The sequence below is a fragment of the Macaca nemestrina genome, chromosome 6 (genome assembly GCF_043159975.1).
Source record: "Macaca nemestrina isolate mMacNem1 chromosome 6, mMacNem.hap1, whole genome shotgun sequence".
Classification (NCBI taxonomy): Eukaryota; Metazoa; Chordata; class Mammalia; order Primates; family Cercopithecidae; genus Macaca; species Macaca nemestrina.
Window position 1 is genome coordinate 60708588 of NC_092130.1, and position 139687 is coordinate 60848274.

The 139687-nt window shown below is 37.4% G+C and overlaps 2 protein-coding genes and 1 non-coding gene across 3 annotated transcripts; 2 read left to right on the forward strand and 1 right to left on the reverse strand.

Annotated features, from left to right (window-relative positions):
• The first annotated feature begins 14748 nt into the window (after positions 1-14748).
• Positions 14749-15231, forward strand: LOC139363788 (large ribosomal subunit protein eL21-like). Its single transcript, XM_071098560.1, has one exon. It carries the CDS (start codon positions 14749-14751, stop codon positions 15229-15231), a length of 483 nt encoding a protein of 160 aa, XP_070954661.1.
• Positions 15232-19980: 4749 nt separating this feature from the next.
• Positions 19981-108936, reverse strand: LOC105500031 (hydroxysteroid 17-beta dehydrogenase 4). The gene is made up of 24 exons (XM_011772932.2): positions 108783-108936; positions 105074-105127; positions 84813-84920; positions 84339-84398; positions 83082-83103; positions 82941-82987; positions 81321-81405; positions 79742-79929; positions 70590-70681; positions 67920-67944; positions 66189-66317; positions 63488-63588; positions 60589-60825; positions 57883-57934; positions 53124-53195; positions 51113-51216; positions 45391-45456; positions 36912-36981; positions 36183-36289; positions 35023-35109; positions 32241-32327; positions 30851-30989; positions 25757-25884; positions 19981-20410 (listed from the first exon to the last, which is right to left on the reverse strand). The coding sequence occupies exons 1-24, from the start codon at positions 108838-108840 to the stop codon at positions 20321-20323; spliced, it is 2208 nt and encodes a 735-aa protein (XP_011771234.2). The 5' UTR covers positions 108841-108936; the 3' UTR covers positions 19981-20320.
• LOC112423388 (small nucleolar RNA U13) lies at positions 89831-89932 on the forward strand. The gene has a single exon (XR_003013860.2). It is a non-coding gene; the product is annotated as a small nucleolar RNA U13 (small nucleolar RNA).
• Positions 108937-139687: the final 30751 nt, after the last annotated feature.

Here is a 139687-nt window from a genome sequence, read left to right on the forward strand (position 1 = left end):
TATTTGTCATTGCAATAAAAGTGCCCAGTTAATTCAGATCAGGATGGACATCTGTAAATTATAGCATCAAAATATGTGGGTCAACATGCCCCTGTGGTACTCTTAACCTAGGCTATTTACTTTTCTTTTTATGATTCTTTTTTGTTGTTGTTAACCTAGACTGTTTATATATAGATACAGTGGTGGTCCTTTCGATGAATTTTAACTACAGGCTGGTAGAAATGCAGTGCAAGCTGACACCAAGCAGAAACCCTTCTCTGTGACTAGGACAGGGAGAAGGAGGAGGTGATGTGGCCTAAATTGCCTGCACAGAGGGCAATCAGACAGTTGAAGACAGAGTTCTCAAACCTTAATCAGCATTGGAATCCCCTGAAGGGCTTGTTAAAATACAGACTTCTGGACTCTATCCTCAGAGTTTCTGATTCAGTAGATCTGGACTTGGGCCCCAAAACTTGCCTTTCTAACAAGTTCCCAGGGGATGATGATACTACTGATTCAGGGACTATATATTTTGAGGACCAGTGGTCTGAGACATAGAATCTCAGAAGTTTAAAAACCGGAAGCATTGTTTAGAAAATGGTTTGGTATTAGGTGAATCCCATCCAAAAGCAGAACATAGTATTAAGAAAACTAAGCCACCAATGGCAGGAGGTAGGCAGATGTTGGTTGAGTCTCCGAAAGCTGCTCTATAGGTCAGGCCCTTCACCCTCCTGTGGGGATTAAAGTCTCACTGCGGAAAAGGTGGACAAAACCAGGCAGAGTCCTATAGTCACAATCCACCTGCTGGAATCAGATCAGGACAACAACGCTTAAGGGAATCAGGCTAAGGACAGAGAGCCTCGCCTGGGAGCATCACCCACGAGAAGGACTGACCCATCTGCAGGTAGATTGGAGCATGTGTTCCCTCTTCTGGTGTCAGACCTTTGACAACCGGAACCCACCCTCATCCCCACACAGACAAACCTATGCCCACAATGTCCATGTCTTGACAATTCTTGTGTAATTAAAATTTCTGAATTACTGAACTCTAGACTTATCTGCTTACATTTAGAGCATTGTCTGCACTAATTTTATACACCATAAAGAACAGCTATCAGCTGCTGTTACTAAGACACTTTCATATTTATTCTCACTTGACTCAAAGCAACCCCATGAGATGGGCAAAGAGAACAGCCAAGAGAACAGATCCTCAGGTATCGTACAACTGGCCCTGAGACCCAAGTCTAACATCATTTCTATTTGACCACATTCCCTCCCTTTTGAAAAGGATTTAGGAACCAGGTACGGTGTCTCAGCCTGTAATCCCAGCAACTCAGGAGGCTGAGGCAGAAGGATCACTTGGGCCCAGGAGTTAAAGACTGCAGTGAGCTGTGATTGTGTCACTGCACTCCAGCCTGGACAACAGAGCAAGACCACATTTCAAAAAAAGAAGGATTTAAACCAACACTACAGTGCGGGATAAATTTATTCTCCCCTGTTTCATTAAGCAAAATCCAAAATCAACAGAATATATCAGGAAACACATTTGACCACTGCACTGAATTTTCTAATACTCACGACAGCCTACTTTCCTAAGACAAAACAGAGTTCTCCGTCCACAGAGGGGACCAAGCAGAGGCTGCACACACACATGCCAGGTACTTCAAAACAAGGGACTCAAGCATTCACTGGGATGGCCCCGATGCATTTGAGTCTATTGGTTCTAAATTCTTTTCGTTTCTCTGGTGGGCTACTCTTTAAGAACAGACTCAAATTACCTGTCACCCTTTTCTGTAATTTTTATGTGTAAAATGTTTCTGTGCGCATTCTAATTTCAAAAGACAGTAAAAACTCTGTATTTTAGTTGCAACATTTAAAATGACAACAATGTATGTTTTCATACTTGCCAGTTAATTTTCATCAAGTTAAAGCACACAGTAACATGTTTCCTACCAGAATCCATGGGTTTAAAATCCTGAAATTAGAATACTAGTACCTCACAATCCCAACCATTTGTATTTCTTGCCCAGTTGTATCTTAACTATCTAAAGGTGTTTTCTTTCATCTTCTTCGAAGCATTCCTTCTCCTTTTCTTTCTATTGTTTACACTGTAAACTTAATGTTCTTAAGCATCAAATCTGTGACATTAATTATAAAACCTTGCAAAATTTTTAATAAAATTATTATAAATTCTGCTTGTTAAACTCAAGTAAAAGTATAGGTACATTAATATTTTCAGTGGAAAGCCTATCATGCCACATAGACTTTGGAGCTGAGTGAGCTGGGTTTGACTCCTGGTGCCATTACATCCTAACTTTGTGTGTGACTTTGGAAAAAATTTCCTTTTCAGAAAAAAATGATGAATATTGCACATAGCTTACAGGAATAAAATGCAATAATGCATGTGCCACGCTGGCATAATAGACAAAGCAGCATTTTACAGTGATTAAGCAAAAAGATTGCCTATATTCAGATCTTAGGTCTGCCCCTTAATAGCAATATGATCTTGAGCAAGTTAACCTCTCCAAACCTGTGTCCTCATCTTTATAATGAGGGACAATTACATAACCTACTTCATAGGTAGATTATATTATTGAGATGGTTGATTGGGATAATATTTGTAAAACCCTCAACACAGGATGCTGCCAGTGGTGGGCAACTCAAGGACAATATTTCCCTTTCTTGGCCTCCTTCTTTCCAAGCCACCTCCATGTCTCCTGCTCACTCTTTCCTACCTTGCCCTCCCACTTTGCTTATAAGGAAAAAAACCATGTAACCAAGAGAGGCAGAATTCCTCATATGGAAACATCTTTGTTTAGTTACCTACATGTTAACACCATCATCAGCTGTGAAAAGAAACACTCTGATGGCCCGATTGAGAAACAGAGCTAAACAGTTATGTACAATAAAGTGAGAGACGCTGGGAGCTTCTGGAGGTATGGGAGATGAGGAGGGCAGATGTGAGAGGGGTCTCTGGTTTGTGACTTTTCAGTAGTGGGATTGGCCAAGCACTTCCAAAGAATTAAAGTGCAAGCAGCCTGCTAAGCTTAGCTGTATGTTGAGCCCAACACTTCAGTAATGGTCTAGTACATATAATTACCTTACATTTGTGGTTTGGTGGAAAATATCAATGAAAAAGAATGCTATTCCACATTTGGATTCAATGCAATGATGAAAGAAGGGAATAGCTGAATGAGGTGAGATGAGAGACTAATAACTCAATGAAATCAGAAGTAAGGGCTTTAATTTCTCATGTAAGCAGAATAAGGACTCAAGCAAGTTCTTTTGATTTAAATATTAAATTAGAGGTGACCAGGAGGGCTAGAAAACCTGGGTTTCCACCACCTTTGCCCCACCAATACTGTTAACATGTTAATCATACCATTTTCTTCTTTTCATCGCTTGCTTTTCAATAGGTATACATATACAGTGTAATTCTTACTTGATAAAGCAAAATACTTTATTTCAAAGCAAGGCTGAAACTCTAATGCTTATGGACTCCTGAAATCTTGAAACCAGAAGACATTCTAGCCATGGCTTAGTCCAAGCTCTTAAATTAACAGCTAGGAAGCAAGCCTGGAGAGTGACTTTCCCAGTTCTCATGGCAAGTTGCCAGCAGCAAATGGACTTCAGCTTTCAGCAAATAGACTTCTTATCCTTTCAAGCGAGAAAGGGAATATATATAAGCCTGAGCAGGTAAGGTGGCTCACAAAACTAGAGAGCTATTCCTAGCTGTCTGCATGTGTTCTTGAGTTGAGACATTCATTAGTCCATTTTAGCAATGGACAATCTCTTTATATTAACTCTACCAATTAATTATGTCAATACATTATTATATCAGATACCTTTATAATGAGAAATTAATGCTCTCCTTGGAGTGAAATATCATGATGAAACCCATTCTTTGACATATAAAAGTGAAATTAAGCATGAAAACAGGCCTCACTGATCATCAGAACTTTTCATGTCTTCATTTGCTTTCCTGCATTTTGAGCTGATTTTCTGTTGAGTTGAGTTGAAGTGAACTTAGAAAATTTATGCCTTTACAAAGAATATGAAACTCTGAATAATTCATTTCTGTTGTAGTTTAATTGTTGAATAAGTTATTAGACTAATTATCATTGAATTTATAAAATGAAAAGCAACTGAACATTTTAATTTAATTTGGAGATTTGAAAACTGATTTTTTTTAAATGGCTGAATGATAAAGTCATATTCTACAGCAATTCAGTGCGTTTATAGTGGTAATTATTTCACTTTTAAGATCCACAAAGAAAATATAGATAATCTATTGTATAGAAATCAGAGTAAATAGCCCATGTCTCAGACCTGTAACTATTATTCTTTAAAATAGTTATAAACTTAATTTAATTCAAGAGACAATTTATCTTTGCCAACTGTGATGGTTAATATTGACTGTCAACTTGATTGGATTGAAGGATGCAAAGTATTGTTCCTGGGTGTGTCTGTGAGGGTGTTGCCAAAGGAGAATAACATTCGAGTCAGTGACTGGGAGAGGCAGAACCACCCTCAGTTTGGGTGGGCACCATCTAATCAGATGCCAGCTCTGCTAGGATAAAAGCAGGCAGAAGAATGTGGAAGGACTTGACTTGCTGAGTCTTCTGGCCTTCATCTTTCTCCCGTGTTGGATGCTTCCTGCCCTTGAACATCAGAGTCCAAGTTCTTCAGTTTTTGGACTCTGGGATTTACACCAAAGATTTGCCAGGGGCTCTCAGGCCTTTGACCACAGACTGAAGGCTGCACTGTGGGCTTCCCTACTTAAGAGGTTTCAGGACTTAGACTGGCTTCCTTGGTCCTCAGCTGAGAGACAGCCTATTGTGGGACTTGACCTTGTGATTGTGTAAATCAAATACTCCTTAATAATACCCCTTTATATATACATCTCTCCTGTTAGTTCTGTCCCTCTAGAGAACCCTGACAAATACACCAACTACAAGATTTTATCAGTAAAAATACAAAGTATATTGGTTTGCATATGGAGTGTAAAGGGGGGGGGTCTTTTACATCTCTTCTAGGTCTAGAAGAGATGAGTCCCTGAGGTGTTGTAAAAAGACACTTAAGGAATGGAACCTTAATACATAAAGAAAGGAGCTAACAAAGTATAAGCTAGGGGCACATTTTCAATTCTGCGAGGAAAGTCAAAAGTTTAAAATGTCAAAGATAAAGGGACTTCTTTGGTCCAAGAATACCACAAATACCAAGAAATACAATACCTAGCCCTCTCCTATTTCACCTTCAGTTAGATAATGTTCTGTAATTCCAAAACTATGGAGTGAAAGTACAGCTAGCTTTTAGAGACAGCACTCTTCACAGCACATTCACCTTAAGAAGAGATTTTAAGATAAAGCATATTATCCTTTAAAATGAGGCTGAAAAGATACGTTTAGAAGTATCGCTTAGAATGCTTAGCAGAATCAACACAAACTAGGAGGCAGGTGACCTTGTTTCTTGGTCTAACTCTGATACTCTAACTCTGATACTCCCACTGTGACCTGGAAAAGCTCATTTAACTTCTCAGAGTTTCACTGCCATTTGCCAGATGGGAATTTTTAAAATTACCAACAGTAAGAATAGAAACTGATAATTCACATGTGGAGAAATGCATATTTCTTAAACAACTCTTGGAAAAGAATTTATTCTCTAAACAATTTAAAAATTCAACTTAAACCCGAGAAACCACCAAATGTCTGCTAATTAGTAAAAATATCTTTAAATGATCATAATCTTTAAGATACAACAAATACAGTTGAATTCACTCATTCAATGTAATCAGCTGCTTAAAAGCAGATATTCTCTCTTCCTTATTTATATCTAAATCGCCAGGGCCTGTACACCTTAGTTCAGTAAATACTCATTCAATCAGTACTAGCCATTGGTGGTGTTGAAAACTGCTATTTGAGAATCAGTATAGCCACATGGAGCACATATTTCTGGTATAGCCAACTAATTAAGCTTCAAGGTAAAGCATGAGAGAAAATGGTTTGTTTCAGTCTGTCCTGGCCTGCCCCCATATGCCAGTCAAACTGTGTATTCTTAACCAGTCATAGGGAAAAGAAGAGAAGACTATTTTATAGTGTGCAGTGGGCCAGAAAGTAGCAGTACCAATCACCTCTACTATGCCAATCTGGGCTCCAAGGTGAAATACTCTCACTGTTCTGGTGTCCTCCCTTGGGACATGAGGGTGACTTGCTTTGGGCTGAGGTTTGGTTGTCAGTAAGCCCCAACTTCAGTTGATTGTTCAAAAGGGCCAAAGATTCAAGTCATTTTAACACAGAGAACTACCCATCTCCTTATAATATATTCTGTGAGCAGGACAGAATATTCTGATAGTGTCCATTCCCAATCAGAAGCCGGAGTCTCCTCCTCCTCATCCATCATCTGCACACAGAATTAATGTGCTTACTTTTTGTCTCAGTTACTCCCACAGCCACCTCATTTGAATCAGAGGTCTAAGTCTTACTGCCTTTTCCTACTTGGACACAACATTTAATAAACCTGGGAAAGAAAGAATGCCTGATCAATAGGCTTTGATTTGTATAGGGTGTTACTTTTATTTTATGACAGAACTCACCATTCATAAACATAAAAACATTTGGTCTCCAACAATTCTATTCCTAAATGTTTTAATCTAAGAAAACAATTCCGAAGTGAAATGTCTACGGCAGTATTTGCTATAATAGAATGTAGTGGTTCATAAATGTTGATCGGGATGAAAAGGGAAGATCCAAGATGATATCTGAGCCACCAGTTGGAAAACCGAGTAGATGCTGGGGCTGGGGCCACTCACTGATCTAGGGAATGCATAAGGGTGGGCAGGTAGGAGCAGGGCCACGTCAGGTGCTGTGCCATTTTAACTGCACGACTGTGGGAGTGGGATAACCTTTTATAATTTTCACAAGGCCCTATTTCAGGGGGAGCATGTATTTGTAACACAAAAGAGTACCCTGTGGCCTACAGGCAGCTCTGGGTGAGAGGGAAAAGGTGTGCTTTCAGTTGTGGATGTGTTCTAGTTTTGAAACACCTGAGGTATCTAGGGGAATTGCAGGGTAGGGAATAGTGATCAGGACCGAGGTTACCTGGAGTTATATAAACATGGAGCCATCAGTATGCAGGAGAAGCAGTAACTACCCCATTGTACAGGGCTATCTTCTATCATGGCTCATTGCACCTAAGAATCATTAATTGTAAGATACAAACTAATTTCAGAGATGTTAGAATGTGAAAAAATGAGCATCTTAGAATTTATATATATGATTACAGGCAAGAACTGCTATTGTCCCTGGATGCTTTATGGTTTTTTCAAGAGTGCCAAAATTAAAATGAAAGCAGAGACAAATCTCTAAATTTAATATTTTATTTGGGAATCACAGAATTGCAATTCAGGGTATACACAGGCCAGGCAGTCTTCGGAATGTCCAAAGAACAAGAGAAGATTGGGAGTTTTATTAGAAAGATCAATGTTATGTACTGCTTTGAAAGAAATCTCATCAGCACTGGAGAAGCTTTTGAAAGCTGGCAAGCTCTGACTGGTGAGTGACGATGTAGGTACAACTAGTCTTAGAGTCACACCCAGTCATTTCAGCAGCTACAAGGTAAAACTGGTCTTTGGGTTACAGCAAACTGTTTCAGCAGCTGGGCTTGTGAAAAATTCAGTTCCTGGAGCAGGTGCTCTGTGCCTCAAGTGCTTTTCCCACCTGCCCTCCTGACTCATATTTAGTTGGCTATGACAAGAATGACACAATTCATATTATCAACTTTCACAAGAGCCAAATAGAAAAGATACGGAAGATACTATTTGGAGGAATAGATGAATAGCTGGAACAGAAAGGAAGAAGAAGCCTTCAACTGTCCTTGGAGTATGTAGCTTCTTCCTAATTCAACCCACCTTTTCTGTGTTCTCCCTGCTGGCCATTTCTTTTTTTTTATTAATTGTTATTTTTATTTCAATAGTTTTTGGAATATAGGTGGTTTTTGGTTACATGGATAACCAGGTAACCCTATGGGTGAGTCTTTTATCCCTCACCCACCACTCAATCTTCCCCTCCAAGTCTCCAAAGTCCATTATATCATTCTTATGCCTTTGCATCCTCATAGTTTAGCTCCCACTTATAAGTGAGAACATATGATATTTGATTTTCTATTCCTGAGTTACTTCACTGGGAATAATGGCCTCCAGCTCCACCCAAGTTGCTGCAAAAGACATTATTTCATTCCCTTTTATGACTGAATAGTATTCAACCATGTATATACACTATATTTTCTTTATCTACCCATTGTTTGTTGAGGACTTAGGTTGGTTCCATATGTTTGCAATTGCAAATTGTGCTGCTATAAACATGCATGTGCATGTCTCTTTTTAATATAACGACTTCTTTTCCTCTGAGTAGATATTCACTGGTGGGATTGCTGGATCAAATGGTATTTCTACTTTTTGTCCTTCAAGGACTCTCCATACTGTTTTCCATAGTGGTTGTACTAATATACATTCCCCCCAGCAGAGTAAAAGTGTTCCCTTTTCACCACATCCACACCAACATTTATTGTTTTTAGACTTTTTAATTACGGCCATTCTTGCAGAAGTAAGGTGGTATCTCATTGTGGTTTTAATTTGCATTTCTCTAATAATTTGTGCTGTTGAGAATTTTTTTCATGTTTGTTGTCCATGTGTATATCTGATTTTAAGAATTCTCTATTCATGTCTTTAGCCCACTTTTTGATGGGATGATTTTTTTTTTCTTGCTGATTAGTTTGAGTTCCATGTAGATTCTGGATATTAGTCCACTGTTGGATGCATAGTTTGTGAAGATTTGTTCCCACTCTATGGGTTGTCTGTTAACTCTGCTAATTATTTCTTTTACTGTGCAGAAGCTTTTTAGTTTAATTATGTCCCATTTATTTATTTTTATTTTTGTTACATTTGCTTTTGGGGTCTTAGTTGTGAATTAATTGCCTAAGCCAATAACTGCAAGAGTTTTCCCAATGTTATCTTATAGAATTTTTATGGTTTCAGGTCTTGGATCTTATAGAATTTTTATGGTTTCAGGTCTTGGATTAAGTCTTTGATCCATCTTGAGTTGATTTTTGTAAAAGGTGAGAGATGAGGATCCAGTTTCATTATTCTACATGTGGCTTGCCAGTTTTCCCAGCACCATTTATTGAATAGGGTGTCCTTTCCCTAACTTACATTTTTGTATACTTTGTCAAAGATCAGTTGGCTGTAAGTATTTGGCTTTATTTCTGTGTTCTCTATTCTGTTCCATTGGTGTATGTGCCTATTTTTATACCAGTATCATGCTGTTTTGGTAACTATAGCCTTGTAGTATAATTTGAAGTCAGGTAATGTGATGCCTCCAGATTTGTTCTTTTTGCTTAGTATTGTTTTGGCTATGTGGGCTCTTTTTTGGTTCCATATGAATTTTAGGATTGTTTTTTCTAGTTCTGTAAAGAATGATGATGGTATTTTGATGGGGATTGCATTGAATCTGTAGATTTCTTTGGGCAATATGGTCATTTTCACAGTATTGATTCTTCCCATTCATGAGCATAGAGTGTGTTTCTATTTGTTTTTGTCATGTATGATTTCTTTCAGCAGTGTTTTGTCATTTTCCTTGTAGAGATCTTTCACCTCCTTGGTTAAGTGTATTCCTAAGTTTTTTTTTTTTTTTTTTTTGGTAGCTGTTGTAAAAGAGATTGAGTTCTTGATTTGATTCTCAGCTTTGTCATTGTTGATGTATAGCAGTGCTACTGATTTGTTTACATTGATTTTGTATCCTGAGACTTTATTGATTCATTTATCAGATCTAGGAGCTTTTCAGATGAGTCTTTAAGGGTTTCTAGGTATATGATCATATCATCAGCAAACAGTAACAATTTGACTTCCTCTTTTCCAATTTGGATGCCCTTTATTTCTTTCTCTTGTCTGATTGCTCAGGCCAGGACTTCCAGTACCATGTTGAATAGAAGTGGTGAGAGTGGGCATCCTTGTCTTGTTCCTGTTCTCAGGGATAATGCTTTCAACTTTTCCCCATTCAGTATGATGTTGGCTATCAGTTTGTCATAGATGGTTTTTATCACTTTGAGGTAAGTCCCTTCCATGCCTATTTCGTTGAGGGTTTTTATCATAAAGGGATGCTGGATTTTATCTAATGCTTTTTCCACATCTACTGAGATGATCATATTTTTTTTGGTTTTAGTTCTGTTTATGTGATGTATCATATTTATTGACTTGCCTATGTTAAACCATCCCTGTATCCCTGGTATGAAACCCACTTCATCATGATATATTATATTTTTGATATGCAGTTTAATTTGGTTAGCTAGTATTTTGTTGAGAATTTTTGCATCTATGTTCATTGGGGATATGGGTCTGTAGTTTTCTTTCTTTGTTATGTCTTCCTGGTTTTGATATTAGTGTGATATTGGCTTCATAGAATGATTTAGGGAGGATTCTCTAATTCTCATCTTTTGAAATAGTTTCAGTAGGATAGGTACCAATTCTTCTTTAAATGTTTGATAGAATTCAGCTGTCAATCCATCTGGTCCTGGAATTTTTTTGTTGGCAATTTTTAAAATTACTGTTTCAATTTCACTACTTGTTATTGGTCTGTTTAGAGTTTCTATTTCTTCCTGGTTTAGTCTAGGAGGGTTGTATATTTCCAGAAGTTTATCCATCTCCTCTAGGTTTTCTAGTTTGTGCACATAAAGGTGTTCACAATACCCTTGAATGATCTTTTGTATTTCTGTGGTATTGGTTGTAGTATCCCAAGTTTCATTCTAATTGAGCTTATTTGGATCTTCTCTCATTTTTTTCTTAGTTAATCTTGCTAATGGTACATCAGTTTTGTTTATCTTTTCAAAGAACCAGTTTATTGTTTCATTTGTCTTCTGCATTTTGTTTGTTTCAATTTCATTTAGTTCTGCTCTGATCTTTGTTGTTTCTTTTCTTCTGCTGGGTTTTGGGTTTAGTTAGTTCTTGATTCTCCAGTTTCTTGGGGTGTGACATTATGTTGTCAATTTGTGTTCTTTCATAGTTTTTGATGTAGGAATTTAATGCTATGAACTTTCCTCTTGGCATTGCTTCTGCTATGTCCCAGAGGACATAAGTTGATAAGTTGTGTCACTATTACAATTGATTTCAAAGAATTTTTAAATTTCCATCTTGATTTCATTTTAACCCAAAAATCAATCAAGAGCAGACTATTTAATTTCCATTTATTTGTACAGTTTTGAGGGTTCTTTTTGGAGTTGATTTCCAGTTTTATTCCACGGTGGTCTGAGAGGGTGCTTGGTATAATTTCAATTTTCTTAAATTCATTGAGACTTTTGTGGCCTGCCTTATAGTCTCTCTTGCAGAATGTTCCATGTGATGATGAGAAGAATGTATATTCTGCAGTTGTTGGGTAGAATGTTCTGTAGATATCTGTTAAGTCCACTTGTTCTAGGGTATAGTTTAAGTCCACTGTTTCCTTGTTGACTTTCTGTCTTGATGATCTGTCTAGTGCTGTCAGTGGAATATTGGTCCCCACTCTTATTGTCTTGCTTTCCATCTCATTTCTTAGGTCTAGTAGTAATTGTTTTATAAATCTGGGAGCTCTTGTGTTAGGATATAAATTTAGGATTGTAATATCTTCCTGTTGGACTAATCCTTTTATCATTATATAATATTTTTCTTTGTCTTTTTTTACTGTTATTGCTTTAAAGTCTGTTTTGTCTGATATAACAATAGCTACTCCTGCTCACTTTTGGTTTTCGTTTGCATGAGATAGCTTTTTCCACCCATTTACCTTATGTTTATGTGAGTTCTTATGTGTTAGATGAGTCTCTTAGAGACAGCAGATATTTGGTTCTTGATTTTTTATCCATTCTGCCATTTTGTATCTTTTAAGTGGAGGATTTAGGCCATTTACATTCAATGTTAATATTGAGATGTGAGGTGCTAGTCTATTCATCCTGTTACTTATTACCTAAATACTTTGTTTTTTTAATTGTGTTATTGTTTTACAGGCCCTATAACATTTATGCTTTCAGGAGGTTCTATTTTGGTGTATCTCAAGCTTTTGTTTCAAGATTTAGAACTTCTTTCAGCATTTCTTGTAATGCAGGTTTGATAGTGGCAAATTCTCTCATCATTTGTCTGAAAAAGACTTTACCTCTGTTCATTTATGAAGCTTAGTTTTGCTGGATACAAAATTCTTGGCAAAAATTATTTTGTTTAATGAGGCTAAAGATAAGACCCCAATCCCTTCTGGCTTATAAGGTTTCTGCTGAGAAATCTGTTGTCATTCTGACAGGTTTTCCAGTATAGGTTATCTGACGCTTTTGTCTCACAATTGTTAAAATTCTTTGTCTTAACTTTCGATAACCTGATGACTATGTACTTTGGTGATGATTTTTTTCCAGTTAATTTCCCAGGTGTTCTTTGAGCTTTTTGTATTTGCATAACTAGATCTCCAGCAAGGCCAAGTATGTTTTCCTTAATTATTCCCTCAAATTAGTTTTCCAAACTTTTAGACTTCTCTTCTCCCTCAGAAATACCAATATTTTCTTAGGTTTGGCCATTTTACATAATCCCATATTTCTTGGAGACTTTGTTCATATTTTAAAATTCTTTTTTCTTTGTGTGATTGGGTTAATTCAAAAGCCTTGTCTTCAAGCTCTGACGTTCCTTCTTCTACTTGTTCTAGTCTATTTTTGAAACTTTCTACTGCATTTTGTATATTCCTAAGAGTGTCTTTCATTTCCAGAAGTTCTGATTGTTTTTCTTTATGGTATCTAGTTCTCTGGAAACTTTTTCATTCATATCCTGGATTTTTTTTTTTATTTCTTTATGCTTGTTTTCAACTTTTTCTGGTACCTCCTTGAGTAGCTTAATAATCAACCTTCCGAATTCTTTATCTGGCATTTCAGAGATTTGTTCTTGATTTGGATCCATTGCTGGGGAGCTAGTGTGATATTTTGGGGGGTGTTATAGAACCCTGTTTTGTTTTGTCATATTACCAGATTTACTTTTCTGGTTCCTTCTCATTTGGGTAGACTATTTCTTCAAATTGTTCTTGAATTTATTTTTGACTGGACTGTGTTTTTTTAAGCATATGACTTTAATGCTTATAGTTTATTTTAGCCTAATTTGATTCTTTGTGCTTTTAAGAGTGAACACTCTGTATGAATTCCTTAGTTACAGAGAGTCTTGTGCACTGGCTTTCCCAGACACTAGTTGTAGCAGTTATATACTTAGTGCATGGGCAAGTTCACTGTCTCCTATAGGGTTGGAATGGCAGAGATCTCTTGAAGCTTATCTCATTATCTCAAAGTATACAGTTTATTTATTTATTTACTTTTTCCCCAGTATTTTATTTTCGGAATTGATGATTCAGGCTTTAGGCCAATTAGGGGAGGTGTCCTTGGGTAGGCACTGGTAGTAATAACTAAGGCAGGTGTGTAGATGTAATACCCAATGGTTGGCAAAGGTCCCAGGCTTGATGAAAGTGGCTGGGGGAGCTCTCAGTTAGATGTGCTGAGGTTTTATCAGGGTGAAGGGTGGGAGTTACCTCAGCTCCCCTGCCAGGCCCCTGTTGACCATTATTAAAGTGATAGATAATGAAGTAAAAATAATCAAATTATTATGATACAGAGGGTTTCTGTCTATATGATACAGAGGAACAAAGATTCCAAATGAAACAGGAATAAAGGAAATGTAAGAAATAAAATCAAAGCAAAGAACAATTAACGAATATGGTTTAGATGAAGAAAATGAAACCTTACAGATACACTGAAATCATCTTTGATAACTTCTACAAGCTCATTCACCAGAAGCAACTACTCTCATGAAGTAGGTGTGGATCCTCTCCAGTCCATGCTTTATCCCTTTACTGCAGGTAAACATAGCCATAGAAAGTATAATGTTTTTAAAATTCTACATGAATTGCATCATGCTACACATTTCTGGAGTGATTTTTTTTAAATTTTGGCCAACAACTGTGTTTTAGTTGGTTATATATTTGGGATCACAAACATGTCTACTAAGAAACTGAAATATTTGCCTCCTAATTAAACAAGAAATAACTATATAATAACTATCAGGATCAGAGTGTCCACACAGAACAGCAGCAGATGCAGGTGACTGCTGGACCTCTTCCCAGCCTCTAGCTCCCTAAGGCAGGCACCATATCCAGGGACAGAGTCCACACAGGAAAGATCCTGAAGCATCTGAGAACACAGCCACATTCTTGTCATGCCTTTGCCCTTTTATTCTTTCCTTATAACATCATGTAAGAGGGCACAGCATGTTTCCCATGCTGGACCCTGCTCTGCTCACTCCACACACCTTCCAACACCCACCATGGACACTGTTCAGCAGCTGGAAGAAAGATGGCACCTGATGGACAGCAAAGGTTTTGATGAATAATAAATACATGAAGGAACTAGGAGTGGGACTAGCCCTCTGTGAAAAAAGCCCTATGGCCAAAAAAGATTGTATTATCTTTTTTGATGGCAAAAACCTCACAAGAAAGATAAGAAAAGGGAAATCATGTAATAGAGTGTTAGAATATTAATAAATACATGAGTTAGAACACAACCTCATGTGTCAGTATGCTAGGGTCCCTGAACACCATCCCTGACTCAGGCTTTCCAGCATGCTTGTATCACTCAGTACAGTCCCTGACTCTGATTTTAGTACGTGTCTATTTATATATCTTTTTCCTGACAGTTCTTTCAGCCGGAACCACCATCTTCCAGTAATTCACCAAAATGATGGACACAAAGGCAAAGAGGAGAGGCACCCGATATATGTTCTCTAGGCCTTTTAGAAAACAGAGAGTTTTTCCTTTGGCCACGTATATGCAAATCGGTAAGAAAGGTGACATTGTAGACATCAAGGGAATGGGTACTGTTCAAAACGGAATGCCCCACAAGTGTTATCATGGCAAAACTGGAAGAGTCTACAGTATTACCTGGCATGCTGTTGGCCTTATTGTAAACAATCAACTTAAGGGCAAGATTCTTGCCAAGAGAATTAATATGCGTATTGAACACATTAAGCACTCTAAGAGCCAAGATAGCTTCCTGAAACGCATGAAAGAAAATAATCAGAAAAAGAAAGAAGCCAAAGAGAAAGGTACCTGGGTTCAACTGAAGCGCCAGTCTGCTCCAATCAGCGAAGCACACTGTGTGAGAACCGATGGGAAGGAGCCTGAGTTGCTGGAACCTATTCCCTATGAATTCATGGCATAGTAGGTGTTAAAAAAATAAAAGACCTCTGGACTGTAAAAATGTTTCTATTCATTGAGTAGAAGTGTGGTGTCTTCTCCCCAAAAGAAATATTTAAAGAAAATTTTAATTGTGTCCTTATCCATTATGTAATGTCTTTACTATTTAAATTTAATGTATTTCTTGCTGAAAGATGTGAGGTGGCTTATTGTGGAACAAATTACTCAACTGGTGAGAAAATGGCCAGATATTATTTATGAAATATTTGTACTGGTTTGAAGATAGTCCCTCTAAATCATCATGGAATAAAATAATTTACAAAAATTAAAAAACTAATAATTTTTTTTAAAAAATCAAGATGACAGCTGAAAATTTTGTTTTCTAAGCCAGTGGCTCTCAGCACCCATATCCAGGTCCCACCCTGCAGAACAAATCCAGTTTCTAGCCTGTTTTTTGTCCAGCTAGCAAACTGTACAAAAAAAAAAAAAAACTGAAAAATGACTTTTTCAATTTTAGGGTTTTTTTTTTAAGAACTATGCTAGAGACCAAATGTGGCCCATAAAGCCTAAAATCTTTACTGTGTGGCCCTTTACAGAAAATATATGCTGACCCCTGATTTAACCCATCATTGTTCTTTACTGGCACTCCTATAACTTCAAGAGATTAAGGTGTATAGAGCTGTTCAACCTCACTTCAAATGATACTTCTTAGTCTGGTTTCTGGGTTAATTTTATGACTTCTTCCACGCTTCCTACAAAAACTCCCCCCAGCCAGTGCTCCCTGCAACAACACATGGTTCTTTCTACTTGACTATTTTTCCATTCTTGTGAGCTGTGGGCTTAAAAGTTATATAACCAAGCTTCTTAAAAGATGGATTTGAATGAAGCTACAAACACATCTTATATGGTTAAATTTTGAATTTTAGTGCCTCAATACTCGGCAATCTCAGGTATCTTTTTTTTTTTTAAGCTATGTTAACCCTGATGTCTAGAAATCACTTAATTGGGCAACTTCAGCTAATATACTATGTATACATGTAATATAAATCTAGACTCATTTTTAGCTAAGGCTTGCAATTTCTGTATTTTGCCTATTTATGCATTGTAAAAATAGGTTATTTTCTCTCCTCTCCCCTCATAAAAATAGCTTAGTCCACATTGACCTAAAATGTTCTTCTCTTCAGAAAATCACTTTCCATAACTGTCAGCTTTTGAAGTTTCTGAACTTCAGAATTTCTCAGTGGAACTGGATTATCATAGTTTTTCTGCTTTATTTGTTGACCTATCAGGCAAAGTTAAAATGCTGGGGTAATACTATTCAAATCTATTTATTCCCAATGGAAAAAAAAAATCAACTTTCTTATTGTTTGCTTTAAAATATATGCAAAGTTCTGTGAGAAGTCAGAGATTATTCTACTAGGATCGACTGAGCTCAGTCTCACACAGGTGACACTTGGAAGGCTTAGGGATATATAGTTTACCTGATGTTAAGGTAAAGAAGCAAATTAAGAGAGCTAAAGAACCTGTGGGGTGGATATTTGGGATTTGGCTTTCCAGACCTCCAAGTTTCCTGCTATCACACCCGATTTGCTCTTAGGCCATGTGGCTTGGTTGGGGCTGATCCTATCAGTGTAGAAAAAGAGCTAACAAAGCAGACCTTGAGCCTGCTGCCCTTAGAAAGATATGCTTCTGAGGTTGACCCCTGGCTGGTATCTGGGAACTTAAATTTTGGGAAGCTTCCCACCATTCCGTCACTGAGTGGCTCTCTGTGCCATGTTTGTACAAACAATGTGGTTTATGCTAAACACCTGCTTTCCTCCTGAGTCTGGAATTTGGGGATGTACTCAGGGAGGGGAGCCCATGTGAATAAGATCCCAGTAAAAACCGGGGGAACTGCCTCTCAAAATGAACTTCACTGGTAGTCAAAGGAAATCACAAAAGAGACAAGTAGAAGTCAGATTAGCAGGTTCATTAAGAAGTTAATATATTTCTCACTGAAAGGTAAGAAGAATTAAGGAGGATGGGGCATTTGACAATATTAAGTATTACAGAAGGGTTAAAGAGCATGACTAATAAGTTGCCAAATCTGGATATGAGTAGTTCTCTGACCATTAATATTGACAGAGATCTGTAAGAAAATTAAAACATAACTTCCTTAAGTTTTAGGTATCTAGGGTATATAATCAACACTTTCATTAATATACAGTGGCATTAATTTTAATATGTTGTTTCTATTGGACACTAAAGCTTTCCCAAGCTCAACAGAAACAACTATTTAGTATGATAGACCAACATTAAAAATACTGCCATTGTTCTTTTTAATTCAATTGGCATAACAACAGATCACTCTGAATTAAATTTAAAAATACTATACAGTTCATGAGACAAAGGCGTAAGTGCGAAAAATATAATTTCTTTCTATGCCTTCCACTTATCCTGTTCACTCATTAAAATCAGCAACAGTCTTCTACTGTTCCATCACTGTTCTAAGTATCGCAATTCGAAATTTCTGAAACCTCCCCGATCCCTGAATTTACATTCTTGTTTCCTCAAATAAAGTGTGCTGAGTTCTACAAAGCCCCGTTCAGGATTGAAAGATATATTCCTCAGCATGATGCTGGTACAAAACAGACATACCGAGCAATGTAACTAAATACAGAACTCAGAAATAAGACTGCACACCTACAACCATCTGATCTTTATCAAACTTGACAGAAACAAGCAATGGAAAAAAGATTCTCTAATAGGCTTAATAAATGATGCTGCAAGTGCTGGTTAGCCACATGCAGAAAACTGAAACTGGACCCCTTTCTTACAACTTACACAAAAACTAACTCAAGATGGATTGAAGACTTAAATGTAAAAACCCGAAACTATAAACCCTAGAAGAAAATCTAGGCAATACCATTCAGGGCATAGGCATGGGCAAAGATTTCTTGACAAAAACGCCAAAAGCAATTGCAACAAAAGCAAAAATTGGCAAATGGGATCTAATTAAACTAAAGAGCATCTGCACAGCAAAAGAATCATCAGAGTGAACAGACAACCTACAGAATGGGAGAAAATTTTTGCAATCTATCCATCTGACAAAGGTCTAACATCCAGAGTCTACAAGGAACCTAAACAAATGTACAGGAAAAAAACAATGCATTAAAAAGTGGGCAAAGGGCATGAACAGACACTTCTCAAAAGAAGACATACATGTGGCCAAGAAACATGAAAAAAAGTTCATCACTGATCATTAGAGAAATGCAAATCAAAACCACAATGAGATACCATCTCATGCCAGTCAGAATAGCAATTACTAAAAAGTCAAGAAACAATAGATGCTGGCAAGGCTGTGAATAAATAAGAACACTTTTACACCGTTGGGGGGACTGTAAATTAATTCAACCATAGTGGAAGACAGTGTGCCAATTCCTTAAAGACTTAGAGGCAGAAATACCATTTGACTCAGCAATCCCATTACTGGGTATTTACCCAAAGGAACATAAATCATTCTATTATGAAGGTCCATGCACACAAATGTTCACTGCAGCACTATTCACAATAACAAAGACATGGAATCAACCCAAATGCCCGTCAATGATAGACTGGATAAAGAAAACGTGGTAGCTATATACAATGGAATACTTTGCAGCCTTAAAAAAGAATGAGATCATATCCTTTGCAGGGACATGGATGGAGCTGGAGGTCATCATCCTTAGCAAACTAATGCAGGAACAGAAAACCAAACACTGCATGTTTTCACTTATAAGAGGGAGCTGAATGATGAGAACACATGGACACATGGCGGGGAACAACTCACACTGGGGCCTGTTGTGGGGGTGAAGGTGGAAGGAGGGAGCACATCAGGAAGAACAGCTAATGGATGCTGGGCTTAATATGTAGGTGATGGTATGAGCTGTGCAGCAAACCACCATGTCACATGTTTACCTGTGTAACAAACCAGCACATCCTGCACATGTACCCCTGAACTTAAAAGTTTTAAGGAAAAAAAAAACAAAAAAAAGACATATTCCCCCAACTGCTGGGCAAGCCAACTCCAGGAGTTGCTCTGCCACTTTGATCAAGGTCATGGCCCCACTGCAGGGCAGGTCATAAGCAATGACTAGCTGCCTCAGGACAATTCTGAACGGCCATCCCAGCTTCAGAGCTACCCAAAAGATCAGCCCAGGCCTTATGGTAACTGTAACCACAGCCTAATGTCTCCGTCCGCCCAGCTCTGCTTCCTTTGCTTCTCCTGGCAGGTACGGCTCCTAAAAGCATCTCCCAAATCAACTTCCTGCACATGAATCTCCATCTCAAAGTCGGCTTCCTGGGAAACTCAGCCCGTACTAGCCACCCACACATATTCTCCTCAGCTGTGTTACATGATTGAAATTTATTCCATCCCTGACCTTAGCATCCCACTTGCTGCTGGTCACCTCTGCAGCCAACTTATCCAAAGAGCATCTCCCAGCACACTTCATCAGAGCTAAATGCTGAGGAAAACAGTGACGTGGCAGTACTTGCTAGTGACCATCTTTTTGATTTGAGACTGCTGATTATTCAAGAAAGCTGTACTTCGTAGATTTATAAACATTATATGTAGTAAAGAATTTCCAGCAAAGGGGAGGGGAGAAGAAAGAAAACTATTTGGGAGCACAAAGACTTTTCTCTTGCTTTAAAACAGAATACTATCAGAACAAAGTATGAAAAATGAGTGCATATATGGAAATTCACATAAAAACTGGGGTATCAATAAATAAAAAAATAGAAAATCACAAAAAAACAAAGGTATCAAAGGCTTTTATTGATTTAATTTTCCTTTCAACTTATCAATGCTATCGCAAATTCTAAGGAAATTGGACTTAGGTGAAATTTTTTTATTGTGAAGATACAGATCTAAGAACAGGAGGATAATTATGTGCTAGCTTATATATAGTTCCTTGTAAAAATAATGATACATGAAAAATTAGTAGAAAATGAAAATCTGCAGTTATCTGATATCTGAAAATGTTAAGCAATTTCCCCTGCATCTTAGCTCTAATCACTTTTGCAGAACAATCAAGCATATTTGCGTGAAGAGAGTATTTAATTATCCCATTTTTATTAATAGTGTAGTGTGCCCTTCAGAGCTTGGCATAGTCTTTAAGAATCATCTGAAGTTTCTGGCTCAGCATGATGTTCCCTCTGGCCTTCAGTCTGCCACTAAAGAATGCCTGCAAGGAGAGGAGGGAAAAAGAGTGCCAACTGTTACCATGTTATAGTTTATTTCTTTTTTTTTTTAAGATCATTATTCAGGCCAAATACAATTGAGTTAATAATTCTGGACAACAAAGGCAACTTTTATTTAGCAATGACAATTTAATAACTATAGATAGCACATACTCTTTAGATATCTAAAAAAGAAAAAATGACTCCTGTGTATTTTAGAAAACTATACAATAATTTATGTGAACTCACGGATCTGGGAGTTCTGTTTCAACCTACGTTTCTGGCTTTACTTTAGGTTCTTACATGTGAATTTGAGACCATATTAATAAAAGGCTACACTGTATTTCTAATAAAAATATTCAATTCAGAACTTTTAAAAGGAGATTTAAAATATTTACTACAGTTTCATGAACTAGAAAGCCACGAAATGACAAATTAGAGAATATAACACAATGGTAACAGATCACGGCTGTAGCATCAGAATGCCTGAGTTAAATTCCAGGCTCTGCCCCTTAATAGCAAGGTGAACTTGAGAAAATGCTTAGATATGTGGCCTCTCTGAGCATCAATCTCCTCATCCATAAAACGCATAACAACAGTACGTAAATAACACAACTCTATTGTGTGCGTTAAATAAAATAATGTGTACAGTGCGTAGTTTAGTTTGACGTAATAAGAGAGTATTAATTCATGATTATTACCAAGCAAAAGCTTGTGTGTTAAAAAACGAAGGGTTCCTGTAGCAGTTCTGTATCTAAACTGATAGAGAAACTGGTGCAAGTTCCTTAAGTTCTCCTTCAGTGCAAATTCCCTATCAGTAAAATAAAAATAATCAATCATAGTTTTTATAGCTTACATAAAATATGAAGTGAAAAAGCCTCTAGATTTCCAGCTAAATGGAAAAAATAGAGTGATACCTATACACACTTAGCATTACAAAGCAACTCCACAAATATAATCTCACTTAGGAATCACAGCTGTCAACTTGAAGTGGGCACATCAGCAGTTCTTACCCCGGTTGACAGATGAGAAACTGAATTTCAGAGAGCTTATTAAATAACCTGCTCAAGTCTACAGAGCCAGCAAGAAGTAGAGCCAGGGCTTAAACTCAGGTGTTCTTTGCTCAGCAATGCTTGTTAACAACACTTGTTAACTAGCACCACTCAGTCTCAGAGGCAAACCCTCGTGAACTGGAGAAAAGGCAACAACTTTTTATTCCAGAAATAGTGAGAGAGAGCTCATTCAGTCAAAATGAAATGCATTCAAACAGGAGACCAGAATTTCAAAACTACGATTTCTTTCACTATGCAGTTACAAAAAACAAACAAACAAAACCATGGTCTGCAACTCGTGCAGGGAAGGAGTCAGTACTTAGGCCTGCCTGCTACGTACTAAACTCTGAAAGAGATTTACAAACCTAAAACAAGAATACCTAATTACTTGAAGTAAAAATATCAATTTTGAACATTTTTGAGCAGAAGAATTTTGTACATAAATCTTTCCTCCTATCTATTTTCTTATTTCTTAAAGCTCTTAATGATACGTCCATATTGCCAGTTTCCAAACTCTGCACTGCCATGCACCGGACATCACAGCAAACTCTCTCAGGGGCACTTTGGAATACTGTTAATTTGGAAGGAAAATACAGTCATACTGGTTGAACACAAAAAACTAATTGTTTTGAACTACTTCATAAATGAAACTGTCAGGTATATGGTTTGGCCTAGGAGTGCAATGCAAAAAGTAGTAGACTATAAACTGCCATCAAGGAAGAAGGTCTGGAAGCACTGTGCTTTCCAGAAAGGCTATACCAACTATTGATTAATTGATTTAGACAGGGTCTTGCTCTGTCACCCAGGCTACAGCTGAATGATCATGCTCACTGCAGCCTAAACCTCCTGGGCTCAAGTGATCCTTCCACCTCAGACTCTCAAGTAGCTGGGACCACAGGTGTGTGCCACCACACCAGGCTAATTTTTTTTTTTTTTTTTTTTGTAGAGACAAGATCTCACTGTGTTGCCCAGGTTCAAACTCCTGGACTCAAGCAATCCTCCTGCCTTGGCCTCCCAAAGTGCTGGAACTACAGACACCAGACATTGTGCCTGGACTATACCAATTTTATATTCCTTCCAGCTGCATGTAAATTATCTTATCCTAACCTTAAAAATACTATTTTCTTACACTTTGAAAACATGAGGCAAAAATAACATGCTTTAATTTGTATTTTTGGATACTGGCAAAAATTTTTTTTCTTTTGTAAATCATTTCTATTTATTTCATTAATTACTGTTCCATACCTTTTGTCCACTTTTTCTTTTTATTATTATTATACTTTAAGTTCTATGGTATGTGTGCACAATATGCAGGTTTGTTACATATGTATACATGTGCCATGTTGGTGTGCTGCACCCATTAACTCGTCATTTACATTAGGTATATCTCCTAATGCTGTCCCTCCCCCCTCCCTATACCCCAAGACAGGCCCTGGTGTGTGATGTTCCCTTTCCTGTGTCCAAGTGTTCTCATTGTTCAATTCCCACCTATGAATGAGAACATGCAGTGTTTGGTTTTCTGTCCTTGAATAGTTTGCTCAGAATGATGGTTTCTAGCTGCATCCATGTCCCTACAAAGGACATAAACTCATCCTTTTTATGGCTGCATAGTATTCCGTGGTGTATATGTGCCACATTTTCTTAATCCAGTCTATCATTGAGGGACTTTTGTCCACTTTTTCTATTGAGATTGTAGTGCTTTCCAGAATTTTTGGAATTATACTATGTATCATCATTTTATTTTTTTCCCTCGATTTATGGAAATATACTATAGAGTTTGACATGCAGAAGTTTCTAATTTCTATATAGCCTAAACTACTGATATTGAGCTTTCATTCCTTACTTCTATATTTTCTTTAATCTACCTGAGTATTAACTGAATGTCTACAGTATACTAGGCAATATTTTAGGCTAGGCTGAATATCTGTCCCTGTTCTCACAGAGCTAACATTAAACTAGGGGAGTCAAAAAGTAAAATGTAAACAAATAATTAAAGCCTATTATAAATGCAGTAAAGGAGAAAACAGGTTGTTACCAGAATGTAACAGGAAGAAACTACTTTGGATGAAATGAAGCCAGCCATGCAAACAGCTAGGGGGAGAAATTTCAGAAAGGGAAATGCATAGACATTGAAGGAGTAAAAGCTGATGGGAAGGAAATGAGGAAGGACAAAGTAACAACAAAATAACTAGAATTAGCATTATAGGTGATGAGGCAAGTGGCAAGGGATGAAGCCGGAAAAAGGAGCAAGGGAAAGAAACATCATATATGACACGGTAACAGCTAGTTTGGATTTTATACACATGCAAAAGGGAATCTTGGAGATTTTTATCAAGTGGGATGATAAATATGAACCAGTAATTAATGAAAGTAGTAGAAATGACTAACATAAATAATCTAATCTGATTTACATTTTTAAAGGATTACTCTGGCTCCTGGGTGGAGAACAACAAACTGAATGAGAGAGACAAGACTGGAGGAAGTAAGACAGGTGAGAGATGACAGAGGCTGGTATCACGGTGATATCTCTAGAGAGGAAAAGATGAATTCAAGATACATTTTCGAGAAAGATCAGACAGAACTAAGGATGAAAAGGATACAGAAGGGCAGAAGGAATCTAAGATAATTTTTACATTTCTGGCTTATTAATTTGGGTAAATAGATGATGGTGCCACTGATGAAGAAGGAAGAGACTGGGGGAGAAAAATAAATCACAAGTTCTATTTTGGTCACGGAAAGTTTGACATGCCAGTAAGTTTCCCATCTGAGTGGTCAAGTAGAGGGGTGGTTCTATCACTATGGAGCTCAGAGAAGACCAAGTGGAGCCAAGTTCCTCGCCTGCAGGCCTTTGTACTAGTTGTTTCCTTAGCCTGATGACTCATTCTGATACTCTGTTCAAGTCTCTATCAGGCATTTCAGGTACCTTAGAAAACTCCCAGAAGGTATTTTAAACAATCCAATTTAAAATAGTTCCCCTGTCCTGTCACAGTCCAACTCAAGGGTTGGCAAACAACAGCTGGAGAACCAGATCTAGTCGGCTGTGTGTTTCTGTAAAGTTTTATTGTAACACAGTCACACTCCATTGTTTACATATTCTGCATGGCTACTTGAAGGCTACAATGGCAAAGCTGAAGAGCTGCAACAGAGACCATCTTGCCCACAAAGCCTGAAATATTTACTACGTAACCCTTTATAGAAAAAGTTTGCCAGTCATTGCTTTAACACTGTACTCAGCCTTATTTTTCCCTAACTTGAAATTTTATTTCTTTTGCATTAGTACACTAAAAGGAAGCTCCATACAGTAGGGTTTTGTCTTAATTCAGCCGATACCTAGAACCTGAATCAGAGTAGGTACTAAATAAATTCCTGGAAAGAAATTAACAGAGGGTTCACTGCATTGCAAAGCACTATACTAAGCTCTTCATACATATTATTGGGTTTAGTTCTTATAACAAGCCTTTGTAAACATTGTAATTATTAAACTCATTTTACAAATAAGAAAATTAAGGCTCTGGATGTCAGAACCAAGATTCAAATTTAGATTTTATCTGATGCCAAAGACTACTTTTTACCTACTATACTACTTTATAATTCCTTTTAGTCTTTCTATACAGGAAAGTCGTATTTTTCCTCATTTATTCCAATTACTCCTATGTGAAAGCTATTCTTAAATAACTGCACTCAGCCATTTGTTTGAACTGCTTCATTCTAATAATCAATAAGTTAGTTCCCTTGGGATTTCTAGCTACATAATCACAAATGAAAAATAACAAATTTTTCTCCTCCATTCTAATTGCCACATCAATTACTTTAATTTTGTATATTTGTGGATTGGCCAAAAGTTTCAGAATAATATTAACTAAATAATGGTCACAGAAGGCACTCTTGATTTAATTATGATTTTCCACTGAAATGCCTGTAAGATTAACCCTAAGTAAGACATTGGCTATTATGTTAAAATACCATTCTAGTTCCAATATTCAATGATTTCTTAATCTTATATATTGGGAATGTATAATTTTATGTAATATCTACTAATATATGGTTTTTCACCTTTGAACACATAACAGAACATATTAAAAAATATAGATGTGGATTCAGTCTTAAAAAGTGTCAGCTGAAACTCCATTAAAAAAGAAATATATGACCTGTCAACCAGAATATCAGTAGCAACTATGTCATCTTCAGAGTTGTAAGAAACCTGGCTTATTAATCAGAATTTGGGAGTCAGCTTAAAAACTGCAATTGTCAAAGAGGAAACAATAAAACAATGAATAATTGAACATTTGAGAACATTACCTTCTGAGGGTCAAGCTTGCCTAGGACCACCTCCATGAAATCTTCATCTGAAAGTATGATTGTTGTATCAGCAGCACCTTTTGCAGGGCCTTGGTACACTTTTCCAGAACCACTCTTCAGGTCAATAGCTGGGGAAAATAGGAAGAAACCAATGTGTATCTTTTTCTCTCCACAAAATGAGGGTAAAATAAACCAAGTAAAATGCAGACATTTCTGTAGTTTCCACATTAATGTGGCACTTATTCTACACTTATTCTCTTGATTATACATTATCTGTCATTTAGAAAAAAGCAAAATATAGAAATACAAGAATACAGAAATTCGAGGTAAAGAAGTGGAACTTCCAGTTCTGTAGTGGCTCAAGTCATGGTCTGCAACCACCACTATCACCTTGGGTTTATAGACACTTATAAGATCACAGCTAAACTTATTGCAGAAGTGAAGAAATAGACTGTATTCATTTTCTCTTAGTGGCAGAATTCATTATAGGCAACTTATTGTTGATTTTTTAGCTCTGTATTTATGTAATAACTAAGCTTCTGAAAGCGTCCATAACAATTTCAGTCACACTTTACAGCATTCAGGGAGGGAGGGGTGAGGTAACAGATGAGAATATGGCATCTGAAAACTCGGAGACCCCTGAGGATCCTGTTAGGATGTATACTTTACAAATCACAAAGGGCTACTACAAGAGAAAGAAGGAAGTGTTTTTGTTTATGCCACCTTCCCTTAATATTAGAAGGTCTTTGCTGGCATAAACATTGTTTTGTCTTTGTATCCCCTATACTTCCTTGAAGAGAAAATACTTAGGAGTTATTTGTTAAATGGAAAAGCACATGAAAGAAGGATGTGTAACCCCCCGCAAAAATATATATATAATATATATTAATAGTAACAAACACAAAGAAAAAAAACTCAGGTTAAAAATTAAGATTTTTTAAAAATCACACCAAGAGCATACTAGTTTTGTGTTATTTCTGCCAAAAGTTCATAAACTAAAACTAATCATGAAAAAAGCATCAACTAAAAACAAACCAAGAAGCATGCTATAAAGTAATTGGTCTCCAGTCTTCAAATATCTCAAAATCAGGAAAAGCAAAGACTGAGGAACTCATCCAGATTAAAGCAGGCTAGAGACCTAAGAACCAAATGTAATGTATAATCTCAGATTGGACCCTGATCAATTCTTTTTCTTTCTTCATTTTAATAATGAATAATAATTATTATTGTTTTGCAATAAAGGACATTATTGGGACAACCGTTGAAATATTAACCAGATCTGTAGATTAGCTAATATACTGCATCAATGTTAATCTCCTGATATTGATCTTTGTTGTGTGAATAGATGAGAGAATGTCTTTGTTCTTAAAAAATGCCAGTAGAATAGTCTCTTAGGCATAAAAGCACATCATGTCTGCAAGTTACTCTTAAATGCTTCAGAAGAAAAAAACACATATGACAGAATAAAATAGTAAAGAAGATGGGATACAAATTTTAACAATTTGAGGAAACTGGATGAAAGACAAAAGTTCTCTACTATTTTTGCAACTTTTCTATAATTCTGAAATTGTTTCAAACAAAAAAATTACAAAATGATGTTATTAAGAAGAATAACACATAGAAGATGGAAAGTCAAAATTGTTTTAAATGATTTTTTGCATTTGTGTGTACTTTTGAAGATAAATGTACATGAGCATGCAGTCAGGAGCTGCTGTTGGTAAGAGAAGCAGCAGCCACTGTTGCTTTGGGAATAGTGACCCCTGAGGCAGATATGCCTCCAACAGGCCCCCATTCCTAACTGGAAAGCATATTTCTTTTCAATGAAAATCTTTCAAGACTTTTCTATAAATGCATGAGACATTCATTTCAATCCAAATCCAATGTTTGGAACCAACACCCTTGAGATTTATTTCATATCCAAGTTGAGAATCCTAAGCGGCAATCTGGTTTGACTGCTAGAAGATGAGCACCAACCCAGGAGCTCAGAGGTTTTCATGATCACATGATATCCTCAAGAATTAATTATTCTGGTATCGAAAGAATGCCCATTCCCAAACCTCTGTAAATTCTTACATATCGTGGCAAATGTCTAAGATTCAAAATAGATAACCTCTAAGAGTCAAAGAACATCCTCATCCAGTCACATCGTCATACAGTACACATACAGTACATAATGGAGGCTTGGATTTTGTCTAGATATGCAGACTTTACACAATTAATTATAGTACATATCTTTTAAAACTCGGCTCATTTTATTATTTAACAAATAATATTCAAACAAAAATCCATAGTATTTGTACCATCTTGCTATCTAAATGTACATTCCTCTTATGTTCCTATAATGGAAATGATTACAAACATGTGAAAGGAAACCAAATTTAAATTCAGGAGGAAAACCACCAAACTGCTCAAAGCCAACCAGCTTAAATGTATCATCCTAAAGAAAACAAAACAGATTTTGCTCAGCAACATTGTATTCAGCACATGGAAATAAATCTTTGTAAAAAGTTTCAGTAATATTATTTTACAGGTATTGGATACATTCAAACAATAGATTTCTACTTGAAAGTATAGGATTGTCTGTGCCTAGAATACCAATAAATTGCATATTTAAAACCTGTGGGCCAAATTCTAGGACATTCATTTTGTTTACAGACAAATGGAGATTTTAGAACCATTATTCCATAAAATGAACAGGAACAGCAGGACCAACAAACATTTTCCTTCCATTTTCTTCCCACGTCATGAAGCAAGGTGGTGCATGAAGTTAACGTTCTTCGTTCCAACTACTAATTCCTCAAATATGCTTTCCAACTCTCTGCCTCCAGCTATGAAGTTACTCCTAAATTCCAGACCCACAGTCTGTACAATCTAGTCCAGGTACAGTGTGGGTACCACAATTTATCTTCTTCTCTCCCAAACCTTCCTCCTCTACCTGTTTCATACTTCTAGTAATGCAGCCAATATCCTCAAGCACACAGGCTCAAAACCACAGCATTAGTTTTGACTCTTTCTCATTTCTCTTGTTTTTTAGACATAATCAGTAGCTAAGTTAGCCAATTCAATCTTAGCAATAGTTCTATATAGGCCCTCTCCTCTTCATTATTACCATTTCCTTAATTGAGGTCTTCCTTCCTTTCACTCTGCAGTGCAACAACCTTTGTTTCCTCAACTCCAGTATTTCAGCTTTCCTGACACACTGCCTCTAAATAATTATTCCTATGGATTTAAAAAAAACAAAAGGCATCCTGTCTATTCATATTTGTGGTCTCCACCTAGCAGAGAACTTGGCATATAAATACTCAAATGTTCGTTGAATGAACCAATCCTCCCATTCTCTGAAAGCAGAGACCACCCTTTTCCATGTCTCTCAACACTTGTGTTCTACAAGAATTATTTATACACATGTACAGGTCCACAATTCCTTATCTGAATGAACTGCTTCAGGCTGATGTGTTTTGGAATTTGGAATCAGATTTTAGGAAGGAAATATAATAGCTAAAACATGTATTCCATATTACAAATGGCCCCCAACAGTGCAACAATCTATAAACAAGTATATTACTTCTATACTTGTCTAACTCACACTAGGTGAGTTAAAGACAATCAATAGCATCATGTAAGTTCAAGTCAGGCTTCACCACCAGTGAATCATGAGAAAAAAATTGTTCATTTTTAGAGCTTTCTGGTTTCTGGAGTTTCAGATAAGAGTACCTATGTTTTAATTTTCAGGAGCAGACTATTCTGTAGGCCACATAAATCCTCTGATTCTTTATCTTCCTTATGCCTTTATGTCATCTTTCATTTTCTCTGAATTTTTACTCTTGCTTAGAACAATAAAATAGGATTCAAAGGGTTTACTACAACAACTCCTGGCTGGGTTTAGAAATTAATAGCAATAAATACTATAAAATACGTTAGTTACTTATGAAATATCTCACTGGAATCATATTATACTTACATATTTCACTCATACTATATAAAAAATAAACATCACTATCCATACAATAAATGCATTATTTTAATAAAAGGTAAAGCATCAGTTTCAGAACCTTTTTTTAAAAGGCAGCCATACTATTTTCTAAAACTATGCTTTCTACATGGCTTTTAACACTCATTCAACAAATACAGAGTCAGGCTAGTTATTATGTGTTATTGACCATACTAGAAGCTAGACATAAACAAACTGCAGCCATTTCTCAGGGTTAAGTCCAAAGTCAAATGAGAGAAAACATACAATTATAAATGACCATAATACAGTAAGATAACTGTGACAAGCAACAGACTCTGTTGAAAGGGAATTTAGGAACTTAGTCTTCTACCTCCTATCCTTTTTCATCTTTTCAACCTAATTGAAGAATCTCTAGAAAAATAAAGGTGAGGTCAGAATATTCTATAAATAAAAGTTTGTGCCATGATTAAGGATGTGAGTTACATGGCAGATGCAAAAGATCTGATAGAATATTTTTTCTTTATTCTTTTTATCCTCTAATTTCTCTTTCTTCACAAAATGGTACCAGGGTCCCCTTGGACCTCCACAACAGTGAAAAGAAATATGATTGCTTTCTCTCTGCAGCAAGATGTTTTATATTGGGTGCATGGCACTCTAATAGATAATTTCCCTAGACTAGATAAACAAACACCTTTGACTACAATCTGTATATATCTAGAAAATAGCGATTTTATATTGATAATTAAGATAATCCAAATTATTGTTTTGGTATGAAGAAAATAACTTTATAACTGTCAAACATCATGACTTAAAAATACTTCATTTTGACCTGATGAATTTGATAAAGATGCATATAGCCAAGATGACTGTTTAAACTACTTTCAAGGGTTATAATGAAATCTTAAAACAGATATTTTCATTTCAATTGATTCTCTACATCTCTCACACACACACACACACACACACACACACACACACACACACACCCCTTTGGACATTCCCAAACCTATTCATTCCCACGGGAAAAGAAAAAAAACTTACCTAAAAAGGTAAGATTTACCTACCTTCAAAGGTCTTTGTTAAAAAGATACTTTTTATTTACTAAGAATTAAGAATATTATAAAATCAGGGCTATAACTTACTCCACTTAGCCCCAATATTTCCGCCTTTGGTTATATGCCACTCAAATACAGCATTTACTTTCTTCACCACCTCAGGCCCAACATCCTTTAGGCGGCGTCCTATTTCCTCAAATACGAGCGTACTCTGAAGCTTCCCACCCTAACAACAACAACAAAAAAATTAACTTTAAAAGTTCTGTAAAAATAACTCAAGGAGAAAAGTGATTATAAAATATATGTGCAAAAAAAATGACTTTTTAAAACTCTGTACACAAGTCAGTTTTCTTCATACAATGTCTTTCATACTTTATATTGGATTTTACTTTCATTAGAATTCAGAAATAATATTTTAAAAGAAAAATAGGAACTGGACAACCTATGTTTAGCTAACTTCAGAAAGATCCTGATCAAATTAATCAACTTCTGTGGTCTCATTTTTTTATTTATAAAATGGGACTAAATTACATGAAGTCTGAATTTCTTTACGGCTCTAAACTTCTTAGGTTTTGGGGGGTTTTTTAGTTTGTTTTCTTTTTTTTTTTTTTTTTGGGGACAGACTCATTGCCCAGGCTAGAGTGCAGTAGCGTAATCTCAGCTCACTGCAACCTCTACCTCCAAAGTTCAAGTGATTCTCCTGCCTTAGCTTCTTGAGTAACTGGAATTACAGGAGCCAGCCACCAAGCCTGGCTAATTTTTGTATTTTCAGTAGAGACAGAGTTTCACCATGTTGGCCAGGCTGGTCTTTAACTCCTGACCGCAGGTGATCTAACCACTTCAGCCTCCCAAAGGGCTGGGATTACAGACATGAGGCACTGAGCCCAGTCTAAATTTTTTTTGTTTTTCTTAGCCTATTCTTAAGGAATTTTAATTTTCAGTCAGTTATGTGGTTTATAACAGACAATTAAAGATCATGGGGATCAAAACCTCAACATTACGAAGCTAATATTTCAGAAATAAGCATTTTTATCAAAAGTCTCAGCATGCTAATAAAGAATACAATGTTTTAATAAATTACACACACTATTGGTTTATATATTTGCATACAAAGCTTTATATAAATCTTTAAATCAAGAAAAAGGTACAGGATATTCAACTTTTTAATCTATTTTTCTCCAAAATGGTGTTTGCTTAAGATTCTGATTAAACAACTGATTTATTTACTCTAAAACTAGAAAATTACATTCTCTTGAAAGATATCCCAGTATTCTGCAAAACAAGTTTTTTAAAGTTTATAAATTGCCAGAGTACTCCTTCTATTCCAAGTGGTTTTGAAATTAATGTCTTTCACTTCAAGAATTAAGAATAATTTCATGGTTGTTAATTTTCTAAAGTAGCCTAACCATTCTTAAAGTCACCTTAACTGAAATTCCTAAATGAGGAAGTGGCTTGGATACTAATCTTTATAACCTACCTCAGAGGGTGTCTTAGCTGAAGTATCAGATGTTGGTGCAAGGTCCACATATGCATTTGAAATGACAATGTCTCCAGTTTCTTGGACCTCAGGAGGAGAAGAAAAAAAAAAAGATTTATTCTGATTATAATGGAAGTGTAATTTCACTGTGAAACAGTACAAATTCTAAAATTTATATTTTTTCCTCATATGAAAAAGAATATAATAATCCAGATAAAATAAAAGGCTGATAAAGTAAATGTCAAGATGAATAAACACAAAGGCTTTCTGATTTCATACAACTGTTACTAACCCTGGCTTTATAATCAACTGGAGCCCTTAGAAAAAAAAACCTTGTGAGGTCCCATCCCCCAAAATTCCAATGTAAATACACTGACAGAGACTGGGCCTTGGTATTTCGGGCATTTTTTTAGGGGGAAGTGGGGATCAGGGGATGAACTCTTATAAATAGAATTCAGTCCATGCTGAATCCTTATAAATAGTAAAAGGCATAGCACAATAGTCACATGAGGCAGTGGTACTCAGAGTACATTTGTTCTGCTAATATAGAATAAAATTGGCTAGGAATAAACCATAATAGTGTTTTTTAAGTAGTAATTCCAGGTCTTATTTCAAGAGGAAGTGTACACAGCATAAGTTAAATGCCTAAATAGGCTTTTATCAAAATGGTCATTAAAGGAATTCAAATTCTGATTCCTAGTCCCTCATTTCAAATTATTCCAATGGCTATTCTTTCATAAAAATTGTGGTATTGCTACAAATGTATAGGATAAGTTTCTAAAGTTTAAGGTAGCATTTATTAAAACTTTGATTTTTAACAATCAAGAAGATCATTCTCTTGACTACATCTCATCATATTTTGGAGGAAAAAAGATCTTTCAAGTAATTTGTTCTCTTTACTTCAAATTACATACATTGAAAAGCATGGAAAGAGATAATTAATTCACAAAATGCACTTTAGTAAATTACTTTATTGTTAACAAGTCAAACAAATCATTTTAAAACACTGTTTCTTATATCTTAAGAATAGAAAGGAAAGGAGGAATGGAAGAAGGGAGGGAGAAAGTGAGAAAAGGAGGAAGGGAGAGAAGGAGTCCTAAAACTAATAGAAAAAGAATATCTATAATCACTGAAGAAAAATATAGCAAATATGCTGAAAAGATAAAACAGCATGCTTAGGATTTAACAAAATGGCAAGAATACTTTATATTTAGACATTTAATAATTTCTCAGCCCTTCAAGTTTGTATCCATAAAATTATTTACATACTATTCATCACCAGAATTGCAGGAAAATAAAATCTGTAATATAGGCATGGTCCTTAACACTTTTAGAGTTCATAATCTCAATCAAAAAGCAAAACTTACTCATACAAAACAAATTAGAAAATGTGAGGGCTCCAAAATATGTGGCACAGATATTAGCTGCAAAGGCTTACAGAGAACACTAATTTGAGTGTATGTATGGGTAGGAAAGTGGGGAATAGTAAGAGACTGTCTCTAAGAGCAAAGTGGAGCTTGAACTTAAGCCTAAAGGACAGGAAGAATTTGAAAAGTAAAATAAACAATATGTACAGATTAAGCAGGAAAATGATACTGCAACCAACAGAAAGGAATTAGGAGTAAGGCAACCATGTAAGAAGAATTTTGCAGAGTTATCTATTTGTGAAAGAAAACATGATACAAAAAAGACATTTGGGGCCTGGAATCAAAACTTTGAAGCCATGCTGATCTGGTTTCTATCCCAGCTCAACCACTTGCTGTGTGACCATGAGCAAGTTATTTAGGACACCGAGATTAGATTTTCTTAGGAACCTAGATTTTCTTATGTTTACATGCAGATTTATTATGCATATTAAAGAAAATACTATTGCCAGTTTATAGGTTCTCAATAAATGAAAGCTAATACCATTATCATTGGAGTTGTTTAATATGCTCTATATAGCATGAAATGATCAAGACAAAAAGTATTACCCTGGTCAACTGTGTTAACAAAAACTGTCTTTCAATAACTTGCAAATAAAACAATGATTGCATGTCCTTTTAGTATTTTACTGGAGCATTGCTAACAGCCTCACCCCAAAATAACCTCACTCTATAGGGAGGTACACCTTTATTTGGCCTGTCATTTACTATTTGCTAGGCCCAGACTCTGTGATGTACTTGTTAATTTGTGGATTTTTGTGTAATCAAGATGCATACGATTTCTGTCCACAGAAAAATCATAAAGGGTAAGATTTTATTGTTCTGCAGGATATTAACTAATTTTGTCTCTAACTCTGCAAAATTATTTTAGAATGACTTTCCTATTGGACCATATAAACATGTTGTTCTAACTGTCTTTTGAACATATTTTATCATATTGCAAGATCCTTCATTAATGAGTCAAAGATTTCTGTCGTGTTTTCACTGTCTATCTGTCTGAGTCATGCCTTTAAATTTTTTAAGATGATATTTTGACAATGACTTGATTGACTAGTTGAGCCAAAAAGACATGGTTGGTTGGGTTTTCAGAATATCTGGGCCACTGCTACACAGATAGGTACCAATTTAGTTGAAAATAAAAGAAAATAAAACACAAGGTGCAAAACACTTCTTTTTTCTTTTTTAAAAAAGTGTTGCTTGATAAAAACTTTGAAAATCCCAGACAAGATGTATCTTATTTTTAATTAAAAGTTACAAAAAGAAATTTTCTATCCATAGTACTAACCAAAAAAAAAAAAATGATAAGATGGAACACAAAGACAAAGCATGTGAGAAGGGTGGCAAAGCAAAATTCATACCTTGGTTTGAAAATGAATTCTGTTTCCTTCCTTCCACATCTCAGTTTGTAGAGTTTGTCCTGGATATACTGGTTTTGCAAAACGAGCCTTTAAAAAAGAGTTGTGGGGTTAAAAATGTTTTAAAAGGAAACTCTTTTACTTGTAGGAGAAAAAAATTGGAAAGCAAATTAGCACAAAAGAAAAAACAACTCGAGGTTTAAAGATATTTAAATTCATAAAAGACCTAAATATAATATGAAAAAAATAGTAAAATAAAGATGTAACTAGCATAAGTAAGCCGATTCTTTATCTTTCAAAGTATGGAATCAAAAAATAGTGTTTTTTATCTTGACAAATCAAGAAATAAAACCATAATCATATTAGGTAAAGTTATATAGGTACCTCAGAACAGCTGAAATAGTTAAAAGTGGTACAAATTAAGTCTGAGGAACGAGGCCTGGGGTGAGTATATAGGGCAAAATAATTCCACTTTTTATTTCATAATTGTATTATTTTCTCTGTGTATATATTACTGGATAATAAAAAATAGTTGTAATAAAACGAAAAGCATGAGAGTAATCAGTGCTAACAAAGGCAATGCACTGCTGCATGGAGAATAAATTAAAAGCTTTCAGAGCTATTTGACAATGCCTTAAACTTTTTTAAGTATACATCTTTTGGCTTAAACTTACACAAAAATAATGTGGGCATGGATATTTTGTTACTTATAATGGATAAAAATTTGAAATCAACTAAAAAGTACAGAGTTAAAACAACAAACAGTCATTATATTGCTGTAGATGTATGTTTATTGGACTTAATCAGCCACTTAACATTTTTAATTAAATTAAGGAAAATGATAAAACAGTTTAAAAAAAAAGCAAACCTTGAGTTTTCAAGGCATATGTACTGATACATATATATATATATGCACCTAATTAATTTATAAAGCAACCCAGTTGATGTTAAAATTGCAACTGTGCATCCTTCCTGGTGCATGTGCAACAGAGCTATTTACAGCTACAAAAAGAAAGTGTGCTGATTGCCAGGTCAATGAAATAATAAAAATGTACATTGCCGTAGTACAGTATCTATTTTAAGTTAAATCAGTAAAACCCCTTTTCTTCTCTAAAGATAGAAAAAGGAAGTAATATTCAAATTATATAATAATATACATTTACCTTAATTGCCTTGAATCTTGACACATCATTATCTGCAAACTGCTGTAAAATACGCCTGGCAGAAAATCCAAATGTACATAATCCATGTAATATGGGCTTGTCAAAACCTAGGAAAGAGAGAACACTGAGTTAGATATACGTTCCTTTAAAGTTTAAAAATCAAGTATAGTTAATTCAGGACTTTAAAAATATCTTTAGACTGCAGTAGCATGAATTATACCATCTATTTTAAGAAACACAGTAGATATTTTTAAAAGAGTATTTCCTGGGAGGAAATTATAAAATAAAGAAAGAAAAAACAAAAACAAAAACAAAAACAAAAAAACAGGAAAAGAATGTGAGAGATCTGCAAACACAATTGTTTTGTTTAGTTTTAGTTGTAACCATGAAATCATCCAGGGTACTCTCAATATCCACATAGGTAGATGATCCTTCCCTACCTTTCAGTTCTTTGCTTTCTCTCCAACGACTTCATGACACCCACCCTCATGGTCCTATCCTAGACCTCGCACTAGCAGGAACTTCCATCCACCATAATCTGACTTTCAAGTGCACTATTTTCTGAACACATTTCCTACCTTTCCATATCCTTTGCATAAATGTAATAAATAACATTTTTAAAATGTTACTCAAACTACCAGTCATAAGTAGTAGTGTCTTTACATTATTTAGTTAATTAAATATCGAATAGCTAATATTTTTCATTGATACATATTATCAGCAGCTCACCTGCTAGACTGGCAAAGTTAGGATCAATGTGTAAGGGATTCCAGTCTCCACTGAGGCGGTACAAAGCAGCCTGTGGAGAAAGCATAAACATAACTAGAACTCAGTGTTTTGTTAAAATATATTAGATGAAAATAGGAAACATGGCTGGTTATTGGTATAAACACTGTATCATAATGTACCTGAGGCTCTGATTTTAAAAATAATTATTTGTAACAATAAAGATTACATATAATGAAATGTTTTTGTAACACTTGCCACTAAAATCAGTGCGAGGGAAAAAAATGTAGAAAGGGAAGCCAAGAATTATATATGGGTAAAACACTGTTACTACTGCCTAAGGAGACATTCACAAAAAGAAGTCAATCAGTCTACTCCCATTTATACACAGATAAGGTAAATGTTTATAGTCTGTTCTAAGCAAGCAAAATTTATGCCAACTTTCTTACTAGGGTGTTTTAAATTGAAGCTTCTAAGACCACATCAGATATAGAAACATCAAAGACTTCTCACTAACTTTCATGCTGCTGGTACACTAAATCCTGAACATTAGCTCACCCTGCAAGAAAACTGACTGAACTGATAGCTTGCTATTATGATAAAAGTTCTGCTCAGTCCGGATATCCACATCACTGGTTTACTTAGATAAGGTAGGATTAGCAGTGTGGCCTGGATAACAATAGGGAAAAAGTCACCATACTTCCTGGCATTTAAATGGTACATTCTTCCCAAGTTATAAAGCACTTACCAGCACTGAAAGGAAGAAATTCACCAAACAGCTAATAGTAAGTGTATTTAATGTATCTGTAAACTTGACCCTTCTAGGTCAGCCTCAAGACTTCTTCCCTTTCTCATTAATTGCTGTGTTGTTTTCCAAAGACTACTGAAATGCTGTGTAAAGACTAGCCATATATTTTTTAAATTACTGATCTTTTATTACTTTTAAATTATTATTTTTAACAAGTTTTATTTATAGAAAATACTCTGTAATTCATAAGAAAACATGATTTTCTTTTTAATGCTTTGCATAAATCCAATAAGCTCTTTTCCTTCCCCATCACTCCATATAATGGTTCTATAGATTATTCACTTTCTCAATGACTCAATATTCCTTCTTTTACAAGTCATCTTAATATAATGAAATAAAATAAGCCATTATTGAATACTGGTGACTTGCAAGATCCTATAAGAGATGCTAAGGAAGTAAACAATAATTTTTAAAAAGCACTTTATATAATAAAATGTTAGCAAATATATATCATGATGTTGTATAGAAATGAAAGAAAGACACATTTCAGGGCCTGAAATTGTGACAGGAAATTGTCAAACACATGCTAGATGATGGGATTTGGTACCAGGCAGATCTTGATTCAAAGCCAGCTCTACCATTAATGGGCAAGTTTCTTCACCACTCTAAGCCTTAATTTCTCATTCAGAAACATTTAGAGGCTAACAGAACTTACTCTCACAGAGTAGTTGGAAAAAGGTGGGATAAAGCTTACAAGGTACTATATTTGATACATAATACCTCAATAAATGTTAGTTATTTTTTAAAGATTATAGCAACAATATAAACAACAAAGTTTCTAAGATTAGTACTAGTATTTTTATCCCACATATATCATTCCTATAAATGAAAACAATGTTCTAAAGAAATCATATTAATATGAAATATCTCACATTATTTCAATGATGGCATTGCTTTCTATAGATAACAGAGTTAGTTAAACAAAGACAAAAAAGGCTCATTATGAGAAACGACAAAAGCCAACTGACTGGATGTTTGACCCATTCAATCATAGCACAAAATAAGCACCGTTCAATTAATAACAACCACTGCCAAAGCTTATCTTCTACATATTTTGAAGAAAAGGCATATTTCAGAAGGCTAAAAGTTTCTTGTTTGTTTCATTTCTGCCTAGAAATGTCATTGTAAATAACAACCACCAAAAGGTAAGAAAAAGACAAATAGCTATATATTATATTGCATATTAAAAGTAGGTAGGAGGATAATCTGTATACAAGTAAACTATTTCTTAATTTGATTTTTTTAAAATTGTACCATTAAGTTAAACTAAATGCTAAATAAATAGGCTCAGGAAACTAGTGCTTTCTTTTTTTTTTTTTTTTTTTTTTTTTTTTTTTTTTTTTTTTTTTTTGAGACGGAGTCTAGCTCTGTTGCCCAAGCTGGAGTGCAGTGGCCGGATCTCAGCTCACTGCAAGCCCCGCCTCCCGGGTTCACGCCATTCTCCTGCCTCAGCCTCCCGAGTAGCTGGGAGTACAGGCGCCCGCCACCTCGCCCGGCTAATTTTTTTTGTATTTTAGTAGAGACGGGGTTTCACCGTGTTAGCCAGGATGGTCTCGATCTCCTGAACTCATGATCCGCCCGTCTCGGCCTCCCAAAGTGCTGGGATTACAGGCTGAAACTAGTGCTTTCTAAGTCCTCATATCCTCCAAAAAAATATACAAATAACGAGAACAAATAAAACTACACAAATCTCAAGCCTACAGTGTAACTATAAGACAGAGAACACTGCAAACTTCAAATTCCAGTGAGTCTTAATATAAACACCACTTTTCTATCACTGCTAACTTGTGAGCACCCTCTGAAAGCTACTGCAAAGTGGCAGGGCTGGCGGGGGGTGCAAAAGCAGTGCATGGAAGAGGGAAAAGGAAAATCACTCCCAGATAAATCCATCTTAAGAGCAAAAATACTGAAATGAATCCTGGAAGATTAGAGCACTGACTACAGTGAAAAGAATTAATAGTACACCAGCCTTCCAGTGGCAGTCCCAGAAAGGTATCACTTTCTGGGAGAAGAATATAAAACCAAGATATCCCCTTTGGAAACTGGATGGTGAAGAAAAAAAGAAGCAAGAGAGGAAATTAATGATCCTGCAAGATAATGTATTTTTATTTTTTTAAATAAAACACCTCCCCACAGTGCCCCTTCTTTAAAGCCACCCACTAAAGAAATTGCATTTTGCTACACAGAGAGAAAGGGCAATTTTGAACTAAGAATCTTGGAAATCATCCCAAACCACAAAATGCACAGAGGTAAATATTCTTCATCTATACAATGCTACCATAAAACTAAAACTGAAAATGCAAAACAAAACCTTTTAGCAAATGAATTCCACCATCCCCCCCCCGAAATAAACAAACTACCAAACAGAAGAAAACTATAACATAACACTCACGCATTTGGGGACGTGAAACAAACACTCCGAATCCAAAATCCAAAACCTAAGAAAATAAATAGATGACATACATGAAGAAGTAAATAAGTAATGATTACATTCAAGAAAGAAATTGAAAGAAAAAATCAAAATCATATAAGAAATGAAGACTAAATTATAAGGTACCCAAAGGAGAACACATTCAAATAAAAATCAAATAAGGGGATGGCAGAAAGGGCGGAAATGAACCATGAGAATGAAAATGAGATCAAGAAGGAACTAAAAAAGAACAGAAGAAAAGTAGTTGAAAGACATAAAAAGATCCAATGTACATATAAATGGAGTATCCAAAGAAAGAAAAACAAAATAATGGAAGAGAACTAATATTTAAAATTTTAATACTATAAAACTAAAAGACCTGAATATACATATTAAAAAGGCCCATCAGTATATACAGAAGGCTGACCTGCAACATGCAAGACTGAGACATATCCCAGCAAAACCATTAGACTTAAAAGACAAAAATAATCTTGAGGGCCTCAGGGTAAAGATCAAGTAACTTACAGGGGAAGATAATTAGATTGGCATCTGACTTTTCAAAGGCAACACACAAAGTAAGACAACAATGCTGCACCATTTTTAAGAAATAAGATTTTATATCCAACAAAGCTGTCCCTTCAAGTATCTAGGGTAAATAGTTTTAAATAAACAGAAACCAAGGCAACACTATACACGAGCCCTTCTTGGGGTACCTTCCACAGAAGGAGCTTCATCCAACTAAGAGCTGACTAAGAAGCTTTGGCAAAAGGGTTGACATATTCAATTGCCAACATAAAACTGAAAGATGCAGAAAAGTGGAAATAATATATAAATGTTAAATGCTCTAAACAATAAAAACAATGCATCCCCCAAAATGGGAACAATAAGAGGGGAAAAAGGAAGTAAAATAAGCTCTTTTGACTGTTATACAAGAAACAAATGAAGCCAAGGGACAGCAATAAAAACTAAAAAACTAGACAGTCATGGATTAAATGGGAAAATGAGACACTAAGGGCTTTAAAAAAGGCATATACGACTTTTGCTTCTGGCCATAATATAGGACCTGGAATGGACTTATTCTTCCACCATAAACAACTAGAAAAATTATAAAGAAAAAGGTGGGGGTTACCACTGTTCCTAGAAATTGGAAAGCAGGCAATGCAGGACTACAATTCTTTACAGAAAAGAAACAAACAAGATGAGCTCTGCAACTGTACCGCTTCCTTCTGACAGCAGTTCCCAGAATGCAATTCAGAAATCTCGAACATAGCAAAGTGGTCTCATTGAGTTACAAATATAGATTAGAATTCTGAAAGGATGATGCAGCTGAATTTGTGTGTACTGAAGAGGACTAAGTTACACAGAAAAATAACTCCAGAAATCTAAATGGGGGTCTCACTGGGGCCATAAAAAAAGGTCCTGGAAGATGATACACCACATGAAGAAAGAGGCCATGTGGGGAGGATTCGAATCACCCCACCCAATAGCTAGCACTAAACCCCCGGATATGCAAAAGAAGCCATCTTGGAACCTTCCAGCCCTGCCCAGCTGCCATCTAAAAGCAGATACACCATTTGCAGCAGAAGCCCTGCCCAGCTGCCATCTAAAAGCAGCTACAACATTTGTAGCAGAAAGATCACCCAGTCAGCCCAGAGTCTTAGAAAATAATATATCATTGTCAAAAAAAAAAAAAAAAAAAAAAACCGGTAGTAGTTATAAATGTATGGTAATTTTTTTGGTTTCTCAATGATTTGTTTTTGATTCCCAATGATTTATCTCAAACTTTCACCCACAAACAATCAGTGAAGTGAAGGTGACACATACTGGAAACTAAAGACGATGGGTACTGTGGCAGCCTAGACAAAAAGTTCAAAGGAGTCTTCTGGAGCCGCGAGTGGGACCTAGAACATGGCTGTCAGCAATAGCTCTCTCAGATTCTGAGACCAGAGGATGTCCAAGAAGTTTTTTCTTTTAAAAGTTGACAATTGGTGTATCATACTGTGATCGTTTAGTAGAAGCAGAATTATAAAAAATTATGATAATATTCTAGTTAAACTAAATTAAATGCTGGGACTCTTCTAGATGAGATGAATGCTTATGTTGCTTTGATTCTTAATGACTTTACATGAGTTCTTTATGGTCCTAAAGGTCCAAATAAAAATAAGAGAGAAAGAACACTCTAGGAGATATGACTTGGTATTTGCAGCATCTGGAATGCAATCAGTCTCTGCATCTAAAATACAGAGTTGATCAGCAGTTCACTTTAGATGATCCCATCAAATAGTAAGTACTTTCTGGCAGTTATGTGCAAGTGACTCGGATGGTCCAACCAGCATCCATGATCTTTCTAACAGCTTTGTGGCCCAAAAAGGGGTGTTCTAAATCTGCAAAGATCTCCCACTGGAAGACCTGTTTTTGAGCCTAGGTCTGTTTTCAGTTCAAGATAACAGTAATTGTAATAAAGAATTATATTTTACTGGACACTAGCACTAATATGCCAAATATTAACTTTACTTAATAGGATATGTTTAGTGTAAGATATGTATCTGGGGAAACTATGGATATTTGTTCTCATTTTCCTCAAATACAAAGCCTGACATCTGATATTTACTTATTGTTTGGTCTTTCTAGATTATTGCAGTGGAACTGTCTATTAATAATTATGAAAAACTACAAAGTACACTTGTATTGTCATACTCATTTGTTTTGTTATGTTTTGTTTTGAGACAGGGTCTTGCTCTGTTACACAGGCTGGAGTGCAATGGTGCAATCATAACTCACTGCAGCCTCGATTTTCCAGGCTCAAGTGATCCTCCACCTCAGCCTCCTGAGTAGCTGGGACAATAGGCGTACGCCACCATGCTCGGCTAATTTTTTATTATTATTACTTTTAGTGGAGACAAGGTTTTGCTGTGTTACCCAGGCTGGTCTCAAACTCCTGAGCCCAAGCAATTCTCCCACATCAGCCTCCCGAAGTGCTGGGATTTAAGGTGTGAGCCACTGTGTAGGCCTGCCATACTAGTTTGAAGATGAAGAAACTCTCCTGAAGACATTATAAACAGACATTCCAGAAGTGATACTGGTAGAATTAAAAATATATAGTTGCCAGTTTTCTTAATGATTGAAAAGTTACTAAGTTAATATAAATACCTAACATAAAGTTTATGTATAATGGCATAATTTTTCCTCATTTCCATTTCTCTTAAAGATCTGCCCATGCACAATCATCCTACACTAGTCTCCAATGTGAATGCTCTAATTCTTACCCTTATACACACGTCATGCTCTTCTCCTCTCTTACACTCCATCATTACTTCTCAACACACTGCAAGCCCTACATATCCGGAGAGAGAACAACCCATATACCATCTCAGCGAAGTCCCATTTTTACTATTGAACCCTTCTATATGTCATTCCCTAATGAGTATCCCTTCTCTGAATGTCTGTTACACTTATACTACAAATCAAAGCCTTGTATTTAAACATTCATTGCTTGGAATAGGTACCCTAGTTATTTCAGACATCTACATCTTGAGTATCCAAGTGTTCCTTCCATTCCTTGACAATAGATGACATTTCTTCTAAGTGACTTGTATTTCTTATAGCATGGATCCAATTTCAGATGTCCCACAAATTTCCCTGAAATTTACAACAAAGTTTTATGCAAAATGTTTTTTAGGGAACTAGTATATAGCTTTCATCGTATTTTCTAATTATCATTCAATACAAAATGGCCAAGAACTTCTGCCAAATGATGACTGCCCATTATTCACACAAAAAATATTGTTGATTTAAAAACTGTATTTTGTCATGCAGCAAAATATTAAAACCTACCTTAAAACTAACAAAAAGTTTTAGTCATCTGAAAAAAAAAAAGAAATAAAACCCCTCTACTTACTGTGTGTAGAAATTCAAACCTTGGAAACTATTCAGCTTTTATTTACAGCAGATACATTTTTTACTTCAGTATAATAAAGAGGTATTTCTTGGGTTTTCTAAACCATAAAACCATGAGCCTTTTCTGTTTTTTAGTACTCTAACAGAATTAGTTTCTTAATTAAGCCTTATGTAAACATAAATATGAGTGCATTCTTAAGAAATTGATAAGAAAGCATAATGGATGGAAAAAATATTTAAAGGCAAGAATAAAGCAATGTTCCCTCCATCACCTGATTATATGATACAGAAAAAAATTACATATGCACCAACTTTAATTCTCTCTGGCTCATGAGATTACATTTCTATTTGCTAGGAAACATAAGTCCTGCGAAGTTTTCATAGCAAACATACCAAAAATATTTTTTTAACTTTCAAGTTCAGGAGTACATGTGCAGGATTCTTACACAGGTAACTGTGTGTCATGGGGGTTTGTTGTGCATATTATTTAATTACCCAGGTATTAAACCTACTACCCATTAGTTATGTTTCCTGATCCTCTCCCTCCTCCTATCCTCTACCCTCCGGTAGGCCCCACTGTGTGTTGTTCTCCTCTAAAATACAACCGAAAAAAATTTTAAGTGAACTTTATGAACAATTTGTTGTTATTACATGCTCACACACTGCATCACTCCAGAGGTTTAAGGATTTTATGCTATATCTGCATGGTTACTCTGCTGGCCATCTTAGAGAAGAATCTTGAAGTCTCTCAAAAATAAACTTACTTTTCTCATTTTTATGGTTGCTTTTTGCTTCTTAAACAAATTTTTCTATGCTCACAGAATTTGTGAACTGACAGGGTATTTTATCTCCTTCACCAGAAAACAAATTTTTTATGTCAAACGAAAAAGATTAAATCACCTACTGCTTCTAAGATGCTTTACTTGCCTGTCCTTTAAACTTGGTATAAAATAATCTGTTTCCAAGCAGTGTGGCATTGCTTTCTTTCCCAAAGAGGAAAGGATGACTAATACTTGCCTTTTAACTATTTTTTATCCTGCACTTACTCTGAGGCTTTCATGAAATTCTTCACTCTTAAAGTGGGCAGCCTCTCCAAAGAAAGCACTCCATTACCAACAACATGCAATGCTTTTTAAATGGACTAATAAAAAACCATTTTATATTTTATTTTGGTATCTAGTGGGAAAACATTAATAACTAAAAATTTACAAAAAAATAACTTGCAATCACAGGAAACATGTCTTTATGTTTATTATGTTGAACAGGCCCTACTTTTTAGATGCATAATGTTATACAGTATCAGAGTTACAAATTAACAAGTGTCATCAACCAGATGGATTTATCATTTTTCAAAAATACAATCTTACCTGATTAAGAGAAGTGGTATCTGTAAGTACAGCATCAGGAGGTCTATTAGGTATGGCTACAGCTACCTAAAATTAAGACATTACATGTTAAATCTTAAATGCAAATTATCATTATTCTCTTTAACCAAACTAACATTTGATACACAACCATGTTTCAATACAATAAATTCTGCAAATTGGATAAAAGGACTTTACAAAAAAATTCATGTTCAGGAAATAATGATATTTAAAATTTCATAACTCCTAGCTTCATCTACACTATGATTTGCCTGAAATGACCTTTTTAAATGTAAAGAATTATGTAATCAGATTCGTCCTCCAGGCCACAATGGAGAAAAAGTTAAGGACAGTTTTTCCTTATGTAAAAGAAAAAATACAAGAATTAGACATACAATTCACATCTAAATTGATTCAGTCTTTAAAACTGGTCTTTTAAATCCTTGCATATTTTAATTTGCCATCTTAACAACAGTTACCAAAAATATTTGAATTATTATGATCCCTTAATGCCAACACTTAAAACTCCTTTTTGATGAAAAGTTTGCAACATCTACAACGTAAGTATCTGAGTGCCAGTTTATGGTTGATTTAAACCAAAGTAAACATAAAAAATTCAAGTAGCTAATATCTACTTTTCAATAATTTATAACAGAGGCAAAATTTTGTTATTCATTTATTCTCAATTAGGTAAATTTTCCACAATAAAGTTTTTGTCCTTTTAAAGAGTTAAGAAATTAGTGATTTTTCATTACTAAAATGCCACGCTTAGATATATTCCCAAACTTATCCTCACAAACCCCCTACACCCAAAACATAAAAAAAGATCATGGGGGAAGTTGCTGCTTCTAAAAACAAACAAAAGGCAGCCTGCTGTTTTTCAAAAATCCTTGCATGAATTACACTCCTTTGCTTCAGTTGTATCCAGTGTATTTCGCAGGTTTTATCTACATATTTATTTTCAATGCATTCTACTAGGTTTTGGAGGACCTGACTTCAATCTATAGGTTCTGAGCAGTCTTTTAAAATTTCTGAGTACCAAGAGTTCTCTGAACCTGTCTTGATTCTGAGGGCTGCCTGATTAAAAATAAATAAATGAAAATTAAAAATTAAAAAATGTTGAGTACCTTTTATTCCACAAAATCCATTGTATGCCATGTATACAAAGGGCATTGAAGATGGACAGTGCTGCCATGGTAGTTTTACTGTTAACAGACTAGAAACTCGTTTATGGCACAGGGCTTCACCATGACTTGACATCATCTCTGATTTTTTTCTCAAAGCAACAAGTGATACTTGTGAAAAGTGCTCAGAGAATGGTATCTAGTTTAGATTATTTTCTGGTCTACAATAATTCATTATTGCCCAATATTAAAAAGAACATAGAGGGAGCCCAAGGTGGATAGGACACCTGAGGTGAGGAGTTCGAGACCAGCCTGGCCAACATGGTGAAACCCCATCTCTACTAAAAACACAAAAATTAGCCAGGTATGGTGGTGGGTGCCTGTAATCCCAGCTACTTGGGAGACTGAGGCAGGAGGATCACTTGAGCCCGGGAGGCAGAGGTTGCAGTGAGCTGAGATTGCACCACTACACTCCAGGCTGGGCGATACAGTGAGACTCCATCTCAAAAAAAAAAAAAAAAACAAAAACAAGAACATATAGTTAAAAAGGAAAAACAAATAGCATGTTATATTTACTTCATCTAATACAGCCTCAGACTTGTATTATTTTACCCTTTCTAAAATAACATCTTCACTAAAAGCTTACAAGTTTTAGGAGTGAATATAACATTTCCAAGCTTTTCATTCAGACAATGCCACTGCATATGTTTGTGCAGTGCATAACTTGCCTTAGGGTTCTTAACAACTCATAATTTGCTACCGGTGAAAAGATACAACCTCACATAAATAATACTCAGTTAATACCTGTCCAGGTAATTTTTTCACATCCAAGCAATAAGAGAGTACAATTTTTTTTTTTTAATGTGGGCCCAGGACATTGTTTTCATATAGTATTGATCAATATTAATTTTTCAAACAGCTTTACTGACTCAATACACATATAATTTGCCCATTTAAAATGTAAAATCCAGTGATTTTTAGTATATTCGCAGAGCTGTCCAACCATCACCAGAATCAACTTAGGCACATTCTCATGTCCCCAAAAGAAAACCTATACCCATCAGCAGTCACTCTCCATTGTCTCCTTTCTCCTCCAGCCCCTGGCAACCTCTAATCTACTTTGTGACTCTACAGATTTGCCTATCCTGGGTATTTCATATAAATATAGTATGTGGTCACTTGCTATCAATCTGAAGAACTTTCTTTAGTATTTCTTGTAAGGCAAGACTGCTAACAACAAATCATCTCAGTTTTTGTTGTCCAGAAATGTCTTTATTTTGCATTCATTTTAGAAAGATCATTTTGCTGCTTATAAAATTATTGGTTTTTTTTTTCCTTTCAGCACTCTGAATACATTAGCCCACTATCTTTTGACTTCCATTGTTTCTGATGAGAAGTCAGAGGTCAGCTCTTAATCTTATTGGGGTTCCTTTGTAAGTAATGAGTCATTTTTTCTCTCATTATTTTCAACATTTTCTTTTTGTTTCTGGCTTTCAACACTTTTACTACAATGAAGAGAATATGGATCTCTTTAGATATATAATCTATTTGGAGTTGACTGAGCTTCTTGGATGTATAATGTTTTTCATAAAAAGCCATCATTTCCTCAAAATTTTTTTCTGTTCCTTTCTCTCTATCTGATACACCCATTATATGAATGTTAGTGTGCTTAATGATACTCCGCCTTTCTCTAAGGCTCTTCATTCTTCTTCCTTCTTTTCACTGTGGTTCTCTCTGTTCTTTAGTTTGTATAATCACTATCAATCTTTAAGCTTTTTTGATTCTTTCTTCTGTCAGCTCAAATCTACATTTGGCCCTTCAACAGTAAATTTGTCATTTCAGTTATTATACTTTCAGCTCCAAAACTTCTATTTGGGTCTTTGTAATAATTTATATATATTTAGTAACATGTAAGCATGGTTTCCTTTAATTCTTTGAACATAATTATAGCAGATGGTTTGAAGTCTCTCTACTAAGTCCTCTCAAAGGCAGTTTCTGTTGCCTGTTTGTTTTTTCCGTCTATGCATCACACTCTCCTGTTTCTTCCATGTCTAATAATTTTTTGTTGCTAACTGGGAATTTCAGATAATAGATTATAACAACTCTAGACACTAATCCCCCACCTGTTCCAGGGCTTGTTGCTATTGTTTATTTATTTAGTAACTTAGCTAGACTCTTATATGTGAGTCTATTCTCCCAACAATGTACAGCCTCTGATATTGCTCCTCAGAGGGTGCGCCTTGAGTCTGTGCAGTCACCCTAGGATGACACTGGTTTTAGCAGGACTCTCTTTGACTGTCTCTCCTTGGTCTCTCTGTTAAACTGTCTGCCTCTTTTGGTATCATACCCAGTTGTTAGGTTCCATTAATTGCCAGATGACTGTTCTATTTTTTTCAACAGGGTCCTGGGGTATAAATTGTTCAACAATCTGATCCAATTAAATTCAAGCCTCTTTGCAAGGATAGTCGTTGAGGCCAGTCTTTGAGGTTTGTTACAATCCCAGGAGGGCTTTTCTTAGCTATCTCTTTCCCTGGTTCTTTCTAGTAAATGTCTAGCTAGGCTACACTTTAGCTTCTGCTGTTATGGAACTACCAGCCTTCTCTTAATTGCTTATCACTACAGTCACACCTTGTTTTTGAGGGCATCCTTGAGCTTGAAATTCCAAATACTCAGTTACAAAAAGAGTCTGTTTCCTTGAGAAGAGGGTCAGAGCTTTGTGTTACTACAGGCTTCCTCTCCCTCTAGGCAGAACTTCTGCAGGAATGCTGACATACTTCTCTCCAAGTGATACACTTGCTTTACAAGAATGAAGCAGGGCAGGTGTAGTAGCTTCTGTTCTTCTCAGCCGGCTCTCCAACCATGGAGCCTCCATGCTACGGGAAAGCTAGGGGCAAGTGCAATCAGGGCCCCAGTATTCTTAGCCTGCCACAGGTAGGGTAAAGTTTCCACTCTGTAGGTAGTGGCTGGATGGAGAAATAGAGTCTCACAAGTCAGTCACTTTTACCTGGAATAGAGCATCTGCAATTCAGAGCTAGTGAGAAGGATAAGAAAAGTTAATAGCCTGCCCCTCCTGGGAAGAGAGCACGGCAGAGGGCTCCTACATTCTTGGCTGCAAACGCCTGGGGTACAGTTTCTGTCATGCTCAGCCAGGAGAGGAAGAACAAAGGGAGGGGTTGTGGCTCAAATGCCACACAGTCTCACTGTTCTTACCAAAATATAATATATTTTCTTGAATAAATGTTTCTTTGCTTGCTCTATACCCTTAGGACAATTTCCAGAGACATTAAATAGCTGTGTTTTAAAATAATTTTTTACAAGTCATGGTTGTTTCACTGACAAGAAAGTTCAAGGAGCTTCTTATGCCACCATTCCAGAAGTCTTTTCCCAATACTGCTTTCAATAATACTTTATTTACTACAGAAGAATATTCACTACAGTATAATCTTATTGCCACAAATAATTTAAAGGTAAAGCCAGATTAATGTGAAATCCAAATTATTAAATATTGTTAGGAAAAAAGTTTTTAGAATCTGAGAACAAAAGAATAACCAGAATTATCTTGCATAAGAGAAATACTTAGGTCCGTTAATAAATGAAGGTTTTGATCCATATAAGGATCACTTGTGTTCAATTTTTCTAAAAACTTTTGGGATCTGCAAAGATTGTACAAGAAAATAACAAATATTCCCACAATTATTTCAGATACATTATACTTAACTCAGCAAGGCTTTTCTACGTATAAAATATGTTGTATATAGAATACATAAACACGAACAGCACTTCGAATTCAAGGAATGCACTCTAATTCAAAGTACGGATTACCAAGTCTCTACACTGTAAGATTACATATATGGTAATATAAGATCAATATACAGTTGACCCTTAAACAATGTAGGGCTTGGGAGCACTGACTATGCAGTCAAAAATTCACATATAACTTTTGACTCCAACAACACAAACCATCAATTGACATATATTTTGTGTTATATTATTATATTCTGTATTATTACAATAAAATAAGCTAGGAAAATGGCTGCTGCCTCATCTGAAATCAGCACATCCATGGAGGAAGGAGTCCTGCTTTGCTGCATCATCTATCCCAGGGTTTAATGTTGGTAAATGAGTAACTCTAGCATTTGTACAAGGCTCCCTAGGACTCCTGCAGCCGTCGACCAAGCCCAGGGACATAATTGAATCTGGAGTTTCCTGGGGCCTTGTTTTGAAAAAGACTTGACATACACATAGAAAGAAAGGCATAGAAATAAATGTTCACTTGTCTCTGCGAAAAAAAATAACAACAATAAGCTAGGAAAAAGAAAATGTCATGAAAATCATAAAAAAATGAAAGAATATTTACTATTCAGTAAGTGGAAGCAGATCATCATAAAGGTCTTCATCCTCATCATCTTCGCATTGGGTAGGCTGAGGAGGAGGAGGAGGAAGAAGAGGGGTTGGTCTTGCTGTGCCAGGGGTGGCAGATGTATAAGAAAATTTGCCTATAAGGGGGCTCATGCAGTTCAAACTCATGCTGTTGAAGTCTCAATTGTATAGATAAGAATCCTTAACTACACATATATTTTGCTTCTAAAGCCATAGCTTACCTTGACTTTGTCTGATGTCCGTTTTCCACCAAAGCCTCCAGAGCCAACAAGAAAGAGAGAAAACTGATTGTGGCATATAAGTTCCTTCTCAGAATAAGAATAGACTGAAAAGTAAATAAAAGAAAAAATAAAAGAAGTTACTACCAAAAGACATAACTAGTTAACCAAGATAGGTTCAACAATTCCTGTCAAGGTTTCAAAAACAAAATCCAATTACTGAAAGAGTTCTAACATGTACAGGTGTCCAAGTTTGGATTACAAAGCATTCATTTTAATCCATTCATACCAGACTCTGAAAGGCAGAGAGAAGAGGAGCTTCAAAAATCCTTTCTTAACTATGAAATAGCAGTTCTTTCACTTTTCTTAAGGCTCTCCAACTGCTATTCAGATTCCAGTTATTTCCACCTTAAACATTTCAAATAATCCCACTACCTGTACTTAACCACACTCGAACTTACAAACATTCTGCCAAAGCAGTCAAGAAGAGCATGGAGAGGAAATAAGTGGGAATGAAGGTATAAGCCACATGAGGGCAGGATCATGGCTGTTCTGCTCACTCTTTATTTTCCCATCAACTACAATAGTTCCTGTGCAGAAAAAAGGTCACCTAATAAGTGTTTATTAATTAATAAATCAGTGAATAAATGATATGAGTGAGCAAGTGAGCAAGTAATGAATAAGACAGCTGTCCCTCTATTTACTAACTTACTAGGGACAGATTATTATCTGTTTCATATCTAGCTCAGCAAACGTAGAAATATGATTTTAAATTGCATACTAAAGAAAAATCTAATTATAACCAAAAATAAGGAAAGGCATGTCAATGTATTTCAAATAAGATTTTTATTTTTATCACACAGGCAATTGAATAACTAATTTCACCTATACTTTGTCTACAAATTCCAATATACTAAGGACCATTACCAAGTTGTATTTCAATAAATGGAACAGATCAAGAGAGAACAGTAAAAATTAAAGCAAGGTTTCTGCAGGACTTTTTTTTTTTTTTTTTTTGGTATATTACATTTGGTACAATGGTGAGAAGACTAAAAGAGAACTGGGAGTATAGTAGCCAAGTGTTGGCCAACGTCTGGAATGACAAGTATGAAAACCTAAAAAGAGAAGAGAAAGGAAGAGAAAAAGGAGGAGAAAAAAGATAAAAAACATACATAATATTTAAGAGCATCAAAAATGTTCTCAATTGATTATTAAGCAAAAATAAAGTAAGTTCCAAAACAGCATATACAGTATAACCTCCTACGTATTTACAACAAAAATGATAAACTTATATTCCAAATATTAAATAATGTCAAACTTTATACTGTTCTTAGTTGCCAAAATTACTGACAACAAATATCTACTTTTTTGTTCTTAAACTTTAAAACTTGTAAATTTTAAATTTATAAATCTAAATTTAATTTTTAAAATTTACAAATTTTAAGCATCGTATCTTTACCTTATGTTTAATTACTAGTATTTCAACATTTATTAAACTACTATAATCTTTTTTCCCCACTGCAAATAAAATGTGGCTGTGGTGTTTAAACCACATCATAAGTTCAAGTCTAGAAACTTATAAAAGCGTAAGTCTAGGAGCCTAACTACCATTTATAAGAATAATTCAGTGGTCAAATATGTTCCAAGGTCCAAATAACTAACACATTAAAGAATACCTAAAATACAGCCTAACTGTCAAGTGAGGACTACCTAATATTCCTTCCTGCCAAAAACATACTCCAGCAAGCTTAACTCTCCTCTACATTATCAACACAAGCCACATTTCTCACCCTTGTGCTTTGGTTATGTTGTTTTAAATCCAATGAAATGCCTCACCCTTCCCAGAAATTCCCCTCCTTCTTCATTTTTCTTAAAGAGTTTAAAAATGCTTATCTTGTTTTCTTACAAATTGGAAAACAAATACTAACTTATTAATCAACTTCTATGGTGAAGTATTATGTCATACACAAAGCCTATCAATCTAATAATATTATAAGAATTGTAAATAAATTACCATCCATAATAATCACTACACCGGATCCTTTATCTAGGACATCAGCAACAACTGCTTCACATTTTAATTTTCCTAGAAAGAAAAGTAAAAGAAATACAGTGTCTTAAAAAACAAAGATTACTATAATAAGCTGTGAAAGAATTTAATAGCATTTCCACTGTAAGCTCAGCAAAACTAAAAAACTATGGTTTGAAATAATGTTCCTGAACAACAGATGCTGGAGAGGATGTAGAGAAATAGGAACACTTTTACACTGTTGGTAGGAGTGTAAATTAGTTCAGCCACTGTGGAAGACAGTGTGGCGATTCCTCAAGGATCTAGAACTAGAAATACCATTTGACCCAGCAAACCCATTACTGGGTATATACCCAAAGGATTATAAATCATGCTGCTATAAAGACATTTGCACATGTATATTTATTGCAGCACTATTCACAATAGCAAAGACTTGGAATCAATCCAAATGTCCATCAATAATAGACTGGATAAAGAAAATGTGGCACATATACACCATGGAATACTATGCAGCCATAAAAAAGAATGAGTTCATGTCCTTTGCAGGGACATGGATGAAGCTGGAAACCATCATTCTCAGCTAACTATCACAAGATCAGAAAACCAAACACCACATGTTCTCACTCGTAAGTGGGAGTTGAACAATGAGATCACATGACACAGGGAGGGGAGCATCACACACTGGGGTCTGTCAAGGGGTGGGAGGAAAGGGAGGGATAACATTAGGAGAAATACCTAATACAGGTGACGCGTTGATGGGTGCAGCAAACCCCACCATGGCACGTGTATACCTGGTTAACAAAACTGCACGTTGCGCACATGCACCCCAGAACTTAAAGTATAATAAAAATAATAATAATGTTCCTGAACTCACTAGAAAAAATAATTCAACATTAAAAGCAGTCAGAATACCTGAATCACTAAATTTCAAACATCAATATTTCATACATTAGATTTTTTTAAATAACCATTGGCAATGTCAAGGATCCCTCTTGGTCTCTTTTGACCCTGTTATTCAACAAACATTTGTTAAGCATACAACCAATACCATTTACCCCATTTCTTCTTAAATTTCTATTCAACACAGTACTGTAAGTCCTACCCAGAGCAATGAGGCAAGAAAAAAAATTTTTTTTAAGACATCCAAATAGGAAAAGAAGTCAAATTATCTCTCTTCACCAATGATATGATTCTATACCTAGAAAACACTAAAGACTCCATCTACCAAAAGGCTCCTAGAACTCATAATGAGTCAAGTAAAAGTTTCAGGATACAAAATCAATGAACAAAAAAAAGAGTAGCATGTCCATACACCAATAATATTCAAGCTGAGAGCCAAATCAAGAATGCAATCTCATTTACAATAGCCACAAAAAAAAAAAAAAATATCTAGGAATACATCTAACCAAGGCGGTGAAAGATCTCTATAGGAGAACTATATAAAACACTGCTGAAAGAAATCACAGATAACACAAACAAATGGAAAAACATTCCATACTCATGGGTTGGAAGAATCAATATTGTTAAAATGGTGGTACTATTCAAAGCAATCTGCGGATTCGATGCTGTTCCTATGAAACTACCAATGTCATTTTTTACAGAATTAGAAAATATTATTCTAAAATTCATATGGTACCAGAAAGAGCTAGAATAGTCAAAGCAATCCTAAGTAAAAAAAACAAAGCTGGAGGTATCACATTACCTGACTTGAAACTATACTATAAAACTACAGTAAACCAAAACAGCATGGCACTGGTACAAGAAAAGTCCAGTGGAAAAGAACAGAGAACCCAGAAGTAAATACACACACCTACAACCATCTGATCTTTACAAAGTTGACAAATACAGGGAATGGGGAAAGGACTCCCTATTCAATAAACGGTGCTGGGATAACTGGCTAGCCATATGCAGAAAAATGAAATTAGACTCCCACCTTTCATCATATACAAATATTAACTCAAGATGGATTAAATATTTAGATGTAAGACCTCAAAGTATTAAAATTCTAGAATAAAACCTAGGAAATACCATTCTGGACATCAGCCTTAGGAAATAATTTATGGCTAAGTCCTCAAAAGCGATTACAACCAAAACAAACATTAACAAGTAGGACCTAATTAAACCATGAACAGAGTAAACAGACAACCTAAAGAATGAGAGAAAATATTCTCAAACTATGTATCCAACAGAGGTCTAATATCTAGAATCTATGAGGAACGTAGTTCAACAAGCAAAAAACAAATAATCTCATTAAGAAATGGGCAAAGGACATGAACAGACACTTCTCAAAAGAAGACACACAAGTGGTCAACAAACAAAAAAAAATGCTTCACAACACTAATCATCAGAGAAATGCAAATCAAAACCACAATGAGACACCATCTCACATCAGTCAGAATGGCTATTACTAAAAAGTCAAAAAAATAACAGATGCTGGTGAGGCTGCAGATAAAAGAGAACATTTACACACTGTTGGAGAGAATGTAAATTAGTTCAGCTACCACGAAAAGCAGTCTGGAGATTTCTCAAAGAACTTAAAACAGAACTATCATTTGACCCAGCAATCTCATTACTAGCTATACACCCAAAGGAAAAGAAATCATTCCACCAAAAAGACACATGCACTCATATGCTCACTGCAGCACTATTCACAATAGCAAAGACAGGGAATCAATCCAGGTGCCCATCAATGGTGAAATGGATAAAGAAAATGTGGTACATAGATACCATGGAATACTACACAGCCATGAAAAAGAACAAAATCATGTGCTCTGCAGCAACATGGATGCAGCCGGACATCATTATCCTAAGCGAATTAATGCAGGAACAAAAAACCAAATACCACATGTTTTCACTTACAAATGGGAGCTGAACTCTGGGTACACGTGGACATAAAGATAGGAACAACAGACAATGGGGACTACTAGAATAGGGAAAGCAAGACCTGAAAAACTACCTGTTAGGTACTATGCTCACTACTTGAGTGATGGGATCTTTCATATCCCAAACCTCAGCATCACACAATACACCCATGTAACAAATCTGCACAGGTACCTCTTAAATCTAAAATAAAACTTAAAATTATTTTTAAAATAATAAAGTTTTATAAAACCAAAAAAAAAAAAAAAAAAAACCAGACAGAAAAGAAAGTACTGCTGTGAGGTTTCCTTCACTCCTTCTAGTGGTTATTTTTAACATGATGAGGGTAAGTCAGCCTATGACACTACCACTATAGCCAACAAATGAGCCATTAAGAGATGTTGCTATCAGTCTCCTGATGCTTGACACTCTATGCCTCATCAATTTGTGTGTTTTGTAAATAGTAGTAGATTATAAACAGTAGTCGTGACCTTGGTTTTCTGCAGTTTAAAAGGTTCCAAACCACAAGCATATCATATTTTAAACATTCACATTTACTAGTAAATTTTAAAACTACTTAAAGAAAATGCACAGGCTCTACTGAGAAAAAATAATTCATGAGAAATATAACTTGAGGCTAAGGAGGTAAAAAAATTAAAAAGTTATTCTCTACACCTTCCTATTCACATCACTGTTCAGTTATAAACACTCTGGAGTACACATCTAATTTCTCTTTTCGTATTTTAAAATCCCTAATAGCAGAAACCTATCTTACACATTTCTACTTCCCTTATAACAATGGTTTCCAAGTGGATCCATAGGGCTGGTTACATATGAAACCCTAGTCACTGTCACCAACACCACCACCCCACCACATACATACATGCACACATACACACACACACACACACACACACACACACAAATTCCAAGGTTGGGATTGAGAATCTACATTTTAAATTAACAGGTAATATAATGTAATAACTCAGGTGATTTTTATATGCTGCCAGGTTAGAAAATTACCTACTACCTAATACTGTGCCTTGCAAATACTGGATATCCAGCAGATACTTGATCAATGCACAATCACCACAAAGTGTACTGTTTCACATAAAAAGAGCTGTTTTGAAAACTTACACTATAATGCTTACACTGAAATAAAGCTATGCAGCTTCAAGCAATAAAAAATCTCATAATTTTTTTAGAAAAATAAAAAGGTTTAAGAAAAATATTCAAGTAGGATTCTAGCTACTTGCTGACTTCTACATTGTATAATGTGAAATGACAAATATTAACAAAACATTCCTTTTTGTATTCTACCACCTTATATGACCAGAATATAATTAGACAACATTCAAACATCAAAATAGAGAAATAAATATATCAAATTTATAAAGAGATTTACTAAACAAGTAAGATATTATTGAGAAAAGTAAAAATGATTATTAAAGACTTGTTTTTATTTTCTCCAAAATAGAAAAAAAATGAATTACAAGAAATTCTGTATCTTTTAACATTGTTTGCTTTATGAAAATCAGTATAAATACCTGAGAAAAGAACAATAATCCTAAGAACCATAACAGATTATACACAATCACTAAGTTTAGAGCACACACACGAATGTTCCTTTCAGTTGTTAATAACATATACATCAACAGAGATAAATTATGAAATAAATTTTTAAGACTATTAAAGGACAAAGCTTAAGGTGACACAAAACAGGTACTAGTTAACATCAATCTACTCTAATGGCTCACATGAGCATAATAATTTGTGATATGTTTTATTAGGTCACTCTATACCAGTTTAACACACTGATGTTATTTAGAAGGTTAATCAGGAAATAAAAGTATGGTATTATGGAATTGGTATATCAATAACTCACCTGCTCTGGGAAGTGGTTTATATAACTCTAAGTATTGCTCTCCATGAAGAACCTAAGTTAGGGTAAACAAAATTTCATTAGCAAACTTTCTTGCTCCACAGGTTCTGCCTGTGGATACTGCTACTCGCCAGTGACACTTTACTGTCCACAGGTTCACATTTCTTCCCAAGTTATCTATCTCCGTTTGTCTTCTTCTTCTTAATCATGTGATTCAAAAATAATCAATCCCCCAATCTCAAGACAGTCAGCTCTTCTGGAGCAGAGAAGATATATTTGTGTTCTTTCTTGGCATTCATAAAGTCTTGCTGACTGTTAATTACATATTATTTGCCAAGAGACAATAAACTAGGCTGTATTCCCAGAACTTATAACAGTGCCTGGAACACAGCGGCCATCCAATAAATATTCATTGAATAAGAATGAACAAATGGGCCAGTGCTAGTAATTTCAGGTCACATATACCAAATACAAATGACACAACTAAACACAAAGAAAAACCTTACAACCATGTTCAAAATGAAAGCACTGTCAATGTGAATATCCCTTTCTTGTAATACTTTGTAAATTATCTACAAAGAGTAGATACTAAGGATACTGTGTAACTTAATAGCCACTTAACCTCAATGTATCAAACAAAGAATGCACCAAGGTATGTAGGAAAACAACAGGACAGGAAAACCAAAACCTGAAGCATACACTCAAATGACCCCACTTTCACTGCAGAGGGCCAGTTTTCCAGTCTTCCTCAGAATGAAGAAGAAGAAGAAAGAAGAAGAAAGAAGAAGGAGGAGGAGGAGGAGGAAGAGGAGGAAGGGGAGGGGAGGGGAGGGGGAGGGGGAGGAGGAAGGAGAGAACAAAGAAGAAGAAGAAAGAAGAAGAAAGAGGAAGAAGGAAGAAGGAAGAAGAAGGAAGAAGGAAGAAGGAAGAAGAAGAAGAAGAAGAAGAAGAGGAGGAGGAGGAGGAGGACGACGACGACGACGACGAAGAAGAAGAAGTGGTTGATGAGAAGACAAATGAAGGTCGGCCTTACTGTGTCACACACCCTGAAAAACTCAAGGTAAGAAGACTAGGATTCAACTTCCAAGATGTATGAATACCATTTACAATTTCCAATTGTTAGGGGGAATTTTGAAACATTTGTTTTAACTTTTTGCATTTACACTGTTCAAAGTATACAGCAACTAACCATGGGAGTGTGAATGAAACAGCAAACTGCCCAGCACATATTTCTTGTCTTCCTCCCAACTTCATGAAACACTCTAATAAAATAAGTGGCCATCAACTTAGAGCAGCAATGAACTAACTGATCCACCAGTAAATAGGTTCTCCAATCAGTCAAAGTTACAGATACCAGCTCACAGCCCCATGATTCAAACATTATTACCAGGCTCATGACCTGAATCTTACTCCAAGAAATAAAATATCCCCTATCTCAAAGAACTTCTCACCATTGTTCACTCCTCTTTCTTGACACACTTTATTCATTTGGCTTCTCAAATACCCCATTCTCCTGATACTCCCCACACCTCATCAACCATTCCTGTTCAGTCTCTTTTTGCTAGTTCCTCTGCATCTCTTCACCCTCTCAACATTGCAGGGCCTCTAAACTCAGGCCTTTTCTCCACTTACTCTCACACATTAGGTGACTTCATCTAATCTCCAGTCTTTAAACATCACCTAAATGCTAAGGACCCAGTTAGACCCCTCCCTGAACTCTAGACTCATATATATTCAACTGTCCATTCTTACATTTCTACTTAAATGTGTAACAGGCACCTCAAACATATTTAAAACCAACTCCTGATCAACTCCACCTTAAAATAAATGTGTATGTATAAATTACACATAATGCCATATGTAACTACTATACATATTAAATACACTGTACATAATTATACATTACATACAGATATGTGTAATGTATAATTATATACAAGGTATATATATGCACCCATATATGTGTGTGTATATATATATCATTCCAGTTATCCAGAACAAACATCTTCATCCCTGACTCCTCTTTTCTAACCCTCATATGCAGCACTTTTACTTGGATTACTATAATAGACTCTTAAGTGGTTTCTCTGCTTTCATGCTTGGCTCCCCTATAACCTATTCTCCAACAATAGCAAGCTTGAGGCAGTGTGTGAACATACCCAGATCATGTCACTACTCAGCTCAGACTGACAAATGGTTTCCCATGTTCATCAAAGTATATGCTGAAATCTTTACAATTACTCCATGGCCTTCTCCTACCATTGGCCCCTTGCTCACTCTATAGCTATGCTGGCCCTATTACTGTTCCAAAAACAAACCAAGTGTGTGCTATTTGCCTTACATACTCCTCCCTGGCTTGCTTCTTCACCAATGTCATGAGGTGAGAACTATCATATCCATTTTATAGATAAGGAAACTGAAGCCTAGAGATGTTATTTGTCAAGTAAATGGCAGAGAGAGGATAAATAATATTATGCCAGGGTTATAGGACTACACGTACTTACTATTTTCTTCTTTTTGCTGGCATTTTAAACAAACTCTCCCCTTTTTCTTAAAAAGAAAAATCAAAAGATATGCTAAACTAACCACTATAAATAATTATATAAATATATATATGCACACTACACACATATACATATAAGGTATGACATTTATGAATAATATTTACAGAAATAGAAAAGCAAAATAAAGGTTTCTTATTAGGCATACCTTTGCAAAGTTGATTGAAAGCCCAGGAATTTCTGCTAATCCTCCACCCATTAGAGACTTCTGACCTATGATAACTCCGAAGGTGGGCAAACAGGAGAAATCAGAACTTCCTTCATAAACAAATTTCAAATCTTTTGGATCCTTGATTGATGCTCCCACTCCAAGGGCATACATAATAGCTTCTAGTTCCGTATAAGCATAAGAAAACGGAGGGAGTTTCTGGCCAATAGCTCCAGCCTACAGGACAGTTTTAAAAAGTAATTTATTTCATTGATAACTTTTCAAAACTATTAACTTCTTACATACCTAGTTTTGTTTTTGAATAGATGCGAATACAATGTCAGTGAATTTGATGGAGCATAATTATTGCAATTATATTTGATTTTTTTAATAGAAACTAATTAGGTAATCTGTAGAAAAGGACTTCTTTACAATTAAGAACTTTTTTATTGCTTGCTTCTTGCTAACAGATAGTATGCCTCATACTCAACTTTCCTGGCTCTTATTCAGCAATTATTAGCTACCGAAAAAACTAAAAAAAAATGAATTTTTAGCTCATAAGATCTAATGTATAAAATTCGCTGTAAACAGATGAGTAAAACGCTGCTTAATGAATGTAAATTTGATTGCCTCATAATGGTTTTGGTTTGTTTGTCTGTTTTGAGACAGAGTCTCGCTCTGTCACCCAGGCTGGAGTGCAGTGGCGAGATCCTGGCTCACTGCAACCTCTGCCTCTCGGGTTCAAGCGAGTATCCTGCCTCAGCCTCCCAAGTAGCTGGGACTACAGGCCCATGCCACCACATCCGGTTAAATTTTTTTTATATTTTTAGTTGAGACGGGGTTTCACCATGTTGGCCAGGCTGGTCTGGAACTCCTGACCTCTTGATCCACCCGCCTTGGCCTCCCAAAGTACTGGGATTACAGACGTGAGCCACTGCGCCCGGCCCCTCATGATGTTTTAAAGTAAAATAAAATTTAACTTGAATTTCCTTCCCAGGAATATCCTTTGTCTAACTGGATATTGTCTTTTTCTACTTAGTGATAATACACGTAGCTAATAAGTGAAGTACATATTGGGGTTATAAAAGAATAATGTCCAATTTTTCAATCATTTTTATTCAAAAGTAAAAGTCAGCAAACAAGCACCAGGAGCTAAAATGGTTTATATAGGTTGACTAAAAATAAGAAAAACAGAAAGAATATGTAATAGAACACAAGCACTGTGCAGCCCACAAAGCCTAAAATATTTACTATATGGCCCTTCATCAAAAAGGTCTGCCAACCCTTATTTTAAGGAAAAATCACATTTATATACTGACTATATTCTCAGGCTTAAAATTAGAATTTTAATTTTCTTTATCACAATGCCTACTATAGGTTACAAAACACCAGAATCTAATATGGCAAACGACTTACTTCCTCCTATTTATCCAGTACAGTTTTTTTTTAAGAAAGGATACAAACAGGAACAGTAAATAGGCAAATTTCACATGAGCTATAATCACAATCGTTCTCGAATTTCTGACACAATGGGAAGCATTTTACTTGCAGCCATGTTGAAATAGTTCTAAAATACTATATTGATGCTTCCCTTAAAAGAAATGGACCCAAAAGAGCACTAAACTAGATAGATATCCTTTTCTAAAGAGTTAGAAAATGTTACTAAAGTAGGATTATTGATGGTCAAGAAAAAATAATACTTGTCATACAGTTAGATACAGAAATCTAATTGTACTGAAAAAGTAAAAGTTTAATATTTGAGCTTATGTTCAAATTCTATCAATATTTAGTACATATTTTATATACAGTTTTATCATCACTCATTTAGCAATAAATAGCTTAGAAAATAATTTTTGTATGTGAAAAAAGTTGCAAAATTATTTACATTTCAAAAAAAATGTTGCTGATTATAGGCACTTCACTTTCAACATAGAGGTTTAAAGCCTTGTGTGCGTTAGGCAAAGGGGTAAAAAACACAACAAAGAACCTGGGAGCATAAAACCTCCAGGAGTCATGGTGTCATAGTCTCCCCTCCCAAATACAAATTCCCATACAACTCAAATCTACCTAAAGCCAATTTAAAGTTATCCTTAAAGAGATAAAGAGCTATGAATGGGTAGAATGAGAAATGTATATGGAAGACAGTCCAGGCAGGCATAGATATCAGGACTAGATATCAGTTTAGCCACCAGTCATTTTATCGACAGTTGAGATAATCCCTTTTTTTCTCTTCTATCCAGTACCTCCCTGAGTCAATTTCCAAACAGCATTGCAGAGGGTGAAAATGAGGTTGGCTAATGCACCACTCAGGCAGCTAACTTGATTCGTTACACCCCCTGATGGAGCCTACCAAAAATTATATGTAACTAAGGAGTATCCCTCTGAAAAGTTCATGATAAGCTTTCAGCAGCTGTTTCTAACCAGGAGAAGCTGAGTGGGTTACCTCCATTCTCCAAGCCCCACTCAGCTACTAGGTAAAACCTTGGAGACTGATACCCAATCGCTCTGATCTCCTTTCCCACTAGGGAAAAGAAATGTATGGTATACAGTCCAGAGAAATCCAAGAGAGGGAAAAGGAGAAATTAAAAAGACGAATAAAGTACTCCGGACAGCGTTAGAATTCATCCTGAGCCACCTCTTCATGTGGCTCAATCGTCCTGAATTCTCTGTATGTTGAAATCAGGCTGTATGCTATAAAGTCAATCATAAATGATTTCTGAATAAATCCTCTATTTTAAATTATCTGTGCCACTGCTTCTCTCCATTATTAGTGACTGAAAGAAAGTAACTGCGTCCAAAAGAAAAAAGAAAGAAATGGGAGAGGAAGAAAGCAGGGAGGGAGGAAGGGAGGGGAAAGTCTCCAGATAAGGCAAAGGCTTTAGGCTTTTTTCCCACTTACAAATCCTGATGTTGCTGTAGACGTTGCATGACTAGTATGATTTGCTGAAACTCCTTCTGAATCTATTTTACTTAGAACTTCAATTATACTGCCAGTTGATTCTAAAATTAAAAATGAAAAACAAAAAAAATAAAGCTTTGTTAAAGATGTGACTAAGAAAAGCTACAATATGCTACATAATTATTCCTATAACATTCAGCAAACCTGCTACAGAGCCTCCATTGCCACTCATGAACTGAATGTATTATGATAGACTATTGAAGGAAAAAAACTGCGAAAGATTGAAATTGACCAAACATAAATGGACATCTTCAATGAAATACAAGGCATTGTCTAGCATATCCTTCCCTGGTTATCTGATTCTAAGGGGGCTCTAGGGCTTTCCAAAGTCTTTAAGCTATTTTACAACCTTTAAAGAGAAATACTTGTCTATAGACATGCAATTTGTCTGGAGAGATCACTGATTCCTCTTCTCAACTGATTTCCATTCTTTCCAAGATGAAAGAATACTGAGATTACCTCTTCACCCCCACTCCCAGTTCTCTGTACAAGTAATAGCTCTGAAGATAGTACCAAAAATTCTTTCAGAGAAAATCATCATCAAAACCAATGACTCCAGACAGGGATCAAAAGCGGCTGTTCTGTGGGTCTAAAAGGTTAACAAAGGAGGCTCATGGGGCATCCACATACCATAAGATATTCTGAAGGCCCTGGGACCTTTCTAACAAACCTAAGCGACATGGGCTTCCTTCTGAACTCAGACAAAACCATAACCAAGGCCGGGCGCAGTGGCTCACCCCTGTAATCTCAGGACTTTGAGAGGCCAAGGCTGGCAGATCACTTGAGGTCAGGAGTTCAAGACCAGCCTGGCCAACATGGTGAAATTTTACAAAAATTAGCCAGGCATGGTGGCACACGCCTATAATCCCAGCTACTTGAGAGGCTGAGGTGGGAGAATCGCTTGAACCCGAGAGGCAGAGGTTGTAGTGAGCCGAGATCACACCACTGCTCTCCAGCCTGGGAGACAGAATGAGACTCCATCCTAAAAAAAATAAATAACCAAACTACAGAGTCTGAGAAGACCAGAGATATCTGCCATTCCTGATGACAGCAGTAGAGCAGTTTCTTGCCTATTAATCTTCCCCCTACCATTCCATTCATATTGCTACCTAGAGGGAAGGCTATTTATTTGAAAGGCGCCTCCTTTCAGAAATAGACAACTTGAATTACTTCTTGGCTCAAACAGTGGCTAGTTTAGTTTTTCTGGGATTTAATTCCATCATTTGTAAAATAAAAATACAAGAAGAGATGCTCTGGAACTTCAATTCTTATCAAAAAGATCATTTTTTTAAGTTGTGCTTCAGATAGAGGTATCTTTTTACTTATAATTAGTTATAATAATTCAATTAGTTGGCTTTTTAATAAGTTTAACACTTTTGAGGCAGAAATACTTTTTGAGATAGATATCAGAGGAAAGCTTTTACTATACTTTTCTTTCATTTGTTTTCATGGATAAGTGACTGTTATTCACAGAATAAATTTCTCAAATGTCTAAATATAAAATACAAAAATGTTACCATTTATGACATAACAATCATGTTATCATCTGATTGAGAATAAATATAATGAAAATTTCAATAAGTATTCCAGTAGGTAGGAAGGTATCAATAAGGAGAAAAAAAAACAGAGTAGTCATTTTTCAAATATATTCTTCTATCAAACTTTAAATATTACATCACTATGAGAAAAAAAGGTTTTTTTAATAAAATGACCCTGACTCATGATCTTTTCAGAAAAATATTTCAAATTTCATATATTACATGCATATGTGAGTTACACTAGAAAAAAATAATCTGACTTTTATTTGGTTATCTATTTCTGTGGCATATTATAGGAGATTAAATAATTCAAGTTAATAAGCAATTATTAAGTCCCTTCTATGAGTTCAGCACTATGCTAACACCAAATATATACAAGAAGTACATACAAGATACAGTCTCTGCCTCAAAGGAACTTACCAGGCAATTAAGAAACCATACATGCATGAAACAAAAGAAGTGGAGAACAGTTATAGTTAGATGCTCAAGTGCTAAGAGTTCAGCTAACAGAAAGATTAATATACCCTAGACTAACTGGGCAGGTTTTGTTGAACATCTGGGGCTTGAGTTTTTCTAAAGAAGCATTAAGATTAGCAGAGGAGATAAAAGGTAGAAGTAGTATGTTAGAAAAGCAGAGAAACAGTAGCAAAGACAAAGCACTGAAACAAAGCCACATTTATGCCCCAAACAGAAAAGAGCTGAGTCTAAAAAATAAAAAGGCTTAATCTTTTTGAGAAAGAAAGAAAGAAAAATATGGTAAGATTGGGAGCATATGGGTAGATAATGGAAGACTCTGAAACCAACCACCAGCGCGGATGTCAGTGCATTCAGTACAAATGAGTAAACATTTTATGCCATCCATCCCCCAATCACACATAAACCCAGAAAACAGGATAATAATAAAGCTGAAAAATTGACAGTGAGAAATAACATAAATATCTTAAATGTGAAGAGCTCTAATACCTACTAGAGCAGAAAATATGCTATAGATGATTCAAGTGTCTTAGCACTACAGTTAACATAGAAGACAATTCCATAAGAGAGGAAAATGCTTGCTGCCCCTGATTCGCCAACCAGAGCTAACTGATGGGGACGCTCTTTACCTTGGATACTCTGAGGCTTGCTGGCATTCTCAAAGTCACAGATCTTCTTCCAGTTAGCCTTCACTGCCTCAGGAGTCATTGGGTGATTCTTTTGTCTTACAATAGCTCCAAGAGTCCTCTCCCAGCGTACTGGTTATAGAAACAAAACTAACATACTGAGCACGTAGTTGAGACACAGAAAGTAAGATGCATAAGAACCCTTTCATTTTTTAAGAGAACGGAAATTCAGAAAAAAAGGGATTCTAACTCCTAAAGAGTTTGACTATAACCCTTAAAATGAAATTTTCCTAACAAACGCATTAGGATAATTTCAAGATAAATTTGAAGCCGAAGGGAAAAATTTCTCCTCTAACTATGCTAGACAGTACTAAAGGTAAAATGTTATGCTGTATGTGAAAAGGTTTAATTATATAATAATCACATCAAAAGACTGACTTTACGACCACAGATCTCCCAAGTAATATACTTCATTCTTCTTGTTTACAAAATGAAGATAACTGAATAGAGCTTTGCTGAGTTAGCAAACTGAAGACTAATAGTAAATAATAGGTCAAAGACTTCAGTTAACAAAAAATTAGTGTAACAGGTGGCCCCAAATAATTCTCCCTTACCTTCTCTTTGCTCTACCTCTATTTCCACAAGAAGTCAGTTAGAATGCACAGATTCATAAAAACCATTACTGCTGCATAAGGAGAATTTTTAACATTGTTTGCTTTTTAAAAACCAGAGAAAGAAATAACTAATAACCTTATTTAAACATAATAGTCAGACATTGATGATTGTTAAACTGAAGATTTGTCTTTGGGAATGACAGAAATGCCTGTGTCTAGAGCTTTCCTATTGATAAAGTGCCAGATATAGCTTTTACTGTAAAGCCTTATGTTCCTTTTTTAAATGAATGTAATAAGACACTCAAAAATGCTTCAAGAATATAAGCCACTTTAACAGAGAAAATGATCATTAATTCTAAAAATATTATACTACTACAGCAATGCCCTCCAGAGATGGCAACTTTTTAAATGATTCAGTTAATTGGATTAATTTTGATACCCATAGCCAACTAAATATAAGTTGAGACACAGACATTTTCACAATTTTTTTAATGCCATAAAGCAGTTCTCAAATTTGGAGTTCACAAGGTTTGAGAGATGGGGTAGGAGAGGGTTGAAGCCAAGTAAATTTACTATTGGGCTAAAGCGGAATAATTCCCATACATCAGCTGCAATTTCTGTCCCAGAAAGTTGTCCAATGTGATTCCTCACTCCCCTTGACATCTCCTACTTCATGGAAGAAAATAATTACATGGGAAAATTGGAGAACTTGCCTGCTGCTCTAGAATAGGCTCAACCCATCTTTTTCCAAAACAGCTTTCCCTCCCACTCATTTCTCTGCTGAAACAGCAAGAACAAGCATGTGGGAAGTCAAAGACATGGGAGGATGATTATCAATATATGCTGTCTGAAGGAATAGCCAGTTCTGAATAAGACAGGACAAGTCCTGAATAAGGACTGCCTACAGGAAGAATAGATAGGGTCTTCAAAGGGCCACAGACCTAAAGCACAATCACAATGTTTAAAAATATCTGTTGCTATAGCAATGTTTAAGTTTGAATATGCAAGCACTATATCCAATGGTTAGGCATTTGACAAAAATCTTACCTACCTCAACTAGATATGTAGGTTTAAAGATAAGGAAATAATCTATACAAACCAAAAACTGAGAGAGACTTACATTTTCCAATCCATCCTGCTCCAACCTACCAAAAAGAGGGGGGAAACATTATACCATCTAATGTGAAATCACTAATACAATTTTTTTTTAATTAAAAAAAGTCAGCTCCTTTACTATTACTATTCAAGGTGACGGGAGATGAAAATAATACAGCTCTATAAAAGTCCACCGGTGTCCATGACTTTGCACTGTTCATGTTATCAGAGCACAAACATAAAACAGCACAATGAAGTAGAAATGCATGTAATAGAAAAGAATGAATCTGATGTCAGAGACCAAGACTTGACACAAATTTGTCTACTGACTACCCTGGCCAAATTATGTGACCTACCTAAATCCAAGTTTCCTCAAATGTAAAATAAAAATGACAGTACATATTTCATGTGGTTACCATGAAGCAAACAATACAAATAGTACACTGCCTAGCATATCATGAGATCAAAATAAATGTCCCTCTTGAAGGACCTACTGAATTACAAAGAAAACCAAAGCCAAATAAAAAGAGTATTTGACTTAGTGAACTACATATACTCATTTTAATGAAACATCTGTATGCACAGATAAGACAAATGACCAAATAATAACTGCTACCCAGGAAGATCAATTTTTCACTTCTATAATTTTTTCTAGAGATCATTCAAGAAAAATCCTAAAAAAAAAAAAAAAAAAAAGTCTGATGTAAAGAAAATCTGTTTGTCATGACTTCAAACACCACAACTACAGCGTACCCAAACTTACCACAAAAATGTCACATGCATAAGATAGAAGAAACGTATCAGCAGACATCTTAGTGGCTCTAAGTTCAAGGGTGTGGCTTCTCATCACCCTTTGCCTCTATATTAATATGCCTACATCTTTTATGATACAACCAGTCAGCCTTGATATAGTTACAGTAGACAAATCAGCAGTGGTTTTGATATCAGGCAAAATAACCACCACTTTTTACTGTATTTTGGAAGTGAAGTAATAAGTTATAAGCTCCTCTCAGGAGCTAAAAATGATTGCTCCAGGTGAGCCAAAAATATTTGTATCTGCCACTCTAGATATCTATCAGAACTTCAAAAAGTGGCAATTTACTCTCAAGGTTTAAGTCAGGATGTTATGCACATCTCGTAGTATATTTTATCAATCATGCATGCCAAATGTTCCTCACTAAAAATGTTCACAATATAGTAAACGAAAACAGCAACATAACAAAACTTCATCTGCAGCATGATCCTAATTGTCTGTGTGTTTGGGTGTATAAAACGCCTGTCTAGGCCGAGCACGGTAGCTCACGCCTGTAATCCCAGGACTTTGGGAGGCCAAGGTGGGCAGATCATTTGAGATCAGGAGTTCGAGACCACCCTGACCAATATGGTAACCCCGTCTCTACTAAAAATTTAAAAATTAGCTGAGCTTGGTGGTGGGTGCCTGTAATCCCAAATACTTAGGAGGCTGAGGCAGGAGAATCACTTGAATCCAGGAGGCAGAGGCTGCAGTGAACCAAGATCATGCCACTGCACTTCAGCCTGGGCAACGGAGCAAGACCCCATCTCAAAAAAAATAAAAGTTAAAACACATATCTAATAAAAGACTGGAAGGAAATACATAAAAATATTAATACTAGTTCTCTCTGGACAGTGATAATGTAGGCAATTTTTATTTTTTTATATGTTCTTATATATTTGAAATTTTCACAAACAGCACATACTATTTTTCTTCACAAAGTTAGTAATAAACATACTTGTAAAAGATAAATAGTTTTTAAAAATTCCTTAATGAGGTAAAAGAACAGCAGGCAAAATTTTGGATTACAGATGCCTTGATATTATTAAATTTTCCTCTTCTATAAAATAGAGTTGTAAAGTTCTTTCTACTTCTAATATGCCACAATTCACATTCAATGAGTCTGATTAGGAAAGTGGAGGTGCATATCTCTGCTTGGAGATATGTAGACTGGTTTTTTTTTCCTTAACTTACCCATCAGCTTTTCATTCAAATGAAATAAGCTAATATATCCCTCACTTTAAATTGAGCCAAATTTCATCAAACAGTGAACAATGGATCTCACTGCATGATGGGATTATGTGCGGATAATTATTTTTATAATAAACATTTAAAGCTTTGAAATAAAGAAAAATAGAAAAGTTTACTTTTTATGTAAAAATAAATAATGTTATATTTATTGACCTATCACACAAGATTAAATTCCTGCTATACTGATAATTAAAATTGGTGGGTGGTGTTATGTATTAGGCCCTATGCCAAGGGTTTAAAATATGACTTGTAGTTATCACAAGGAACCCCAGAAAACTAAAGCTCAGGAAGGTCAAATCAGCAATTCCCAGAATAAGAATTCAAAATCTGGCCTGGTTAACTCTAAACTCCAAGCTTCATCTTTCCACTTTATCACTCAGCTTCTTAAATAATGAAATTTCCCACATTTTGACTGAACACATCAAACCAGCCACATTTCCACTTGGTAGGAATGTTACAAATGTAGAACTAAGTAAAAACAGAATTTATAAAGTTGCTATTACTTTCCAAAAAATGGGTATTAGTCACCACTTTTAATTATAACATAGACACAATATTTAAAAATATACAAGTGATGTCCACTGGTGCAGATTTTTACAAATGTAAGCAACTGGAGAAAACTAATAAGAGAAAACAGGAAGGTGCAAATACCTCAAACAAGCCACCATTCTCCTCACAACTCTCGTGACAAAGCCAAAGGACAAGCGGTGCCACATACTCTGGCTTCAGAGCTTCCACGAGATCTGAAATAAAGAATATACACATAATCTTATCAATCATTTTACTTTCTAATAATTTCTTACTTATAAAAATTATAGGTAATTCAGAGACCTTTAAAATAAGAACAAAATTAGTATGTACATAACTAGTTTAACATTTAAGGCTTTGGGAAGAACTTATTTTAATCTCAACTGAGCCATTTCTAAAGGGCTCTCAAGCTTCTAAAATTGTAAGTATCAGACACACCTTTCCAAGATGAGTAACATATCAACACTGTTCACAAGAAGAAAAGTTAGAACTGCCTAGACAAAGATTGGTGAGCAAAACTGTATTTAACATGAGAAACTTGGGTACCATTCATTCCCAAAATTATTCTATTCTCCCAGCTATTAACAAGAATCTAGAAAACCACAAAACAGCCTAGACCACTATAGTGGCAGAAAATGATTGAGAGTGCTGAATTCTAACCACTAGACCACCAGGGAAGGCAGATAATGATTGAAATAGACCTTGCAGATATCACTGATGAGGGCACAAAGTATAAAAACTACTTTCCCATTGCATATGTTACTTTTTTGACTTTTTAAAAACTAAAATATACTAGTTATACATATTCTGAAGGTACATGTGATATTATGATGCCTTATACAATGTATAATGACCAAATCAGGGTAACTGGTATATCCATCAACTCAAACATTTATCTTGTCTTTGGGTTAAGAACATTACAAATCTTCTCTTCTAGCTATTTTGAAATACACAATAAATTATAGTTAACTATAATTTCTCTGTTGTACTATCAAATACTAGAATTTATTCCTCCTATCTAACTCTACTTTTGTAGTCCTTAACCAACTTCTCTTTCCCATTGCACTCTTTCTGTGAGTAGCTTGGTGAAGCAGAAAGGTGCTACATGAAGAACATGAAGAGTTGGATTCTAGTACTGAACCTGCTATGCAAGCAACTTAAGAACGTGAGTCCATCATTCAACTTCCCTAGGCCTCTATCTTCATTAATAAGCTAGTAATTTAAATACTTCCACTTGCTATTCCACCAAGCTGTTCCAAGGCTCCAATGAGATACAATTTGTATCTTACAATACCTTAAATACCATAGAATTTTATCTAAAAGATCAAATAAATGCAAAAATTGTGAAATGACAAAATACAATTTTGTATTAATGTGTTAAGTAAAAAAGATGGTGTATATAGTCCCTGTAAATTAAAAAGTAGTTGCAAAAATTCTTCACTTTATAGCCTCTAAAAGCTCTCAAAGTACACAAGCATTCCAATGGCACCCTGTTTTCCATTTTTCATCATATGCATGAGGAAAAAACGAAAGGAAGACTCCAGCCATCTCAAATTGTACAATGAAATAAATTATTAACTTAAATACCCATTCATCTCAATACATAACATTGCTCACATTTCCCATATATCTATTGGCAAAACTGAATGCTAAAGGATATTTATGTACAGGGATTTGGATATTTGAGTTGACTAACTTCAAACTGAATGCAAAATAAGCACATCTATAAAATGCAACAGAGTATCTATTACCTTAGGTGAGAAAAGAGAAAAGAACATAAGGCACATAAAAAAAATATGTCTGTCTTGCAGTTTATTTTATGTATTATCGCTAATAATATAAGCAAATATTCTTGCTTTCCAGTTCATTCTCAAACTCCTAGGTTAGCCAGCATCTATTAAACTCAGTTTTATAAATAAAAAACCAACCTCAAGAGAGTAAATAAAAGATAGAGAAGTTCCATAGCTATTAAGATACAAAGTTATATGAAATCAAAAATAGAAAGGTTTACTTACTTAACCCAGTGTTTCTTCCACAATACTAGATGTCAGGATATCTAGCATTACAGTGAGCCAACTACTCTTGAGGAATGCTTCTGCTTCCAGAAATGAGATCCTTTTAAAGCATTACTGAGATAAAAAAGGTATCCTCCAACCAGAAAGAAAAAAAAAAAAAAAAAGAAAAGAGTCCCTAGTGCCTGAGAATGATACAAATAACAGTACTGATACCTAGGTACTCAGAGGTAGGCCAGCATCAAGATGGGGTCCTAAACCTAAACTGTTCTACACTGAACTTCAACTTTTAAGGAAGACTGAAGCAGACCAAAATTGGCTATGCCTCCTGGTAACCAGCAGTAGCAAAGACAGATCCTCTCTGAAGAAAACATTGCCAATTTAGAACACAGAACAAACACAGAATAAGATCAGGTAAAGAGCTAGTAATTAGAAATCATGAAGGAAAGCCACTATGAGAAAAAGTTAAAGAAACAGCAGATTTAAACTACAATGGAATAGAAATGTTGGAATTTAAAATATATTATAAAGAAAAGTTAACTATTAATTAGCATTTGTACCCTTCCTGACTCAACAATTTTACTTCAAAGTATATATCCAAGAAAAGTTATTGTTCTTGTTATCCAGAACACACGTACAAGAATAAAAGCAAATTAATTTAAAAGCAACACATATGTTCATTAATAAGAATTAAATAAATTCACATAATAGTCTTGCAGCAATAAAATTGAATGAGCTACAGCTATATATAAATCTTAGAGCCCTAAAATTGCATGGAAAGACAAAGTACAATTTCCAAAAATTTTTTTAAATGACAAATGTCATAAAGATCAAAAACAAGAAAACCAAACAATAAAGTGTTTGTCCATGTAATTTTTATTTAAAAAAAATTAAAGGTAAGAGAATGAATATTCTCTTTAAGTGATTACCTCTTGGGGGAGGAAATGGGGTGAGGTAAAAAGGTAACAAAAATAGACACAAGTTATGGAAATGCTCCAGCTGGGGGGCCGCATGACAGCATTGAAGATCAAGATGATCTTCAATGACTCCCATGTCCTTTAATTTATCCCTTGTTGTAGTCCTTTTTCACAGTGTACCAAGGCTAGTCTGTGTGATCAATAGGATAGGACAAACGTGATGGTACATCTCTTCTGAAATAGGTTATAAAAGACACTGCAGCTTCTGTCTTGGTGGCCCTCTCTTTCAAATCGTTAGCTCTGGGGAAAGCCAGCTGCCATGTCAAAAGCAGTCCTATGGAGAAGGCCACATGGTGAGAAACTGAGGCCTTCTAACAACAGGTAGGAAGGAACAGAGGCCTCTTGGCAACTACCATGTGCACAAATGGTCTTGGAAGTAAATCCTCCAAGCCAAGTTTTCAAATGACTACAATGCCAGCAAACATCTTCATTAAAACCTCATTAAAGACCTAGAAGCAGAACCTCCTCGTTAGGCTAAAATTCCTAGTGACCCCAGAAATTGAGTGAGATAATAAGTGTTTGCTGTTTTAATCCACTAAGTTTTAGAGTAGTTTACTACACAGCAGGAAATAACTAAAACAGCTTGGAAAGTTAGTTCCTGGATACTCATTATAGGGTTTTATTTTATTTCATGTAAGAAACATGTAAGTTATACACATTATTTTTCATGTATCAAGTATATTTCAAAGGGGAAATGAAATAGCAAAAATGTCTCCACGCATTACTCATAATATCTGGTTCTTTAACAAATAATTCCTTTAATTGCCCATAAGGAAATATTTTAGAGGAGGAGAAGAAAAGCTTCGGGTCAAAATAAATTTTCAGATATTCTAAACTATAAAAGAGTAAGAAAAAAGCAGAATAAAAATAATGGAATTATAGGACTAGAAACAATAGTCCCAAAATTAAAGGAAATTTTAAAATGATCTATAACTCTCTTACTTTGTGGAAGAGAAAACAGATCCAGAAAGATTAAGTCATTTGTCTAAAGGAGACTTTATTTTCTAAACTTCTTTTACTACAGCATGGTAGGCATAAAGGATTAAACATTTACTTAACGGTTTAGTGGTCCAGATCTGTTCAAATAAATGGCAGCATATTCCCAAAGAAAAACAAATTTAAAACCTAAAGTTTTAAGTACTTTCTTGAAAATGTACTGCTTCCCAAAGAGTCTAGAACCCACAGCAAAAAGTGACTAAAGGTAGAAATCTAACAAAGGGATGATCAGCACAAATTCTAACTAGTGGTTTGTCTCTTGATATGAAGCAGGGGGGTAGAAAGAAGGTACAAAGTTAGATGCAAGTTATTGGCAATGTTCCAATTCTTGGGTTGAGAAGTGAGTTTATGAATATTCGATACATTTTTATGCTTTACTTCTTGTATCTATAACCTATACTGTTTTGTGCCTATATAGTATCATATTTAAAAGGAAACAAATAAAGTGTATATCTTTCACATAACATGATTCTTTAACAAGAATTCCTTTGACATGACCATGAGAACATAAAAGAGTTTTTAAAGAATACGAGGCTTTAAAAACGGCTCTGCTGTCAAGGAAACGGGAAAAAAATTAGATCTCAGGTCCAAATAGGTATTCTGCACTAAAGAAAATTGGTTAGACACAGCTCTTGGCAAAGGCTGCAAAGTACTGCTGTAGTATTACAAATCCCAAGTTCTAAAATGAATGTTAGTTCAAATATGGAAAATAAATGGTACTGTAAGTATTTGTGTTCCATCGAGTAGCTAATTTTAAAATAATTCCATCAATTATTTTGTACCATTTCACAGAAGCTACTTTTAAAGTATTATGTAAATCTTCTTTACAGAAATATATAAAAACCAAGAGTACCAAAAACTACAGTTCTCCATAGTCAACTAATATATATATATATATATGTAAAGAAAGGTAGGCTCTCAATTATCCATTTAAATTTTTAAAGAAAGTTGAAAGACTTACACTATCTCATTCCAAGACTTAATAGAAAACTAGAATAATCAAAACATCCTGATATTGCTGAAAGGACAGGCGCACAGATCAATGGAATAGAACAGAGAAGCCAGAAATAGACCCAGGGGTAAGTATTTGATTGATTTTCCACAAAGGTGCAAAGACAACCCAAATCAAGAATGAAGAATAGTCTATAGAACAAAAGAACTAGATTCTTGAACAAACAAACAGTTTTTCTTTTTAAGACAGGGTCTCAGTCCTTTACCCAGGCGGGAGCGCAGTGGTGCAACCATAGCTCACTGCAGCCTCAAATTCCTGGGCTCAAGAATCCTTTCACCTCAGCCTTCCAAGTCGCTGTGACTACAGGCACAAACCACTCTGTCCAGCTTGACTTTTTTTCAAAAAGGGAAGATGAACTACTATGTGTTAAAGGAAACTTAAGAGCTATAACAACAAAAATGCCTGTGGACCTTGTTTGGATCCTTAGCGGAATAAACCAACTCTAAAAATCTCTCTTTCAAGACAACTAGAAAATTTTAATATGAATTTGGTATTAGGGGATATTAGCAAGTTATTTTGTTTGGTTATGATAATGGCATTGTGGTTACGTGTCCATATCTGTTAGATATTCATTTCCAAGTGTTCATTAGGTGAAATACAATGTCTAGGATTTACTCTGAAATACTGCAGAAGAAAAAGGAGAAGGTGATCAAAAAATGCAACAAAATTGGCTGTTGACCATTTGCTGAAGCTGAATAATGGGTACAAATGGTTCTTAACTTTCTTTACTCTTATGTATGTTAGAAAGCTACACAAAAAAGTCTTTTTTTACACAAAGAAACTATGACCATAAAAAGCATTTTTTTAAATTATGGAACATGAATAAGGTAAAATATAATGCAACCATTAAAAGATACCCTGCACTATTTTATTAAATGGGAAAATGTTCATGATATGGGAAAAGAAAAGATAATAATAATTAGACTTCCAGTCTGCACTCCAACATAAAAAGAGCTTGGAAGTTGTTACTTCCATCCTCAAACCAAGATAAAAGCTTAACAAGCTAAAAATCAACAACTCTGCTTATCGGCACCAGAGAATTCAGGTCACAGGGCAGATCACCATCGGGAAAACTGGAGACACAGGCAAACGCAGAAAACCCAGCTTACTGGGAACAGAAGCCTCCAGAGCCCAAGCAGTTAGAACACTTAAACAGTAACCGATAAATTGCTAGAGGCGGAATGTGGACTTGTTTCATCTTAGGAGGACCCAAACTTAGGAGGGGACTCTAATACTTCTATAAGTTTTACCTCCAAAATTTCCCACTACATAGTGAAGATCAGAGAAAAATCCCCTCATGCTTTGGAGAAGAAAAGGGGAAAGAAACCATTCTGAAATATGCCCAGAGTACTCTGTTCTACTTCAGCCCTGCTCAAGAGACACCACTTTACTAGAGCCTTGTCTGACCTAGGGGAAGAGTGATTAGACAATTGGAACTTCTCTAGCTTTCCCATCTCAAATAAGGGAAGGAGAAGAAAAAAAAGCTAAAAAACTCTTCTGAAGGTACCCACCTAGGACTCTGACCCACTAAAAAAAATGGAGATTTAATAATAAGAGTACACAACACTTCCCCTCCCCAATACCTTTCCATTCCATCAACAGGGCTCCAGTATAATAACAATTACAAGTGAGAGCTTCAAGATACAAACTCTATTTAACAAAGAGTTTCTAAGGAAACTCAAAGACAACAGAGTATAAAAAAACAACAGAGAGGAAGCAGAAGCCTCTGATACCCATAGCTATAGTAAATAATAAACACGGCCTAATTCCTAACGAGATAAACATAAAACCTCACACTAAGGGCCTATTAATCTCACTTGCTATTACTCAATAGCAGTATTTTTTACTTTCAACAAAAAAATTGCAACCCATGTTAAAAGGCAAGAAAAAGCATAGGCTAAAGAGACAAACATTAGAACCTGATTCATATATGGCAGAGATTTGGAGATTACTAGACAAGGAATTTAAAATAACTATGATTACTATGCTTAGGGCTCTAATGGAAAAAGTGAATAATACACAAGAACAGATGGTTACTTTAAGCTGAGAGATAAAACTCTAAAAAAGAATCAAAAGAAAATACTAGAAATCAAAACCACTGTACAAGAAATGAAGAAAGAATCAGTGAGCTTGAAGATATGTCAATACAAACTTCCTGAACTGAAACGCAAAAAAGGAATGAGAAAAATGGAACAGAATAAAGATCTAAGAACTGCGGGACAATTACAAAAGATATAACCTGCATACAATGAGAACCCGAGAAGAAGAAAAAGAGAATAAGCAGAAAAAATATTTGAAGGAATGATGGCTGAGAATTTTCCAAAATTAATGACACGAATCTCAGAGGATACCAGGCAGCATAAATATCAAAAATCTCCACCTAAACACATCATACGCAAACTGCAGAAAACCAAAGATAAGGAGAAAATCTTGCAAGAAGCCAGAGGGGAAAAAAACGCCTTACCTATAGAGGAATAAGGATAAGAATTATGTCACACTTCCTTTCTGAAACCATGTAACCAAGAGGAAAGTGATGTGAAATACAGGCCCATCTCATTGTATTATATTCCACTTTATTGTGCTATGCAAATATTGCGTTTTTCACAAACTGAAGGTTTGTGGCAACTCTACATGAAGCAAGTCTATCAGCGTCATTTTTCCAACAGCATGTGCTCACTTCATTTATCCATATTGGCATTTAACAATAAAGTGGTTTTTAATTAAGGCATGTATATAGTTTAGATCTACACATAATGCTCTTGCACATTTAATAAACTACAGTATACTGTAAACATAACTTTTACATGCACTGAGAAACCAAAACATTTATATGACTTGTTTTACTGCAATCTTAGCTTTATTGTGGTGATCTACAACCAAACCTGCAACATCTCCAAGATATGCCTGTATTTAAAATGTTGAAAGAAAAAAGCCACCAACCTAGAATTCTGTATCCAATGAACTTATCCTTCAAAAGTAAAGGAGATTAAGAGAATAGAAAGACAAGCCACAGACTGAAAAAAAAATTTCTAAAACATGTATCTGATAAAGGACTTGTTTCTAAAATATACAAAGAACCCTTAACATTCAAGAAAACAAACAATCCAATTTAAAAATGAGTGAAAGATGTGAATAGACGTCTCAACAAAAAAGACAAATAAATGCCAAATAAGCACAGGAAAAAAATGCTCAATACCATACGTCACTAGGTAAGTGCAAATTAAAACAATAAGATATCACTACATATCTATTAGAAAACCTAAAATCCAAAGTACTGACAATAAAAAATGCTGGCGAGGATGTGGAGCAACAAGAACTCTCATTAATTGGTGGTGGGAATGCAAAATGATACAATCATTTTGGAAGACAGTTTAGCAATTTCTTACAAAGCTAAACCTAGTCTTATCATCATAGCATCCAGCAATCACACTCCATGATATGTGCCCAAATGACTTAAAAACTTATGTCTACACAAAAACCTGCACATGAATGTTTATGGCAGCTTTATTAATAAGTGCCAAAAACTGGAAGCAATAGAGATCTCCCTCAATAGGTGTATGAATAAAAAAAATTGTAGTACATTTATACCATGGAATATTACTGAACGATAAAAAGAAGTGAGCTTCAATCCCTGAGAATTCAGGAAGAAAAGGGGAGACAGAAACAGGTGAAACACAGGGGATTTTTAGGGAAGTAAAACTGTTCTGTATGACACTATAACAGTGGATACATAACTTTATGCATTTGTGAAAACCCATACAATTGTACAACACAAAGGGTGAATCCCAGTGTAAACGATTAACTTTAGCTTATCATAATGGTTCCATACTGGTTTATCAATTGTAATAAATATACCACTCTGACCAAAGATGTTAATAGCAGGGAAAACTGTGGGAGGTAAAGTATATAAGAATTCTCTGTACAATTTTTCTGTAAATTTAGAACTGCTCTAAAAAATAATCTATTTTTACAACAATTATTATGAAACAGGAAGAATATTACCCCATTCCGTAAAAAAAAAAAAAAAAAAAAAAAAGACTATCTATACAGAGAAAAAGAATGAAAGTTTTTATCAATGTGGTAGAATTATGGGTCATTTTTTATTTTTTCCTTTGTGCTTTTCTAAATTTTCCACAATGAACACAATTTACACATAATGCTTTTGAAATTGAAAAAATAATAATTTTTAAGTATTCAGAAAATTAAATACTTTTGCAAAGCTCACTCCACATAGATTTGTAAGTAACAGCACTGAAAAATATAAGCTTGCTTACTAACCTTCAGGCATAACTGTCTGAGTCATCCGTGATCCAGCATTAGGAGCAATGGTGTTACAATGAATGTTGCTTTTTCTGCCTTCAATTGCAAGAGAATTTGCAAGGCCCAGAAGACCCAACTTTGCAGCACTATAATTTGCCTGGCCAAAGTTGCCATATATTCCTGAAGCTGATGAAGTCATAATAATTCTAAAAAGAAAATCAATCTCTCAATATCATCTTTTCCATAATTTGATAACATTGCAACTCCAATTCTGTTTTGGTACTATTGTACCTATCAAAAGCAACTATGTATACCGTCATTAGCTTCTTACGATCATGATTCATGTATCTAAAATAATATTAATATATAAGTAATCTCTCAAAATTCAACTACAAGATTTAACTGTTTTAAAAAGATTTTCTGGCCAGAACCAAATGATCTTACACTTACACTTACACTTAAATGTAAGAATGTATATTCATTATCTATCAAAAACAACAATAAATATTTATAACCATAAAATAACCTGGTAACATACAAGTTAAAATTTTAGCAAGAAATATTAAATCGAACAGTTCTAATTTTTCAGTCCTCATCACTTTGCCTCTCTCCCTTTCTGAATAATATTAAATGCCTCGTTAAAACAATCATCTCAAAATCTGACCCAACCTCACTAACTCTACTTAGGCTAAGTAAAACAAATCATGTCATCTATTCTCAGAAACTTTCAGGACCAGGATAAACTAGAAATCTCCAACAAAAACAGGCATCACAAGCAATTTGCTTCTATTAGGTATGTATGAGCCCTAAATTAAGAGGAATGACCTCAACACTAGAGTGCAAAAGAGAACATGGATTAAGCGTACTAGCACTGCCACAATGAGTTACTTATCTAGGAGCAATCATGAGAGGTCCTACAGTTCTTAAACAGTTGATAAAGACTAACTAATGTCTGACTAGTACCAGTCAGCAGGAAATAGCCATTCATCTCTCCCCAGTTGGGAAGACATGAAATAATATTCAGGTTACAGAATAAGGTATAGCCGAATCCTCAATGTGTGTACTACCTTCTAAAATGCCAGAAACTAAGGCAGAAAGATCACTTGGGCCCAAGAGTTTGAGACCAGCCTGGGCAACAAAATGAGACACCATCTCTACCAAAAAATTAAAAAATTAGCCAGGTGTGGTGGCACATACCTGCAGTCCCAGCTACTTGGGAGGCTAAAGTGGGAGGACTGCTTGAGTCCAGGAGGTAAGGCTGCAGTGAGCCATGTTCATGCCACTGTACTCCAGCCTGGGCAAGAATGAAACCATGTCTCAAAATAAAATAAAAGTTGCCAGAGAACAGCAAGAAAATCTTTAATAACAAAAAGAGGTAAAAAATAAATATAAAGCTGTCCAGCTCAGCCAATCTGTGACTAAGTGATACCAATTTAATGAGGGTATGTGTCAAAACCATATGTTAAAAGCCATATCTAAAGATGTTTTCCTCAATATCATAAATCATTTCACAACACTTCACATAATCTTTCCCTGTACACAAGAACCCTCAGACACAACATCTTCAATCCCCCTTGACAACCACATGCAACTCTACCTTCCGTATTTCTGTTTCTTCATGTGATCCCATGCTGCCCGTGTCACTTGGAATGAGCCCCGCAAATGAACTCTGTGGATTATATCTAAAACAATAAATTATGTTTATTGAATATTTTGTAAAAACTTAGATAAGCATGTCTGAGAATCAACATAAGCAATGTTGTATTTATACAAAGATGTTCATTTTATACCTAATGTATAAAATCACCTACTGTCGCACCCCAATGAGTATTTTGCCTTTGTTTCAGTTATGCTACTAATCGACAGTTCACACCTAGAACTACAACAGCTTTCCTCATAATTTGTAAAATTAATGGAACACCTACATCCAAATATAATGCTATGCCCTTAATTTATGCCTACTTTATATAAAAATTTGCTAATATAAAATCCAAGATTTTTACAAATATAACTGGCACTCAAGACTAACATCAGTTAAAGGATAATCATAAACCACATAGCTCATTAAGAAATATTTACAAAATATTCACTAGATCCCTACTGTTACCGTCTGCAAATGAGTTTGTGAAAGAGGCCTGTTTTCACAGATTTCGATCTAATGAAGCACTCACAAAACATTCAGACAGACAACTCTAGATTTTAACTGTCAAACTTTTTAAGCATTCTTAATTTTGTTAAAACAAATGTTTTCCTGTGTATATTAGAAGAAGAATGTAAGAGTGAAAAAAGGAACTAAAAAAAAAGAGAGAGAGAAGGGTAGTCAGGAGTAGTGGGCTTAGTAGGATGGCATCAGAGAAGGAAATACCTCAGTCCCATCGCAGCACCAAGAAAAGCACCAACATAGGCCCCCTTTACCAGCAAATCCTATCTTTCTTAGCTTCTTTTTTATCCCAGTTGTTACAAAGGAAGCAGAAACTAAAAGCTCTTCTTAGCTTAATTGTAAATCAAAGATATTAATTCTTCCTTCAAGAGACAGTCAGGCAATATTCCCCCAAAACACATTCTATAAACAATGATACAACTGTTTCACCTCAGTTGCCATGCCTCCCACTGTCTCAGCCACTACTCTTCATTTTAGTTCTGATGGCCAATGGAAGTAAGGACAAAGAAGAGCAAAAGAAAAAAAAAAAAACTCTTAACTGTGATTTGTTCATTATCTAAACTCAATCTTTCCAATTCAGACAGAATGGAAAACTTTCCTATTTACTAGAAGCTTCAAAATTATATCCAGGTTTTGTCCTAACCTGTTCTAAGATCGCCATCATTTTTAGTACACTAGACTCCCTTACATATCCTGCTCCTGCTCTTGAGAAAGATTCACACATCTGGATAAGCACATTAAAGGCTGTTAGAGTTAATACAGCTAGAAAATGCTGACAACCTCTTAAGGAGAAAAAAACGGGAGAGGGAAACCTGAAGAAATAAAATCCTTTTAGACAACTTCTAAACAAATGATTTAACATTTTTTAAACGTATTAAATGTTTTCTAAAAGAGGCTACTTCTAACTATTGTTTTCAATACACAGCTTACTCATCATATATACTAGCAGCAAAAGTAGGTAGAAGCAAGTTTTTCCTTAAATGTATAAATTTATCAAATATTAAAAAGGCTAAATGGATAAGTAAGTTCCACAGAGACATATTAAAATCAACTTACCCCAGTCTTCATCACTTATCCTAGCAAAGGAACGATCCCTCAGAATTCTAAAAAATCAATGTTGTATAGGGTAAGAAGAGGAAAGTTATATTTTTTAAAAAATTATATGCACATCACTAAAAATGAAAAAGAAATACTCACCCAGCATTGTTGACCACAACATCTACAATATAAAAAGATCCAAGTCACATATAAAAGCAAGCACAGTAGTTTGCATTTGCTTACAACTCACATTTCTCTCAAAACTGGCTTTTTTAACCATGAAAAAGTAAATATAATAGGTAAAGAGTGCTATTAAAACAAACTCTATACCTACATCAAAAAAATTGACTCACAAAAGCCTAAGTATCACATTATATCAAGCACCTTCCTCTCAAACTAATATCTATAAATTTTCCCACCTCTCTATCAAAATTCTATCCACTTATTTATAGAATTAGCTACTGTACAACTCTTAGGTTCTAAGGAATCAGAATCATAAGCCATTCTACACTTAACCTCAGAATTCACTTAGCAAGTTAAAGTTAGATTTTTTCCTTGCCACTCAAAAGTAAAAGGCCCAAAAAGAAAACCATTAGAGTTACAAACTGATGCCTTATCTTGATACATAATTATTTTCTCACTATGAAAGAAAATAATTACTTTTTAAGGTTCAGTCCTCTTGTGGCTATTTTCACCCTATGATTTCATATTTTTGTGGTTTCTATCCCTGTCAGATAATATGTGAACATGGTTCTTATGAGTTCCATCAAAGATAATAAGAAAAATAAATGTGACAGACCAAACAAAAAAGGGGAGAGCACATTCAACTAAGAATAAGTAATGTTTTTCAGATTGTAAACATGTTGGGCTTATCTTCTGTGATGTCTCCATCTAGCAGCTAAATAATCTATTAAGAGTACGTGGGACTAAACTGGGAAGATTAGCTAGAGAAATAACAGACTAAACAATTTATTTCAAATATGTCTTAAAAATTAAGATTTTTATTACAGAGAAATCATCATAATTTGCAAGATATTGGATCATTTTAATCCAAATTATTATAATTATCCAAAAGAATCCACTGGGTCCTCTATTGCCAAAATATTGGTTTATTTTTTATCTTATAAACATCTTTGAGGTTTAACTGAATTATTTAAAAAAGGACACTGAGTAAATGTTTACAAGTTTTTTAAAGCACTTAAGGTGCAAAAAAATGAACTCAACACTATAGCCATAAACTTGCCACCTCAATGAAGCCCTTTTTGAAATAAGTAAAATAATTAACTTAAAAATCAAATTTTAAAATGTGATTATGAGGAAAGAGGTATCTGTTTAGTAAATAAAAGTCAACTTAAAAATATTTTATTAGGAAGGTAGAAGTTGCTCCATAAGAGCCATAACACAAAGAAACATCACCTATTCTTCCAAAAGCATCCAGTGCTGTCTTCACAACCTTCTCTCCTTCTTCCACTGAATCTGAGGGAAATGAAAATTTGTATGAAATTTCAGCAACCTCCCTTCCAAAGGACTTCTAATTTCTGTGGGTCAGAGTACACAACAAATGCTATTCACCCAACAGAACTTAGAAGAACATATCCATATCTACAGTAATTTACTAATTATTGTATGTGCTCACTAAGAATTGTAATTATTGTGTGTGCTCACTAAGAAAAATAGTAAACAACAGAACAAAGGTTAGAATCATGAAATAGTCTACATCAAAAGTGTTAAAAATTCTCCCATATATAAAATACGTAGTCAGAGAATTTTGGCAGACTTAGAAAATCATAATTACACTGGAATACTGAGATATTTGCTCAAAGATTATTAATGTAGCAAACAGCATTAGTTGAAGGAAAATAAGTAGTATAGTTCTCTCAAATACCATACCATAGCTGGCCACTGCTTTTCCACCTCTCCTTCTTATTTCTTCAACAACCTTATCAGCAGCCAAGGAGCCTTTACCAACTCCTTTGAAGTCCCCTCCCAAATCATTCACTGTAACGCAAAAACAAACAAACAACAATTAATTATTCTAGACTTTCAATGTGTGTGTGTGTGTGTGCGCGCACGTGTTGAAAATGAAATTCTAATTACTAGCACTTCTCTTCAGTCATCTGCCCAATTCCTTCCTACCCTATCCCATCTTACTAAACACACCACAGGCATTTTCAAAACATTCCTCTTCATTTTTGAATACAGACATAAAGAAACAGCAAAAATATTTAAACACGGGTTCTTCTCACGACATTTTTAACTATGCAGTGTTTTTCCTCTTTCAAAAAGTAAAAAAGCCTGGGCATGGTGGTTTATACCTGTAATTCCAGCACTTTGGAAGGCTAAGGTGGGAGGACTGCTTGAGCTTAGGCATCCAAGACCACCAGCCTGGGCAACATAGCAAGATTTCATCTCTACTAAAAACCAAAATAATTAGCTGGGCATTATGGCATGTAGCTGTAGTCCCAGCTACTTGGGAGGCTGAGGTGGGAGGATTGCTTGAACCTGGGAAATCAATGCTGCAGTGAGCTATGATCATGCCACTGCACTCCAGCCTGGGCAACAGAGCAAGATCCGATCCAGAAAAAAAAAAAGGAGCAGGGAAGAAAAGTTTAAAAAAAAAAAAAAAAGATTCAACCCACTTTTCAGCAAAAGAAAAGAAAAAATGTGAAAATCACTTTAAGATTAAATACACAGGAAAACAAAACTACTATAAAATCGATCAATCCTACTTCCACATCTTTATCCAAAACAACTGAAATCAGAAGAAAAATTGACTTGACATTCTCTTCAAATATCAAAGGATATTAGCACTCCAATGTTCACTGCAACACAATTCACAATAGCTAAGATGTGGAAACAACCTAAATGTCCATGGATAGATGAATGAATAAAGAAAATGGGGTATATACATGCAATGGAATAGTATTCTGCATTTAAAAAGAATAAAATACTGCAATATGTGATAATATGAATAAATTCTGAAGACACTAAGTTAAAAGAAATAAGTGAGTCACAAAAGGACAAATACTGGCATGATTCCACTTATGTGGGGTATCTAAAATATCAAAACTCATAGAATCAGAAAATAGAATGATGGTTGCCAGGAACTAGGGAGATGCTGGAAATGGAGAGTTGCTAACCAATGGGTATAAAGTTTCAATTACATTGGGCTGGGTGTGGTGGCTCATGCGTGTAATCCCAACACTTTGGGAGGCTGAGGTGGGGGGATCACCTGAGGTCAGGAGTTCAAGACCAACCTGGCCAACATGGTGAAACCCCGTCTCTACTAAAAATACAAAAATTAGCTGGGCGTGATGACGCACACCTGCAATCCCAGCTACTCAGGAGGCTGAGGCAGAAGAATCGCTTGAACCCAGAAGGCAAAGGTTGCAGTGAGCTGAGATCATGCCACGGCACCCCAGCCTGGACAGCAGAGTGGAAACTCTGTCTTAAGAGAAAAAACAAAAAAGTTTCAATCATGCAAGATAAATAAGTTCTAGAGATCGGCTATACAACATACCTATAACAATACTATATTGCACACTTAAAACCTTGTGAAGAGGATAGATCTCGTAAGTATTCTTACCACAATAAAAAAGTTTTTAAAGATTAAGCATACAATGTTGAAATATCTTCTCCATAAGAAAGTCTTCATGTATAAGAATGGTGATTTTAAAAGCAACAGGCATGAGCTTAAAATATTAAAAAATAGTATTTTACATTTTTACAACATACACAGTGTCTAAAATGAAAGAAATAAAAACTATTTATCAAAAGAGGTCAAAAATTACATACAGAACCAGTACATGTTTAGTCACTAATTTATACCATAACTCCATGTTCGTATGTTTAACACCTGATCACACTTACCATATAACATCTCCCTATATCCAAGTATATATTTACAAACATTGAGAATTTACTACTTGCAAGAAAATTTACAGAGGAACACACAAATGTGTAAGAATGGTGTTTGCCCTCAAAGAGTTTATTATTTATTGAAAGTTAAATATGTGACGGCGACAGTGATACACAGATTTTAGCATAAAGCATATATCCAAGCCAACATAATCAAACAAGAACAAATAACAAAGTTAATTTACACAATAATTTATGAAAAAATTTACAAAATAACATGCAAAAACTAATAAAAAGATACATAGACAAATGCCAAATAACTTGGAAAAACAGAACTTAAGAGAATTATTTGAAAATAACTTGGAAAAACAGAACTTAAGAGAATTATTTGAAACAAAGAATCTGCATTGTGAAATGATCTTCTCCATAGGGTTACTGCAGAGATTTTGAAAACTATATCAATTAAAAAGTTACTAATTAATAAACAGCAGAATGGTATACATGAAAATGTAATAGTTATGATTAACACAATTTTTTGAAACAAGATTTTTTTTTCTTCTGAAAAATTGCTCTTTTTAAAACTGGAGTGCGGGTTGACAGTGGAACTGGATAAATAGGTAATGGGATAATACGTAGAAAAAGCCAATGCCTAAAATCAGCTAAGGCATATATATTTTCACTTAACTTTTTGAAAACAGGAAATGAGTTTTTCAAAATGCGGACTGAGATTTTTTTCTGACAGTATAATATGATGTCTTATTTGCAAATAAAAATGTTACAAAGACACAAAAATAATAGAAAAAGGCTTATATTACCCCTTAACAGATGGAAAAAAGTGTTAGGATTCTCAAAAGACTGAATTCTTATTAACTGTTCATTTCAATGCAATTATTCAAATGACAGGAAACAACCAGTTAAAAAATATCAAGATTTTAAGACGGCTAACAGTCTTTTATGACCCTTTTTAAGCACAAGAAAGTTCAAAAGCAAGTTAGAATATGTGATACTTAAGTGAAGAAAGCATTGTTTGATTGTGCAATGAAACACTACCCCCAAGTGGAAATTTTACAAAGCGCAACCAGGCAGGCAAGCATTGAAAGTTGGATAAATAATTTATTGAGATCAATCATGGGCAGTTAAATAATATTGGGGTAAATTTATCTCAAACAAATCTCCACATTAGAGGCCACTAAATTGACACTGACCCATTCAGCAATCCCATTATCACCAGAGCAAAATCACAGAAATTAAAATCTTAACTAGAAAAACACTGGTTAGACGTCATCAAGATGGCCAACTAGAGGTGCCCAATCCTTGTCTCCTCTGCAAAGAAGGACCAAAACAACAAATAACAGCGCTTCAGGTAGAATGTCTAAGGGAGAACATGACAATTCAGCAAGGAAGTGACAAAAACCTTCTGAGGCAAAGAAACTCGGCATGGCAGCTTAGAGGGGGAAATGAAGCTTCCAGATGTAATCAGCTTAGAGCTGAGAGGGACTTCCTATTGTGGGTAAAAGGTTAAGTGGGAGATACCTAAGAGTCACCATTACCATCACAAATACCTGCAATCCTAGCTACCAAAGAGTTCCACAGTTCTCACAGACCCTGAGCTCAGTAGAGGGACCTTCCTGGAGTATAGACAGCTGAATTGCTCCTTAAAAGGAACACAGGCTGAGTCCTCCCCATCCCATGAGACCCAAGCTGTTACAGTACGACCCCATTTTAGGAATGGAACCACTGCTGGTGTGCATTCTGACCTGGAGGCCAATAACCCAAACATCTCCATATCCTAGGGGTGCCATCTGTCATCATCCCACCATGCCCACACAGATGGCTGCAGGATCATGAACCCAGCTAGTTTCAGTGGTACCACTATGACCTCAGTCCATGTAGCACCCTACACTCCAAAAACAAAAACAAACATTCAAGTACAATGGGGACACTGCCACCAGGAAGAGAAGGCTGACATATGCATTCCCCAGAGACTAAGAATTAGCCTGGCCAGCATCTATCGCCTCAAGCAACCATGATCTATCTAGCAGTAGAGAGCAACCATGTGCCACATGTGCCCCATATGGACCAAGACAACTGACACCACCAGCAACCCTTCCCCCTCCCATGGAGGATCTACCATGCACCATGCTCACTCACCAGGGACTGAGAACTAACCCATCTGGCAATCCCTCTTCCCAGCAAAACCGTGCCACTGTCTCCACAAACACCAAAGTCAAGGCCATTGAGGCACATACAGACATTGCTGATGTTGATTACAGCCAAAAAAATCACAAGGCAATTATACTTCTGTGCCCAACCAGAAGCTAAACCAAACACCCAACCCAACTGATATATAGAGAAAAAAGTCTTTCCCTACAAAAGTTACTTCATAAAAGTGGAAGATACGACTGTTCTACTAGACACACAAATATCAATGTAGGAACAAAAGAAATATGGAAAAACAGGCCAGGTGAGGTGGCTCACGCCTGCAATCCTAGCGCTTTGGGAGGCTGAGGTAGGTGGATCACTTCAGGTCAAGAGTTCAGGACCAGTATGGCCAACATGATGAAACCGCATTTTTACCAAAAATAACAAAAATTAGCCAGGCGTGGTGGTGGGTACCTGTAGTCCCAACTACTAAGGAGGCTGAGGCAGAAGAATCGCTTGAACCAGGAGGCAGAGGTTGCAGTGAGCTGAGATAGCACCACTGTACTCCAGCCTGGGCAACAGAGTGAGACCCTGTCTCCAGGTGAATAAATTTAAAAAAATAAATAAAGAGATACCTTTATTTAAACAATTTTTTTAAGTTAAAAAAAAAAGAAACATGGAAAAACAAGGAAACATGACACCTCCAAAGAAACACAACTCTCCAGTAACAAACTTAAATAGAAGAAAATCTACAAAATGCCTGAAAGGTAATTCAAAATGATGATCTTAAGGAAATCCAGTGAGATACAAGAAAATATAAATAGATAATACAAGAAAATCAGAAAAACAATTAACGATCTAAATGAGAAATTCAACAAAAAGATATATATATCATTTAAAAAAAACAGAGCTTCAGAATTCAATGAATAGATGATTGAATGTTCACGCTTATGTGTAAGACGTGCCTCCCTCAAACTTTGTCCTGAAACAAGCACATTGCCCATCTGATAGGAAAAAGAAAAAAGAAAAAACAAGAATTCAATGAATGAAATTTAAAAACACAATTGAAAGCTTAACAACAGACTACATCAAGCAAAAGAAAGAGTATTTAAACTCAAAGTCAGGTCTTTTGAAATAACCTAGTCAGACAAAAAACAAAAAGGAAAGAGGAAAACATAAAAAAGAATGAAGAAACCTATGGTACTAATGGGACACCATTAAGTAAACAAATTTTTACATATTGAGAGTTACAGAAGGAGTGAAGTTGGGCATAGAAAACATTTTAGCTGAAAACTCCCCAAGTCCTGAAAGAAAGATGGACATCCACATCCAGGAAACTCAAAGATCTTCAAATGTATTCAACCCAAAAATGTCCTCTCCAAAGCACATTCTCGTAAAACTGTCAAAAGTCAAAGACAAAAAGAGAATATTAAAAACAGCAAGAAAAAAGCATCAAGTCATGTATAAGGGAATCCCTATTAGACTAAAAGCAGATTTATCCGCAGAAACATTATAAGCCAGGAGAGAATGGAATGACAACATTCAAAAATGCTGAAAGAAAAAAAAAAAAAAACCTGCCAGCCAAGAATACAACTCCAGCAAGCTATCCTTCTGAAATAAAGGAGAAACAAAGTCTTTCCCAGACAAGAAAAAACTGAGAGAATTTATCACCACTAGACTAGTCTTACAAGAAATGCTTATGGGAGTCCTACATCTGAAGTGAAAGGATAAGTCTTACAAGAAATGCTTACGGGAGTCCTACATCTGGAAGTGAAAGGATGAACTACCATCATGAAAACATATGAAAGCTTAAAATTCACTGGCAGAGCAGATACACAAATGAGAAAGAGAAAAGAATCCAATTTTATCACTACAAAAAAAAAAACACAAAACTGAAGAGATAGACAATAAAAGATAAAGAAAGGAACAAAGAACATAAAAAAAAGAAAACAATTAACAAAATGACAGAAGTTCTTACCTATTTATCTTGAATATAAATGAATTAAATTTCCCAGTTAAAAGATAGAGATTGGCTGGATAGATTTTTTTAAATACTCGACTATATGCTACCTACAAGAAACTCACTTTACCCATAAAGACACACATAGACTGAAAACGAAAGGATAGAAAAAGATATTCTACATAAATAGAAACCAAAAATAAGCAGGATAACTACATTCACAACTCAGCATATACAAGGCATTTGTTCCAGGACACTCCATGTGCACCAAAATCTGTGCATACTCAAGTCCTGAAGTTGGCCCTGTGAAATCTATGTATACAAAAAGTAGGCCCTCCATATATGCAAATTTCACATCCTATGAATATTGTATTTTCTATTGATATGTGGTTTTTAAAATATAAATGTATAAGTGAACCTGTACAATTCAAACCTATGTTGTTCGAGAGTCAACTATATACATCAGATACAATAGACTTTAAGTCAAAAACAATGCAAAGAGAAAAAACAAGGTCATTATATAAAGATAAAGGTATCATTTCAACAAGAGGACATAACAGTTGTAAATATATATGCACCCAACACTGGAACACCCAGATATATAAAGCAATTGCTACCAGATCTAATGAGAAAGATAGACTTCAATACAATAATAGTTGGGGACTTCAATACCTCACTCATGGCACTGGGAAGATCATCAAGAAAGAAAACCAACAAAGAAACTTTGGACTTAAACTGCTCTATAAACAAAATGGACCAAAAAGACCACTGCTCTAGAAATGAAATTGTCCTAACAGAAGTTAATAAACTGCTCTATAAACAAAATGGACCAAAAAGACCACTGCTCCAGAAATGAAATGGTCCTAACAGAAGTTAATAGAACATCTGATCCAACAGCTGCAGACACACATCAGCGCATGGAACATTCTCCATGTCAGACCATAAGTTAGGCCACAAAACAAGTCTTAATAAATTTTTTATTTGATATGTTTTGGTTTTCTAACCACAATGAAATAAAACTACAAATCAATAACAAGAATTTTGAACACAGTACAAATACATGCAAACTAAACAACATATTCCTGAATAACCAATGGATAGCAAAGAAATTAAGAAGAATTTAAACATTTCTTGAAACAACTGAAAATAAAACCACAACCTACCAAAGCCTATGAAATATAGCAAAAGCAGTACTAAGAGGAAAGCCTATAGCAATAAATGCCTACACTGGAAAAGTAGAAAGAATTCAAATAAACAATCTAAAAATGCATCTCAAAGAAGTAGAAAAGCAAGAACAAATCAAATCCAAAATCAGTAGATAGAAGGAATGAAGATCAGAGAAGAAATAAACAAAATTCGGCCTAAAAAAAAAATACAGAAGGTCACTGAAACAAAAAGTTGGTTTTTGAAAAGATAAACAAAACTGACAATTCATTAGCTAGACTAAGAAAAAAGAGAAGACACAAATAAATAAAATAAGAAATGAAAAAAATACATTTACAACTGATACCACAGAAATAAAAAAGATCGTTAAAGACTACTGTGAACAACTCTATGCCAACAAACTAGAGGAAAACTGGACATAGACATATGACCTACAACCAAGATTCAACTCAGAAGAATTAGAAAATCTGAACAGGTCAATGACAAGGAACAAGATTGAAGCAGGTATTAAAAACTCTTCCAGGAAAGAAAAGAGCAGTATCAGACAGCTTCACTGCTGAATTTTACCAAACACTTAAAGAATACCTAATAAATTCCTCTCAAACTATTTCAAAAAATTGAAGCAGGGGAATGGATTTCTTCCAAATTCATTCTATAAGGCAGGCATTACCCCGATACCCAAACCAGACAACAACAAAACAACAAAAAAAAGAAAACTGAAGTCCAACATCCCTGATGAACACAGTCATAAAAATCCTAAACAAAATACTAGCAAACTGAATCCAATTAGATTATATATCATAATCAAGTGAAATTTAGCCAGAGATGTAATGATGGTTACATGTATGCATATCAATAAATGTGATATATCACATCAACAAAATAAAGGAGAAAAAACCATCTGATCATCTCGAGAGACACAGAAAAAGCATTTGATAACATTCAATATTCCTTCACGATAAAAACTCTCAACAAATTAGGTACAGAAGGAATGTACCTCAATACAATAAAGGTCATATATGACAAACCTGCAGCTAACATCATACTCAATAGGGAACAGCTGAAAGCTTTTCCTCTAAAAACTGAAACAAAACAAATATGCCCACTTTCACCACTCTTATTCAACATAGTGCTGAAAGTACTAGCCAGGGCAACTAGGCAAGAGAAAGAAAGAAAGGGCATCCAAATTAAAAAGAAGGATATCAAACTGTTCCTATTTACAGATGACACAATCCTATATACAGAAAAACCTAAAGACTCTACCAAAAAACTCTTAGAACTGATAAATGACTTCAGTAAAGTTGCAGAATACAAAATCAACATACAAAAATCAGTAGCATTTCTATACACCAATGTGTCGGGCCACTTCTGCATTGTTATATATAAGAAATACCGGAGACTGGGTAATTTATAAAGAAAAGAGGTTAATTGGAGCATAATTCTGCAGGCTGCACAGGCAGGGCTCCAGCATCTGCTCCTCGTAAGGCCCTCAAGAAGCCTCCAGTCATGGCAAAAGGCAAAGGAGGAGCAAGTGTATCACATGGCAAGAGTGGGAGCAAGAGGGAGAAGGAGGTCCCAGACTGTTTTAAACAACCAGATCTCACATGAACTGAGTAAGAACTCACTTATCATCAATGGGTTGGTGTTAAGCCAATCACATTTCAACATGATTTGGAGGAGAAAAACATCCATACCATATCAACCAATAACAAACTAGTTGAAAAAGAAACCAGAAAGCAATCCCATTTACAATCACCAGAAAAAAAAGAATAAAATACCTGGAAATAAATCAACCATTGAGGCAAAAGATCTCTACAATAAAACTATAAAACACTGATGAAAGAAATGGGAAGAGGACACAAAAAATGGAAAGACATCCCACGTTCATGGATTGGAAGAATTAGTACTGTTAAGATGGCCATACCACCCAAAGTGATCTACAGGTTCAATGCAATCTCTATCAAAATGCCAGTGGCATTCTTTTTTTTTGCTGTTGTTCCTAGCCACTAGACAACCAGGGAACCAGTGACATTCTTCAAAGAAATAAAAAAAAAAAAAAAATCCTAAAATTCACATGAAACCACAAAAGATCCCAAATAACCAAAGCAATACTGAGCAAAAAGAAAAAAACCTGAAAGTCTCACACTACTTGATTTCAATATATAATATAAAGCTATAGCTACCAAAACAGCAATGATAGTGACATAAAAATAGATACATAGAACAATGGAACAGAATAGATAACACAGAAATAAATCCACACATTTAAACCCAATTGATTTTCTACAAAGGTGCAAAGAACATACAGGGGAGAAAGGACAGTCTTCAATAAATGGTGCTGGGAAAACTGGATATCCATATGCAGAAGAATGAAACTAGACCCCTATCTCTCATCATATACAAAAATCAACACAAAAGTTATTAAAAAGCTAAACATAAGACCTGAAACTATGAAACTACTAGAAGAAAACATGGGGGAAACACTTCAGGACATTGATTTCAGCAAAGATTTTGTAAATGAGACCTCAGAAGCACAGGCAACGAAAGCAAAAATAAACAAATGGGACTAGATCAAACTAAAAAGCTTCTGCACAACAAAAAAAACCAACTTGTAGAATGGGAGAAAATATTTGCAAACTACTCATCCAACAAGAGATTAATATCCAAAATACATAAAAACTTAACACCAAAAATAAAAAATAAATAATCCTAATAAATAAATAAACAGTATATTTTTAAAATGGCAAATGAACTGAATAGGCACTTCTCAATGGCCAGGCATGGTGGCTCATGCCTGTAATCCCAGCACTTTGGGAGGCCGAGGCAGGTGGATCATTTGAGGTGAGAAGTTTGAGACCAGCCTGGCCAACATGATGAAACCCCCTCTCTACTAAAAATACCAAAAAAAAAATAGCTGGGTGTGGTGGCAGGTGCCTGTAGTCCCAGCTACTCAGGAGGCTGAAGCAGGAGAATCGCTTGAACCCGGGAGACAGAGGTTGCAGTGAGCCAAGATCACATCACTGCACTCCAGCCTGGGCAACAGAGTGCGACTCCGTCTTTAAAAAAAAAAAAAAAAAAAAAAAAGACATATAAATGGCCAAGAAGTATATGAAAAAATGCTCAACATGACTAATCATCAGGAAAATGCAAATCAAAACCACAACGAGATCATTTCAAGTTAGAATGGCTACTACCAAAGAGGCAAAAAAATAATAATAATAACAAAGGATGACAAGAATGTGGAGAAAATGAAACTCTCATATATTATTGGTGGAAATGTAAATTAGTATAGCCATTATGGAAAACAGTATGGAGGTTATTCAAAAAAACTAAAAACAGAACTACTATATGAATTAATCCCATTGCTGGATATATATAAACCAAAGGAAAGGAAATCAGTATGTCAAAGAGATATCTGCATTCCCATGTTTACTGCAGCACTATTCACAATAGTCAAGATGTGGAACCTGCCTAAGCATTCATTAACAGATGAATGGATAAAGAAAATGCGGCACACAATACATAATGGAATACTATTTGGCCATTTAAAAAAACAAAGAAATCCTGTCATTTTCAGCAACATAGATGAGCCTGGAGGACATTATGTTAAGTAAAATAAGCCAGGCACAGGAAGATAAATACAGCATGTTTTCACCCATATGTGGAAGCTAAATAAGTTGATCTCACAGAAGTACAGAGTATAATACTGGTTACTGAAGGCTGGGAAGGGTAGCAGGGAAGAGATGAATAGGAAGAGATTGATTAACCAATACAAAATTACAACTAAATAGAAGGAATAAGTTCTACTAGTGTATAGTACTCTAGGGTGATTATGGCCAACAATAATTTATACTATATTTTCAAATATCTAGAAGAGAGGATTCTGAATGTTCCCAATGCAAACAAAGGACAAATGTTTGAGGTGATGGATATGCTAATTACTGATTTGATCATTACACACTGTATAAAGGTATCAAAATATCACACTGTACCCTATAAATATGTATAATTATTATGTGTCAATTAAAGACAGTAAGAAAAGAAAATCATTGGTTACATGTTGAAAAGCTTAGATATAGAAAGAACATTAAAAATACGTTTTGCAATTATATACAAAGAGAATTGTATCCATAACATGTGACACTGTTACCAGTTAAATGTATGGCTAAAATTCTAGTAGTAATAATAATAACTTATACCGATATGTGTGTACTTCACATTTCAATAAAACCACTATGTATATTGATGCATTTAATCTCCAGGTAGCTTTTTAAGAGGCTGGCAGTAACAATTGTTCCTCCTTTCACAGATAAGAAAACAGTTTGGAAAAGATTCTCTTACCACAGGTCCCTCTAAGTCTGTAAGAAATGGCAAAATTTACACTAGAAACTGGATCTACTACAATACCACTCTGCTCCTCTAATGCTTTAAGCAAGTTTCTTTTACCCTAAAAAGATCATTATTTCCACTGTTAAAAAAAAAAAAATCACATGTTTTGTGGATATGAAGGAAAAGATAAACAAACCACCCGACTCAAACAAATAGCTTTCATATAGGTAGCAAAAAATGGTAAGACTATGATAGTCAAGGGTCAAGTCTTTTCAGCTGAAATGATCAAAATGTTCCAAAGTGTGATACATTTGCACGTTTTCCATATAAAATCCAGTTCATAACCCTGAAGAACTTTTTTTAACATAAAGCTTTTCCTCATTTCTGTCATTTTAAATAAATCAGTGACTTAGACAGTCTATTAAGTACAGAAGATTTTTCCTAAAAAGCATTCCCAAAATTTTATCAAATACATGCTATATTGGGAATGTAAGTATATTGGGAAATCCTTTCTGTTTTTCTTGAGTCAGGGTGTCACTGTCACCCACGCTGAGTGCAGTGGCACAATGATAGCTCACTAAAGTCTCAAACTCCCAGGCTCAAACCATCCTCCTGCCTCAGCCTCCTGAGTAGCTAGGACTACAGGTATGCACCACCACACCTGATTTTTTTATTTTTATTTTTTTTTTTTTTGGCAAAGACAGTGGGTCTTGCTATGTTGCCCAGGCTGGTCTTGAACTCCTGGCCTCAAGCAATCCTCCTGCCTCAGCCTCCCAAAGTGTTGGGATTACTGCACCCAGCCAGGATCCAAGGAATTCTAAAACACACTTAGATCCGATAAAAAGTATTCTATAAGTACGTAAATAGATAACTAAGTACAAGGTACCAAATTATCAGGCATCAATAGCCTGAAAATAGAACCACGTGTTTGTCAGAATGCCTGTTATCTCACATTCTCACAACATTGGTTATTAGCATTGCCTTCAGTCTGACAATTAAATGATTATACTTTGTAGCTCATTATTTTAGTTTACATTTTATTGAGCACTAGTAAAGTAATATTTTATTTTCATGGGCTTATATTTATAGTTATTATTGTTTTGCCTGTTTAGTTCACATTTTATTTGGGATACTTGTCTTTCTTATAGATTTGTAAATGTCCTTTATTTATAAAAGATGTTCATTCTTTGTTACATATGATAAGAATCATAAATTCCTTTACTGAAATGCTGAAAGAAAAATAAAGTTCATATCTGAGCATCAATATTACTTGATGAGTATTATGCACATTGCTTTTCAGTGTTTTGTAGAAACTAAGAAGTCTAGATTTGTCCTTAATAATTGTATTTGCTACACAGGTCTTTATTCTTAGAAGCAGGTTTTCTTGTTCTTTCTCTCTGTCCTTGACCCTAGCTTTCTAACTATTGGCTCCAAAGACTATAGCAAGAAATAAGCTTTGAGTCTCCTGATACCAGGGCTGCTAAACTAGCTGAGGGAATATATCTTGTACTTTGTGCGTGCACACACACACACACACACACACACACACACACAAAAGCAAACCAAACCAAACATCATCTTCCTCGTACTGCCCCCCCACCCACTTCTGTCACTTCTCTGCTGGGTGAGACTTGTCCCAGGCACTCTTTCTCTTCTCCCATTTCTGAAAAGCACATGCCACTGAGTCATCAGGTCTTGTCATCAATTTCATTAGGAATCTTCAAATATTTACTGTGTTCCCATTCTGTATCCAGCACTGTGCTGGGTGCTTTGGACTCTTAGATAGTTTATGCAGTGAGAATTTGCCAGTTCTTTTGAGAAATTAGCTATCTCCATTTCTTCCCTATTCCATAATCTCATTCCTAGATTACTGCAGTTGCTGCCCATTTATACTATGGGAGGCCTTTATATTATGTCAGCCCCTTGCTCGTAATCCACAGTGGATTTTCCTATTATCCACAGCATAACTTTAAAGAGATCTCGTAGCCTTGCCTCACTTTAATGCTTTAATTTACCACAGAGTTCCTTCTTTTTGCTGTAGATCAACGTGGGAAATGGTTTATACACCAATTTCTAACTTACCACTTACCATTATTACCAAGAGTAACAATGTTACAAAGCTTTATATTTGAAGAGTGCTTTATAATAACATTTATGCATATTCATGTTCATATAGAGAGACACTCAATCCAAGGATCTGTCACCAACAAAGTTGTATCTATCAACAATGACATATATATAAACTATTTTATTTCCAAAGTAAAATGTTGCTTCCAATTCTACAAAACTGGGATAGTTTTTATATGTACTAACTGTGACATCCTTTGTGCTGATTAATCCAAGAAGTATATTTAAGGATGAGAGGGTAATATTATATTAGAAACGTATTTCCTTTTTGGAGGGTTTACCTTATACATATACTTTTAAAGAAATTCAAGCCATGTATATTCAAGAAGTCCTTTTTCACCCCTTGCCCTTACTCTACTCTCTCCCAGAGATACCTAGCTACCTGCTATTAACCATTTCTTGGATGCCCTTCCACACATTCCCATTTTCTGTCTCTCTTTTTTTTTTTTTTTTTTTTGGAGAGATGGGGACTCACGATGTTGCCCAGACTATTCTCAAACTCTTGGCCTGAAGCATTCCTCCTGCCTCAGCCTCACAAAGCACTGGGAATACAGGCATGAGCTACCACACCCAGCCTCCTATTATCTATGCTTGATGTATTTCCTCCCATTTTGATAAGGTTTCCTATGGCAGACAACAGCATCAAGAATTATTTCATCAAGGCAGTACGTGGTAGCTCACGCCTGTAATCCCAGCACTTTGGGAGGCCGAAGTGGGTGGATCACCTGAGGTCAGGAGTTCGAGACCAGCCTGGCCAACATGGTGAAACCCCGTCTCTACTAAAAATAGAAAAAATTAGCCAGGTGTGGTGGCTGGTGCCTGTAATCCCAGCTACTTGGGAGGCTGAGGCAGGAGAATCACTTGAACCCAGGAGGTGGAGGTTGCAGTGAGCCGAGATCACGCCATTGCACTCCAGCCTGGGTGACAAGACCAAGACTCTATCTCAGAAAAAAAAAAAAAAAAAGAATTATTTCATGGATTTTAGAACTGTGGGTCCAATGGAGGTTTTCATTCCTGTATTATGTTTATGTCCTGACTGCTATCAAAACTATTTGAACTGATTTAAATTATAAATGAATGTGCAATAGGACTATTAAAGATGGGAAAAATTAAACAACATGTTATGTCCAGAAAAGACAAGCATACTAAAAGCGTAAGCTAAAGGTAGTTACTCTGGTTGAGGACAATGTCAGGTTTACCTTTAAGTTTCTTGACAGCCAAGAAAATGGGAAAACACAGGACTGTCACACTGTTTTCACTTTTGGTAGAAAGATACAATCACCTTAGTTCATCAGGAATCTTTTCCAGAATGGCCATAACTGTATCTAAATATTTGAAAAACTCCAAAATATGATGGTAGTTTAGAGAGCAGTATCTTAAATTCGGTCCCTTTAACTGACTTTGCCTCAACAATAAGGCATCAAATGTATCCTTAATGGGAGAAGAAAACTGAAAATGAAAGACTGGGTCATTCAGAGTTCGGTCCTTCAACCTCTTTTCCTGTTCATTTGTACTCACTACCCAGATAATCTGATCCAGTCTCCTAGCTTTAAATAACATCTATAAACAGAGAATATTCAGATTTCTCTGTCTAGCCTCAACCTGTGCCCTCAACTACAGTATCCTATATCCCACTGCCTACTTAATATTGCCATCTGAAGGTCTAATAGGATTGTCTCCACTGTGCCAATCTCTTCCTCCTTCAGTCTTTTCTGTCTCAGTAAACGGACACTCTATCCTTCCAGATGTTTGACTCAAAAATCTTGGAACCATCTTGACTTCTCTTTCCCTTATAATCCACATACAAACCATCAAAAAATTTTGCCATAGCTTTCTTCAAAATATATCCAGAATTTAACTTATTTGCACCACCTCCATCCCCATCACATTGTCTAAACCACCACTGTCTCTTATGTGGATTACGCAAAAGCCTCCAACTGGTCTGCTTCTTCTCTTTTTATGGAAAATAACAAAGAATATACAAATGAATTAATAGTTAATAAATCTCAATGTGCCCATCTTTTTTCTCCACTTCCACTCGTGTTCCCCTACAATCTAGTCTCCAAACAGCAATGAGAATGATCTATTTCACCCTTAAATCAGGTCACGTTCCTCTTCTGTTCATAACCTCTAATGGCTCCCCATCTCAGGGTAAAAGTCAGTCCTTACTCTGAACTAAAGGTCCTATGTGATCTGACCTTCTAGGACCCCTCTGCCCTCATCTCTCACTTTTGTCTCCCTTATGACCTTGCTCACTACAACCACACTGGCCCCTTCCTAACCCTAAAATATACCATGCCTACTCTGGCCTCAGTAACTTGGCTTCAGCTGCTTCCACTGCCAGGGATGCTTAGGCAGCAGATGTCTTCAAAGCGTACTCCTTCACTTCCTGCAGTCTCTCCTTAAAACACTTCTTTCAGCATTTTCTGTTCCTTTAACTCATTTTTTTTCGTCCATAGCACCTACCTTTATCTATTATACTTTTACATATGTATTTGCTGATTCTCTGTCCCTCCACTGCCCCCCACTAGAATATATGCACCATGAAAGCAGGGACCCTGTTTTATTCCCACTATATTCCTCCAGCATCTGGAACAGTGTTTGCTACATAATAGACACTTAATAAATACTGGTTAGATGAATAAATCAATCTATTTGATGTTAAGCCTATTAACTTTATTACTTTTTTTAAAACTGGCAAATGACAAAATAACAAATTGCTAAGAACTACTCTAGTTCTTAAAATGACAAATAGCTAAGAGCTACTCTAAATTTATTCAAAGGTTTTCCCCCATAACCCAAGTTGGTGATAGTCATGGAGGTATCTAAGGGAAATGTAGGTATTTTATGTATGGCTCATTTATTATAAGCTGGAATTCACATGTGCCTTCTTATGATCTTTCTCCCGGTATTATAACAGTTTAACTTACTCAATCGGTATATATTCTTGATCACTAAATACTATACTTACCCTTGCAGAGAGTCATCAGTGCCTAAAGCAGCCTGCTATGGTTTAAATATTTATCCCCTCGAAAACTCATGTTGAAATTTAATCCCTGACATGGCAGTATTGAGATGTGGGGCCTTTAAAAGATGATTGAACTGTGAAGGCTCTGCCCTTAAAAATGCATTAATCCATTCATGGACTAATGGATTAATCAGGTAATGAATTAAAAGGTTATCATGGGAGTAACAAGTGGCTTTATAAGAAGAGGAAAAGAGACCAGAGCCAGCACACTCAGCCCCTTGCCGTGTAATGCCCTGTGCCATCTCGGGACTCTGTACAGAGTCCCCACCAGAAGGAGGCCCTCCTCAGCAGATGTAGCACCTCAACACTAGACTACTCAGCCTACATCACTGTAAGAAATAAATTCCTTTTTTAAAATACATTACCCAGTTTTAAGTGTTCTGTGATAAGCAACAGAAAATAGACTAAGACACAGAGCTTTTTCTTTAAGCATCTAGGAGAAACATGTATGAGGGGGCTGGGACGTGCCTTGAGTCAACAAGACCTCAGGTTCACTTTGATATATCCAGTTCTTGAGCAGAGTGACTCATATATGGTAAGCAGGGACTGATATTGGTTCCTTTCTCTTCCCTTTCCGAAAGCCTTTAATTTTTTGTCATTTACCCTCACCACAATCCTGGAAGTTAGGTAAGACAGCTACAAACAGAGAGGTCATATAATTAGGCAGCAGAGCCAGGATTTAAAGCTTGGCCTGACTTCAAAGGCAATGCACCTTGCCTACTACAGTTCACCTTCCAGCTGTCAAGATCCCATAGTGGTTAAAAACACTGGCTCTAGCATCTGCCCACAGGAAGTTAAGACTCAGCTTTACCACTATTACATAACTGCAGCACGGAAAAGTCATGTCAATCTTACTTAAAAAGACTGTAATTTAATTTACCCAAAGATGTTACTTCAGTTCAAGAGTAGAACTCCCTTTCTTTTCCTAAGGAGTTCTTTTAGCTCCTTTTTGTCAGTCTTTCTCGTGTTTATGTCCTCAAAATAAAACTTACTATTCAGAGAACAAGATACAGTTCACCTACTGAGGAAACCTCAAAACTACTGAATTCCCAATATCCTGCTTAAGATATGCACAAGCATTTCCTGAAAGATGTAATTTACACAAAAGCAAATGTTCCTTTTTACAGTATCAGCCTAAGGCTTAGCAGTTCTTATACCAAATTTAAATAATCCATAAGCTTTATATAATAGAATATAAAACATAGCAATCATATTAACCCAAAATTGGAGACTATCTTAAATGATGCCCCTAACTTCCGGCTTAGAAAAGTGATTTCCTTTGGCCGATGAAATGTGAGTAGAAAAGACACGCCACTTCTAAAAAGAGGTCAGGAGTTCAAGACCAGCCTGGTCAAGATGGTGAAACCACATCTCTACTTAAATAAATAAATAAATAAATAAATAGCCAGGCATGGTGGCAGCTACCTGTAATCCCAGCTACTTGGGAGGCTGAGGCAGAGAACTGCTTGAACCTGGGAGGCAGAGGTTGCAGTGAGCCGAGATCAAGCCACTGCACTCCAGCCTGGGCACCAGAGTGAGACTCCATCTCAAAAAACAAAAAAAAAAAAATGAGTGTATGTGATGCAACTTGGAAACAGGGTGTCTATGGTATACACATAAAAAGGCTAACAGGTAAGACACAGACTTTAAAAAGGAATAGAAAACATCAGTCAAAATTTCTGCACTTCTACATAGATTGAATTCTCCTCTTTAATACTAAACTAAATCTGGCTCTTCATTCAAGTTTAGGAAATATTTTTCTTCTATATTCTTGGACTTTTATCAGGACTTGACACAATTATCATCTCTACTATAATAATGCAATGACAGAATAGATAGACACAGCATCTCTGTTTAATTTTTTCTTAGAATTCAAACACTCCTAATCTGAATTTAAGAAATTCAGAGGGAACAGGGAAATAAAGGAAAACTGATGCACAGGAACATACTGCAATAAATTTTTTTATAAAACAGGTTTATAAACTAAGTTTCTTAGTCAAGAACAAAAAAAAGCAAGAAATGTATTCAACCAATCTCAAACACACCAGCCCTTCCCCCAAAAAGTATATCAACAATAAAAGAACCAATGAATAAAGTACCTTCCTTGCACAAAGCAATATTCTAGGTCCTTTAGTATATACAAAAGATAAAGCAAGATCCTTGCCGTTATGGAATTGAGCAGAATAGATGTAAATAAATAAAAACGTACAAAGTAAAAATATTAAGAACTAAATAGCAACATAAAAAGAGAAGGAAAATTAAAAACAGTAACAGCATGTGTCTTTAGGCCTCAACATGAGCTATTCTTAGGAAAATATGACAAAGTGGGCCTGAAATATACACCCGCTGTCCAAACAATACAATGTCAAAATCCATCCCTGCCATAAGCAGCAGATTGGATTAGCAGATAGTGGCTATGATCTTAAACAAGGCACATCCAAAGCGTCAGTGTTCCTTCCATAAATATAAGCTACACATCCACAAGGAAGGAGAAAAGCATCTTAAGTGCTCTGCTTAGGTCTTGTTTAGAAAATCTGGTTGCTTGCTTACTCTTTTGTTATATGTGTCTCCCGAACAAACTGATGAAAATTCGTCTCTCTGCATTGCCTCGTAAGATGTCAGAAAGCTGAAATTAGAAGGTCATTGTGGGCCTACAATTTTATCCCAGGAAATACGCTAATAAGTACTGGGTCCTACATATACCCTTGCACTTAGCACTCATTTAGTTATTCCCCACAAAGGCTCAGTTGTGGACAAATTCGCTTCTGTGTCCACACCCACTGTCAAGCACATTAGGTCAGTCCAAACCACGTAGATTACTAAAACCTCCCACCTTTGGGATTCTTCAATACAGTATCTTCCATCTGACCCCTCCACCACTTAACAAAAACTCATGTAACCGCCCCCTCAATTAAATCTTTTTAAAAAGCTTCCAGTTGAAAAGTTTTGATGAAAGAAATAAGAAACCCATACTTCAGATTCGTTGACTCCAAACTTTCAGTTCTCAAAACTCAGTTATTTCTTACTTTTATCAATACACTTACAGGGGCTCTCTTTTGATCTCACACCAGTAGATGAACCTCCTGTCTCAAAAAATTACAGCCTACAATTTACTAAAGTCAAGAATTTCCTTTTATACAATAAATGCTTGTCCCCATCCTTTTCTGTGAGAAGCAGGGCTTTGCGTCATCACCCAGATTGGAGTGCAATGGTATAATCATAGTTCTCTGCAGCCTCGAACTCCTGGTCTCAAGCGATACTCCCGCCTCAGTCTCCCAAGTCGCTGGAGTTATAGCCACGAGCCACCATGCCCAGCCCCAGCCCTTCGTTATCAATTCTGTTAAGTTGGGAATTCTGTGAAACTGGTTCGCTTTTAAAAGTAAGTTAAAAAGACAGCCTTAGTTGGGGTAAAAACCTTCTGGCAAAAGTAAAAATAATAAAATTCAACCTTGAAAAATTATTTGATAGAAAGACAAAGATAGCTTGTGAAGATTGTATTTCAGTTATCAGCTATGGATTAAAAAGAAAGACACACCAACTTACCAACAACTAACGCTCCTCTTTCTGCAAAAGCCAGGGCATAGGCTCGGCCCAATCCTAATCAAAAACAAAATAATCAGAAGTTGAAGAAATGTCAGCATAATTTTTTTGATCCACTCAACCCAATCCCCATTTAAAGAAATTGGCGAACAATTAATTAAGTTTTAATGATATTCTCAAGCTATCCTATCACTGACATTCTCAACCTATCCACTCTCTTCTGCTTGCAGAGGTTGGAAAGCTTAAAACTGTATTTTTCCACCTATTCTACTACCATTTCCTACCATTCTACTTAGCTGCTAGGATGCTGTGAGTTGGGTTCCACCATCTGATGCAACTGCATAAAATTTAGAAGGTGGAAGTGAGACAGAGGCCACCTTACTGGGAGTTCCGGCTGTTGTTGTTAAGCTAATTTTCTTGAAAGTTCCTAGGTATTCAGAAACTGACTATAGTGGCAACTTCTTCATTCAGCTCCCTAATCCCTGGATGGCGGCTTCCATACTTCAGGTCCCTAGTGCCAGTGCTACTTGGGCTGTGGCACAGCTCCAATGACAGCCTCAGAGGTATTGCCTCCTCTAATGGATCAAATTCCTATTGTTTCGGAAGTCATTCTAAGAAGACCTGCCTAAAACCTAATTACCTGTATTGAATCCTTCACTGCTGAAAATATCTAGTGGTTTCTGCATCCTACACTGAACCTTGACTACACAGTCATCAAACACAAAAAATATTTAATTCTGACTCAAAGCTATAAGGTATAAATTTATATATCCAAAAAGAAATAATATCTATATATACAGCGAGAGAGAGAAAGTTTTGTTTTTGCTCTTTTTTTGAGATGCAGTCTCATTCTGTCGCCCAGGCTGGAGTGCAGTGGCATGATCTCGGCTCACTGCAACCTCCGCCTCCCAGGTTCAAGAGATTCTCCTGCCTCAACCTCGCGAGTAGCTGGTACTACAGGCATATACCATCATGTCCAGCTAATGTTTGTATTTTTAGTAGAGATAGGGTTTCACCATGTTGGCCAGGATGGTCTCGATCTCTTGACCTCGTGATCTGCCCACCTTGGCCTCCCAAAGTGCTGGGATTACAGGTGTGAGCCACTGCCCCTGGCCAAGAGAAAAGTTTTATAGGCATAGAGCATCTCGGGAAAATTACATTAGAAACTGGCAATTAGTGGTACCTCTGGAGAACAGAACTATGTGGCTAGCAACAAAGAGTGGAAGGCTTACTTCTGGACTGTTTTTCTGTATTGTTTACATTTTTTAATATGTGTATATTTTTTACATTTTAAGATAATTGATAAATTTCATTGACAAATGAACAAATGTAATTAACAATTTATATTTAGTATAAATTAATCAATAAGTATACAAATAAACTGAGATGCATAAATTATTAGCCCCTTCCAAAAACAACCCAAGGCCAGGAGCGGCAACTCACACCCGTAATCCCAACACTTTGTGAGACAGAGGTGGGCGGATCATTTGAGGTCTGGAGTTCAAGACCAGTCTGGCCAACATGGTGAAACTCCGTCTCTACTAAAATCACAAAACTCAGCCAGGCGTGGTGGCATGGACCTGTACCCCCAGCTACTTGGGAGGCTGAGGTAGGAGAATTGCTTGAACCTAGAAGGCAGAGGCTGCAGTCAGCCAAGATCATGTCACTGTACTCCAGCCTCAGCAACAGAGCAAGACTCCCTCTCAAACAAAAACAAAAAGAAAACACACAGTTTTCCAAATCTAGAAAATTTCACCAAATAACTTATTTTAGAATTTAATACAAACAGAAGGATCGCTTGAGGCCAGGAGTTTGAGACCAGCCTGGGCAACAAAGAGAGACTCTATCTCTTGAAAACATTTAAAAATTAGCTGGGCATGGTGGCACACACGTATAGTCCTAGCTATTCTGGAAGCTGATGTAAAAAGATCACTTGAGCCCAGGAGTTCAAGGTTACAGTGAGCCATGATCAGGTCACTGCATTCCAGCCTGGGTACAGAGTAAGATTTTTTCCTCTGGGAAAAAAAAAAAAAAAAAAAAAATTAATCCACTATGAATGAATAAGAGAGAATTTAACCAGTTTACGAACAGCAGGTAAGGTGCTAAGTTCATAACTGTCTAGTCACAACTCATTGTTTCACAAAATCAATTTTGTGGGTTGCAACTAAAATTTATAAATAAAACAGAATAGAAAATAAATTTCAGGATGCACTGCCTGTACTACACACTGTATCATGAACTGGTTTTAAATACAGATGTGTGTGCATGTGTAAGTGTACTGAGTCCTCGTGTAAAATGTACTGCATACCATGTGTAAGTATGCTAACAGTGTCAAAGGAAGCGGTCCCTATCCTTGAATAATTTTCAGATATAACCCCTGAAAATGAAAGTCTCCTTGCGATAGTAAAAACTTCTTAGAATGTAATCTCTGGACCTCCTGTATGAAAATTATCCAAGAACTGTCAAAAAAGATTTAAAACACCAAGTTTTGTAAAACACATTATTTACATCAAAACCAAAGTGTAAACAAAATGTTTTCCTAAAAACATTTAGAAGGTACGGGTACACGCAAATACATGCCCATGCAGATATAACCAGAGAGCTATGGGTATAAAATACTTGGCTACTAATCAATACTAAAAGCATTTTCTGAAAGGCAGCATAAGAATCCACTTTATCAATCAGACATGAAAGTACATAGGAATTAATTGACAGAATTCCACAGTTTGCAACGTTTAATATATAACTCAAATAATTCATGCATTAGGGCCTTTCCAGGTATAAGGTATTACCAGTGGAGAATCAAAGGTGTATAATGTCAAGATCCCTGCACTTGGAGGTTACAGAGGTCACCCACTCGTGAGAAACTTGGGTAAAATCTCACTGCACAGCATCTATGTTGGTATGAATGGTTTGTTTTAATTTTTTGTACTTTAAAAAATGGGGTTATTTCACATAACAATTTTCCATTTTGCCGCTCCTGAAATACAGGCAACTTTCCCACTGGCTGGGCCACTTCGGAAGTCTCTGCTCTCCAGTTCCTCAATGTGCCCATCCAACTCCCATTTTCTTTCTCCATCATACACCTGACCCCTGTGCGCATTTGAGATTACAACCTCTGCCAAGACTCCAGTGGATTTCGAGTACAGTTTGTGACTTGCTAAGCATACAAAGTCCAACGGGGAGGGCTCTTATCAGACGCCCTCTTTAAAGAAGGCCCTCTCACGAACTTAAAAGCGGACGACAGAGGGAAACAAACAGTGAACGACTGAATGACTTTTCAGCTGACAGCTCTGCGCTTCAGGGGGCGATTTCCAGCCCCCGCCCCTCGCGGCTTTTCAGTCCTTTAAAACACTAGGCAAAGAGCTAAGAGAGTTATTTGCAGGAAGACTAACAATCGATGCCAACAGATAAGCGTCAGGGAGAACTTTCACCCAGTTTTGCAACCAGCAGCCCAGCCTGGCCTCTCCCCTCAGTTAGGATCTTGGTAAGCCCACACCGGGGTGCTGGGGAGAAACGGGCTGTAACTGCCTGACAGACCAGGTGTTTCTGGCTCTTTCCTCAACAGATTCGGTGCCTCAAGAAGAGCCATTCCCCACCCCACCACCTCAGCTGCGTGACCTCAGCTGCGGCTGCGCGCATATACCGGCCCGAAAAGGGCGGCCAGCAGCGCGAAAGCAAGGCGTGCCACCTCCAACCTTCGCAAGCTCACCTGCCCCAGCGCCAGTGACAAGTACTACCCGCCCGTCGAATCTCAGCGGTGAGCCCATGAATAAGGCCTGCAGCGACACACACACAAGCACAAGCGGAGCGGCCGGGCCGGACTGCGGGACAGGAGGAGGCGGGGAATGGTGGGGGCGGGACGAGGGTCAGTGACTTGCCAATTTCTGGGAGGAAGACGGGCGCAGTGCGCGCGGCTCCCTTGGAATCCTGGGAAATGTAGTTCAGAGTGACTCCAATAGCTGGAAGGACCTGCCAAAGAGTCTGGGCTTGAAAGGACCATTTCTGCGGTTGGAAGCAATGGGAGCTGCTAGGACCTGTGTAAAAGAATAGTTGACTCCGACACCCTGCATTCACCTATTCACGTATCGTTTCATCATTCACTCAGTAAACGTTTTCTGAGTTTAGCTGCTGACCTAGAGAAACAGCCTGCGGCCCCTCTCCTTGAGGGGCTTCCAGAGATAGTGAGAGGTGACAACATGCTAGCAGCCCTCGCTCTCGGCGCCCCCTCGGCCTCGGCGTCCACTCTAGCGGCGCATGGGGAGCACTTCAGCCCGCCACGGCACTGTGGCAGTCCCTCTCTGGGCTGGCCGAGGCCGGAGCCGGCTTCCTCTGCTTGGTGGGAGGTGTGGAGGGAGAGGCGCGGGCGGAACCAGAGCTGCCCGCTGAGCTCGCGGGCCAGCGCGAGTTTCGGGTGGGCGTGGGCTCAGCGGGGTCCCGCACTCAGAGCGGCCAGCCGGCGCCGCGGGCCCCGCCGGCAGTGAGGGGCTTAGCACCTGGGTCAGCAGATGCAGACGGTGAGCCGGGTCCCCCAGCAGTGCCCGCCCTCTAATTCTTGCCCGGCCTCAACTGCCTCCCCGCGGGGCAGGGCTGGGGGCCGCAGCCCGCCATGCCCCAACCGTGGGCTCCTGCGCAGCCGGAGCCTCCCCGATGAGCGCCGCCCCCTGATCCGGCGCCAGGTCCCATCAACCGCCCAAGGGCTGAGGAGTGCTGGCTCATGCCTTGGGACTGGCCTGCAGCTCCTGCTGCGGCTGTGGTGCAGGATCCACTAGGTGAAGCCAGCTGGGCTCCTGGGTCTAGTGGGGACTTGGAGAACCTTTATGCCTAGCCAAGGGATTGTAAATACACCAATCAGCACTCTGTGTCTAGCTCAAGGTTTCTAAACAAACCAATCAGTACTCTGTATCTAGCTCAAGGTTTTGTAAATACACCAATCCATACGCTGTATCTAGCTAACCTAGTGGGGACTTGGAGAACTTTTCTGTCTAGTAGGATGTCTAGCTAAAAGATTGTAAACGCACCAATCAGCACTCTGTGTCTAGCTCAGCGATTGTAAACACACCAATCAGCACTCTGTCAAAATGGACCAATCAGCTCTCCGTAAAATAGACCAATCAGCTCTCTGTAAAATGGACCAATCGGCAGGATGTGGGTGAGGTCAGATAAGGGAATAAAAGCAGGCTGGCAGCCCTACCAGTGGCAACCTGCTAGGGTCCCCTTCCAGCTATGGAAGCTTTGTTCTTTCACTCTTTGCAATAATTCTTGCTGCTGCTCACCCTGGGTCTGCAGTGCTTTTATGAGCTGTAAAGCGCACTGGGAAGGTCTGCAGCTTCACTCCTGAGGCCAGCGAGACCACGAACCCCCTGGGAGGAATGAGCAACTCCACACTCGCTGCCTTAAGAGCTGTAACATTCACGGCAAAGGTCTGCTGCTTCACTCCTGAAGCCAGCTAGACCACAAAGCCGCCAGAAGGAAGAAACTCCAAACACGTCTGAACATCAGAAGGAACAAACTCCAGACACACCATCTTCAAGAACTGTAACACCATGAGGGTCCGTGACTTCATTCTTGAAGTCATGAGACCAAGAAGCCACCAATTCCAGACACAATATCCCCGGGAAGGAAAGTCCCCCTGAGCGATGGTAAAGATTTATCAGTGTAATAATCTCTGCACTTCTTACATGCAAACATCAGGGAACTGTCAAAATGCAGAGTCCTGGACCCCTACTGCTTACCTCCCAAAATAGAATCTCAAGGGACAAAAACATTTTGACAAGTGTTCCTAAATGATCTTGCATTTGTATGTTGAGAACAGTCATAGTTCATGCAACATTTATTGAGCATCTACTAAGTTTTGATAGGGTCCTCGAGCTACTCAGAGTCAGATGGTAAACTTTCAATAACGGTGCAGCCTAAGACTTGTGACAGGCCGGGCACAGTGGCTCAAGCCTGTAATCCCAGCACTTTGGGAGGCCGAGACGGGTGGATCACGAGGTCAGGAGATCGAGACCATCCTGGCGAACACAGTGAAACCCCGTCTCTACTAAAAAAATACAAAAAACTAGCCGGGCGAGGTGGCGGGCGCCTGTAGTCCCAGCTACTCGGGAGGCTGAGGCAGGAGAATGGCGTGAACCTGGGAGGCGGAGCTTGCAGGGAGCTGAGATCCAGCCACAGCACTCCAGCCTGGGTGACAGAGCGAGACTCCATCTCAACAACAACAAAAAAAGACTTGTGACAAATGTGTGTAAGTGTGCTAATGGTGTCAAACAGGCCCTATGCCCACTGGGGAGAAAGAGGAAAAACTTTCTGAAGGAGATGAAGCAAGACCTAAAGTGGTGACCCCTACAAAGAAAGAAGGACATTACAGGCAGCACAAACACTAGCTAGGTTTGGGGAGAAAGAGGGTGAAGCCGCAAAAGTAAGCAAAGCCAGCAAGATCATGTTTAGATATTTGAATTTTGTGCTGAAAATGGTTTTAAGTAGGATTACTCCAGAGAGTGGTCAGAACACATTTACGTTATGGAAAGATCACTTTGCCCATTATGGAGGATTGATTGGATGTTGTGGGAAGTCAGGAACCCTGAACTGAGGGACCAGCTTTGAGCCGCAGCAGAGGAACATAAATTGTGAAGATTTCATGGACATTTATCAGTTCCCAAATAATGCTTTTATAATTTCTTATGCCTGTCTTTAATCTCTTAATCCTGTTATCTTCATAAGCTGAAGATGTACGTCACCTCAGGACCACTGTGATAATTGTGTTAACTGTACAAACTTATTGTAAAATGTGTGTTTGAACAATATGAAATCAGTGCACATTGAAAAAGAACAGAATAACAGTGATTCTTAGGGAACAAAGGAAGACAACCATAAGGTCTGACTGCCTGCAGGGTCAGGCAAAAAGAGCCATGTTTTTCTTCTTGCAGAGAGCCTATAAATGGATGTGCAAGTAGGGAAGATATCGCTAAATTATTTTCCCAGCAAGGAATATTAATATTAATACCCTGGGAAAGGAATGCATTCCTGGGGGGAGGTCTATAAACAGCCGCTCTGGGAATGTCTGTCTTATGCAGTTGAGATAAGGACTTAGATATGCCCTGTTCTCCTGAAGTACCCTCAGGCTTACTATGGTGGGGAAAAGCTCTGCCCTGGTAAATTTGTGGTCAGACCAGTTCTCTGCTCTTGAACCCTGTTTTCTGTTGTTTAAGATGTTTATCAAGACAATACGTGCACTGCTGAACATAGACCCTTATCAGGAGTTCTGCTTTTGCCCTTTGCCTTGTGATCTTTGTTGGACCCTTATCAGTAGTTCTGCTTTTGCCCTTTGTCCTGTTCCCTCAGAAGCATATGATCTTTGTTCTGCTTTTTGCCTTTTGAAGCATGTGATCTTTGTACCTAGCCTCTGTTCTTACACCCCCTCCCCTTTTGAAACACTTAAAAAAAACTTGCTGGTTTGAGGCTCATGTGGGCATCATGGTCCTACTGATATGTGATGTCACCCCTGGCGGCCCAGCTGTAAAATTCCTCTCTTTGTACTCTTTCTCTTTATTTCTCAGCCAGCCGACACTTATGGAAAATAGAAAGAACTATGTTGAAATATTGCGGGCAAGTTCCCCTGATAATTGGAGGTGGGCAAGGAGAACATAGAAAAGATTTGGGGGAAATTATGGAGGCCAGGAGTAAGGCAGAGGAAATATTGAAGAAGAAATGTTGAGATATACTATATTTGAAAATGGAACTGACATGGACAGAAGGCAGGGAAATTCTGGGCAGAAGAGGGCAGGTCCCCAGCAAGGGCTCCACCCTCAAGCCTAGAACGACAGCCCAAAGTGAGAACATGCATCCCTGTTTTCCCTCTTGAATGTTGCCTTTTCCAAAAACACCTATCGTCCCCCTGCCCCCTATCCTGTGCCCATAAAAACCCCAGGCTCCACTGGCAGAGAGGAGAGAAGAAACAGCTTGACTTCAGAGGTATGGCTTGATGGCATTGCTCCTGGGGAAGATCACCTTCTCACTCCATCCCCTTTTCAGCTCCCCTTCCCACTGAGAGCCACTCTCATCAGCAATAAAATCCTCTGCATTCACCATTCTTCAATTTGTTCCTGTGACCTGATTTTTCCTGGATGCCAAACAAGAGCTCAGGTGCCACAGGTATGACACTAAAGGCTGTCACACTGACCCTCTGCCCTCACTGGCAGAGAGCAACTGCCTCACACCAAAAAACAAAGGGCCCACTGAGTTGTTTAACATTTAAGCTGTCAGTGGATGGCAAAGCTAAAAGAGCACTGTAACACACAGCCTCTGGGGCTTCAGGGGCCTCAGGTACCCCTCTAGACACTGCCAAGGGCCACACAGAATTTTGGTCCTGCATGCACTGGCCCCGGCTCCTGCACCCACTCAGCTGTGCTCCCCGTCCTGTGAGGGGTGGAACGCAGCGGAACCCAATGAGTGGAGTCCACCCCTGCCATAACCAAAGCAGCCAGCTAGTTCTAGATCCTGTGCACTCCAGTTCCTGCCCCCACCCATGAAGGGGTCAGGAAAATTTCCTGCTTCAGAACTAGTCTTTTTGATTAATTAGGTATAGATATGAGGAAAGAGCAACTGAAATAGTCCCATATTTTTGATTTCAGAATCTAGATTATGATGGGCCATTCATCAAAATAAAAAGTGGAGAAAGAGCAGCTTTGGAGGGGTTATGGTTCCAATTTTAGACAAACTGCATCTGGGAAGGGGAAGTGAAACTATGGTTAGAGATGTCTAGCAGACAGCTATGGTTCTAGAGCTCTGACAGCTTGGTTTCTGTTATAAATAAATTTCGGTGCCACAAAAGAAATAGCACTTGAATATAAATTTTTCTTTTTTCTTCTCAACAAGGCAGTTTACTTCTATAGAAAGTTGCACTCTCACAGATGGAGCAATGGTGAGCTCACACCTGGACAGGGGAGGGGAAGGGGTTCTTATCCCTGACACACGTGGTCCCTGCTGCTGTGTTGTTCCCCTATTGACTAGGGTTAGTCTACACAGGCTAAACTAATTCCTATTGGCTAATTTAAAAAGAGTGATGGGGTGAGTGGTTTGGCAGGAAAAATGGTTATGGCAGGGAGGAAATCAGAATAAGTCAGGGTGGAGAATGAGCAGGTAATCAGAATGAGACAGGGTGGAGCAGGTAATCGGAAAAGGCTGCTTTACGAGGAAGTTAAGTTTAAAAGTAGAAGGCAAAGAATTGAACACATTGACATATCAATTCTTTTAAAAGAAATTTAGAACTCATATCTAGCAACCCCTCCTCTTGCATTTCCTTACAGCTCTTTCTCTTCAGACTTCTTTAACATGTCTTGGCTTAGTTGTTCTGTTGACTTTCCAAAAGAAGAAGCTTCTCTGGATAAGCTGGAGGATAGTTAAGGGAGGATTTAGTAAGTGCCATTTCTATGAACCTCTGCACCAACTCACAGATGCATGGTATGACACAGCACCTAACAAGAATAAGTACACCCATTATGGCTGCAAGGGAAGTAAGAATTGAGGCTATTATTCCTTTCCATTTACCAAACCACTTTTCTAGCCATCCTGTAAAGGAGTCATTTACCCCTAGTTGCTGGCTAACTCATTGGACAGAGCAGTCAGACCTTGCAATGCCTTTGTTATACTTCCATTAGGGGTGGTGTTGTTTGGGATGAAGGTACAACATTGAGTTTTAATCATGACACAAACTCCTCCTCTTTCTGCTAATATCATCTTTCAGGCTATGCTATTTTCCCAAGTCATCCCAATTAGTAGCCCCTAATTGCTGAGCTATTCCTTTAACAGCATCTCTAGGGTAGTTATTAAGTCACTGTTGATTGTAATAAATGTAGTTTATCCAACCTACATTTTTATTAATTGTCACCCACCAAAATATTGACTCAAATCCTGCAGCTATTCGATTTGGGGCTTTAAACTGATCTGGTATTCCCCATGGGACTCCATTTGCGTCTAAATAAGCGTGAGAGTTGAAAGACCTATAAGGGACCTCTCTCACTTTACGATGTCTTATTTTTCCTTCCTCCGGTTGATGAAATACCAGAGTAAAAGGGATGGCCAATTGAACTAGACCATAAGTACTGCTCTAATTATTTGGCAGAGTATCCAGTAAAGGTCCTCCATAATACCACCATGCAACCACTCAGGGATGAATAAGGGCAGACTGATGGGTCAGCTCTTGGAAGTGCCTGACTTAACTGCATCCTGTGAAGTCTCCAGGGAATGCCAAATTTTTCCCCTTGTCATTGGAGACATGAGGTAAAATTGGTTTTGGAAGATGGAGGCTGAATGCCCCTCAGGGGCTGACCCACAGGGTGTTGAACTTCAGGAAATAGCAGAGAAAGAGCTTGGCACAATTTGTTATTCCAGGTGGCAGAATCTTGTAAAAGAGCTACCGTGTACTCCGTGTCCACTTGATTTGAGGACCATCCCAGCGGAAAGGGAACAACCTGGGCCTCTGGCCTGTTGTGCGCACAAGCATAACAGTCGCTTTTGTTTAAAGTGCGAACGGAATATTTAATCCATTTTAACCAGTCATTGACATCTTTATACCCTCTTTCAATGGCTATGGTTTGCCTTGGGTCTCCTATTTCTACTACTGAGACCTTGCTTTTGTCATTTGGCATGAGGCGAGGCATAGTTTGATTTCATAGGTTTGGGAAAGGGGCAGTTGTAGGAGGTGAAGGAGGGAGAAGAAAGCACATCTTAAAGAAACCGATAGGCTCCTTTCCAGTGACCTCTGCTCCTAAACCATAGAAATGCTTTAAAGTGGGGTTAGAGTTGCTAGTGGTAGGAGTAGTAATGGATATAGGCTCTGGGTTCGGAAAAGAAAGGAAAAGATAGATAGATTAAGCTTTTCTTCGCTTTAATTTGGTAGGGCTTGATACAGGAACAATGGCCCATTATTCTGATGATAATGGCGCTTATTTGACTTGGTTGTGATGTGTCCATCCCCCTTCTGCAGTATGAACAGCAGTCTGGGTGGTTAGCAGCACAAGATAGGGTCCTTCCCAGGCTGACTCGAGTTTTCCTTCTTTCCACCCTTTGATGAGAACATGATCCCCAGGCTGATGCTGGTTTACTGGAAATTCTAGGGGTGGTACCTATGCTAAGAGACATTTAGTTTTGAGGGAAAGGAAACTGGAAGATAAACCAAGTATATAATTTCTGAGAAACTGATCTTTTGTTTTAAATTTGGGAATGCCAGCAGTGGACTTTATACTCTTTAGTGGCTCCTTGCTGAGAAATTTCCTTTAGCACTTATTTTTATTAGTTTTTAGACCAAAGAAAGCCAAACACCATTTTACATTTGACAATACTTCCTGTATGATTTTATACCAGATAAGCTAAAATTTATCTTTATATTAGTGTGTTATTAATGTTAAACTTGATTTTAATAAAACCCTGTAGACATTTATCGAATTTTAATGTCTGACCGTAAAGTAAGATTTCCATAGACTCTTTTTAACCTTTTATAATTTTGCTAAAGATCAGTTAGTGTTTTAAGAAAAACCTATTGTGCTTTTATTTTAATGTCCAGTTCACAGAAAAACTGCATGATACCCCTTTAACTTTAGCTAATATATTTATATACAGAATTTCCTTTACAATTAATGTTTTAAAACTTGCTTAAACCTTTAAAATGAAATATTTTTTAACCTTTTAATGTAGGTAAAAATCCACATTCTTATGCCACTTTATAATCCTTTTACGAAAAGTATATTTTACTTTTCTTATACACCTTGCACATAAAGTGTTTCTTTAATAGTTTTACACTCAGGAGGCCTAATTACCTTTAAATTATACAACATTTCTTGCATAAATTCTCTTTTATAACATTTTTTTCACGACTTTCACAGACAAGTCCTCGACATGCCTCAACTTTCTGATGTGTTGCAAACATCCCTTTCTTTAAACAACCAGTTAATTTATTTTAGGACAAGAATCTACCATATAACATTCTTTTTTAAAAATTTTTGAACATTTTTTATTGTTTCCTTACCTTTATAGTGTTGCTATAGAAATATCTGATAATAATCTGAGAGTTATTCATCTTTACTGAGCAATTTTATCTCTGGAACATTTTATAATTTTATCTTTGAAATGGTTATTATAATGTATTTAATGTGGGATATTTAATTATCCATTCTTTCTTTTTTTCTTTTTCTTTTTTTTTTTTTCCTTCACCAGGAGGCGGAGCGTGCAGTGAGCCGAGATCACGCCACTGCATTACAGCCTGGGTGACAGAGCAAGACTCTGTCAAAAAAAAAAAAGAAAAAGAAAAAAAGAGTACATAGAAGCACAACTAGTCTCATTACACAAGATATTTCCCAATTGAGTTTAGGCTCACAGACCCTGGTCAACTGGCACCGTATCACCAGTAACCTGGCAAGCAACCTGACAAGCTCAAACAAGTTTTTCTCTTTTCTCCATTCTGCAAATTATCCTAAGTCACTTGGCTGGCAACTGCAATAGAGATCTAAATTGTGCTGGGATCTGGGAAATATCATTTTTGCTTGTGATGACTGCTGCTCATGTTTTCTAAGTATTGTGGGTGTGTGGCTGCTGCTGCACTGGTCTTATGCATCCTGCGCTCTTTGGAAAAGTAAGACATGTGAGAGAATTGCAGTTGAGTTCATCCTACTTTGGAGGTGCAAGAGGAGCTAGCATTCACCCTAGTGTAACAGCACAAGATACAGTGATAGCATCCAGTGGTGACCAGTGTATAAAAGGGATGCTTTCCCTGCATATTCTCACTTATAAGTGGGAGCTGAACAATGAGAACACATGGACACAGAGAGGGGAACATCACACACTGGAGCCTGTCAGGGCATGGGGGGCAAGGGGAGGGAAAGCATTAGGACAAATACCTAATGCATGTGGGGCCTAAAACCTAGATAACAGGTTGATAGGTGCAGCAAACCACCATGGCACACGTATACCTATGTAACAAACCTGCATGTCCTGCACATGTATCCCAGAACTTAAAGTAAAATAAAAATAAATGAATAAATATTTCTACATTTTAAAAAAGTGGTGCTTTTAATAAAAGCAGTACCATGTTTTCCATTTTAAACTTACTTCTTGGGCACACAGATCCCTATGCGGGAGGTAAGATTTGAACATGCATACATTCAGCCTTTATTTATTAAGGGCTTGTATTAGTCTGTTCTCATGTTGCTAATAAAGACATACCCAAGACTGGGTAATTGTAAAGGAAAGAGGTTTAATTGATTCTTGGTTCCACATGACTGGGAAGGCCTTACAATCATGGTGGAAGGCAAATGAGGAGCAAAGTCACATTTTATATGTCGTCAGGCAAGAGAGAACTTGTGCAAGGGAATTCCCATTTATAAAACCATCGGATTTTGTGAGACTTATTCACTACCATGAGAACAGTATGGGGGAAACCGCCCCCATGATTCAATTATCTCCCACCAGGTCCCTCCCATGACACATGGGAATCATGGAAGCTACAGTTCAACATGAGATTTGGATGGGGACACAGCCAAACCATATCATTTCACCCCTGGCCCCTCCCAAATTTCATGTCCTTACATTTCAAAACCAATTATGCTGGCTAGGTGTGGTGGCTCACACCTGTAATCCCTGCTTTTTGGGAGGCCAAGGCAGGTGGATCACCTGAGGACAGGAGTTTTAGACCAGCCTGGCCAAGATGGTGAAACCCTGCCTCTATTAAAAATACAAAAATTAGCCAGGCATGGTGGCACATGCCTGTAGGCCCCGCTACTCAGCAGACTGAGGCAGGAGAATTGCTTGAACCTGGGAGGAGGAGATTGCAGTGAGCCGAGATTGTGTCACTGCACTCCAGCCTGGGTGACAGTCTGAGACTCCATCTCAGAAAAACAAAAAACAATCCTGCCTTCCCAACAGTCCCCCAAAGTCTTAACTCATTTCAGCATTAACTAAAAAGTCCACAGTCCAAAATCTCATCTGAGACAAGGCAAGTCCCTTTTGCCTGTGAGCCTGTAAAATCAAAAGCAAGTTAGTTACTTCCCAGATACAATTGGGGTACAGGGATTGGGAAAATAAACCTGTTCCAAATTGGAGAAATCAGCTGAAACAAAGGAGCCACAGAACCCTTGCAAGTCCAAAATCCAGAGGGGCAGTCAAATCTGAAAGCTCCAAAATGATCTCCTTTGACTCCATGTCTCACATTCAGGTCATGCTGATGCAAGAGGTGGGTTCCTATGGTCTTGGGCAGCTCTGTCCCGGCTTTGCAGGAAAAAGCCCCACTCCTGGCTGCTTTCACAGGCTGGCATTGAGTGTCTGTGGCTTTTCCAGGCACACAGTACAAGGTGTCACTGGACTTACCATTCCGAGGTCCGGAAGACGGTGGCCCTCTTCTCACAGCTCCACTAGGCAGTGCCCTGGTCAGGGCTCTGTGTGGGGGCCTCAACCCCACATTTCTCTTCTGCACTGCTCTAGCAGAGGTTATCCATGAAGGCCCTGCCCCTGCAGCAAACTTTGTCTGGACATTCAGGAGTTTCCATACATCTTCTGAAATCTAGGCAGAGGTTCCCAAACCTCAATTCTTGACTTCTGTGCACTCCCAGGCTCAACACCATGTGTAAGCTGCCAAGGCCTAGTGCTTACACCTTCTGAAGCCATGGCCTAAGCTATTCTTTGGCCCCTTTTAGCCATGTTTAGAGTGACTGGGGTGCAGGGTATGAAGTCCGTAGACTGCATACAGCAGAGGGAGCCTGGGCCTGGCCCACAAAACCAGTATTTCCTCCTAGGCCTCCAGGCCTCTGGTGAGAGAGGTTGCTGTGAAGACCTCTGACACGCTCTGGAGACATTTTCCTCATTCTCTTGGTGATGAACAGTTGGTTCCTCATTTCTTATGCAAATTCTGCAGCCGGCTTGAATTTCTTCTCAGAAAATGGGTTTTTCTTTTCTATCACACTGTCAGGCTGCAAATTTTCCAAACTTATATGCTCTGCTTCCCTTTTAAACGTAAGTTCCAATTTCAGATCATCTCTCTCAAGTTCAAAGTTCCACAGATTTCTAGGGCTGAGAAATGCCACCAGTCTCTTTGCTAAAGCATAACAAGAGTGACCTTTGCTCTAGCTCCCAACAAGTTCCTCATCTTCATCTAAGACCACCTCAGCCTGGATTTCATTGTTTACATCATTATCATCATTTTGGTCAAAGTCATTCAACAAGTCACCAGGAAGTTCCAAACTTTCCTACATTTTTCTGTCTTCCTCTGAGCCCTCCAAACTGTTTCTATCTATGCCTGTTACCCAGTTCCAAAGCCACTTCCACATCTTCGGGTATCTTTACAGCAGTGCCCTACTCTAGTGGTACCCATTACCGTATTAGTCTGCTCTCATGCTGCTAAATAAAGACATACCTAAGACGGGGTAATTATAAAGGAAAGAGGTTTAATTGACTCACAGTTCCACATGGCTGTGGAGGCCTCACAGTCATGGCAGAAGGTGAATGAAAAGCAAAATCATGTCTTACAAATCGGCAGGCAAGAGAGAATTTATTCATGGAAAATTCCATTTATAAAACCATCAGATCTCATAAGACTTATTCACTACCAGGAGAACAGTATGGGGGAAACTGCTCCTGTGATTCAGTTATCTCCCACCAGGTCCCTTCCACGACATGTGGAAATTATGGGAGCTACAATTCAAGATGAGATTTGGGTGGGCACACAGTCAAACCATATCAGAGCTGCTATGGGTCAGGCACTGTTGTTAGTGCTACAAACAAAATAGACAAGGTCCCTGCATTTATAGATCTTACATTCTAGACAGAAAAGAGAGTTGATAAATAAATAATTCTAGATAACTGCAAGTGCTAAGGGAAAATGTTTATTAATGTAACAGATGTCATTATTTTCTAGGCATTTTCTTAGTATTTTACACATATTAACTTATCTGATTTCATAACAACCTAAAAAGTAGATGCTATAATTATCCTCACTTTCAGAGGAGAAACCCTTGCACAAAAAGGTTAAATAACCGCTAGCATATAGTGAAGTGAGAATTCAAACCCCGGTGATTTTTGCCTAAAACAGGATAATTCGATTCAAAAGAGACTGGAAGCAGAGGCAGGCAGAGGAGGTACAAATCTATAGAAGGTATCTTGGAAAGGCTTACAAGGAAGTGAATTTTGAGCTGAGACCTGAATGCCAACAAGGAACCAGTCAAGCAAGGATTAGGACAGAGCCTTCTGGGCAGAATGAACAGCACACACAAAAGCTCTGTGGGGAGAACACCTTGACTTCCTGGTCTATGAGGGGTCAAAGAAGTAGACAAGGACCAGATTGGTGGAGCCTTGTAGGCAACAGTTATGAGTATGGATTTTCTTCTAATTATAATGGAAAGCCCTTGAAAAGCCAGGGAGTAAAATAATCTGATATGTAAAACTACAAATTTCATTACATATACTTGTAAGAATGTATGTGCATAGAGAAAAGCCCAGGGAGAGGCATACCAACTGATAACAGTGGTTAGTTCTGGAGATGTGTTCAAAGAGACTTTGACTTTATCTTTTTTTTTTTTTTCACATGCAAATGTACTTGTGTCATTATACAAATGAATAATTTTTAAAACAACAAGTTATGCTCCTTAAAATACCATGTATTGCATAGCATAAAATCTACTCAATTACAAGCAGATGCAGCATGCTAAAGAAAACGCAATATTGTGCAGCTTGCGTAGCCTGAGTTGTATGATGTGTATCTCCCTTAGAGAAACCACAAGCAGCCATGTGTATTGCATAATGAGCCAATCAGCTTAGGAAGCAGAGAAGTTGGGAGTCCTGAGGAGAAGCATGCTAAGTAAAGCTGCATGCTGAGGCTGAGAAATTGCAATTCAGGAATAAGAACTTAGCTGGTTTCTCTAACTGGAAAGCCATGGATGATCTGTGCGTTGTATAAACTATGAAAACCACTTTCAGTGTGAAGTTGAGCTACTGCCAGCATTTTGGTGAAATGTACCTGATGAAGTGTGCATTAGGAGTAAAACTGGCTGACCTCATTCACCTATTCCTTTGACACTGAAGCCACTTGGGATTTACCACCCACTTCACAATTTCCTTATGTTCAGTCTTCCAACTTCCTGTTCATAACCCCTCTTTTATCACTTAGTTTATTTCCTGCTGTCTTGTTCTCCACCTCAACTCCTTTTATTCTGCTTGGAGACTTCAGAATCCATATGCATTGGACCCACTGAATTGGACCCATGCAATACTTGTATCTGAGTTAATGCTCTCATTTCCAGTGACTTTTTAAATTTAAACAATGCCTAGAACCCTCGCCCATACTCACACCCTGAATGTGTTCATTACCAAGAACCTTACCACTTCTGAAATCTCCTGTCCGAATATCCTGCCTTTCTAGCACAAGTGCTCCCACTGCAGAATTCTCCAGCACCATGACCTCCAGTGCATCCTTGGCGCTCCTAATACCCAGGCCCTTTTCTGTCTTACTTTCTTGTCTTGCTTAGACTCTATGATCCACCTTTACAATCTACAACCTTGCTTCTCTTTTCCTTCTATCATGCTTTCCTAGAAAACTTTGCAGTTTTCCAGTTTAAAATGTTTTCTAACTTCTAACCTTTCTTTCTTGATGCATGAGTTATTTACAAATTATCTTCTTAATATCAAACAAGGAAATTTCCTAGTAATCTTTTTGTCAATGATTTTGAACTTAATGCATTATTATCAAAAAACATTCCCTGATTTCAAGCCTTTTAAATATAGGGAAGCTGGCTTTATGATCCACCATACTGTCAATTTTAACTAGGATTCCATGTATACTTGAAAAGAATGTGTATTTGCAGTTTGGGGCTCAGGGTTCCATATGTGGTCATTAGGTCAAGTTTGCAGATCATATTGTTCAAGTTTTCTATATCCTTACGGATATTTTATCTGCTTGTACTATCAGTTACTAACAGAAATATGTTTAAAATACCACACTATGATTCAGGGGTTTTCTAAATCTCCTGTCATCCTTTCCATTTTTTGCTTTATATACATTTGAAGGTTTGCTATTGTCCTGTCATCCACTTCATACTACTGAAGACCAGACCCCAGGAAAATATCTACACCCTCCCGAGGAACATGAGGACCTTAGCAGGTTTACTTTTTTAAATTCTGGAGAAATTGTCTGTTTGGTGTTTCACTGGAATGCAATCACCATGGCCAAGGAGTGTCTTGACAAGCCAATGCTGAGTCATAAGCTAATTCTTTAGGGCAAGACCTAAGACTGTCAGCTTGCACAAAAAACGTGGAGAAATTCCTCAAAAAAAAAAAAGTGGACTACTGTTTTGCACAGACAATACATTTTCACTGCAACTGGCTTTTTACAATTGTAAATAGACTGCATGACAACTCTTTGAAGTTAGCTTTAGCAACTCGGATTCAAAGCAGTAGCCAGTCCAATGTAGACCGTGGGAGGGGCCTAAGTATTTAACATAGATTAGCAGAGAATATAGAATCAGAAAATGCAAGAAAAGTTCTGGAATGAATGATACAAGTTACTTTTACTTAAAAGTCACACCTCAGTTTGAATTTCAACACCTTCCCTATCTATATAAACATGTATAAATTATTTACCTACTCTAATCCCCTTCTGAAAGATATAATTTAAGTGCCTAGTAAATACTAACTGCTCAATAAAGGTTACTTTCCTTCATAAGGAGGGAGAGTTTCCTCTAGGACATCACAGTGATTATAACTTTATATTCATAGATGATTGGATATATTTATGCCTAATTATGCATAGAGCTCATAGTATAAACTATGGGTTTAGTCCTTCTCATCTAATTCTCAGTTTAAAAAAATCTCTTCAACATTTGGATATAAGAGGTGGCTTAATAGGTATGTTAGTTATTATTGCTCTTTAACAAATTACTCTAAAACCTAGACACTTAAATCACAAACATTTCTTTATTATCTCAGTTTATGTGGGTGGGAAATCTGTGCATAGCTTAGCCAGATACCTAAAGCTTGCAGTCTCTCAAAATGTGTCTCACAAGGCAATCAAGGTGTCCACTTCAACTGCAATCATTTCAAGCCTCATCTGGGGGAGGACCCACTCTGAGTTCACTTCTGTGGCAATAGGTAGACCGCAGGTCTTTTCTGGCTGTTGGCTGGGGACATCAGTTCCTTGCCACCTGGATACTCCATAAAGCCACTCACAGCATGCAACTGGCAATTCAGAGTGAGCAAATGAGAGAGCAAGAGAAGACTCCCCCCAAAAGAAGCCACCATCTTAAAAAAAATAGATTTTATGTTTTAGAGCAGTTTTAGGTTCATAGCAAAATTGAGCAGAAAGTGCAGAGTTCCCATATACACTCTGTTCCCCTCACCACACACACAAACTCTCCCACTATCAACATCCCTACCAGAAGGGTACATTTGTTACAATCAGTGAACCTACATTGACACATCATTATCACTCAAAGTCCATGGTATACATTAGGGACAAACGTGTAATGACATATATCCATCATTATACTATCACACAAAGTTTTTCATTGTCCTAAAATTCTTCTTTGCCTATTCATTCCTCCCTCTCCCTAGGGGTGACGTATTCTCCCCTAGTACCTGACAACCATTGATCTTTTTATTTTATCCACAGATTTTCCTTTCTAGAATGTCATATAATTAAAATCTTACACTATGTTGCCTTTTTCAGATAGGCTTTCTTCATTTAGTAATATGAATTTCAGTTTCTTCCATGCCTTTTCATGGAAGTGCATTGACTCCATTGGCTCTCCTAATACCCAGACGCTTTTCTGTCTTACTTTCTCCTCTTGCTTAGACTCTGTGATCCACCATTACAATCCACAACCTTGCTTCTCCTTTCCTTCTATCATGCCTTCCTGGTTTTCAAAGAAAACTTTGAAGTTTTCCAGTTTAAAATGTTTTCTAACTTCTTTTTTCCCCCCTTCAGTAGTTTTTCTTTAATTATTATTATACTTTAAGTTCTAGGGTACATATGTACAACATGCAGGTTTGATGCATAAGTATACATGTGCCATGGGCCGGGCGCGGTGGCTCACGCCTGTAATCCCTGCACTTTGGGAGGCTGAGGCGGGCTGATCACAAGGTCAGGAGATCGAGACCATCCTGGCTAACACAGTGAAACCCCGTCTCTACTAAAATACAAAACATTAGCCAGGTGCGGTGGTGAGCGCCTGTAGTCCCAGCTACTCGGGAGGCTGAGGCAGGAGAATGGCGCGAACCCGGGAGGCGGAGCTTGCAGTGAGCCGAGATGGTGCCACTGCACTCCAGCCTGGGCGACAGAGTGAAGACTCCACCTCAAAAAAAAAAAAAAAAAGTATACATGTGCCATGTTGGTTTGCTGCACCCATCAACTCATCATTTACATTAGGTATTTCTCCTAATGCTATCGCTCCCCCAGTTCCCCACCCCTGAACAGGCACCAGTGTGTGATGTTCCCCATCCTATGTCCAAATGATCTCATTGTTCAATTCCCACCTATGAGTAAGAACATGCGGTGTTTGGTTTTCTGTCCTTGTGATAGTTTGCTGAGTATTGGGGGAACCCACCCCCAATATTTCAGTGTAGGTTCTATGTTCCATAAGTGTTGGCTGGCTGAGAAATAAAGAGAAAGAGTACAAAGAGAGGAATTTTACAGCTGGGCCACCGGGGGTGACATCACATATGTGACATCATATCACAATCCACATATCACAGGATTGTGATGCCCACCTGAGCCTCAAACCAGCAAGTTTTTTATTAAGGGTTTCAAAAGGGAAGGGGGTGTAACAACAGGGAGTAGATCACATGCTTCAAAAGGCAAAAGGCAGAACAAAGATCACAAGGCAAAGGGCAAAAGCAGAACTACTGATAAGGGTCTATATTCAGCGATGCATGTATTGTCTTGATAAACATCTTAATAGAAAACAGGGTTCGAGAGCAGAGAACTGGTCTGACCATAAATTTACCGGTGAAGGGTTTTTCCCCACCCTAGTAAGTCTGAGGGTACTGCAAGAGACGGGGGCGTATCTCAGTCCTTATCTCAACCACATAAGACAGACATTCCCAGAGCGGCCATTTATAGATCTCCCCCCCCAGGAAAGCATTCCTTTCCCAGGGTATTAATATTAACATTCCTTGCTAGGAAAAGAATTTAGCGATATCTTCCCTACTTGCAAGTCCATTTATAGGCTCTCTGCAAGAAGAAAAACATGGCTCTTTTTGCCCGACCCTGCAGGCAGTCAGACCTTATGGTTGTCTTCCCTTGTTCCCTAAAAATTCCTGTTATTCTGTTCTTTTTCAAGGTGCACTGATTTCATATTGTTCAAACACACATTTTACAATAAGTTTGTACAGTTAACACAATTACCACAGTAGCCCTGAGGTGACGTACATCCTCAGCTTACAAAGATAACAGGATTAAGAGATTAAAGTAAGATAGGCATAAGAAATTATAAAAGTATTATTTGGGAACTGATAAATGTCCATGAAATCTTCACAATTTATGTTCCTCTGCCGCAGCTCCAGCCAGTCCCTCTGTTCGAGGTCCCTGACTTCCCGCGACAGCTGAGAATGACGGTTTCCAGCTTCTAACATTTCTTTCTTGATGCGTGAATCATTTACCAGTTTGCTTCTTAGTATCAAACAAGGAAATTTCCTAGTAATCTTTTTGTTAATGATTTTGAGCATAATGCATTATCATCAAAGAATATTTTCTGATTTCAAGCCTTTTAAATATAGGGAAACTGGCTTTATGATCCACCATACTGTCAATTTTAACAGTGAAGATGAAGCTCTTTTTTTTTTCATTGTTGATTAATAATCCATTGTGTGGATGTGCCACATCAGTAGAAGGACATCTTGGTTGCTTCCATTTTTGGTAAGCCATAGTCATTTTGTAACCTAAGGAAGTGATATCCCATGACTTTTGCAATATTGTCTTCATTTGAAGCAAGTCAGTAAGTCCACCCCATAGTCAAAGAGGAGAGATTGTACAAGGGCATGGATACCAAGAGGGAAAAATCGTGCGGACAATTGTAGAGGCTGCCCACCACACCAGGAGAGACAAATGTTTACACACCTTGACCATGCCCAAGCAGTCAGGCCAGTTAAACAATGCCCTGTACAGAGTCCGTACCTGTGAAAAGAGTATAGTATTCTTGTTTTAATGTCGCATAATTTACCAAAGTACTGAAAACTTTAAGCCACATTGCAGATGTACTTGGCCCTATTGAGAATAATACTAAAGTAATGCATAGCACTTTAAAAATTGCTGCCAGCTCATTTTTCTTGGAAAACAGAATCTATTTCTGGTACATTTTCTTGGGGAGTTGCCCATCCTATTCAAGTTTTCAAAAAAGGGACCTTTCAACTAAATTGTCATTTGTCCCACTCCTGTCTGTGCTGCAGAGGAGAGCACGTTACAGAGAATACAGTAGGCAATAAGTAAAACAATTCCAAAAATATTACAAACATACATTACATCGCTGAAATGTATGTATGAATGTATGAATTCAGATCCTACATTTTAATTTTTGTAGGGAAATTTTATATTATTTACCCTCAGCTAAAATAAAAGAGTAAAATTCTTTTGCTTTCTTTCCTTCCCAAGTCGTATAATCCCTATACTAGCCCAATATTTGGTGAAAAAGGTGTTTGTGAACTTATATATTGGTGGGAACAATGGATCTACGTGCTAATTTATGACTTTTTACAACCGAATTCTTTAATTCTCTGAGAAGTGTGTCCAGATGCACATAGACCCTCTTTTCTTTGTGTCCTTAGATTATTACATCCAAACTGATTATATTCTCGTGTTAAACAACGGATTTATGCAAACATGGGCTGTGATTTAAAAACAAAAACAAAAACAAAAACACTGGCACCATAGGGCCGCAAGAGGGAGTAAAGAGCCACAGAAACATTAGCGTATTTAAGGCTAGGCTCTACCATTCCCGAGGAAATAGAGAACTTTTGTTGTTTCTATTTCCCCCCTCTCTCGTTTTCCTTCTCAGAATTCAGAGACTTTCTTCTGACCAAAGGCAGAGCTAGTATCTAAAGATCTCGCTGTTACGATGAGGCAAAGTTAGTCGGGAGCAGCAGCTTCTCCCGCTGTTGTCCTGACTGACTTCCCAAGGAACACTTTCCCATACCAAACTACCAGCAGTGGGCTCCTGTCTCCGTGCTGAGGGCACCCTCCGGTGCCTGTCTCTGCTCTCCGATTTGCCACCAGAGCCCAAATATCTGGTGTATGGGAAGACTTGTTATGTTGAACGCTTCAATCGCTTCTTCAATTGATTTATCATGGCACTGAAGCAATTAGATGATATATAGACCAATGAATCACTTGCAAAGGCTGCAGTAAGCACTCAGCAAGAGGAGAAAAGCCAGACTGAGAGTGTGGGGAAACGCACCTACCTCGGAATGACATAAATGGAAATCCCTCAATTACACTCCCCATCATTCCTGAGTCCTTCGCAACGGGGGACGTTCTAAAACTCAGCCCCATAAATGGTGGCATGTTATACCTAATAACCATCCGGGTGTTTTGGGATTTGTTTGTTGTTGTTGCTGTTAGTTCAGCTTGAACAAAGGAGTGATGAATAGAGCTGAGTAAGATATTTAGTCCCTCAGCAGAGTTACTCAGAAGCTGCAGGCAGTATGTAAGGCAAAAAATACAGCGAGGAGTCAACACAATGGGAGATAAGTTATGACTGAGACAATAGAAATACAATTCCTTGAGTCCTGGCTGTCGCTTATTCACACACATGGATTCATCAGAACAGGTTGCCAAACTACAAGGGAAAAAAAACAAAATAAATTGCCAACTGTCTGCCACTGAGTTAATTTTCCTACTACATTTCTTTGATAACTCTCCTCCAAAGGATTCAAAGAGTTGTGCTGAATGGAAATTTCTTTTAAACACTGCCAGAGATGAAGTGAAGTCTCACCTTGATGGTGGGAGAAAAGATGGGAGAAGGAAAAAACAATAACCAAGATGCCTTAAAGCAGAGAGGACTGGAGAAAGAGCAATGGCTAAATTCTTCAGTGTGCAACATGCAGCTGGCTAAAGGAAGGAGGATGCAGCCAAGGCTCTTCACTACAGAGATATTGAAAGCTTAGAGGAGTGTATTGCAACTTTGGAGACTCGTCACATCCCGCATCTTGTAATCTTCCAGCAGAGTTCAGATCCAGACTCCTCAAACCCCCCAGCTGCCCCTCCCTAACACCCTTCTGCTCTTAACACTGGTCCCTCCTACACAATGCTTATTTATTATGGAGAAATCTGTGCCTCCAGCTCACCGTAAACTTGTATTCCTGCCATGGTATATGTTCCTTCCCAGCTTGAGACCTGATTGAATCAGTATCATTTTACACCTGCATCCCAAAGCTCAGGGACTTCTGAGAAGCAGGCCAGCCTTTTACTCTGGCTGAGAAGTCGCTGTGTCAAGTAGACTCATCTCAGAAGTCTCAGCAAAAGAGGATGAAGTCCCAGTGGCTTGTCATTATCTGTCTCTGACCCAATCACTGCAGTCAAGGGAATGTGAAGCTTTGATTGGTCAAACGTGGGTCACATGCCACCCTTAGAGCTGGAAATCAGCTCCACTGGAACCTCCTGCCTTGGGAGTAGAAGCATAGATTCCCTGAGAAGGTTGGAGGCTATTTTAAATAGAGTAAGTGGATACTGGGCAGTCAAGAAGCAAGACAAATTCACCTCAATCACTTTTCAGCCCTTCCCTCTCCATAGTCTAGCACAGCCCAGGTGACTATGGAACCTTGTGTATTTGAATACAGAGCAAATGGAGCTCTTGGTGTTGTGCGGTGTGGTGGCCCTGATTCTCAGCAATCATGTGCTGGTTGATCTGTGATGAGGATCATTAGTATTCATTTGCTCAGTACTGTTTCAGTCTCTGCCCATATCTTTCATTAATTTCTATAGTCACCAAGTCACACACACACACACAAAAATCTCAAGGAGACAAGCCAAGACAGTGACAACATTTGACAACAACAACACAGATCTCAGATAATAACTGTCAAGGTGATAAGGAAAGTTTCAGGAATCCCTGGGGTGATAGAAGATATTTATTACCACTGTCTGTATTTTTTTTTTTTTTTTTTGAGATGGAGTCTCGCTGTGTCGCCCCGGCTGGAGTGCAGTGGCCAGATCTCAGCTCACTGCAAGCTCCGCCTCCTGGGTTTACGCCATTCTCCTGCCTCAGCCTCCCGAGTAGCTGGGACTACAGGCGCCCGCCACCTCGCCCAGCTAGTTTTTTGTATTTTTAGTAGAGACAGGGTTTCACCGTGTTAGCCAGGATGGTCTTGATCTCCTGACCTCGTGATCCGCCCATCTCGGCCTCCCAAAGTGCTGGGATTACAGGCTTGAGCCACCGCGCCCGGCCACTGTCTTTAATTCACTGTCGTACAAGGCATGTTATCAATACAAAATTTACATAAAATAAGTCATTTGTTTCAGGTAAACATATTGAGTTTCCTCTTTGAGCATTACCATAAAATAGAGTAATTACCTTTTGCTCCCGTGTGGTTCTCATTAACTACATGTAATCAAATCAATTATTAAGTGGTTCATCAGAAAGAAGCAACTGTCCTTCCTAATGAGAAATCTTCTCCAAATTTGCAGAGCAACAAGCAGAAATAATGAAAATATAACAATTCTTCCCACGAACAACATCCCTTTTCCTCAGAGTGATTCAGTTCTGTCCCGTCCTCTGTAGCTTGCCCCTGGAAAATCCCACTGTCAGCCTTGTGAGTGATTCTGGGAGTGCTGACTCCTGGAAACTAGGTCTCCTGATGAGCTCAGACTTTCAGTGGACTACTGTGAGCACAGGGGCCTCGAGCAGGGGCTTAGGACTTGAATCCTGCTAGATTTGAGTGTGCACAGGGAGGGGGACGGCAGTGTGCACAGTGGCTACAAGAACAGGCGCTGGATTCAAACCAGCTGCCACCATTTACCAGCGGGTGTCCTTCACCACGTTCTTTCTTTCTGACCCAAGTTTTCTCTTATGTAAAATGATGGTAAGAGTTCTCACCTTCTGGAGTTGTGATAGAGACAAGACAGTCCGCAAGAGTGTTTAGCATGCTGCCAGGCACGTGGTACTAAATGAGGGTTAGTCTGGATTAGGCTTTTTGATTTGCGTTGTGTTAGGTTTTTTTTTTCATTTGTGACCAAGAGGCAAAACTTGGTCTGACCCCTTCCTTCCATCAGGAGATGGTCTGTCACTGACAACTTAACTGAGCAAGGGAAACACCATTGGATAACCTGGCCCCTCACTGAGGCTAAGAAACAACCAGTATTGAGGTTTCCCTTTGCCTATCAACTTAGAAGAGCTAGAAAACAAATCTGTGAATCTAAGGAATGTTTCAAAAATCCAGAATCCTCTTTCTAGAGAGTTGGAGCTTCTAGTTTACATTTGACTCTAATTCTGACTCAAAGATACGATATGATCCATTATCACTCAACCCGAAAAGGAAAAATTTAAAGCATAATTAATAGCAATAGCTTCTATTTATTGAGGATGTACTTGACATCCTATTCTGAATGTTTATATAAATCATCTCCTTTAATGATCCTTTGAGATATATCATTTTACAGATGAAAAAACTGAGGGTCAAATAAATGAGTAACCTCTCAAGCTCCAGCTATTAATACACGGCTTGTTTTCTTAACCCGAGGACACTTTGCAGACTTACAAAATACTTTAAATTAATGATCACAATAAAAGTGGCAAATCTTGATTTGAATCCATACATTCTCATGATACGTCTGGACAGACTTTAATTCTGAGTTCTGGCTGGTCTGTCTCCACTGCCCATGCCAGGTGCTCTCTAGTCTGTTTCTAGGCAAAGTGTTCACAGACTAGAGGTTTCTTAGGTTCCCTCTCTCTTCTCTAAAAAAGCAAGAACTGACCAGGCTCAGTGGCTCATGCCTGTAATCCCAGCACTTTGGGAGGCCGAGGCGGGCAGACCACGAGGTCAGGAGATCGAGACCATCCTGGCTAAAACGGGGAAACCCTGTCTCTACTAAAAATACAAAAAATTAACTGGTCATGGTGGCACGTGCCTGTAGTCCCAGCTACTTGGTAGGCTGAAGCAGGAGAATCACTTGAACCCGGAAGATGGAGGTTGCAGTGAGCCAAGATGGCACCATTGCACTCCCCCTGGGGACAGAGCTAGACTCCATCTCAAAAAAAAAAAAGCAAGAACTTTCCACAGGGAATGCAAAATCAACCTAGCAATCATCCTGTATCAGTAAAGAGACTACTCAAATAGGCTTAAGTGAAACAAAAGAAGCAAAGTGTATTGTCTCTTGAACCTGAAGACTCCCAGGGGAAGGCAGACTACAGACGTGGCTGAAAGCGCAGCTCAGAGGACTCCCTTTCTGCCCCTCTCTTGGCTCTGCCTTCCAGATTCACTTTTTTCTCAGGCTGGCTCTTTTTTCATGGGAGCACATTGACTGCAAGAATCTCCAGGTTCCTAACCTCATAGTTTCAAGTCCAGTGGGAAGAGAGAGTGTTTTCTTATCTGTATCTCAAGCAGAAGTCCTAGGTGCTCTACAGTCTATCCTGATGCATTATGTATTCACCCCTGAGTCAATCCCTGTGGTGAAAGGGATGAAATGCTGTGATTGGCCAGATCCAGCTCATGTGCCCAACTGTTACCAGAGGTGACATCAGCATATGGATAGAGAGCTGGGGAAGGATGATAGCGCTAAAGAAAAACCAGAATGGGTTTGTTTTGTTTTGTTTTCTGAGACAGAGTCTCACTCTGTCACCCAAGCTGGAGTGCAGTGGCAAGATCTTGGCTCACTGCAACCTCCACCTCCGGGGTTCAAGTGATTCTCGTGTCTCAGCCTCCCAAGTAGCTGGGACTACAAGCATGAGCTACCATGCACAGCTAATTGTTTGTATTTTTAGTAGAGGCAGGGTTTCACCATGTTGGCCAGGCTGGTCTCGAACTCCTGACCTCAGGTGATCTGCTCCCTTGGCCTCCTAGAGTGCTGGGATTACAGGCATGAGCCACCATGCTCAGTCCAGGATGTTTTTAACAATAGAACAAGGAACAGATACTGAATAGTAAATGTCAACAACCACAAACATACATGACTATAGACCCAAATGCCCTACAAGTCTAGGAATTCAACCATATATATTTTTAACTAAACTCCAGGCATACAGAAGAACAACAAAATAACATTAGAAATCAGGACAGTCCCTAAAATGCAGGCCAGATGACCAACGCCAATATATGGGCAGAGGTCCTATGTTCTGGCAAAGTACTGATTTAATCCATTAATATAAAGCACCTTCCACTCAGGAATTATTATGTCAGAATTAATATGTGAATCCAGAGTAATGTAACAAGTGCCAATCATCCCTCTCCCCTCCCACCCCGCTACCCCCACACACTTGGTCATTACCTTGGAAATTCCAAGATTTAAACAGAGGAGCCATAATAGAGACTAAAGGGGGCAGAGGTAAGCTGATAAGTTTCAGCTTGTCCTAAAGAGTTAACAGGGGAGAAAGACTCATGTCAGATGGTGCCCATATGGCTGGTTTACATATTGTGTACATGGAATTTATGTCAAAGCTACACCCAGAGACAAGGGTGACGCAGAAGGAACCGACCAATCACCTTTCTTGGAGCTGGAATCCACCAAGAACATGATCTCAGCCAGACATCAGCGAATGAGAAGGGTCATTGTTGAAGGCAGCCAGTAGAATGTTAAGACGGAATTTGGTTTTGGTCAGATGAAACTGTTAGCACAGCCCTGGTCCCCTTGGTTATTCTGTTGTGTGTTATTATATAATGTGTTATTCTATTCCAAAGTAAAGAGAAAGACATGAAAAATGATAATTGGTGAATATTTTCAAAATGAAGATTAACATTTCACTCCAAATCTGAATCTTCTTCACATAAAAACTGCTCATTTAAAATGGTGCAAGGATTAAGCAAGTCTCCTAAATAAATTCCCTCTGCATCAGAGTTCTTCTTTAAAACAGTCTGGATGATTGCTAAAGTGCATTTCAAATCTAAAATTCAACCACTAGCATATCCTTAGGAAAGGCAGCTGCCAACTACAGAGGTATCTCAGCCCAGAGACCTGGCTTCAGCCCACACTCAGCACCACTCCGTTACCTTCACATCCCCATCCACATCCTCCGGGCAATGACAATGATGGTGGTGGTGGTAACAGTAATTGAGCACTTGCTGTATGCAAGGCACTCTCCTTTACACAAGTGCTTCATGTGGATTATATGCAAATACGAAATACTACAATGATCTCTACTTAACAGATGAAAATAATGAGGGGCAGAGAAAATAAGAAACCTGAACAATATCACAGCCAGTAAGTGGCTCCCCTTTCCTATGTTTAACAATCATCTGATCTGTGGATATGATAGTAAGGATCTCAATTTTCTGACTTTCAGCAACAAGCTAGTTGTTACATCTAATAAATATCAGCATTCTAACTTGGATATTTGCATAAGCAAGTCACACACAGGTAAAGACAAGACTGAGGTGAGTTAGATAATTTCTTGATGACAGCTTTCTCTGACCCACCATAGAACATTCTGCAGCTGAACATCTGGAACCAGAAGAGAACACTGAAGATTCACCTCAGCCACCCACCCTTCTGGGAGTGCTAGGGTGCTGTGCGCAGAGCAGGGGTCTCAGTGTCAGTCCTGGGTTCAAGCCCTTGCTCTGCCCACTGACCAGCTGTGTTGTTGAGAAAATGTGTAATCTTCTCAGTGTGTCAGCTTCTCTTCTGTAAAATGGAATGATACCAGAGATCTCATGGTAAGAGGGTGCTGTCTACAACATCTAGCAGTCTTATATTAGCACACAGCACACTGTTTGTGATAATGGCATCGTACTCAGGGTGGGGACATCTGAATCCCAATATCACTATGACAAGATAACTGCAGAAGGAACGGAATCGACTGCAGACAGGAAAGGATTAAAGTTAGAGATACTAATTTTATCTCTGCGAGAACTAATCTTGACTACCTCAGATGTGCCACTTTGTCTTTTCTGGAACAAAGAATAATTTTATCATCTGTGAGAACTCACGTCAAAGTGTCCCTTGATACACTCTCACTTGTAAACAAAAGTTTTCAGACTGCAACTTGCAGCAGCCCTGCTACTAGTGAGAAAAAGCAGAGGATGAAACAGGCAGGACAACTGGCCTCTATCGTCACGCAAATGATTTCAGAAATGTCACTTCTTGAGATACTGAAAAGCTGATGGTGGTGGTTCATTCACCTTGGGGAAACAGCATGTAACCATCCCTGTTCAAGCTCATTAGTCTTCTTGATCATGTCTGCTTCCCCATCACCAAAGTGATCCCTAAAAACAGCTCTTCCTCCCTTCAAAAGATGAACCAAGGGTGGGTGTGGTGGTTCACGCCTGTAATCCCAGCACTTTGGGAGGCCAAGGCAAGCTGATCACCTGAGGTCAGCAGTTGAGACCAGCCTGGCCAACATGGCAAAATGCCATGTCTACTAAAAACAAAAATTAGCTGGGCATGGTGGCATCTGCCTGTAATCCCAGCTACTCAGGAGGCCAAGGCAGGAGAATTGCTTGCACCCAGAAGGTAGAGATTGCAGTGAGCCAAGATTGCGTCACTACACTCCAGCCTGGATGACAAAGCAAAACTCCTTCTCAAAAAAAAAAAAAAAAAGATGGACCAAGGAGACACTATACAGAGTAGGGGATTGGTTCAGTTGTTGCATTTCAGCATATACTTATAAGCACCATGATCATCATCATCCCACACAGTACTTGGTGTTTGGTGTTTATCAAGCCTCAGAACTATTGTTGGCTTGATTGTTGACATTAGGCTCAAGTGAGCAAGGAGCTGAGAGTGGTATTACACTCTTATCTTTGACTTTACAACACACCTGGGAGAGCATCCTCATGGTGTTTGCTGCCTAAAATTGGCAGTCAGTCAGTCTTAGAGATTATTTAAAAATATTTGATGAATCTTATGAGTAAAAGAAACCAGACACTAAAGAGTGTACATATACTGAATGATTCCATTTACATGAAGTTGAAAAATAGGCAAAACAAATCTCTAGAAGTCAAAATAGTGGTTACCTTGGGTGGGGGACTTCTGGGTGACAGAAATGTTCTGCTTTTTAATGTGGTTGCTAGTTAATAGGTATGTTAACTCTGTGAGAAATTTCTCGAACTGTACACTTATGATTTTCTATATATTGTACTTCAGTAAGTTTACTGAGAAGAAGAGGAAGAAGAAGATGAGGAAGAGAAAGAAGAAAAGGGAAGAAGAGAAAGAGGAGGCAAGGAGGAAGAGGAGGGAAATAAATGAAAGAAAGAACTAAAGGAAATGCATGGAATTTAAAACAAAAAAGCACGCAAAAAAAATAAGCACCTGAAAAGACATTCAATATCATAATTAAAAATCACAATGCAATATCACCACCCACTTATTAGAACAGCTAAGTAAACAATAATGGTAATGTCAAACAATGGCAAGCACATGGAGCAACAGTCTCTCATACCTCGCTGGTGTGAATATAAAACAGCACAGCCGCCCTGGAAAATAATTTTTGCAGTCTTTACCATACGATTCAGCAATCACACTCTTGGGTATTTATTCCAGAGAAATGAAAAATTATGTTCACACGAAAGCCTATAGATGAATATTCATAGCAGTTTTATTCAGGCTAGAAAAATACTGGAAACAACCCAAATATCCTTCAATGGGTGAGTGGTTGAATAAACTGTAGTGCATCCATGCAATAGAATACTGCTCCGCAATAAAAAGAAATCAATTACTGATACATGCAACAACCTGGCTGCGTCTCAAGGGTATTATGCTTAGTAAAAAAAAAAAAAAAAGCCAGTCTGAAAAGATTACAACCGTATGGTTCCATTTATAGAACAGTGAAAACTAAATAAGTCTGTAGTCTAGCACCAATATACCAGTGCCAATTCCTGGTTTTGATATTGTATTATATTACAGGTCACCATTTGACAAAGCTGGATGAAGGGGCACAGGTCTCTTTGTACTATTTTTACAACTTCTTATGAGTCTATAACAACTTTTTTAAGTTTAAAGGAAAAAGAAGAATCTTTGACCCTGTCCAATTTGAATTAGGCCCACACCTGTTTATGAATGCCGCTCCCCTCAGGCAGGGCTGGAACTCCCCAACTCTTGTAGTTTAATGTGAAGCACGGTCAGCGGAAAACCCAAGTACATTTACAGAAAATACTCTCAAACGATAAGGGAAAGGAGCAACCAAACCATGCTTCTTAGACACTCTGGTTGATCTCTTGCTCCTTGGGCTTGCGATGATTTATGTGACGAGAACCACATCAACTTAGAACTTAAGGCTCTTTTCCTAAAATAGGAATCTTTATATATGAATGGGAAGATTTTCTTGGATGTTATGAGAACTAAACAGAGGAATTAAAGATGAGCTATTTAGGGAAAACAGATGTATTGAAACTACCATTGGAAAAAGACTGAAAAGTTTAGTTTGTCTTGAATTCCAAACTCAATTCTTGCTGACAGTAACCAGGAAGTCAGAGCCTCTTACCAAGACAGTAGCTTTCCCTTTCCTTAAACTGAAAGGAGTGGGGAGCCAACGTCCTGTTGGTGGGGTCGCTTCTTTTAGAGTCTGGGGGAGGGGAGTGGCAAGACGGAGTCTCGCTCTGTCGCCCAGGCTGGAGTGCAGTGGCGCGATTTCTGCTCACTACAAGCTCCGCCTCCCGGGTTTACGCCATGCTCCCGCCTCAGCCTCCCGAGTAGCTGGGACTACAGGCGCCCGCCACCACGCCCGGCTCATTTTTTGTATTTTTTAGTAGAGACAGGGTTTCACCGTGTTAGCCAGGATGGTCTCGATCTCCTGACCTTGTGATCCGCCCGCCTCGGCCTCCCAAAGTGCTGGGATTACAGGCGTGAGCCACCGCGCCCGACCAACATAGGGTAGGTTTTTAAGCAATCAGCCATGTTTATATTATTGTTCTTGGTTGAAATTACACAGTTTAGTCAAGAGATGACAGTTTTTAAAACTAAAACTGAAGTTTTCAGTTTTTAGCCCATATTTTCGTAAAATTCTTTCATGAATTAGCAAGTGTCAGGAAGTCTTGTAATTCACTCAAAAAAGAACCTTACACTCCAGCTCTCTGAATGTAAGGGAGAATGCAAAGAAAAAGATCCTTGTCTTGTCTGGAGCCCCAGGGAAAGCCACTAGGGATAAGATACAGCCTCAGCCCCACACTGCGCTTCCTCCTCGGGGCTGTGTTCCTGGGCTTGATCGCCAATCATTTGCCAGCAAGAGGACGGATTGTTTTGTTAATGTTTCTTCTGCAAGACTCAGGGAGCTCAGGGTAGTCATAGGGACAAGCCAACAGACAGAACCAAATGGTGAGCAGTACCCACTGAGATCTGGGTTGATGGCATGGCCAGTCACAGACTGAACCTCTTCAACCATGTACTTCCGTGTCCTGGCCTGAGGGGTCAGGGGACACACATATGCTTCACTGGGCACAAGGATATGAAGTCAGAGTTTATGCAGCTTCACAAATCAGGCTGCAATCTAATTTCTAGATAAATTGTTTTAAAATGTTAAAAGCATCTCTCATGTTGCTATTACTCAGATAGTCCCAAGAATCAGAATGTTAAATAAGATGTTACTTAAATGTTGATTAAAAATTAGTTGGGTGTGGTGGCAAGCGCCTAATGTCCTAGGAGGCTGAGGCAGGAGGATCGTTTGAGCCCAGGAGGCCAAGGCTGCAGTGAGCTACAATCACACCACTGTACTCTAGCCTGGGCGACAGAGCAAAATCCTGTTTTTTAACAAATCAAACCAAAAAAAGTGATTAAAATGTTATTTTACATTCTTCCATTCAGTAGAATTTATAATCTACATTTTGCCAGGGGCTTTTTATAACCATTATTATTTTGAATGAAAAAAAAAAACAACTTGTAAACTGTTTTTTTTTTTTGAGATAATTGTTTCACTCTGTGGCCCAGCCTGGAGTACAGTGGCAAGATCCTGGCTAACAGCAACCTCTGCCTCCCAGGCTCAAGTCATCCAAGCTATCCTCCCACTTCCACCTCCAGAGTAGCTGGGACTACAGGTGCACGTCACCACGCCCAGCTAATTTTTGTATTTTTGGTAGAGACAGGTTTTGCCATGTTGCCCAGGCTGGTCTTGAACTCCTGGGCTCAGGTGACTCGCCCACCTCCCAAAGTGCTGGGATTACAGGTGTGAGCCACTGGGCCCAGGCCCATTTTTTCTTTAACTTACACTATGTCTCATATACCACCTCCCCCACCTGCCCCCAACACACATACTTGCCATTGATTTTGAAAAAGAAATTGGTCACTACTTTGAACTTAGTGCTTTTAAAATATCAGTTTAAAGCTCAAAACACTGTTTGAAAATTCTTACATCAGAAAGCCTATGCTGGGCTAAGAAAGCCTTTCTTAGGTTCATCTACATCACGGGAAGCCCCATTTGGTATTAAGTTACTTGTGCATTGTCAGCGTCCCCACCAGTCCATAAAGAACTAGGTGTCACTGCGTAGTTCCAGGGTACAGCCTGGCATTAGGCACAT

What these genes read in the sequence shown, in the direction of transcription:
- LOC105500031 (XM_011772932.2), bottom strand. Translation starts at nt 108,840, where the DNA reads ATGGGCTCACCGCTGAGATTCGACGGGCGGGTAGTACTTGTCACTGGC. An exon ending in AAAAGCAGTGGCCAGCTATG is followed by an intron (nt 84,399 to 84,812) that starts GTATGGTATTTG and finishes CATTTCCCTCAG; the next exon opens with ATTCAGTGGAAGAAGGAGAG. An exon ending in TAACTTTGCCAGTCTAGCAG is followed by an intron (nt 36,290 to 36,911) that starts GTGAGCTGCTGA and finishes TCTCTTTCCTAG; the next exon opens with GTTTTGACAAGCCCATATTA.
- LOC139363788 (XM_071098560.1), top strand. Translation starts at nt 14,749, where the DNA reads ATGATGGACACAAAGGCAAAGAGGAGAGGCACCCGATATATGTTCTCT.